Below are 144,179 nucleotides of genomic sequence, written 5' to 3'. Positions count from 1 at the left end.
CCCTGTGTCCTGGGAACATGACATCGGTTTGGATTCTGGTACCCTGTTGCCTGGGAACATGAAATCGGTTTGATTCTGGACACCTGTGGCCTGGGAACATGACTGAGGTTTGATTCTGAAACCATGTGTCCTGGGAATAGGACTGAGGTTTGATTCTGGATACCTGTGGCCTGGGAAAATGACTGAGGTTTCATTGTGGAAATATGTGGCCTGGGGTCATGAGTGAGGTTTGATGGTGGAACACTCTGGCCTGGCCAAATGACTGAGGCGTGATTCTGGAAACCTGTGGCCTGGGAACATGACATCTGTTTAGATTGTGGAATACTGTGCCCTGGGAACCTGACTGAGGCTTGGTTCTGGAACCCTGTAGACTGGGAATATGACTGAGGTTTTATTCTGGAACCCTGTAGCCTGGGAACATAACTGAGGTTTGATTCTGGAAATGATTGGCCTGGGAACATGACTGATGTTAGATTGTGGAACCCTGTTGCCTGGGAACTTGACTCTGATTTGATCGCAGAAACCTGTGGACTGGCAACATGACTGAGGTTTGATGGTGGAACCCTGCACACTGGGAACATGACTGAGGCCTGATACTGGAACCCCGTGGCCTGGGAACATGACATTGGTATGATTTTGAAACCGTGTTTCCTGGGAACATGACTGAGGTTTGATGGTAGAACCCTGTGGCCTGGCAACATGACAGAGGTTTGATTGTGGAATCCTCTGGCCTGGGAATATGACTGAGGTTTAATTATGGAACCCTGTGCCCTGGAAACATGACTGTGGCATCTATGGAAACCCATGGCCTGGGAACTTGACATTGGTTTGATTCTGGAAGCCTGTGTCCTGGGAACATGATTGAGGTTTGATTCTGTAAACCATTGGTCTGGGAACATGACTGATGTTAGATTGGGGAATCCTGTGGCCTGGGAACATGACTGAGGTTTGATGGAAGAACCCTGTGGCCTGGCAACATGACTGAGGCTTGATTCTGGAACCCTGTCTCCTGGGAACTTGACTCTGATTTGATTGCAGAAACCTGTGGACTGGCAACATGACTGAGGTTTGATGGTGGAACCCTGCGCACTGGGAACATGACTGAGGCCTGATACTGGAACCCTGTGGCCTGGGAACATGACATTGGTTTGATTCTGGAACCCTGTTTCCTGGGAACATGACTGAGGTTTGATGTTTGAACCCTGTGTCCTGGCAACATGACAGAGGTTTGATTGTGGAACCCTCTGGCCTGGGAATATTACTGAGGTTTAATTGTGGAACCCTGTGGCCTGGGAACATGACTGGGGTTTTATTTTTGGAACCTGTGTCGAGGGAACATTTCTGAGAGTTTATTCTGGAACCCTGTGTCCTGGGAACATGACTGAGGTTTGGTTCTGGAAACCATTGGCCTGGGAACATGACTGATGTTAGATTGGGGAATCCTGTGGCCTGGGAACATGACATCGGTTTGGATTCTGGTACCCTGCTGCGTGGGAACATGAAATCGGTTTGATTCAGGACACCTGTGGTCTGGGAATATGACTGAGGTTGGATGGTGGTACCCTATGGCCTGGCAACATGACTGAGGTTTGATTCTGGATCCCTGTGGCCTGGGAACATGACTGAGGCGTGATTCTGGAAACCTGTGGCCTGGGAACATGACATCTGTTTCGATTGTGGAATCCTGTGCCCTGGGAACCTGACTGAGGCTTGGTTCTGGAACCCTGTGCACTGGGAATATGACTGAGGTTTTCTTCTGGAACCCTGTAGCCTGGGAACATAACAGAGGCGTGATTCTGGAACCCTGTGGCCTGGGAACATGACATCAGTGGATTGTGGAACCCTGTGGTCTGGGAACATGAGAACGGTTTGATTCTGGAACCCTGTGGCCTGGGAACATGTCTGAGGTTTGATGGTGGAAACCTGTGGCCTGACAACATGACTGAGGTTTGTTTCTGGAACCCTGTTCCCTGGGAATATGACTGAGGTTTGATTCTGGACAGTTTTGTCCTGGGAACAAGACTGAGGTTTGACGGTGGAATCCTGTGGCCTGCGAACATGGCTGAGGTTTGATTCTGGAACCATGTGTCCTGGGAATATGACTGAGGCTTGATGGTGGTACCCTGTGGCCTGGCAACATGACTGAGGCGTGATTCTGGAAACCTGTGACCTGGGAACATGACATCTGTTTAGATTGTGGAATACTGTGCCCTGGGAACCTGACTGAGGCAAGGTTCTGGAACCCTGTGGACTGGGAACATGACTGAGGTTTTATTCTGGAACCCTGTAGCCTGGCAACATAACTGAGGATTGATTCTGGAACCCTGTGGCCTGGGAACATGACTTCCCTTGCATTCTGGAACCCTGTGGCCTGGGAACATGACTGAGGTTTGACTGTGGAACCCTCTGGCCTGGGAACATGACGGTGGTTTGATTCTGAAACCCTTTGGCCTGGGAACATGACTGAGGTTTGGTTCTGGAACCCTGTTCCCTGGAAACATGACTGAGGTTTGATTCTGGACACCTGTGTCCTGGGAACATGACTGAGGTTTGAATCTGGGACCCTGTGTCCTGGGAACATGACATCGGTTTGGATTCTGGTACCCTGTTGCCTGGGAACATGAAATCGGTTTGATTCTGGACACCTGTGGCCTGGGAACATGACTGAGGTTTGATTCTGGAACCATGTGTCCTGGGAATAGGACTGAGGTTTGATTCTGGATACCTGTGGCCTGGGAAAATGACTGAGGTTTCATTGTGGAAATATGTGGCCTGGGGTCATGAGTGAGGTTTGATGGTGGAACACTCTGGCCTGGCCAAATGACTGAGGCTTGATTCGGGAACCCTGTGGCCTGGGAACTTGACTGAGGTTTGATGGCAGAAACCTGGGGACTGGCAACATGACTGCGGTTTGATTGTGGAACCCTGTGCCCTGGAAATATGACTGTGGCCTAGATGGAAACCCATGGCCTGGGAACTTGACATTGGTTTGATTCTGGAACCCTGTGTCCTGGGAACATGATTGAGGTTTGATTCTGTAAACCATTGGTCTGGGAATATGACTGATGTTAGATTGGGGAATCCTGTGGCCTGGAACATGACTGAGGTTTGATGGAAGAACCCTGGAGCCTGGCAACATGACTGAGGCTTGATTCTGGAACCCTGTGGCCTGGGAACTTGACTCTGATTTGATTGCAGAAACTTGTGGACTGGCAACATGACTGAGGTTTGATGGTGGAACCCTACGCACTGGGAACATGACTGAGGCCTGATACTGGAACCCTGTGGCCTGGGAACATGACATTTGTTTGATTCTGGAACACTGTTTTCTGGGAACATGACAGAGGTTTGATGGTTGAACCCTGTGGCCTGGCAACATGACAGAGGTTTGATTGTGGAACCCTCAGGTTTGGGAACATGACTGAGGCTTGATTCTGGATCCCTGTGGCCTGGGAACATGACTGAGGCGTGATTCTGTAAACCTGTGGCCTGGGAACATGACATCCGTTTCGATTGTGGAATACTGTGCCCTGGGAACCTGACTGAGGCTTGGTTCTGGAACCCTGTGCACTGGGAATATGACTGAGGTTTTCTTCTGGAACCCTGTAGCCTGGGAATATAACAGAGGCGTGATTCTGGAACCCTGTGGCCTGGGAACATGACATCAGTGGATTGTGGAACCCTGTGGTCTGGGAACATGAGAACGGTTTCATTCTGGAACCCTGTGGCCTGGGAACATGACTGAGGTTTGATGGTGGAAACCTGTGGCCTGACAACATGACTGAGGTTTGTTTCTGGAACCCTGTTCCCTGGGAACATGACTGAGGTTTGATTCTGGACAGTTTTGTCCTGGGAACAAGACTGAGGTTTGACGGTGGAATCCTGTGGCCTGCGAACATGGCTGAGGTTTGATTCTGGAATCATGTGTCCTGGGAATATGACTGAGGCTTGATGGTGGTACCCTGTGGCCTGGCAACATGACTGAGGCGTGATTCTGGAAACCTGTGACCTGGGAACATGACATCTGTTTAGATTGTGGAATACTGTGCCCTGGGAACCTGACTGAGGCAAGGTTCTGGAACCCTGTGGACTGGGAACATGACTGAGGTTTTATTCTGGAACCCTGTAGCCTGGCAACATAACTGAGGATTGATTCTGGAACCCTGTGGCCTGGGAACATGACTTCCGTTGCATTCTGGAACCCTGTGGCCTGGGAACATGACTTCTGTTGCATTCTGGAACCCTGTGGCCTGGGAACATGACTGAGGTTTGACTGTGGAACCCTCTGGCCTGGGAACATGACGGTGGTTTGATTCTGAAACCCTTTGGCCTGGGAACATGACTGAGGTTTGGTTCTGGAACCCTGTTCCCTGGAAACATGACTGAGGTTTGATTCTGGACACCTGTGTCCTGGGAACATGACTGAGGTTTGATGGCAGAAAACTGGGGACTGGCAACATGACTGAGGTTTGATTGTGGAACCCTGTGCCCTGGAAATATGACTGTGGCCTAGATGGAAACCCATGGCCTGGGAACTTGACATTGGTTTGATTCTGGAACCCTGTGTCCTGGGAACATGATTGAGGTTTGATTCTGTAAACCATTGGTCTGGGAACATGACTGATGTTAGATTGTGGAATCCTGTGGCCTGGGAACATGACATCGGTTTGGATTCTGGTACCCTGTTGCCTGGGAACATGAAATCGGTTTGATTCTGGACACCTGTGGTCTGGGAATATGACTGAGGTTGGATGGTGGTACCCTATGGCCTGGCAACATGACTGAGGTTTGATTCTGGATCCCTGTGGCCTGGGAACCTGACTGAGGCAAGGTTCTGGAACCCTGTGGACTGGGAACATGACTGAGGTTTTATTCTGGAACCCTGTAGCCTGGCAACATAACTGAGGATTGATTCTGGAACCCTGTGGCCTGGGAACATGACTTCCGTTGCATTCTGGAACCCTGTGGCCTGGGAACATGACTGAGGTTTGACTGTGGAACCCTCTGGCCTGGGAACATGACTGTGGTTTGATTCTGAAACCCTTTGGCCTGGGAACATGACTGAGGTTTGGTTCTGGAACCCTGTTCCCTGGAAACATGACTGAGGTTTGATTCTGGACACCTGTGTCCCGGGAACATGACTGAGGTTTGAATCTGGGACCCTGTGTCCTGGGAACATGACATCGGTTTGGATTCTGGTACCCTGTTGCCTGGGAACATGAAATCGGTTTGATTCTGGACACCTGTGGCCTGGGAACATGACTGAGGTTTGATTCTGAAACCATGTGTCCTGGGAATAGGACTGAGGTTTGATTCTGGATACCTGTGGCCTGGGAAAATGACTGAGGTTTCTTTGTGGAAATATGTGGCCTGGGGTCATGAGTGAGGTTTGATGGTGGAACACTCTGGCCTGGCCAAATGACTGAGGCGTGATTCTGGAAACCTGTGGCCTGGGAACATGACATCTGTTTAGATTGTGGAATACTGTGCCCTGGGAACCTGACTGAGGCTTGGTTCTGGAACCCTGTAGACTGGGAATATGACTGAGGTTTTATTCTGGAACCCTGTAGCCTGGGAACATAACTGAGGTTTGATTCTGGAAATGATTGGCCTGGGAACATGACTGATGTTAGATTGTGGAACCCTGTTGCCTGGGAACTTGACTCTGATTTGATCACAGAAACCTGTGGACTGGCAACATGACTGAGGTTTGATGGTGGAACCCTGCACACTGGGAACATGACTGAGGCCTGATACTGGAACCCCGTGGCCTGGGAACATGACATTGGTATGATTTTGAAACCGTGTTTCCTGGGAACATGACTGAGGTTTGATGGTAGAACCCTGTGGCCTGGCAACATGACAGAGGTTTGATTGTGGAATCCTCTGGCCTGGGAATATGACTGAGGTTTAATTATGGAACCCTGTGCCCTGGAAACATGACTGTGGCATCTATGGAAACCCATGGCCTGGGAACTTGACATTGGTTTGATTCTGGAAGCCTGTGTCCTGGGAACATGATTGAGGTTTGATTCTGTAAACCATTGGTCTGGGAACATGACTGATGTTAGATTGGGGAATCCTGTGGCCTGGGAACATGACTGAGGTTTGATGGAAGAACCCTGTGGCCTGGCAACATGACTGAGGCTTGATTCTGGAACCCTGTCTCCTGGGAACTTGACTCTGATTTGATTGCAGAAACCTGTGGACTGGCAACATGACTGAGGTTTGATGGTGGAACCCTGCGCACTGGGAACATGACTGAGGCCTGATACTGGAACGCTGTGGCCTGGGAACATGACATTGGTTTGATTCTGGAACCCTGTTTCCTGGGAACATGACTGAGGTTTGATGTTTGAACCCTGTGTCCTGGCAACATGACAGAGGTTTGATTGTGGAACCCTCTGGCCTGGGAATATTACTGAGGTTTAATTGTGGAACCCTGTGGCCTGGGAACATGACTGGGGTTTTATTTTTGGAACCTGTGTCGAGGGAACATTTCTGAGAGTTTATTCTGGAACCCTGTGTCCTGGGAACATGACTGAGGTTTGGTTCTGGAAACCATTGGCCTGGGAACATGACTGATGTTAGATTGGGGAATCCTGTGGCCTGGGAACATGACATCGGTTTGGATTCTGGTACCCTGCTGCGTGGGAACATGAAATCGGTTTGATTCAGGACACCTGTGGTCTGGGAATATGACTGAGGTTGGATGGTGGTACCCTATGGCCTGGCAACATGACTGAGGTTTGATTCTGGATCCCTGTGGCCTGGGAACATGACTGAGGCGTGATTCTGGAAACCTGTGGCCTGGGAACATGACATCTGTTTCGATTGTGGAATCCTGTGCCCTGGGAACCTGACTGAGGCTTGGTTCTGGAACCCTGTGCACTGGGAATATGACTGAGGTTTTCTTCTGGAACCCTGTAGCCTGGGAACATAACAGAGGCGTGATTCTGGAACCCTGTGGCCTGGGAACATGACATCAGTGGATTGTGGAACCCTGTGGTCTGGGAACATGAGAACGGTTTGATTCTGGAACCCTGTGGCCTGGGAACATGTCTGAGGTTTGATGGTGGAAACCTGTGGCCTGACAACATGACTGAGGTTTGTTTCTGGAACCCTGTTCCCTGGGAATATGACTGAGGTTTGATTCTGGACAGTTTTGTCCTGGGAACAAGACTGAGGTTTGACGGTGGAATCCTGTGGCCTGCGAACATGGCTGAGGTTTGATTCTGGAACCATGTGTCCTGGGAATATGACTGAGGCTTGATGGTGGTACCCTGTGGCCTGGCAACATGACTGAGGCGTGATTCTGGAAACCTGTGACCTGGGAACATGACATCTGTTTAGATTGTGGAATACTGTGCCCTGGGAACCTGACTGAGGCAAGGTTCTGGAACCCTGTGGACTGGGAACATGACTGAGGTTTTATTCTGGAACCCTGTAGCCTGGCAACATAACTGAGGATTGATTCTGGAACCCTGTGGCCTGGGAACATGACTTCCCTTGCATTCTGGAACCCTGTGGCCTGGGAACATGACTGAGGTTTGACTGTGGAACCCTCTGGCCTGGGAACATGACGGTGGTTTGATTCTGAAACCCTTTGGCCTGGGAACATGACTGAGGTTTGGTTCTGGAACCCTGTTCCCTGGAAACATGACTGAGGTTTGATTCTGGACACCTGTGTCCTGGGAACATGACTGAGGTTTGAATCTGGGACCCTGTGTCCTGGGAACATGACATCGGTTTGGATTCTGGTACCCTGTTGCCTGGGAACATGAAATCGGTTTGATTCTGGACACCTGTGGCCTGGGAACATGACTGAGGTTTGATTCTGGAACCATGTGTCCTGGGAATAGGACTGAGGTTTGATTCTGGATACCTGTGGCCTGGGAAAATGACTGAGGTTTCATTGTGGAAATATGTGGCCTGGGGTCATGAGTGAGGTTTGATGGTGGAACACTCTGGCCTGGCCAAATGACTGAGGCTTGATTCGGGAACCCTGTGGCCTGGGAACTTGACTGAGGTTTGATGGCAGAAACCTGGGGACTGGCAACATGACTGCGGTTTGATTGTGGAACCCTGTGCCCTGGAAATATGACTGTGGCCTCGATGGAAACCCATGGCCTGGGAACTTGACATTGGTTTGATTCTGGAACCCTGTGTCCTGGGAACATGATTGAGGTTTGATTCTGTAAACCATTGGTCTGGGAATATGACTGATGTTAGATTGGGGAATCCTGTGGCCTGGAACATGACTGAGGTTTGATGGAAGAACCCTGGAGCCTGGCAACATGACTGAGGCTTGATTCTGGAACCCTGTGGCCTGGGAACTTGACTCTGATTTGATTGCAGAAACTTGTGGACTGGCAACATGACTGAGGTTTGATGGTGGAACCCTACGCACTGGGAACATGACTGAGGCCTGATACTGGAACCCTGTGGCCTGGGAACATGACATTTGTTTGATTCTGGAACACTGTTTTCTGGGAACATGACAGAGGTTTGATGGTTGAACCCTGTGGCCTGGCAACATGACAGAGGTTTGATTGTGGAACCCTCAGGTTTGGGAACATGACTGAGGCTTGATTCTGGATCCCTGTGGCCTGGGAACATGACTGAGGCGTGATTCTGTAAACCTGTGGCCTGGGAACATGACATCCGTTTCGATTGTGGAATACTGTGCCCTGGGAACCTGACTGAGGCTTGGTTCTGGAACCCTGTGCACTGGGAATATGACTGAGGTTTTCTTCTGGAACCCTGTAGCCTGGGAATATAACAGAGGCGTGATTCTGGAACCCTGTGGCCTGGGAACATGACATCAGTGGATTGTGGAACCCTGTGGTCTGGGAACATGAGAACGGTTTCATTCTGGAACCCTGTGGCCTGGGAACATGACTGAGGTTTGATGGTGGAAACCTGTGGCCTGACAACATGACTGAGGTTTGTTTCTGGAACCCTGTTCCCTGGGAACATGACTGAGGTTTGATTCTGGACAGTTTTGTCCTGGGAACAAGACTGAGGTTTGACGGTGGAATCCTGTGGCCTGCGAACATGGCTGAGGTTTGATTCTGGAATCATGTGTCCTGGGAATATGACTGAGGCTTGATGGTGGTACCCTGTGGCCTGGCAACATGACTGAGGCGTGATTCTGGAAACCTGTGACCTGGGAACATGACATCTGTTTAGATTGTGGAATACTGTGCCCTGGGAACCTGACTGAGGCAAGGTTCTGGAACCCTGTGGACTGGGAACATGACTGAGGTTTTATTCTGGAACCCTGTAGCCTGGCAACATAACTGAGGATTGATTCTGGAACCCTGTGGCCTGGGAACATGACTTCCGTTGCATTCTGGAACCCTGTGGCCTGGGAACATGACTTCTGTTGCATTCTGGAACCCTGTGGCCTGGGAACATGACTGAGGTTTGACTGTGGAACCCTCTGGCCTGGGAACATGACGGTGGTTTGATTCTGAAACCCTTTGGCCTGGGAACATGACTGAGGTTTGGTTCTGGAACCCTGTTCCCTGGAAACATGACTGAGGTTTGATTCTGGACACCTGTGTCCTGGGAACATGACTGAGGTTTGATGGCAGAAAACTGGGGACTGGCAACATGACTGAGGTTTGATTGTGGAACCCTGTGCCCTGGAAATATGACTGTGGCCTAGATGGAAACCCATGGCCTGGGAACTTGACATTGGTTTGATTCTGGAACCCTGTGTCCTGGGAACATGATTGAGGTTTGATTCTGTAAACCATTGGTCTGGGAACATGACTGATGTTAGATTGTGGAATCCTGTGGCCTGGGAACATGACATCGGTTTGGATTCTGGTACCCTGTTGCCTGGGAACATGAAATCGGTTTGATTCTGGACACCTGTGGTCTGGGAATATGACTGAGGTTGGATGGTGGTACCCTATGGCCTGGCAACATGACTGAGGTTTGATTCTGGATCCCTGTGGCCTGGGAACCTGACTGAGGCAAGGTTCTGGAACCCTGTGGACTGGGAACATGACTGAGGTTTTATTCTGGAACCCTGTAGCCTGGCAACATAACTGAGGATTGATTCTGGAACCCTGTGGCCTGGGAACATGACTTCCGTTGCATTCTGGAACCCTGTGGCCTGGGAACATGACTGAGGTTTGACTGTGGAACCCTCTGGCCTGGGAACATGACTGTGGTTTGATTCTGAAACCCTTTGGCCTGGGAACATGACTGAGGTTTGGTTCTGGAACCCTGTTCCCTGGAAACATGACTGAGGTTTGATTCTGGACACCTGTGTCCCGGGAACATGACTGAGGTTTGAATCTGGGACCCTGTGTCCTGGGAACATGACATCGGTTTGGATTCTGGTACCCTGTTGCCTGGGAACATGAAATCGGTTTGATTCTGGACACCTGTGGCCTGGGAACATGACTGAGGTTTGATTCTGAAACCATGTGTCCTGGGAATAGGACTGAGGTTTGATTCTGGATACCTGTGGCCTGGGAAAATGACTGAGGTTTCTTTGTGGAAATATGTGGCCTGGGGTCATGAGTGAGGTTTGATGGTGGAACACTCTGGCCTGGCCAAATGACTGAGGCGTGATTCTGGAAACCTGTGGCCTGGGAACATGACATCTGTTTAGATTGTGGAATACTGTGCCCTGGGAACCTGACTGAGGCTTGGTTCTGGAACCCTGTAGACTGGGAATATGACTGAGGTTTTATTCTGGAACCCTGTAGCCTGGGAACATAACTGAGGTTTGATTCTGGAAATGATTGGCCTGGGAACATGACTGATGTTAGATTGTGGAACCCTGTTGCCTGGGAACTTGACTCTGATTTGATCACAGAAACCTGTGGACTGGCAACATGACTGAGGTTTGATGGTGGAACCCTGCACACTGGGAACATGACTGAGGCCTGATACTGGAACCCCGTGGCCTGGGAACATGACATTGGTATGATTTTGAAACCGTGTTTCCTGGGAACATGACTGAGGTTTGATGGTAGAACCCTGTGGCCTGGCAACATGACAGAGGTTTGATTGTGGAATCCTCTGGCCTGGGAATATGACTGAGGTTTAATTATGGAACCCTGTGCCCTGGAAACATGACTGTGGCATCTATGGAAACCCATGGCCTGGGAACTTGACATTGGTTTGATTCTGGAAGCCTGTGTCCTGGGAACATGATTGAGGTTTGATTCTGTAAACCATTGGTCTGGGAACATGACTGATGTTAGATTGGGGAATCCTGTGGCCTGGGAACATGACTGAGGTTTGATGGAAGAACCCTGTGGCCTGGCAACATGACTGAGGCTTGATTCTGGAACCCTGTCTCCTGGGAACTTGACTCTGATTTGATTGCAGAAACCTGTGGACTGGCAACATGACTGAGGTTTGATGGTGGAACCCTGCGCACTGGGAACATGACTGAGGCCTGATACTGGAACGCTGTGGCCTGGGAACATGACATTGGTTTGATTCTGGAACCCTGTTTCCTGGGAACATGACTGAGGTTTGATGTTTGAACCCTGTGTCCTGGCAACATGACAGAGGTTTGATTGTGGAACCCTCTGGCCTGGGAATATTACTGAGGTTTAATTGTGGAACCCTGTGGCCTGGGAACATGACTGGGGTTTTATTTTTGGAACCTGTGTCGAGGGAACATTTCTGAGAGTTTATTCTGGAACCCTGTGTCCTGGGAACATGACTGAGGTTTGGTTCTGGAAACCATTGGCCTGGGAACATGACTGATGTTAGATTGGGGAATCCTGTGGCCTGGGAACATGACATCGGTTTGGATTCTGGTACCCTGCTGCGTGGGAACATGAAATCGGTTTGATTCAGGACACCTGTGGTCTGGGAATATGACTGAGGTTGGATGGTGGTACCCTATGGCCTGGCAACATGACTGAGGTTTGATTCTGGATCCCTGTGGCCTGGGAACATGACTGAGGCGTGATTCTGGAAACCTGTGGCCTGGGAACATGACATCTGTTTCGATTGTGGAATCCTGTGCCCTGGGAACCTGACTGAGGCTTGGTTCTGGAACCCTGTGCACTGGGAATATGACTGAGGTTTTCTTCTGGAACCCTGTAGCCTGGGAACATAACAGAGGCGTGATTCTGGAACCCTGTGGCCTGGGAACATGACATCAGTGGATTGTGGAACCCTGTGGTCTGGGAACATGAGAACGGTTTGATTCTGGAACCCTGTGGCCTGGGAACATGTCTGAGGTTTGATGGTGGAAACCTGTGGCCTGACAACATGACTGAGGTTTGTTTCTGGAACCCTGTTCCCTGGGAATATGACTGAGGTTTGATTCTGGACAGTTTTGTCCTGGGAACAAGACTGAGGTTTGACGGTGGAATCCTGTGGCCTGCGAACATGGCTGAGGTTTGATTCTGGAACCATGTGTCCTGGGAATATGACTGAGGCTTGATGGTGGTACCCTGTGGCCTGGCAACATGACTGAGGCGTGATTCTGGAAACCTGTGACCTGGGAACATGACATCTGTTTAGATTGTGGAATACTGTGCCCTGGGAACCTGACTGAGGCAAGGTTCTGGAACCCTGTGGACTGGGAACATGACTGAGGTTTTATTCTGGAACCCTGTAGCCTGGCAACATAACTGAGGATTGATTCTGGAACCCTGTGGCCTGGGAACATGACTTCCCTTGCATTCTGGAACCCTGTGGCCTGGGAACATGACTGAGGTTTGACTGTGGAACCCTCTGGCCTGGGAACATGACGGTGGTTTGATTCTGAAACCCTTTGGCCTGGGAACATGACTGAGGTTTGGTTCTGGAACCCTGTTCCCTGGAAACATGACTGAGGTTTGATTCTGGACACCTGTGTCCTGGGAACATGACTGAGGTTTGAATCTGGGACCCTGTGTCCTGGGAACATGACATCGGTTTGGATTCTGGTACCCTGTTGCCTGGGAACATGAAATCGGTTTGATTCTGGACACCTGTGGCCTGGGAACATGACTGAGGTTTGATTCTGGAACCATGTGTCCTGGGAATAGGACTGAGGTTTGATTCTGGATACCTGTGGCCTGGGAAAATGACTGAGGTTTCATTGTGGAAATATGTGGCCTGGGGTCATGAGTGAGGTTTGATGGTGGAACACTCTGGCCTGGCCAAATGACTGAGGCTTGATTCGGGAACCCTGTGGCCTGGGAACTTGACTGAGGTTTGATGGCAGAAACCTGGGGACTGGCAACATGACTGCGGTTTGATTGTGGAACCCTGTGCCCTGGAAATATGACTGTGGCCTAGATGGAAACCCATGGCCTGGGAACTTGACATTGGTTTGATTCTGGAACCCTGTGTCCTGGGAACATGATTGAGGTTTGATTCTGTAAACCATTGGTCTGGGAATATGACTGATGTTAGATTGGGGAATCCTGTGGCCTGGAACATGACTGAGGTTTGATGGAAGAACCCTGGAGCCTGGCAACATGACTGAGGCTTGATTCTGGAACCCTGTGGCCTGGGAACTTGACTCTGATTTGATTGCAGAAACTTGTGGACTGGCAACATGACTGAGGTTTGATGGTGGAACCCTACGCACTGGGAACATGACTGAGGCCTGATACTGGAACCCTGTGGCCTGGGAACATGACATTTGTTTGATTCTGGAACACTGTTTTCTGGGAACATGACAGAGGTTTGATGGTTGAACCCTGTGGCCTGGCAACATGACAGAGGTTTGATTGTGGAACCCTCAGGTTTGGGAACATGACTGAGGCTTGATTCTGGATCCCTGTGGCCTGGGAACATGACTGAGGCGTGATTCTGGAAACCTGTGACCTGGGAACATGATATCAGTTTAGATTGTGGAATCCTGTGCCCTGGGAACCTGATTGAGGCTTAGTTCTGGAACCCTGTGGACTGGGAACATAACTGAGGATTGATTCTGGAACCCTGTGGCCTGGGAACATGACATCGGTTGGATTCTGGGACCCTGGGGCATGGGAACATGCCTGAGGTTTGACTGTGGAACCCTCTGGCCTGGGAACATGACTGTGGTTTGATTCTGAAACCCTTTGCCCTGGGAACATGCCTGAGGTTTGGTTCTGGAACCCTATTCCCTGGAAACATGACTGAGGTTTGATTCTGGACACCTGTGTCCTGGGAACATGACTGAGGTTTGAATGTGGAACCCTGTGGCTAGGGAACATGACTGAGGTTTGATTCTGGAACCATGTGTCCTGGGGTCATGAGTGAGGTTTGATGGTGGAACACTCTGGCCTGGCCAAATGACTGAGGCTTGATTCGTGAACCCTGTGGCCTGGGAACTTGACTGAGGTTTGATGGCAGAAACCTGTGGACTGGCAACATGACTGAGGTTTGATGGTGGAACCCTGCACACTGGGAACATGACTAAGTTTTGATGGTTGAACCCTGTGGCCTGGCAACATGACAGAGGTTTGATTGTGGAAACCTTAGGTTTGGGAACATGACTGAGGCTTGATGGTGGAAGCCTTTGGCCTGGCAACAGGACAGAGGTTTGATTGTGGAACCCTCTGGCCTGGGAATATGACTGAGGTTTAATTGTGGAACACTGTGGCCTGGAAACATGACTGGGGTTTTATTTTTGGAACCTGTGTAGAGGGAACATTTCTGAGAGTTTATTCTGGAACCCTGTGCCCTGGAAACATGACTGTGGCCTAGATGGAAACCCATGGCCTGGGAACTTGATATTGGTTTGATTCTGGAACCCTGTGTCCTGGGAACATGATTGAGGTTTGATTCTGTAAACCATTGGTCTGGGAACATGACTGATGTTAGATTGGGGAATCCTGTGGCCTGGGAACATGACTGAGGTTTGATGGAAGAACCCTGTGGCCTGGCAACATGACTGAAGCTTGATTCTGGAACCATGTGGCCTGGGAATATGACTGAGGTTTGATTCTGGAAACCATTGGCCTGGGAACATGACTGATGTTAGATTGTGGAATCCTGTGGCCTGGGAACATGACATCGGTTTGGATTCTTGTACCCTGTTGCCTGGGAACATGAAATCGGTTTGATTCTGGACACCTGTGGCCTGGGAATATGACTGAGGTTTGATGGTGGTACCCTATGGCCTGGCAACATGACTGAGGTTTGATTCTGGATCCTTGTGGCCTGGGAACATGACTGAGGCGTGATTCTGGAAACCTGTGGCCTGGGAACATGACATCAGTGGATTGTGGAACCCTGTGGTCTGGGAACATGAGAACGGTTTCATTCTGGAACCCTGTGGCCTGGTAACATGTCTGAGGTTTGATGGTGGAAACCTGTGGCCTGACAACATGACTGAGGTTTGTTTCTGGAACCCTGTTCCCTGGGAACATGACTGAGCTTTGATTCTGGACAGTTTTGTCCTGGGAACAAGACTGAGGTTTGACGGTGGAATCCTGTGGCCTGCGAACATGGCTGAGGTTTGATTCTGGAACCATATGTCCTGGGAATATGACTGAGGCTTGATGGTGGTACCCTGTGGCCTGGCAACATGACTGAGGCGTGATTCTGGAAACCTGTGACCTGGGAACATGACATCTGTTTAGATTGTGGAATACTGTGCCCTGGGAACCTGACTGAGGCAAGGTTCTGGAACCCTGTGGAATGGGAACATGACTGAGGTTTTATTCTGGAACCCTGTAGCCTGGCAACATAACTGAGGATTGATTCTGGAACCCTGTGGCCTGGGAACATGACTTCCCTTGCATTCTGGAACCCTGTGGCCTGGGAACATGACTGAGGTTTGATTTTGAAACCCTTTGGCCTGGGAACATGACTGTGGTTTGATTTTGAAACCCTTTGGCCTGGGAACATGACTGAGGTTTGGTTCTGGAATCCTGTTCCCTGGAAACATGACTGAGGTTTGATTCTGGACACCTGTGTCCTGGGAACATGACTGAGGTTTGAATCTGGGACCCTGTGTCCTGGGAACATGACATCGGTTTGGATTCTGGTACCCTGTTGCCTGGGAACATGAAATCGGTTTGATTCTGGACACCTGTGGCCTGGGAACATGACTAAGGTTTGATTCTGAAACCATGTGTCCTGGGAATAGGACTGAGGTTTGATTCTGGATACCTGTGGCCTGGGAAAATGACTGAGGTTTCATTGTGGAAATATGTGGCCTGGGGTCATGAGTGAGGTTTGATGGTGGAACACTCTGGCCTGGCCAAATGACTGAGGCTTGATTCGGGAACCCTGTGGCCTGGGAACTTGACTGAGGTTTGATGGCAGAAACCTGGGGACTGGCAACATGACTGCGGTTTGATTGTGGAACCCTGTGCCCTGGAAATATGACTGTGGCCTCGATGGAAACCCATGGCCTGGGAACTTGACATTGGTTTGATTCTGGAACCCTGTGTCCTGGGAACATGATTGAGGTTTGATTCTGTAAACCATTGGTCTGGGAATATGACTGATGTTAGATTGGGGAATCCTGTGGCCTGGGAACATGACTGAGGTTTGACTGTGGAACCCTGTGGCCTGGCAACATGACTGAGGCTTGATTCTGGAACCCTGTGGCCTGGGAACTTGACTCTGATTTGATTGCAGAAACCTGTGGACTGGCAACATGACTGAGGTTTGATGGTGGAACCCTGCGCACTGGGAACATGACTGAGGCCTGATACTGGAACCCTGTGGCCTGGGAACATGACATTGGTTTGATTCTGGAACCCTGTTTCCTGGGAACATGACTGAGGTTTGATGGTTGAACCCTGTGGCCTGGCAACATGACAGAGGTTTGATTGTGGAACCCTCAGGCATGGGAACATGACTGAGGCTTGATGGTGGAAGCCTGTGGCCTGGCAAAAGGACTGAGGTTTGATGGTGGAATCCTGTGGCCTGGCCAGATGACTTAGGTTTGATTGTGGAACACTCTGGCCTGGGAACATGCCTGAGGCTTGATGTTGGAACCATGGCCTGGCAACAGGACTGAGGTTTGATTGTGGAACCCTCTGGCCTGGGAATATGACTGAGGTTTAATTGTGGAACCCTGTGGCCTGGGAATATGAGTGAGGTTTAATTCTGGCATCCTGTGGCCTGGGTACATGACTGGGGTTTTATTTTTGGAACCTGTGTCCAGGGAACATGACTGAGGGTTTATTCTGGAACCCTGTGTCCTGGGACCATGACTGAGGTTTGATTCTAGATCCCTGTGGCCTGGGAACATGACTGAGGCGTGATTCTGGAAACCTGTGGCCTGGGAACATGACATCTGTTTAGATTGTGGAATACTGTGCCCTGGGAACCTGACTGAGGCTTGGTTCTGGAACCCTGTGGACTGGGAATATGACTGAGGTTTTATTCTGGAACCCTGTAGCCTGGGAACATAACTGAGGTTTGATTCTGGAAATAATTGGCCTGGGAACATGACTGATGTTAGATTGTGGAATCCTGTGGCCTTGGAACATGACTGAGGTTTGATGGAAGAACCCTGTGTCCTGGCAACATGACTGAGGCTTGATTCTGGAACCCTGTTGCCTGGGAACTTGACTCTGATTTGATCGCAGAAACCTGTGGACTGGCAACATGACTGAGGTTTGATGGTGGAACCCTGTGCACTGGGAACATGACTGAGGCCTGATACTGGAACCCCGTGGCCTGGGAACATGACATTGGTATGATTTTGAAACCGTGTTTCCTGGGAACATGACTGAGGTTTGATGGTAGAACCCTGTGGCCTGGCAACATGACAGAGGTTTGATTGTGGAATCCTCTGGCCTGGGAATATGACTGAGGTTTCATTATGGAACCCTGTGCCCTGGAAACATGACTGTGGCATCTATGGAAACCCATGGCCTGGGAACTTGACATTGGTTTGATTCTGGAACCCTGTGTCCTGGGAACATGATTGAGGTTTGATTCTGTAAACCATTGGTCTGGGAACATGACTGATGTTAGATTGGGGAATCCTGTGGCCTGGGAACATGACTGAGGTTTGATGGAAGAACCCTGTGGCCTGGCAACATGACTGAGGCTTGATTCTGGAACCCTGTCTCCTGGGAACTTGACTCTGATTTGATTGCAGAAACCTGTGGACTGGCAACATGACTGAGGTTTGATGGTGGAACCCTGCGCACTGGGAACATGACTGAGGCCTGATACTGGAACCCTGTGGCCTGGGAACATGACATTGGTTTGATTCTGGAACCCTGTTTCCTGGGAACATGACTGAGGTTTGATGTTTGAACCCTGTGTCCTGGCAACATGACAGAGGTTTGATTGTGGAACCCTCAGGTTTGGGAACATGACTGAGGCTTGATGGTGGAAGCCTGTGGCCTGGCAACTGGACTGAGGTTTGACTGTGAAACCCTCTGGCCTAGGAATATGACTGAGGTTTAATTGTGGAACCCTGTGGCCTGGGAACATGACTGGGGTTTTATTTTTGGAACCTGTGTCGAGGGAACATTTCTGAGAGTTTATTCTGGAACCCTGTGTCCTGGGAACATGACTGAGGTTTGATTCTGGAACCATGTGTCCTGGGAATATGACTGAGGTTTGGTTCTGGAAACCATTGGCCTGGGAACATGACTGATGTTAGATTGTGGAATCCTGTGGCCTGGGAACATGACATCGGTTTGGATTCTGGTACCCTGTTGCGTGGGAACATGAAATCGGTTTGATTCAGGACACCTGTGGTCTGGGAATATGACTGAGGTTGGATGGTGGTAACCTATGGCCTGGCAACATGACTGAGGTTTGATTCTGGATCCCTGTTCCCTGGGAACATGACTGAGGCGTGATTCTGGAAACCTGTGGCCTGGGAACATGACATCTGTTTCGATTGTGGAATACTGTGCCCTGGGAACCTGACTGAGGCTTGGTTCTGGAACCCTGTGCACTGGGAATATGACTGAGGTTTTCTTCTGGAACCCTGTAGCCTGGGAACATAACAGAGGCGTGATTCTGGAACCCTGTGGCCTGGGAACATGACATCAGTGGATTGTGGAACCCTGTGGTCTGGGAACATGAGAACGGTTTCATTCTGGAACCCTGTGGCCTGGGAACATGTCTGAGGTTTGATGGTGGAAACCTGTGGCCTGACAATATGACTGAGGTTTGTTTCTGGAACCCTGTTCCCTGGGAACATGACTGAGGTTTGATTCTGGACAGTTTTGTCCTGGGAACAAGACTGAGGTTTGACGGTGGAATCCTGTGGCCTGCGAACATGGCTGAGGTTTGATTCTGGAACCATGTGTCCTGGGAATATGACTGAGGCTTGATGGTGGTACCCTGTGGCCTGGCAACATGACTGAGGCGTGATTCTGGAAACCTGTGACCTGGGAACATGACATCTGTTTAGATTGTGGAATACTGTGCCCTGGGAACCTGACTGAGGCAAGGTTCTGGAACCCTGTGGACTGGGAACATGACTGAGGTTTTATTCTGGAACCCTGTAGCCTGGCAACATAACTGAGGATTGATTCTGGAACCCTGTGGCCTGGGAACATGACTTCCCTTGCATTCTGGAACCCTGTGGCCTGGGAACATGACTGAGGTTTGACTGTGGAACCCTCTGGCCTGGGAACATGACGGTGGTTTGATTCTGAAACCCTTTGGCCTGGGAACATGACTGAGGTTTGGTTCTGGAACCCTGTTCCCTGGAAACATGACTGAGGTTTGATTCTGGACACCTGTGTCCTGGGAACATGACTGAGGTTTGAATCTGGGACCCTGTGTCCTGGGAACATGACATCGGTTTGGATTCTGGTACCCTGTTGCCTGGGAACATGAAATCGGTTTGATTCTGGACACCTGTGGCCTGGGAACATGACTGAGGTTTGATTCTGGAACCATGTGTCCTGGGAATAGGACTGAGGTTTGATTCTGGATACCTGTGGCCTGGGAAAATGACTGAGGTTTCATTGTGGAAATATGTGGCCTGGGGTCATGAGTGAGGTTTGATGGTGGAACACTCTGGCCTGGCCAAATGACTGAGGCTTGATTCGGGAACCCTGTGGCCTGGGAACTTGACTGAGGTTTGATGGCAGAAACCTGGGGACTGGCAACATGACTGCGGTTTGATTGTGGAACCCTGTGCCCTGGAAATATGACTGTGGCCTAGATGGAAACCCATGGCCTGGGAACTTGACATTGGTTTGATTCTGGAACCCTGTGTCCTGGGAACATGATTGAGGTTTGATTCTGTAAACCATTGGTCTGGGAATATGACTGATGTTAGATTGGGGAATCCTGTGGCCTGGAACATGACTGAGGTTTGATGGAAGAACCCTGGAGCCTGGCAACATGACTGAGGCTTGATTCTGGAACCCTGTGGCCTGGGAACTTGACTCTGATTTGATTGCAGAAACTTGTGGACTGGCAACATGACTGAGGTTTGATGGTGGAACCCTACGCACTGGGAACATGACTGAGGCCTGATACTGGAACCCTGTGGCCTGGGAACATGACATTTGTTTGATTCCGGAACACTGTTTTCTGGGAACATGACAGAGGTTTGATGGTTGAACCCTGTGGCCTGGCAACATGACAGAGGTTTGATTGTGGAACCCTCAGGTTTGGGAACATGACTGAGGCTTGATGGTGGAAGCCTGTGGCCTGGCAACAGGACAGATGTTTGATTGTGGAATCCTCTGGCCTGGGAATATGACTGAGGTTTAATTGTGGAACACTGTGGCCTGGGAACATGACTGGGGTTTTATTTTTGGAACCTGTGTCCAGGGAACATTTCTGAGAGTTTATTCTGGAACCCTGTGTCCTGGGAACATGACTGAGGTTTGATTCTGGAACCATGTGGCCTGGGAATATGACTGAGGTTTGATTCTGGAAACCATTGGCCTGGGAACATGACTGATGTTAGATTGTGGAATCCTGTGGCCTGGGAACATGACATCGGTTTGGATTCTTGTACCCTGTTGCCTGGGAACATGAAATCGGTTTGATTCTGGACACCTGTGGTCTGGGAATATGACTGAGGTTTGATGGTGGTACCCTATGGCCTGGCAACATGACTGAGGTTTGATTCTGGATCCCTGTGGCCTGGGAACATGACTGAGGCGTGATTCTGGAAACCTGTGGCCTGGGAACATGACATCTGTTTAGATTGTGGAATCCTGTGCCCTGGGAACCTGACTGAGGCTTGGTTCTGGAACCCTGTGCACTGGGAATATGACTGAGGTTTTCTTCTGGAACCCTGTAGCCTGGGAACATAACTGAGGATTGATTCTGGAACCCTGTGGCCTGGGAACATGATATCAGTGGATTGTGGAACCCTGTGGTCTGGGAACATGAGAACGGTTTGATTCTGGAACCCTGTGGCCTGGGAACATGTCTGAGGTTTGATGGTGGAATCCTGTGGCCTGGCAACATGACTGAGGCTTGATTCTGGAACCCTGTGGCCTGGGAACTTGACTCTGATTTGATCGCAGAAACCTGTGGACTGGCAACATGACTGAGGTTTGATGGTGGAAACCTGTGCACTTGGAACATAACTGAGGCCTGATACTGGAACCTCGTGGCCTGGGAACATGACATTGGTTTGATTCTGGAACCCTGTTTCCTGGGAACATGACTGAGGTTTGATGGTTGAACCCTGTGGCCTGGCAACATGACAGAGGTTTGATTGTGGAACCCTCAGGCTTGGGAACATGACTGAGGCGTGATGGTGGAAGCCTGTGGCCTGGCAAGATGACTTAGGTTTGATTGTGGAACACTCTGGCCTGGGAACATGACTGAGGCTTAATGGTGGAACCGTGGCCTGGCAAGAGGACTGAGGTTTGATTGTGGAACCCTCTGGCCTGGGAAAATGACTGACGGTTTATTCTGGAACCCTGTGTCCTGGGAACATGACGGAGGTATGATTCTGGAACCATGTGGCCTGGGAATATGACTGAGGTTTGATTCTGGAAACCATTGGCCTGGGAACATGACTGATGTTAGATGTAGGAATCCTGTGGCTTGGGAACCTGACATTGGTTTGGATTCTGGTACCCTGTTGCCTGGGAACATGAAATCGGTTGATTCTGGAAACCTGTGGACTGGGAATATGACTGAGGTTTGATGGTGGTACCCTATGTCCTGGCAACATGACTGAAGCTTGATTCTGGATCCCTGTGGCCTGGGAACATGACTGAGGCGTGATTCTGGAAACCTGTGGCCTGGGAACATGACATCTGTTTAGATTGTGGAATACTGTGCCCTGGGAACCTGACTGAGGCTTGGTTCTGGAACCCTTTGCACTGGGAATATGACTGAGGTTTTCTTCTGGAACCCTGTAGCCTGGGAATATAACAGAGGCGTGATTCTGGAACCCTGTGGCCTGGGAACATGACATCAGTGGATTGTGGAACCCTGTGGTCTGGGAACATGAGAACGGTTTCATTCTGGAACCCTGTGGCCTGGGAACATGACTGAGGTTTGTTTCTGGAACCCTGTTCCCTGGGAACATGACTGAGGTTTGATTCTGGACAGTTTTGTCCTGGGAACAAGACTGAGGTTTGACGGTGGAATCCTGTGGCCTGCGAACATGGCTGAGGTTTGATTCTGGAATCATGTGTCCTGGGAATATGACTGAGGCTTGATGGTGGTACCCTGTGGCCTGGCAACATGACTGAGGCGTGATTCTGGAAACCTGTGACCTGGGAACATGACATCTGTTTAGATTGTGGAATACTGTGCCCTGGGAACCTGACTGAGGCAAGGTTCTGGAACCCTGTGGACTGGGAACATGACTGAGGTTTTATTCTGGAACCCTGTAGCCTGGCAACATAACTGAGGATTGATTCTGGAACCCTGTGGCCTGGGAACATGACTTCCGTTGCATTCTGGAACCCTGTGGCCTGGGAACATGACTGAGGTTTGACTGTGGAACCCTCTGGCCTGGGAACATGACGGTGGTTTGATTCTGAAACCCTTTGGCCTGGGAACATGACTGAGGTGTGGTTCTGGAACCCTGTTCCCTGGAAACATGACTGAGGTTTGATTCTGGACACCTGTGTCCTGGGAACATGACTGAGGTTTGATGGCAGAAAACTGGGGACTGGCAACATGACTGAGGTTTGATTGTGGAACCCTGTGCCCTGGAAATATGACTGTGGCCTAGATGGAAACCCATGGCCTGGGAACATGACTGAGGTTTGATTCTGGAACCCTGTGTCCTGGGAACATGATTGAGGTTTGATTCTGTAAACCATTGGTCTGGGAACATGACTGATGTTAGATTGTGGAATCCTGGGGCCTGGGAACATGACATCGGTTTGGATTCTTGTACCCTGTTGCCTGGGAACATGAAATCGGTTTGATTCTGGACACCTGTGGTCTGGGAATATGACTGAGGTTGGATGGTGGTACCCTATGGCCTGGCAACATGACTGAGGTTTGATTCTGGATCCCTGTGGCCTGGGAACATGACTGAGGCGTGATTCTAGAAACCTGTGGCCTGGAAACATGACATCTGTTTAGATTGTGGAATCCTGTGCCCTGGGAACCTGACTGAGGCTTGGTTCTGGAACCCTGTGCACTGGGAATATGACTGAGGTTTTCTTCTGGAACCCTGTAGCCTGGGAACATAGCTGAGGATTGATTCTGGAATCCTGTGGCCTGGGAACATGACATCGGTTTGGATTCTGGTACCTTGTTGCCTGAGAACATGAAATCGGTTTGATTCTGGAAACCTGTGGTCTGGGAATATGACTGAGGTTTGATTGTGGTACCCTATGGCCTGGCAATATGACTGAGGTTTGATTCTGGATCCCTGTGGCCTGGGAACATGACTGAGGCGTGATTCTGGAAACCTGTGACCTGGGAACATGATATCAGTTTAGATTGTGGAATCCTGTGCCCTGGGAACCTGATTGAGGCTTGGTTCTGGAACCCTGTGGACTGGGAACATAACTGAGGATTGATTCTGGAACCCTGTGGCCTGGCAACATGACAGAGGTTTGATTGTGGAACCCTCAGATTTGGGAACATGACTGAGGCTTGATGGTGGAAGCCTGTGGCCTGGCAACAGGACTGAGGTTTGACTGTGAAACCCTCTGGCCTGGGAATATGACTGAGGTTTAATTGTGGAACCCTGTGGCCTGGGAACATGACTGGGGTTTTATTTTTGGAACCTGTGTAGAGGGAACATTTCTGAGAGTTTATTCTGGAACCCTGTGTCCTGGGAACATGACTGAGGTTTGATTCTGGAACCATGTGTCCTGGGAATATGACTGAGGTTTGGTTCTGGAAACCATTGGCCTGGGAACATGACTGATGTTAGATTGTGGAATCCTGTGGCCTGGGAACATGACATCGGTTTGGATTCTGGTACCCTGTTGCGTGGGAACATGAAATCGGTTTGATTCAGGACACCTGTGGTCTGGGAATATGACTGAGGTTGGATGGTAGTACCCTATGGCCTGGCAACATGACTGAGGTTTGATTCTGGATCCCTGTGGCCTGGGAACATGACTGAGGCATGATTCTGGAAACCTGTGGCCTGGGAACATGACATCTGTTTCGATTGTGGAATACTGTGCCCTGGGAACCTGACTGAGGCTTGGTTCTGGAACCCTGTGCACTGGGAATATGACTGAGGTTTTCTTCTGGAACCCTGTAGCCTGGGAACATAACAGAGGCGTGATTCTGGAACCCTGTGGCCTGGGAACATGACATCAGTGGATTGTGGAACCCTGTGGTCTGGGAACATGAGAACGGTTTCATTCTGGAACCCTGTGGCCTGGGAACATGTCTGAGGTTTGATGGTGGAAACCTGTGGCCTGACAACATGACTGAGGTTTGTTTCTGGAACCCTGTTCCCTGGGAACATGACTGAGGTTTGATTCTGGACAGTTTTGTCCTGGGAACAAGACTGAGGTTTGACGGTGGAATCCTGTGGCCTGCGAACATGGCTGAGGTTTGATTCTGGAACCATGTGTCCTGGGAATATGACTGAGGCTTGATGGTGGTACCCTGTGGCCTGGCAACATGACTGAGGCGTGATTCTGGAAACCTGTGACCTAGGAACATGACATCTGTTTAGATTGTGGAATACTGTGCCCTGGGAACCTGACTGAGGCAAGGTTCTGGAACCCTGTGGACTGGGAACATGACTGAGGTTTTATTCTGGAACCCTGTAGCCTGGCAACATAACTGAGGATTGATTCTGGAACCCTGTGGCCTGGGAACATGACTTCCGTTGCATTCTGGAACCCTCTGGCCTGGGAACATGACGGTGGTTTGATTCTGAAACCCTTTGGCCTGGGAACATGACTGAGGTTTGGTTCTGGAATCCTGTTCCCTGGAAACATGACTGAGGTTTGATTCTGGACACCTGTGTCCTGGGAACATGACTGAGGTTTGAATCTGGGACCCTGTGTCCTGGGAACATGACATCGGTTTGGATTCTGGTACCCTGTTGCCTGGGAACATGAAATCGGTTTGATTCTGGACACCTGTGGCCTGGGAACATGACTGAGGTTTGATTCTGGAACCATGTGTCCTGGGAATAGGACTGAGGTTTGATTCTGGATACCTGTGGCCTGGGAAAATGACTGAGGTTTCATTGTGGAAATATGTGGCCTGGGGTCATGAGTGAGGTTTGATGGTGGAACACTCTGGCCTGGCCAAATGACTGAGGCTTGATTCGGGAACCCTGTGGCCTGGGAACTTGACTGAGGTTTGATGGCAGAAACCTGGGGACTGGCAACATGACTGCGGTTTGATTGTGGAACCCTGTGCCCTGGAAATATGACTGTGGCCTAGATGGAAACCCATGGCCTGGGAACTTGACATTGGTTTGATTCTGGAACCCTGTGTCCTGGGAACATGATTGAGGTTTGATTCTGTAAACCATTGGTCTGGGAATATGACTGATGTTAGATTGGGGAATCCTGTGGCCTGGAACATGACTGAGGTTTGATGGAAGAACCCTGGAGCCTGGCAACATGACTGAGGCTTGATTCTGGAACCCTGTGGCCTGGGAACTTGACTCTGATTTGATTGCAGAAACTTGTGGACTGGCAACATGACTGAGGTTTGATGGTGGAACCCTACGCACTGGGAACATGACTGAGGCCTGATACTGGAACCCTGTGGCCTGGGAACATGACATTTGTTTGATTCTGGAACACTGTTTTCTGGGAACATGACAGAGGTTTGATGGTTGAACCCTGTGGCCTGGCAACATGACAGAGGTTTGATTGTGGAACCCTCAGGTTTGGGAACATGACTGAGGCTTGATTCTGGATCCCTGTGGCCTGGGAACATGACTGAGGCGTGATTCTGTAAACCTGTGGCCTGGGAACATGACATCCGTTTCGATTGTGGAATACTGTGCCCTGGGAACCTGACTGAGGCTTGGTTCTGGAACCCTGTGCACTGGGAATATGACTGAGGTTTTCTTCTGGAACCCTGTAGCCTGGGAATATAACAGAGGCGTGATTCTGGAACCCTGTGGCCTGGGAACATGACATCAGTGGATTGTGGAACCCTGTGGTCTGGGAACATGAGAACGGTTTCATTCTGGAACCCTGTGGCCTGGGAACATGACTGAGGTTTGATGGTGGAAACCTGTGGCCTGACAACATGACTGAGGTTTGTTTCTGGAACCCTGTTCCCTGGGAACATGACTGAGGTTTGATTCTGGACAGTTTTGTCCTGGGAACAAGACTGAGGTTTGACGGTGGAATCCTGTGGCCTGCGAACATGGCTGAGGTTTGATTCTGGAATCATGTGTCCTGGGAATATGACTGAGGCTTGATGGTGGTACCCTGTGGCCTGGCAACATGACTGAGGCGTGATTCTGGAAACCTGTGACCTGGGAACATGACATCTGTTTAGATTGTGGAATACTGTGCCCTGGGAACCTGACTGAGGCAAGGTTCTGGAACCCTGTGGACTGGGAACATGACTGAGGTTTTATTCTGGAACCCTGTAGCCTGGCAACATAACTGAGGATTGATTCTGGAACCCTGTGGCCTGGGAACATGACTTCCGTTGCATTCTGGAACCCTGTGGCCTGGGAACATGACTTCTGTTGCATTCTGGAACCCTGTGGCCTGGGAACATGACTGAGGTTTGACTGTGGAACCCTCTGGCCTGGGAACATGACGGTGGTTTGATTCTGAAACCCTTTGGCCTGGGAACATGACTGAGGTTTGGTTCTGGAACCCTGTTCCCTGGAAACATGACTGAGGTTTGATTCTGGACACCTGTGTCCTGGGAACATGACTGAGGTTTGATGGCAGAAAACTGGGGACTGGCAACATGACTGAGGTTTGATTGTGGAACCCTGTGCCCTGGAAATATGACTGTGGCCTAGATGGAAACCCATGGCCTGGGAACTTGACATTGGTTTGATTCTGGAACCCTGTGTCCTGGGAACATGATTGAGGTTTGATTCTGTAAACCATTGGTCTGGGAACATGACTGATGTTAGATTGTGGAATCCTGTGGCCTGGGAACATGACATCGGTTTGGATTCTGGTACCCTGTTGCCTGGGAACATGAAATCGGTTTGATTCTGGACACCTGTGGTCTGGGAATATGACTGAGGTTGGATGGTGGTACCCTATGGCCTGGCAACATGACTGAGGTTTGATTCTGGATCCCTGTGGCCTGGGAACCTGACTGAGGCAAGGTTCTGGAACCCTGTGGACTGGGAACATGACTGAGGTTTTATTCTGGAACCCTGTAGCCTGGCAACATAACTGAGGATTGATTCTGGAACCCTGTGGCCTGGGAACATGACTTCCGTTGCATTCTGGAGCCCTGTGGCCTGGGAACATGACTGAGGTTTGACTGTGGAACCCTCTGGCCTGGGAACATGACTGTGGTTTGATTCTGAAACCCTTTGGCCTGGGAACATGACTGATGTTTGGTTCTGGAACCCTGTTCCCTGGAAACATGACTGAGGTTTGATTCTGGACACCTGTGTCCTGGGAACATGACTGAGGTTTGAATCTGGGACCCTGTGTCCTGGGAACATGACATCGGTTTGGATTCTGGTACCCTGTTGCCTGGGAACATGAAATCGGTTTGATTCTGGACACCTGTGGCCTGGGAACATGACTGAGGTTTGATTCTGAAACCATGTGTCCTGGGAATAGGACTGAGGTTTGATTCTGGATACCTGTGGCCTGGGAAAATGACTGAGGTTTCATTGTGGAAATATGTGGCCTGGGGTCATGAGTGAGGTTTGATGGTGGAACACTCTGGCCTGGCCAAATGACTGAGGCGTGATTCTGGAAACCTGTGGCCTGGGAACATGACATCTGTTTAGATTGTGGAATACTGTGCCCTGGGAACCTGACTGAGGCTTGGTTCTGGAACCCTGTAGACTGGGAATATGACTGAGGTTTTATTCTGGAACCCTGTAGCCTGGGAACATAACTGAGGTTTGATTCTGGAAATGATTGGCCTGGGAACATGACTGATGTTAGATTGTGGAACCCTGTTGCCTGGGAACTTGACTCTGATTTGATCGCAGAAACCTGTGGACTGGCAACATGACTGAGGTTTGATGGTGGAACCCTGCACACTGGGAACATGACTGAGGCCTGATACTGGAACCCCGTGGCCTGGGAACATGACATTGGTATGATTTTGAAACCGTGTTTCCTGGGAACATGACTGAGGTTTGATGGTAGAACCCTGTGGCCTGGCAACATGACAGAGGTTTGATTGTGGAATCCTCTGGCCTGGGAATATGACTGAGGTTTAATTATGGAACCCTGTGCCCTGGAAACATGACTGTGGCATCTATGGAAACCCATGGCCTGGGAACTTGACATTGGTTTGATTCTGGAAGCCTGTGTCCTGGGAACATGATTGAGGTTTGATTCTGTAAACCATTGGTCTGGGAACATGACTGATGTTAGATTGGGGAATCCTGTGGCCTGGGAACATGACTGAGGTTTGATGGAAGAACCCTGTGGCCTGGCAACATGACTGAGGCTTGATTCTGGAACCCTGTCTCCTGGGAACTTGACTCTGATTTGATTGCAGAAACCTGTGGACTGGCAACATGACTGAGGTTTGATGGTGGAACCCTGCGCACTGGGAACATGACTGAGGCCTGATACTGGAACCCTGTGGCCTGGGAACATGACATTGGTTTGATTCTGGAACCCTGTTTCCTGGGAACATGACTGAGGTTTGATGTTTGAACCCTGTGTCCTGGCAACATGACAGAGGTTTGATTGTGGAACCCTCTGGCCTGGGAATATTACTGAGGTTTAATTGTGGAACCCTGTGGCCTGGGAACATGACTGGGGTTTTATTTTTGGAACCTGTGTCGAGGGAACATTTCTGAGAGTTTATTCTGGAACCCTGTGTCCTGGGAACATGACTGAGGTTTGGTTCTGGAAACCATTGGCCTGGGAACATGACTGATGTTAGATTGGGGAATCCTGTGGCCTGGGAACATGACATCGGTTTGGATTCTGGTACCCTGCTGCGTGGGAACATGAAATCGGTTTGATTCAGGACACCTGTGGTCTGGGAATATGACTGAGGTTGGATGGTGGTACCCTATGGCCTGGCAACATGACTGAGGTTTGATTCTGGATCCCTGTGGCCTGGGAACATGACTGAGGCGTGATTCTGGAAACCTGTGGCCTGGGAACATGACATCTGTTTCGATTGTGGAATCCTGTGCCCTGGGAACCTGACTGAGGCTTGGTTCTGGAACCCTGTGCACTGGGAATATGACTGAGGTTTTCTTCTGGAACCCTGTAGCCTGGGAACATAACAGAGGCGTGATTCTGGAACCCTGTGGCCTGGGAACATGACATCAGTGGATTGTGGAACCCTGTGGTCTGGGAACATGAGAACGGTTTGATTCTGGAACCCTGTGGCCTGGGAACATGTCTGAGGTTTGATGGTGGAAACCTGTGGCCTGACAACATGACTGAGGTTTGTTTCTGGAACCCTGTTCCCTGGGAATATGACTGAGGTTTGATTCTGGACAGTTTTGTCCTGGGAACAAGACTGAGGTTTGACGGTGGAATCCTGTGGCCTGCGAACATGGCTGAGGTTTGATTCTGGAACCATGTGTCCTGGGAATATGACTGAGGCTTGATGGTGGTACCCTGTGGCCTGGCAACATGACTGAGGCGTGATTCTGGAAACCTGTGACCTGGGAACATGACATCTGTTTAGATTGTGGAATACTGTGCCCTGGGAACCTGACTGAGGCAAGGTTCTGGAACCCTGTGGACTGGGAACATGACTGAGGTTTTATTCTGGAACCCTGTAGCCTGGCAACATAACTGAGGATTGATTCTGGAACCCTGTGGCCTGGGAACATGACTTCCCTTGCATTCTGGAACCCTGTGGCCTGGGAACATGACTGAGGTTTGACTGTGGAACCCTCTGGCCTGGGAACATGACGGTGGTTTGATTCTGAAACCCTTTGGCCTGGGAACATGACTGAGGTTTGGTTCTGGAACCCTGTTCCCTGGAAACATGACTGAGGTTTGATTCTGGACACCTGTGTCCTGGGAACATGACTGAGGTTTGAATCTGGGACCCTGTGTCCTGGGAACATGACATCGGTTTGGATTCTGGTACCCTGTTGCCTGGGAACATGAAATCGGTTTGATTCTGGACACCTGTGGCCTGGGAACATGACTGAGGTTTGATTCTGGAACCATGTGTCCTGGGAATAGGACTGAGGTTTGATTCTGGATACCTGTGGCCTGGGAAAATGACTGAGGTTTCATTGTGGAAATATGTGGCCTGGGGTCATGAGTGAGGTTTGATGGTGGAACACTCTGGCCTGGCCAAATGACTGAGGCTTGATTCGGGAACCCTGTGGCCTGGGAACTTGACTGAGGTTTGATGGCAGAAACCTGGGGACTGGCAACATGACTGCGGTTTGATTGTGGAACCCTGTGCCCTGGAAATATGACTGTGGCCTAGATGGAAACCCATGGCCTGGGAACTTGACATTGGTTTGATTCTGGAACCCTGTGTCCTGGGAACATGATTGAGGTTTGATTCTGTAAACCATTGGTCTGGGAATATGACTGATGTTAGATTGGGGAATCCTGTGGCCTGGAACATGACTGAGGTTTGATGGAAGAACCCTGGAGCCTGGCAACATGACTGAGGCTTGATTCTGGAACCCTGTGGCCTGGGAACTTGACTCTGATTTGATTGCAGAAACTTGTGGACTGGCAACATGACTGAGGTTTGATGGTGGAACCCTACGCACTGGGAACATGACTGAGGCCTGATACTGGAACCCTGTGGCCTGGGAACATGACATTTGTTTGATTCTGGAACACTGTTTTCTGGGAACATGACAGAGGTTTGATGGTTGAACCCTGTGGCCTGGCAACATGACAGAGGTTTGATTGTGGAACCCTCAGGTTTGGGAACATGACTGAGGCTCGATTCTGGATCCCTGTGGCCTGGGAACATGACTGAGGCGTGATTCTGGAAACCTGTGACCTGGGAACATGATATCAGTTTAGATTGTGGAATCCTGTGCCCTGGGAACCTGATTGAGGCTTAGTTCTGGAACCCTGTGGACTGGGAACATAACTGAGGATTGATTCTGGAACCCTGTGGCCTGGGAACATGACATCGGTTGGATTCTGGGACCCTGGGGCATGGGAACATGCCTGAGGTTTGATTCTGAAACCCTTTGCCCTGGGAACATGCCTGAGGTTTGGTTCTGGAACCCTATTCCCTGGAAACATGACTGAGGTTTGATTCTGGACACCTGTGTCCTGGGAACATGACTGAGGTTTGAATGTGGAACCCTGTGGCTAGGGAACATGACTGAGGTTTGATTCTGGAACCATGTGTCCTGGGGTCATGAGTGAGGTTTGATGGTGGAACACTCTGGCCTGGCCAAATGACTGAGGCTTGATTCGTGAACCCTGTGGCCTGGGAACTTGACTGAGGTTTGATGGCAGAAACCTGTGGACTGGCAACATGACTGAGGTTTGATGGTGGAACCCTGCGCACTGGGAACATGACTGAGTTTTGATGGTTGAACCCTGTGGCCTGGCAACATGACAGAGGTTTGATTGTGGAAACCTTAGGTTTGGGAACATGACTGAGGCTTGATGGTGGAAGCCTTTGGCCTGGCAACAGGACAGAGGTTTGATTGTGGAACCCTCTGGCCTGGGAATATGACTGAGGTTTAATTGTGGAACACTGTGGCCTGGAAACATGACTGGGGTTTTATTTTTGGAACCTGTGTAGAGGGAACATTTCTGAGAGTTTATTCTGGAACCCTGTGCCCTGGAAACATGACTGTGGCCTAGATGGAAACCCATGGCCTGGGAACTTGATATTGGTTTGATTCTGGAACCCTGTGTCCTGGGAACATGATTGAGGTTTGATTCTGTAAACCATTGGTCTGGGAACATGACTGATGTTAGATTGGGGAATCCTGTGGCCTGGGAACATGACTGAGGTTTGATGGAAGAACCCTGTGGCCTGGCAACATGACTGAAGCTTGATTCTGGAACCATGTGGCCTGGGAATATGACTGAGGTTTGATTCTGGAAACCATTGGCCTGGGAACATGACTGATGTTAGATTGTGGAATCCTGTGGCCTGGGAACATGACATCGGTTTGGATTCTTGTACCCTGTTGCCTGGGAACATGAAATCGGTTTGATTCTGGACACCTGTGGCCTGGGAATATGACTGAGGTTTGATGGTGGTACCCTATGGCCTGGCAACATGACTGAGGTTTGATTCTGGATCCTTGTGGCCTGGGAACATGACTGAGGCGTGATTCTGGAAACCTGTGGCCTGGGAACATGACATCAGTGGATTGTGGAACCCTGTGGTCTGGGAACATGAGAACGGTTTCATTCTGGAACCCTGTGGCCTGGGAACATGTCTGAGGTTTGATGGTGGAAACCTGTGGCCTGACAACATGACTGAGGTTTGTTTCTGGAACCCTGTTCCCTGGGAACATGACTGAGCTTTGATTCTGGACAGTTTTGTCCTGGGAACAAGACTGAGGTTTGACGGTGGAATCCTGTGGCCTGCGAACATGGCTGAGGTTTGATTCTGGAACCATATGTCCTGGGAATATGACTGAGGCTTGATGGTGGTACCCTGTGGCCTGGCAACATGACTGAGGCGTGATTCTGGAAACCTGTGACCTGGGAACATGACATCTGTTTAGATTGTGGAATACTGTGCCCTGGGAACCTGACTGAGGCAAGGTTCTGGAACCCTGTGGAATGGGAACATGACTGAGGTTTTATTCTGGAACCCTGTAGCCTGGCAACATAACTGAGGATTGATTCTGGAACCCTGTGGCCTGGGAACATGACTTCCCTTGCATTCTGGAACCCTGTGGCCTGGGAACATGACTGAGGTTTGACTGTGGAACCCTCTGGCCTGGGAACATGACTGTGGTTTGATTTTGAAACCCTTTGGCCTGGGAACATGACTGAGGTTTGGTTCTGGAATCCTGTTCCCTGGAAACATGACTGAGGTTTGATTCTGGACACCTGTGTCCTGGGAACATGACTGAGGTTTGAATCTGGGACCCTGTGTCCTGGGAACATGACATCGGTTTGGATTCTGGTACCCTGTTGCCTGGGAACATGAAATCGGTTTGATTCTGGACACCTGTGGCCTGGGAACATGACTAAGGTTTGATTCTGAAACCATGTGTCCTGGGAATAGGACTGAGGTTTGATTCTGGATACCTGTGGCCTGGGAAAATGACTGAGGTTTCATTGTGGAAATATGTGGCCTGGGGTCATGAGTGAGGTTTGATGGTGGAACACTCTGGCCTGGCCAAATGACTGAGGCTTGATTCGGGAACCCTGTGGCCTGGTAACTTGACTGAGGTTTGATGGCAGAAACCTGGGGACTGGCAACATGACTGAGGTTTGATTGTTGGACCCTGTGCCCTGGAAATATGACTGTGGCCTCGATGGAAACCCATGGCCTGGGAACTTGACATTGGTTTGATTCTGGAACCCTGTGTCCTGGGAACATGATTGAGGTTTGATTCTGTAAACCATTGGTCTGGGAATATGACTGATGTTAGATTGGGGAATCCTGTGGCCTGGGAACATGACTGAGGTTTGACTGTGGAACCCTGTGGCCTGGCAACATGACTGAGGCTTGATTCTGGAACCCTGTGGCCTGGGAACTTGACTCTGATTTGATTGCAGAAACCTGTGGACTGGCAACATGACTGAGGTTTGATGGTGGAACCCTGCGCACTGGGAACATGACTGAGGCCTGATACTGGAACCCTGTGGCCTGGGAACATGACATTTGTTTGATTCTGGAACCCTGTTTCCTGGGAACATGACTGAGGTTTGATGGTTGAACCCTGTGGCCTGGCAACATGACAGAGGTTTGATTGTGGAACCCTCAGGCATGGGAACATGACTGAGGCTTGATGGTGGAAGCCTGTGGCCTGGCAAAAGGACTGAGGTTTGATGGTGGAATCCTGTGGCCTGGCCAGATGACTTAGGTTTGATTGTGGAACACTCTGGCCTGGGAACATGCCTGAGGCTTGATGTTGGAACCATGGCCTGGCAACAGGACTGAGGTTTGATTGTGGAACCCTCTGGCCTGGGAATATGACTGAGGTTTAATTGTGGAACCCTGTGGCCTGGGAATATGAGTGAGGTTTAATTCTGGCATCCTGTGGCCTGGGTACATGACTGGGGTTTTATTTTTGGAACCTGTGTCCAGGGAACATGACTGAGGGTTTATTCTGGAACCCTGTGTCCTGGGACCATGACTGAGGTTTGATTCTAGATCCCTGTGGCCTGGGAACATGACTGAGGCGTGATTCTGGAAACCTGTGGCCTGGGAACATGACATCTGTTTAGATTGTGGAATACTGTGCCCTGGGAACCTGACTGAGGCTTGGTTCTGGAACCCTGTGGACTGGGAATATGACTGAGGTTTTATTCTGGAACCCTGTAGCCTGGGAACATAACTGAGGTTTGATTCTGGAAATAATTGGCCTGGGAACATGACTGATGTTAGATTGTGGAATCCTGTGGCCTTGGAACATGACTGAGGTTTGATGGAAGAACCCTGTGTCCTGGCAACATGACTGAGGCTTGATTCTGGAACCCTGTTGCCTGGGAACTTGACTCTGATTTGATCGCAGAAACCTGTGGACTGGCAACATGACTGAGGTTTGATGGTGGAACCCTGTGCACTGGGAACATGACTGAGGCCTGATACTGGAACCCCGTGGCCTGGGAACATGACATTGGTATGATTTTGAAACCGTGTTTCCTGGGAACATGACTGAGGTTTGATGGTAGAACCCTGTGGCCTGGCAACATGACAGAGGTTTGATTGTGGAATCCTCTGGCCTGGGAATATGACTGAGGTTTAATTATGGAACCCTGTGCCCTGGAAACATGACTGTGGCATCTATGGAAACCCATGGCCTGGGAACTTGACATTGGTTTGATTCTGGAACCCTGTGTCCTGGGAACATGATTGAGGTTTGATTCTGTAAACCATTGGTCTGGGAACATGACTGATGTTAGATTGGGGAATCCTGTGGCCTGGGAACATGACTGAGGTTTGATGGAAGAACCCTGTGGCCTGGCAACATGACTGAGGCTTGATTCTGGAACCCTGTCTCCTGGGAACTTGACTCTGATTTGATTGCAGAAACCTGTGGACTGGCAACATGACTGAGGTTTGATGGTGGAACCCTGCGCACTGGGAACATGACTGAGGCCTGATACTGGAACCCTGTGGCCTGGGAACATGACATTGGTTTGATTCTGGAACCCTGTTTCCTGGGAACATGACTGAGGTTTGATGTTTGAACCCTGTGTCCTGGCAACATGACAGAGGTTTGATTGTGGAACCCTCAGGTTTGGGAACATGACTGAGGCTTGATGGTGGAAGCCTGTGGCCTGGCAACTGGACTGAGGTTTGACTGTGAAACCCTCTGGCCTAGGAATATGACTGAGGTTTAATTGTGGAACCCTGTGGCCTGGGAACATGACTGGGGTTTTATTTTTGGAACCTGTGTCGAGGGAACATTTCTGAGAGTTTATTCTGGAACCCTGTGTCCTGGGAACATGACTGAGGTTTGATTCTGGAACCATGTGTCCTGGGAATATGACTGAGGTTTGGTTCTGGAAACCATTGGCCTGGGAACATGACTGATGTTAGATTGTGGAATCCTGTGGCCTGGGAACATGACATCGGTTTGGATTCTGGTACCCTGTTGCGTGGGAACATGAAATCGGTTTGATTCAGGACACCTGTGGTCTGGGAATATGACTGAGGTTGGATGGTGGTACCCTGTGGCCTGGCAACATGACTGAGGCGTGATTCTGGAAACCTGTGACCTGGGAACATGACATCTGTTTAGATTGTGGAATACTGTGCCCTGGGAACCTGACTGAGGCAAGGTTCTGGAACCCTGTGGACTGGGAACATGACTGAGGTTTTATTCTGGAACCCTGTAGCCTGGCAACATAACTGAGGATTGATTCTGGAACCCTGTGGCCTGGGAACATGACTTCCCTTGCATTCTGAAACCCTTTGGCCTGGGAACATGACTGAGGTTTGGTTCTGGAACCCTGTTCCCTGGAAACATGACTGAGGTTTGATTCTGGACACCTGTGTCCTGGGAACATGACTGAGGTTTGAATCTGGGACCCTGTGTCCTGGGAACATGACATCGGTTTGGATTCTGGTACCCTGTTGCCTGGGAACATGAAATCGGTTTGATTCTGGACACCTGTGGCCTGGGAACATGACTGAGGTTTGATTCTGGAACCATGTGTCCTGGGAATAGGACTGAGGTTTGATTCTGGATACCTGTGGCCTGGGAAAATGACTGAGGTTTCATTGTGGAAATATGTGGCCTGGGGTCATGAGTGAGGTTTGATGGTGGAACACTGTGGCCTGGCCACATGACTGAGGCTTGATTCGGGAACCCTGTGGCCTGGGAACTTGACTGAGGTTTGATGGCAGAAACCTGGGGACTGGCAACATGACTGCGGTTTGATTGTGGAACCCTGTGCCCTGGAAATATGACTGTGGCCTAGATGGAAACCCATGGCCTGGGAACTTGACATTGGTTTGATTCTGGAACCCTGTGTCCTGGGAACATGATTGAGGTTTGATTCTGTAAACCATTGGTCTGGGAATATGACTGATGTTAGATTGGGAAATCCTGTGGCCTGGAACATGACTGAGGTTTGATGGAAGAACCCTGGAGCCTGGCAACATGACTGAGGCTTGATTCTGGAACCCTGTGGCCTGGGAACTTGACTCTGATTTGATTGCAGAAACTTGTGGACTGGCAACATGACTGAGGTTTGATGGTGGAACCCTACGCACTGGGAACATGACTGAGGCCTGATACTGGAACCCTGTGGCCTGGGAACATGACATTTGTTTGATTCCGGAACACTGTTTTCTGGGAACATGACAGAGGTTTGATGGTTGAACCCTGTGGCCTGGCAACATGACAGAGGTTTGATTGTGGAACCCTCAGGTTTGGGAACATGACTGAGGCTTGATGGTGGAAGCCTGTGGCCTGGCAACAGGACAGATGTTTGATTGTGGAATCCTCTGGCCTGGGAATATGACTGAGGTTTAATTGTGGAACACTGTGGCCTGGGAACATGACTGGGGTTTTATTTTTGGAACCTGTGTCCAGGGAACATTTCTGAGAGTTTATTCTGGAACCCTGTGTCCTGGGAACATGACTGAGGTTTGATTCTGGAACCATGTGGCCTGGGAATATGACTGAGGTTTGATTCTGGAAACCATTGGCCTGGGAACATGACTGATGTTAGATTGTGGAATCCTGTGGCCTGGGAACATGACATCGGTTTGGATTCTTGTACCCTGTTGCCTGGGAACATGAAATCGGTTTGATTCTGGACACCTGTGGTCTGGGAATATGACTGAGGTTTGATGGTGGTACCCTATGGCCTGGCAACATGACTGAGGTTTGATTCTGGATCCCTGTGGCCTGGGAACATGACTGAGGCGTGATTCTGGAAACCTGTGGCCTGGGAACATGACATCTGTTTAGATTGTGGAATCCTGTGCCCTGGGAACCTGACTGAGGCTTGGTTCTGGAACCCTGTGCACTGGGAATATGACTGAGGTTTTCTTCTGGAACCCTGTAGCCTGGGAACATAACTGAGGATTGATTCTGGAACCCTGTGGCCTGGGAACATGATATCAGTGGATTGTGGAACCCTGTGGTCTGGGAACATGAGAACGGTTTGATTCTGGAACCCTGTGGCCTGGGAACATGTCTGAGGTTTGATGGTGGAATCCTGTGGCCTGGCAACATGACTGAGGCTTGATTCTGGAACCCTGTGGCCTGGGAACTTGACTCTGATTTGATCGCAGAAACCTGTGGACTGGCAACATGACTGAGGTTTGATGGTGGAAACCTGTGCACTTGGAACATAACTGAGGCCTGATACTGGAACCTCGTGGCCTGGGAACATGACATTGGTTTGATTCTGGAACCCTGTTTCCTGGGAACATGACTGAGGTTTGATGGTTGAACCCTGTGGCCTGGCAACATGACAGAGGTTTGATTGTGGAACCCTCAGGCTTGGGAACATGACTGAGGCGTGATGGTGGAAGCCTGTGGCCTGGCAAGATGACTTAGGTTTGATTGTGGAACACTCTGGCCTGGGAACATGACTGAGGCTTAATGGTGGAACCGTGGCCTGGCAAGAGGACTGAGGTTTGATTGTGGAACCCTCTGGCCTGGGAAAATGACTGACGGTTTATTCTGGAACCCTGTGTCCTGGGAACATGACGGAGGTATGATTCTGGAACCATGTGGCCTGGGAATATGACTGAGGTTTGATTCTGGAAACCATTGGCCTGGGAACATGACTGATGTTAGATGTAGGAATCCTGTGGCTTGGGAACCTGACATTGGTTTGGATTCTGGTACCCTGTTGCCTGGGAACATGAAATCGGTTGATTCTGGAAACCTGTGGACTGGGAATATGACTGAGGTTTGATGGTGGTACCCTATGTCCTGGCAACATGACTGAAGCTTGATTCTGGATCCCTGTGGCCTGGGAACATGACTGAGGCGTGATTCTGGAAACCTGTGGCCTGGGAACATGACATCTGTTTAGATTGTGGAATACTGTGCCCTGGGAACCTGACTGAGGCTTGGTTCTGGAACCCTTTGCACTGGGAATATGACTGAGGTTTTCTTCTGGAACCCTGTAGCCTGGGAATATAACAGAGGCGTGATTCTGGAACCCTGTGGCCTGGGAACATGACATCAGTGGATTGTGGAACCCTGTGGTCTGGGAACATGAGAACGGTTTCATTCTGGAACCCTGTGGCCTGGGAACATGACTGAGGTTTGTTTCTGGAACCCTGTTCCCTGGGAACATGACTGAGGTTTGATTCTGGACAGTTTTGTCCTGGGAACAAGACTGAGGTTTGACGGTGGAATCCTGTGGCCTGCGAACATGGCTGAGGTTTGATTCTGGAATCATGTGTCCTGGGAATATGACTGAGGCTTGATGGTGGTACCCTGTGGCCTGGCAACATGACTGAGGCGTGATTCTGGAAACCTGTGACCTGGGAACATGACATCTGTTTAGATTGTGGAATACTGTGCCCTGGGAACCTGACTGAGGCAAGGTTCTGGAACCCTGTGGACTGGGAACATGACTGAGGTTTTATTCTGGAACCCTGTAGCCTGGCAACATAACTGAGGATTGATTCTGGAACCCTGTGGCCTGGGAACATGACTTCCGTTGCATTCTGGAACCCTGTGGCCTGGGAACATGACTGAGGTTTGACTGTGGAACCCTCTGGCCTGGGAACATGACGGTGGTTTGATTCTGAAACCCTTTGGCCTGGGAACATGACTGAGGTGTGGTTCTGGAACCCTGTTCCCTGGAAACATGACTGAGGTTTGATTCTGGACACCTGTGTCCTGGGAACATGACTGAGGTTTGATGGCAGAAAACTGGGGACTGGCAACATGACTGAGGTTTGATTGTGGAACCCTGTGCCCTGGAAATATGACTGTGGCCTAGATGGAAACCCATGGCCTGGGAACATGACTGAGGTTTGATTCTGGAACCCTGTGTCCTGGGAACATGATTGAGGTTTGATTCTGTAAACCATTGGTCTGGGAACATGACTGATGTTAGATTGTGGAATCCTGGGGCCTGGGAACATGACATCGGTTTGGATTCTTGTACCCTGTTGCCTGGGAACATGAAATCGGTTTGATTCTGGACACCTGTGGTCTGGGAATATGACTGAGGTTGGATGGTGGTACCCTATGGCCTGGCAACATGACTGAGGTTTGATTCTGGATCCCTGTGGCCTGGGAACATGACTGAGGCGTGATTCTAGAAACCTGTGGCCTGGAAACATGACATCTGTTTAGATTGTGGAATCCTGTGCCCTGGGAACCTGACTGAGGCTTGGTTCTGGAACCCTGTGCACTGGGAATATGACTGAGGTTTTCTTCTGGAACCCTGTAGCCTGGGAACATAGCTGAGGATTGATTCTGGAATCCTGTGGCCTGGGAACATGACATCGGTTTGGATTCTGGTACCTTGTTGCCTGAGAACATGAAATCGGTTTGATTCTGGAAACCTGTGGTCTGGGAATATGACTGAGGTTTGATTGTGGTACCCTATGGCCTGGCAACATGACTGAGGTTTGATTCTGGATCCCTGTGGCCTGGGAACATGACTGAGGCGTGATTCTGGAAACCTGTGACCTGGGAACATGATATCAGTTTAGATTGTGGAATCCTGTGCCCTGGGAACCTGATTGAGGCTTGGTTCTGGAACCCTGTGGACTGGGAACATAACTGAGGATTGATTCTGAAACCCTGTGGCCTGGCAACATGACAGAGGTTTGATTGTGGAACCCTCAGATTTGGGAACATGACTGAGGCTTGATGGTGGAAGCCTGTGGCCTGGCAACAGGACTGAGGTTTGACTGTGAAACCCTCTGGCCTGGGAATATGACTGAGGTTTAATTGTGGAACCCTGTGGCCTGGGAACATGACTGGGGTTTTATTTTTGGAACCTGTGTAGAGGGAACATTTCTGAGAGTTTATTCTGGAACCCTGTGTCCTGGGAACATGACTGAGGTTTGATTCTGGAACCATGTGTCCTGGGAATATGACTGAGGTTTGGTTCTGGAAACCATTGGCCTGGGAACATGACTGATGTTAGATTGTGGAATCCTGTGGCCTGGGAACATGACATCGGTTTGGATTCTGGTACCCTGTTGCGTGGGAACATGAAATCGGTTTGATTCAGGACACCTGTGGTCTGGGAATATGACTGAGGTTGGATGGTGGTACCCTATGGCCTGGCAACATGACTGAGGTTTGATTCTGGATCCCTGTGGCCTGGGAACATGACTGAGGCATGATTCTGGAAACCTGTGGCCTGGGAACATGACATCTGTTTCGATTGTGGAATACTGTGCCCTGGGAACCTGACTGAGGCTTGGTTCTGGAACCCTGTGCACTGGGAATATGACTGAGGTTTTCTTCTGGAACCCTGTAGCCTGGGAACATAACAGAGGCGTGATTCTGGAACCCTGTGGCCTGGGAACATGACATCAGTGGATTGTGGAACCCTGTGGTCTGGGAACATGAGAACGGTTTCATTCTGGAACCCTGTGGCCTGGGAACATGTCTGAGGTTTGATGGTGGAAACCTGTGGCCTGACAACATGACTGAGGTTTGTTTCTGGAACCCTGTTCCCTGGGAACATGACTGAGGTTTGATTCTGGACAGTTTTGTCCTGGGAACAAGACTGAGGTTTGACGGTGGAATCCTGTGGCCTGCGAACATGGCTGAGGTTTGATTCTGGAACCATGTGTCCTGGGAATATGACTGAGGCTTGATGGTGGTACCCTGTGGCCTGGCAACATGACTGAGGCGTGATTCTGGAAACCTGTGACATGGGAACATGACATCTGTTTAGATTGTGGAATACTGTGCCCTGGGAACCTGACTGAGGCAAGGTTCTGGAACCCTGTGGACTGGGAACATGACTGAGGTTTTATTCTGGAACCCTGTAGCCTGGCAACATAACTGAGGATTGATTCTGGAACCCTGTGGCCTGGGAACATGACTTCCGTTGCATTCTGGAACCCTCTGGCCTGGGAACATGACGGTGGTTTGATTCTGAAACCCTTTGGCCTGGGAACATGACTGAGGTTTGGTTCTGGAATCCTGTTCCCTGGAAACATGACTGAGGTTTGATTCTGGACACCTGTGTCCTGGGAACATGACTGAGGTTTGAATCTGGGACCCTGTGTCCTGGGAACATGACATCGGTTTGGATTCTGGTACCCTGTTGCCTGGGAACATGAAATCGGTTTGATTCTGGACACCTGTGGCCTGGGAACATGACTGAGGTTTGATTCTGGAACCATGTGTCCTGGGAATAGGACTGAGGTTTGATTCTGGATACCTGTGGCCTGGGAAAATGACTGAGGTTTCATTGTGGAAATATGTGGCCTGGGGTCATGAGTGAGGTTTGATGGTGGAACACTCTGGCCTGGCCAAATGACTGAGGCTTGATTCGGGAACCCTGTGGCCTGGGAACTTGACTGAGGTTTGATGGCAGAAACCTGGGGACTGGCAACATGACTGCGGTTTGATTGTGGAACCCTGTGCCCTGGAAATATGACTGTTGCCTAGATGGAAACCCATGGCCTGGGAACTTGACATTGGTTTGATTCTGGAACCCTGTGTCCTGGGAACATGATTGAGGTTTGATTCTGTAAACCATTGGTCTGGGAATATGACTGATGTTAGATTGGGGAATCCTGTGGCCTGGAACATGACTGAGGTTTGATGGAAGAACCCTGGAGCCTGGCAACATGACTGAGGCTTGATTCTGGAACCCTGTGGCCTGGGAACTTGACTCTGATTTGATTGCAGAAACTTGTGGACTGGCAACATGACTGAGGTTTGATGGTGGAACCCTACGCACTGGGAACATGACTGAGGCCTGATACTGGAACCCTGTGGCCTGGGAACATGACATTTGTTTGATTCTGGAACACTGTTTTCTGGGAACATGACAGAGGTTTGATGGTTGAACCCTGTGGCCTGGCAACATGACAGAGGTTTGATTGTGGAACCCTCAGGTTTGGGAACATGACTGAGGCTTGATGGTGGAAGCCTGTGGCCTGGCAACAGGACAGATGTTTGATTGTGGAATCCTCTGGCCTGGGAATATGACTGAGGTTTAATTGTGGAACACTGTGGCCTGGGAACATGACTGGGGTTTTATTTTTGGAACCTGTGTCCAGGGAATATTTCTGAGAGTTTATTCTGGAACCCTGTGTCCTGGGAACATGACTGAGGTTTGATTCTGGAACCATGTGGCCTGGGAATATGACTGAGGTTTGATTCTGGAAACCATTGGCCTGGGAACATGACTGATGTTAGATTGTGGAATCCTGTGGCCTGGGAACATGACATCGGTTTGGATTCTTGTACCCTGTTGCCTGGGAACATGAAATCGGTTTGATTCTGGACACCTGTGGTCTGGGAATATGACTGAGGTTGGATGGTGGTACCCTATGGCCTGGCAACATGACTGAGGTTTGATTCTGGATCCCTGTGGCCTGGGAACATGACTGAGGCGTGATTCTGGAAACCTGTGGCCTGGGAACATGACATCTGTTTCGATTGTGGAATCCTGTGCCCTGGGAACCTGACTGAGGCTTGGTTCTGGAACCCTGTGCACTGGGAATATGACTGAGGTTTTCTTCTGGAACCCTGTAGCCTGGGAACATAACTGAGGATTGATTCTGGAACCCTGTGGCCTGGGAACATGACATCAGTGGATTGTGGAACCCTGTGGTCTGGGAACATGAGAACGGTTTGATTCTGGAACCCTGTGGCCTGGGAACATGTCTGAGGTTTGATGGTGGAATCCTGTGGCCTGGCAACATGACTGAGGCTTGATTCTGGAACCCTGTGGCCTGGGAACTTGACTCTGATTTGATCGCAGAAACCTGTGGACTGGCAACATGACTGAGGTTTGATGGTGGAAACCTGTGCACTTGGAACATAACTGAGGCCTGATACTGGAACCTCGTGGCCTGGGAACATGACATTGGTTTGATTCTGGAACCCTGTTTCCTGGGAACATGACTGAGGTTTGATGGTTGAACCCTGTGGCCTGGCAACATGACAGAGGTTTGATTGTGGAACCCTCAGGCTTGGGAACATGACTGAGGCGTGATGGTGGAAGCCTGTGGCCTGGCAAGATGACTTAGGTTTGATTGTGGAACACTCTGGCCTGGGAACATGACTGAGGCTTAATGGTGGAACCGTGGCCTGGCAAGAGGACTGAGGTTTGATTGTGGAACCCTCTGGCCTGGGAAAATGACTGACGGTTTATTCTGGAACCCTGTGTCCTGGGAACATGACGGAGGTATGATTCTGGAACCATGTGGCCTGGGAATATGACTGAGGTTTGATTCTGGAAACCATTGGCCTGGGAACATGACTGATGTTAGATGTAGGAATCCTGTGGCTTGGGAACCTGACATTGGTTTGGATTCTGGTACCCTGTTGCCTGGGAACATGAAATCGGTTGATTCTGGAAACCTGAGGACTGGGAATATGACTGAGGTTTGATGGTGGTACCCTATGTCCTGGCAACATGACTGAAGCTTGATTCTGGATCCCTGTGGCCTGGGAACATGACTGAGGCGTGATTCTGGAAACCTGTGGCCTGGGAACATGACATCTGTTTCGATTGTGGAATACTGTGCCCTGGGAACCTGACTGAGGCTTGGTTCTGGAACCCTTTGCACTGGGAATATGACTGAGGTTTTCTTCTGGAACCCTGTAGCCTGGGAATATAACAGAGGCGTGATTCTGGAACCCTGTGGCCTGGGAACATGACATCAGTGGATTGTGGAACCCTGTGGTCTGGGAACATGAGAACTGTTTCATTCTGGAACCCTGTGGCCTGGGAACATGACTGAGGTTTGATGGTGGAAACCTGTGGCCTGACAACATGACTGAGGTTTGTTTCTGGAACCCTGTTCCCTGGGAACATGACTGAGGTTTGATTCTGGACAGTTTTGTCCTGGGAACAAGACTGAGGTTTGACGGTGGAATCCTGTGGCCTGCGAACATGGCTGAGGTTTGATTCTGGAACCATGTGTCCTGGGAATATGACTGAGGCTTGATGGTGGTACCCTGTGGCCTGGCAACATGACTGAGGCGTGATTCTGGAAACCTGTGACCTGGGAACATGACATCTGTTTAGATTGTGGAATACTGTGCCCTGGGAACCTGACTGAGGCAAGGTTCTGGAACCCTGTGGACTGGGAACATGACTGAGGTTTTATTCTGGAACCCTGTAGCCTGGCAACATAACTGAGGATTGATTCTGGAACCCTGTGGCCTGGGAACATGACTTCCGTTGCATTCTGGAACCCTGTGGCCTGGGAACATGACTGAGGTTTGACTGTGGAACCCTCTGGCTAGGGAACATGACGGTGGTTTGATTCTGAAACCCTTTGGCCTGGGAACATGACTGAGGTTTGGTTCTGGAACCCTGTTCCCTGGAAACATGACTGAGGTTTGATTCTGGACACCTGTGTCCTGGGAACATGACTGAGGTTTGATGGCAGAAAACTGGGGACTGGCAACATGACTGAGGTTTGATTGTGGAACCCTGTGCCCTGGAAATATGACTGTGGCCTAGATGGAAACCCATGGCCTGGGAACATGACTGAGGTTTGATTCTGGAACCCTGTGTCCTGGGAACATGATTGAGGTTTGATTCTGTAAACCATTGGTCTGGGAACATGACTGATGTTAGATTGTGGAATCCTGTGGCCTGGGAACATGACATCGGTTTGGATTCTTGTACCCTGTTGCCTGGGAACATGAAATCGGTTTGATTCTGGACACCTGTGGTCTGGGAATATGACTGAGGTTGGATGGTGGTACCCTATGGCCTGGCAACATGACTGAGGTTTGATTCTGGATCCCTGTGGCCTGGGAACATGACTGAGGCGTGATTCTAGAAACCTGTGGCCTGGGAACATGACATCTGTTTAGATTGTGGAATCCTGTGCCCTGGGAACCTGACTGAGGCTTGGTTCTGGAACCCTGTGCACTGGGAATATGACTGAGGTTTTCTTCTGGAACCCTGTAGCCTGGGAACATAGCTGAGGATTGATTCTGGAATCCTGTGGCCTGGGAACATGACATCGGTTTGGATTCTGGTACCTTGTTGCCTGAGAACATGAAATCGGTTTGATTCTGGAAACCTGTGGTCTGGGAATATGACTGAGGTTTGATTGTGGTACCCTATGGCCTGGCAACATGACTGAGGTTTGATTCTGGATCCCTGTGGCCTGGGAACATGACTGAGGCGTGATTCTGGAAACCTGTGACCTGGGAACATGATATCAGTTTAGATTGTGGAATCCTGTGCCCTGGGAACCTGATTGAGGCTTGGTTCTGGAACCCTGTGGACTGGGAACATAACTGAGGATTGATTCTGGAACCCTGTGGCCTGGGAACATGACATCGGTTGGATTCTGGGACCCTGGGGCATGGGAACATGACTGAGGTTTGACTGTGGAACCCTCTGGCCTGGGAACATGACTGTGGTTTGATTCTGAAACACTTTGGCCTGGGAACATGCCTGAGGTTTGGTACTGGAACCCTATTCCCTGGAAACATGACTGAGGTTTGATTCTGGACACCTGTGTCCTGGGAACATGACTGAGGTTTGAATGTGGAACCCTGTGGCTAGGGAACATGACTGAGGTTTGATTCTGGAACCATGTGTCCTGGGGTCATGAGTGAGGTTTGATGGTGGAACACTCTGGCCTGGCCAAATGACTGAGGCTTGATTCGTGAACCCTGTGGCCTGGGAACTTGACTGAGGTTTGATGGCAGAAACCTGTGGACTGGCAACATGACTGAGGTTTGATGGTGGAACCCTGCGCACTGGGAACATGACTGAGTTTTGATGGTTGAACCCTGTGGCCTGGCAACATGACAGAGGTTTGATTGTGGAAACCTTAGGTTTGGGAACATGACTGAGGCTTGATGGTGGAAGCCTTTGTCCTGGCAACATGACAGAGGTTTGATTGGGGAACCCTCTGGCCTGGGAATATGACTGAGGTTTAATTGTGGAACACTGTGGCCTGGGAACATGACTGGGGTTTTATTTTTGGAACCTGTGTAGAGGGAACATTTCTGAGAGTTTATTCTGGAACCCTGTGCCCTGGAAACATGACTGTGGCCTAGATGGAAACCCATGGCCTGGGAACTTGACATTGGTTTGATTCTGGAACCCTGTGTCCTGGGAACATGATTGAGGTTTGATTCTGTAAACCATTGGTCTGGGAACATGACTGATGTTAGATTGGGGAATCCTGTGGCCTGGGAACATGACTGAGGTTTGATGGAAGAACCCTGTGGCCTGGCAATATGACTGAAGCTTGATTCTGGAACCATGTGGCCTGGGAATATGACTGAGGTTTGATTCTGGAAACCATTGGCCTGGGAACATGACTGATGTTAGATTGTGGAATCCTGTGGCCTGGGAACATGACATCGGTTTGCATTCTTGTACCCTGTTGCCTGGGAACATGAAATCGGTTTGATTCTGGACACCTGTGGTCTGGGAATATGACTGAGGTTGGATGGTGGTACCCTATGGCCTGGCAACATGACTGAGGCTTGATTCTGGATCCCTGTGGCCTGGGAACATGACTGAGGCGTGATTCTGGAAACCTGTGGCCGGGGAACATGACATCTGTTTAGATTGTGGAATCCTGTGCCCTGGGAACCTGACTGAGGCTTGGTTCTGGAACCCTGTGCACTGGGAATATGACTGAGGTTTTCTTCTGGAACCCTGTAGCCTGGGAACATAACTGAGGATTGATTCTGGAACCCTGTGGCCTGGGAACATGACATCAGTGGATTGTGGAACCCTGTGGTCTGGGAACATGAGAACGGTTTCATTCTGGAACCCTGTGGCCTGGGAACATGTCTGAGGTTTGATGGTGGAAACCTGTGGCCTGGCAACATGACTGAGGTTTGTTTCTGGAACTCTGTTCCGTGGGAACATATCTGACGTTTGATTCTGGACACCTTTGTCCTGGGAACAAGACTGAGGTTTGACTGTGGAATCCTGTGGCCTGCGAACATGGCTGAGGTTTGATTCTGGAACCATGTGTCCTGGGAATATGACTGATGCTTGATGGTGGTACCCTGTCGACTGGCAACATGACTGAGGCGTGATTCTGGAAACCTGTGACCTGGGAATATGACATCTGTTTAGATTGTGGAATACTGTGCCCTGGGAACCTGACTGAGGCAAGGTTCTGGAGCCCTGTGGCCTGGGAACATGACTGAAGTTTGACTGTGGAAACCTCTGGCCTGGGAACATGACTGTGGTTTGATTCTGGAACCCTGTGGCCTGGGAACATGACATCAGTGGATTGTGGAACCCTGTGGTCGGGGAACATGAGAACGGTTTGGTTCTGGAACCCTGTGGCCTGGGAACATGTCTGAGGTTTGATGGTCGAAACCTGTGGCCTGGCAAAATGAATGAGGTTTGTTTCTTGACACCTGTGTCCTGGGAACATGACTGAGGTTTGAATGTGGAACCCTGTGGCCAGGGAATATGACTGAGGGTTCATTGTGGAAATATGTGCCTGGGGTCATGAGTGAGGTTTGATGGTGGAACACTCTGGCCTGGCCAAATGACTGAGGCATGATTCGGGAACCCTGTGGCCTGGGAACTTGACTGAGGTTTGATGGCAGAAACCTGTGGACTGGCAACATGACTGAGGTTTGATTGTGGATCCCTGTGCCCTGGAAACAGGACTGTGGCCTAGATGGAAACCCATGGCCTGGGAACTTGACATTGGTTTGATTCTGGAACCCTGTGTCCTGGGAACATGATTGAGGTTTGATTCTGTAAACCATTGGTCTGGGAACATGACTGATGTTAGATTGTGGAATCCTGTGGCCTGGGAACATGACTGAGGTTTGATGGAAGAACCCTGTGGCCTGGCAACATGACTGAGGCTTGATTCTGGAAGCCTGTGGCCTGGGAACTTGACTCTGAATTGATCGCAGAAACCTGTGGACTGGCAACATGACTGAAGTTTGATGGTGGAACCCTGTGCACTGGGAACATGACTGAGGCCTGATACTGGAACCCCGTGGCCTGGGAACATGACATTGGTTTGATTCTGGAACCCTGTTTCCTGGGAACATGACTGAGGTTTGATGGTTGAACCCTGTGGCCTGGCAACATGACAGAGGTTTGATTGTGGAACCCTCAGGCTTGGGAACATGACTGAGGCGTGATGGTGGAAGCCTGTGGCCTGGCAACAGGACTGAGGTTTGATGGTGGAATCCTGTGGCCTGGCAAGATGACTTAGGTTTGATTGTGGAACACTCTGGCCTGGGAACATGACTGAGGCTTGATGGTGGAACCGTGGCCTGGCAACAGGACTGAGGTTTGATTGTGGAACTCTCCGGCCTGGGAATATGACTGAGGTTTAATTGTGGAACCCTGTGGCCTGGGAAAATGAGTGGGGTTTTATTTTTGGAACCTGTGTACAGGGAACATGACTGATAGTTTATTCTGGAACCCTGTGTCCTGGGAACATGACTGAGGTATGATTCTGGAACCATGTGGCCTGGGAATATGACTGAGGTTTGATTCTGGAAACCATTGGCCTGGGAACATGACTGATGTTAGATGGTGGAATCCTGTGGCCTGGGAATATGACATCGGTTGGGATTCTGGTACCCTGTTGCCTGGGAACATGAAATCGGTTGATTCTGGAAACCTGTGGCCTGGGAATATGACTGAGGTTCGATGGTGGTACCCTATGGCCTGGCAACATGACTGAGGCTTGATTCTGGATCCCTGTGGCCTGGGAACATGACTGAGGCGTGATTCTGGAAACCTGTGGCCTGGGAACATGACATCAGTGGATTGTGGAACCCTGTGGTCTGGGAACATGAGAACGGTTTCATTCTGGAACCCTGTGGCCTGGGAACATGTCTGAGGTTTGATGGTGGAAACCTGTGGCCTGACAACATGACTGAGGTTTGTTTCTGGAACCCTGTTCCCTGGGAACATGACTGAGCTTTGATTCTGGACAGTTTTGTCCTGGGAACAAGACTGAGGTTTGACGGTGGAATCCTGTGGCCTGCGAACATGGCTGAGGTTTGATTCTGGAACCATATGTCCTGGGAATATGACTGAGGCTTGATGGTGGTACCCTGTGGCCTGGCAACATGACTGAGGCGTGATTCTGGAAACCTGTGACCTGGGAACATGACATCTGTTTAGATTGTGGAATACTGTGCCCTGGGAACCTGACTGAGGCAAGATTCTGGAACCCTGTGGACTGGGAACATGACTGAGGTTTTATTCTGGAACCCTGTAGCCTGGCAACATAACTGAGGATTGATTCTGGAACCCTGTGGCCTGGGAACATGACTTCCCTTGCATTCTGGAACCCTGTGGCCTGGGAACATGACTGAGGTTTGACTGTGGAACCCTCTGGCCTGGGAACATGACTGTGGTTTGAATTTGAAACCCTTTGGCCTGGGAACATGACTGAGGTTTGGTTCTGGAATCCTGTTCCCTGGAAACATGACTGAGGTTTGATTCTGGACACCTGTGTCCTGGGAACATGACTGAGGTTTGAATCTGGGACCCTGTGTCCTGGGAACATGACATCGGTTTGGATTCTGGTACCCTGTTGCCTGGGAACATGAAATCGGTTTGATTCTGGACACCTGTGGCCTGGGAACATGACTAAGGTTTGATTCTGAAACCATGTGTCCTGGGAATAGGACTGAGGTTTGATTCTGGATACCTGTGGCCTGGGAAAATGACTGAGGTTTCATTGTGGAAATATGTGGCCTGGGGTCATGAGTGAGGTTTGATGGTGGAACACTCTGGCCTGGCCAAATGACTGAGGCTTGATTCGGGAACCCTGTGGCCTGGGAACTTGACTGAGGTTTGATGGCAGAAACCTGGGGACTGGCAACATGACTGAGGTTTGATTGTTGGACCCTGTGCCCTGGAAATATGACTGTGGCCTCGATGGAAACCCATGGCCTGGGAACTTGACATTGGTTTGATTCTGGAACCCTGTGTCCTGGGAACATGATTGAGGTTTGATTCTGTAAACCATTGGTCTGGGAATATGACTGATGTTAGATTGGGGAATCCTGTGGCCTGGGAACATGACTGAGGTTTGACTGTGGAACCCTCTGGCCTGGGAACATGAGTGTGGTTTGATTCTGAAACCCTTTGGCCTGGGAACATGACTGAGGTTTGCTTCTGGAACCCTGTGGCCTGGCAACATGACTGAGGCTTGATTCTGGAACCCTGTGGCCTGGGAACTTGACTCTGATTTGATTGCAGATACCTGTGCGCTGGGAACATGACTGAGGCCTGATACTGGAACCCTGTGGCCTGGGAACATGACTGAGGTTTGTTGGTGGAACCCTGTGGCCTGGCAACAGGAATGAGGTTTGATGGTGGAATCCTGGGCCTGGCAAGATGACTTAGGTTTGATTGTGGAACACTCTGGCCTGGGAACATGACTGAGGCTTGATGGTGGAACCGTGGCCTGGCAACAGGACTGAAGTTTGATTGTGGAACCCTCTGGCCTGGGAATATGACTGAGGTTTGATTCTGGAAACCATTGGCCTCGGAACATGACTGATGTTAGATTGTGGAATCCTGTGGCCTGGGAACATGACATCGGTTTGGATTCTGGTACCCTGTTGCCTGGGAACATGAAATCGGTTTGATTCTGGAAACCTGTGGTCTGGGAATATGACTGAGGTTTGATGGTGGAACCGTGGCCTGGCAACAGGACTAAGGTTTGATTGTGGAACCCTCTGGCCTGGGAATATGACTGAGGTTTAATTGTGGAACCCTGAGGCCTGGGAATATTACTGGGGTTTTATTTTTGGAACCTGTGTCCAGGGAACATGACTGAGGGTTTACTCTGGAACCCTGTGTCCTGGGACCATGACTGAGGTTTGATTCTGGATCCCTGTGGCCTGGGAACATGACTGAAGCGTGATTCTGGAAACCTGTGGCCTGGGAACATGACATCTGTTTAGATTGTGGAATACTGTGCCCTGGGAACCTGACTGAGGCTTGGTTTTGGATCTCTGTGGACTGGGATTATGACTGAGGTTTTATTCTGGAACGCTGTAGCCTGGGAACATAACTGAGGATTGATTCTGGAACCCTGTGGCCTGGAAACATGACTGGGGTTTTATTTTTGGAACCTGTGTCCAGGGAACATGACTGAGGGTTTATTCTGGAACCCTGTGTCCTGGGACCATGACTGAGGTTTGATTCTGGATCCCTGTGGCCTGGGAACATGACTGAGGCGTGATTCTGGAAACCTGTGGCCTCGGAACATGACATCTGTTTAGATTGTGGAATACTGTGCCCTGGGAAGCTGACAGAGGCTTGGTTCTGGAACCCTGTGGACTGGGAATATGACTGAGGTTTTATTCTGGAACCCTGTAGCCTAGGAACATAACTGAGGATTGATTCTGGAACCCTGTGGCCTGGAACATGACATCAGTGGATTGTGGAACCCTGTGGTCGGGGAACATGAGAACGGTTTGGTTCTGGAACCCTGTGGCCTGGGAACATGTCTGAGGTTTGATGGTCGAAACCTGTGGCCTGGCAAAATGAATGAGGTTTGTTTCTGGACACCTGTGTCCTGGGAAGATGACTGAGGTTTGAATGTGGAACCCTGTGGGCAGGGAATATGACTGAGGTTTCATTGTGGAAATATGTGCCTGGGGTCATGAGTGAGGTTTGATGGTGGAACACTCTGGCCTGGCCAAATGACTGAGGCTTGATTCGGGAACCCTGGGGCCTGGGAACTTGACTGAGGTTTGATGGCAGAAACCTGTGGACTGGCAACATGACTGAGGTTTGATTGTGGATCCCTGTGCCCTGGAAACAGGACTGTGGCCTAGATGGAAACCCATGGCCTGGGAACTTGACATTGGTTTGATTCTGGAACCCTGTGTCCTGGGAACATGATTGAGGTTTGATTCTGTAAACCATTGGTCTGGGAACATGACTGATGTTAGATTGTGGAATCCTGTGGCCTGGGAACATGACTGAGGTTTGATGGAAGAACCCTGTGGCCTGGCAACATGACTGAGGCTTGATTCTGGAAGCCTGTGGCCTGGGAACTTGACTCTGAATTGATCGCAGAAACCTGTGGACTGGCAACATGACTGAGGTTTGATGGTGGAACCCTGTGCACTGGGAACATGACTGAGGCCTGATACTGGAACCCTGTTTCCTGGGAACATGACTGAGGTTTGATGGTTGAACCCTGTGGCCTGGCAACATGACAGAGGTTTGATTGTGGAACCCTCAGGCTTGGGAACATGACTGAGGCGTGATGGTGGAAGCCTGTGGCCTGGCAACAGGACTGAGGTTTGATGGTGGAAACCTGTGGCCTGGCAAGATGACTTAGGTTTGATTGTGGAACACTCTGGCCTGGGAACATGACTGAGGCTTGATGGTGGAACCGTGGCCTGGCAACAGGACTGAGGTTTGATTGTGGAACTCTCCGGCCTGGGAATATGACTGAGGTTTAATTGTGGAACCCTGTGGCCTGGGAAAATGAGTGGGGTTTTATTTTTGGAACCTGTGTACAGGGAACATGACTGATAGTTTATTCTGGAACCCTGTGTCCTGGGAACATGACTGAGGTATGATTCTGGAACCATGTGGCCTGGGAATATGACTGAGGTTTGATTCTGGAAACCATTGGCCTGGGAACATGACTGATGTTAGATGGTGGAATCCTGTGGCCTGGGAATATGACATCGGTTGGGATTCTGGTACCCTGTTGCCTGGGAACATGAAATCGGTTGATTCTGGAAACCTGTGGCCTGGGAATATGACTGAGGTTTGATGGTGGTACCCTATGGCCTGGCAACATGACTGAGGCTTGATTCTGGATCCCTGTGGCCTGGGAACATGACTGGGGCGTGATTCTGGAAACCTGTGGCCTGGGAACATGACATCAGTGGATTGTGGAACCCTGTGGTCTGGGAACATGAGAACGGTTTCATTCTGGAACCCTGTGGCCTGGGAACATGTCTGAGGTTTGATGGTGGAAACCTGTGGCCTGACAACATGACTGAGGTTTGTTTCTGGAACCCTGTTCCCTGGGAACATGACTGAGCTTTGATTCTGGACAGTTTTGTCCTGGGAACAAGACTGAGGTTTGACGGTGGAATCCTGTAGCCTGCGAACATGGCTGAGGTTTGATTCTGGAACCATATGTCCTGGGAATATGACTGAGGCTTGATGGTGGTACCCTGTGGCCTGGCAACATGACTGAGGCGTGATTCTGGAAACCTGTGACCTGGGAACATGACATCTGTTTAGATTGTGGAATACTGTGCCCTGGGAACCTGACTGAGGCAAGGTTCTGGAACCCTGTGGACTGGGAACATGACTGAGGTTTTATTCTGGAACCCTGTAGCCTGGCAACATAACTGAGGATTGATTCTGGAACCCTGTGGCCTGGGAACATGACTTCCCTTGCATTCTGGAACCCTGTGGCCTGGGAACATGACTGAGGTTTGACTGTGGAACCCTCTGGCCTGGGAACATGACTGTGGTTTGATTTTGAAACCCTTTGGCCTGGGAACATGACTGAGGTTTGGTTCTGGAATCCTGTTCCCTGGAAACATGACTGAGGTTTGATTCTGGACACCTGTGTCCTGGGAACATGACTGAGGTTTGAATCTGGGACCCTGTGTCCTGGGAACATGACATCGGTTTGGATTCTGGTACCCTGTTGCCTGGGAACATGAAATCGGTTTGATTCTGGACACCTGTGGCCTGGGAACATGACTAAGGTTTGATTCTGAAACCATGTGTCCTGGGAATAGGACTGAGGTTTGATTCTGGATACCTGTGGCCTGGGAAAATGACTGAGGTTTCATTGTGGAAATATGTGGCCTGGGGTCATGAGTGAGGTTTGATGGTGGAACACTCTGGCCTGGCCAAATGACTGAGGCTTGATTCGGGAACCCTGTGGCCTGGGAACTTGACTGAGGTTTGATGGCAGAAACCTGGGGACTGGCAACATGACTGAGGTTTGATTGTTGGACCCTGTGCCCTGGAAATATGACTGTGGCCTCGATGGAAACCCATGGCCTGGGAACTTGACATTGGTTTGATTCTGGAACCCTGTGTCCTGGGAACATGATTGAGGTTTGATTCTGTAAACCATTGGTCTGGGAATATGACTGATGTTAGATTGGGGAATCCTGTGGCCTGGGAACATGACTGAGGTTTGACTGTGGAACCCTCTGGCCTGGGAACATGAGTGTGGTTTGATTCTGAAACCCTTTGGCCTGGGAACATGACTGAGGTTTGCTTCTGGAACCCTGTGGCCTGGGAACATGACTGAGGTGTGATGGTGGTACCCTGTGGCCTGGCAACATGACTGAGGCTTGATTCTGGAACCCTGTGGCCTGGGAACTTGACTCTGATTTGATTGCAGATACCTGTGCGCTGGGAACATGACTGAGGCCTGATACTGGAACCCTGTGGCCTGGGAACATGACTGAGGTTTGTTGGTGGAACCCTGTGGCCTGGCAACAGGAATGAGGTTTGATGGTGGAATCCTGGGCCTGGCAAGATGACTTAGGTTTGATTGTGGAACACTCTGGCCTGGGAACATGACTGAGGCTTGATGGTGGAACCGTGGCCTGGCAACAGGACTGAAGTTTGATTGTGGAACCCTCTGGCCTGGGAATATGACTGAGGTTTGATTCTGGAAACCATTGGCCTCGGAACATGACTGATGTTAGATTGTGGAATCCTGTGGCCTGGGAACATGACATCGGTTTGGATTCTGGTACCCTGTTGCCTGGGAACATGAAATCGGTTTGATTCTGGAAACCTGTGGTCTGGGAATATGACTGAGGTTTGATGGTGGAACCGTGGCCTGGCAACAGGACTAAGGTTTGATTGTGGAACCCTCTGGCCTGGGAATATGACTGAGGTTTAATTGTGGAACCCTGAGGCCTGGGAATATTACTGGGGTTTTATTTTTGGAACCTGTGTCCAGGGAACATGACTGAGGGTTTACTCTGGAACCCTGTGTCCTGGGACCATGACTGAGGTTTGATTCTGGATCCCTGTGGCCTGGGAACATGACTGAAGCGTGATTCTGGAAACCTGTGGCCTGGGAACATGACATCTGTTTAGATTGTGGAATACTGTGCCCTGGGAACCTGACTGAGGCTTGGTTCTGGATCTCTGTGGACTGGGATTATGACTGAGGTTTTATTCTGGAACGCTGTAGCCTGGGAACATAACTGAGGATTGATTCTGGAACCCTGTGGCCTGGAAACATGACTGGGGTTTTATTTTTGGAACCTGTGTCCAGGGAACATGACTGAGGGTTTATTCTGGAACCCTGTGTCCTGGGACCATGACTGAGGTTTGATTCTGGATCCCTGTGGCCTGGGAACATGACTGAGGCGTGATTCTGGAAACCTGTGGCCTCGGAACATGACATCTGTTTAGATTGTGGAATACTGTGCCCTGGGAAGCTGACAGAGGCTTGGTTCTGGAACCCTGTGGACTGGGAATATGACTGAGGTTTTATTCTGGAACCCTGTAGCCTAGGAACATAACTGAGGATTGATTCTGGAACCCTGTGGCCTGGAACATGACATCAGTGGATTGTGGAACCCTGTGGTCGGGGAACATGAGAACGGTTTGGTTCTGGAACCCTGTGGCCTGGGAACATGTCTGAGGTTTGATGGTCGAAACCTGTGGCCTGGCAAAATGAATGAGGTTTGTTTCTGGACACCTGTGTCCTGGGAAGATGACTGAGGTTTGAATGTGGAACCCTGTGGGCAGGGAATATGACTGAGGTTTCATTGTGGAAATATGTGCCTGGGGTCATGAGTGAGGTTTGATGGTGGAACACTCTGGCCTGGCCAAATGACTGAGGCTTGATTCGGGAACCCTGGGGCCTGGGAACTTGACTGAGGTTTGATGGCAGAAACCTGTGGACTGGCAACATGACTGAGGTTTGATTGTGGATCCCTGTGCCCTGGAAACAGGACTGTGGCCTAGATGGAAACCCATGGCCTGGGAACTTGACATTGGTTTGATTCTGGAACCCTGTGTCCTGGGAACATGATTGAGGTTTGATTCTGTAAACCATTGGTCTGGGAACATGACTGATGTTAGATTGTGGAATCCTGTGGCCTGGGAACATGACTGAGGTTTGATGGAAGAACCCTGTGGCCTGGCAACATGACTGAGGCTTGATTCTGGAAGCCTGTGGCCTGGGAACTTGACTCTGAATTGATCGCAGAAACCTGTGGACTGGCAACATGACTGAGGTTTGATGGTGGAACCCTGTGCACTGGGAACATGACTGAGGCCTGATACTGGAACCCTGTTTCCTGGGAACATGACTGAGGTTTGATGGTTGAACCCTGTGGCCTGGCAACATGACAGAGGTTTGATTGTGGAACCCTCAGGCTTGGGAACATGACTGAGGCGTGATGGTGGAAGCCTGTGGCCTGGCAACAGGACTGAGGTTTGATGGTGGAAACCTGTGGCCTGGCAAGATGACTTAGGTTTGATTGTGGAACACTCTGGCCTGGGAACATGACTGAGGCTTGATGGTGGAACCGTGGCCTGGCAACAGGACTGAGGTTTGATTGTGGAACTCTCCGGCCTGGGAATATGACTGAGGTTTAATTGTGGAACCCTGTGGCCTGGGAAAATGAGTGGGGTTTTATTTTTGGAACCTGTGTACAGGGAACATGACTGATAGTTTATTCTGGAACCCTGTGTCCTGGGAACATGACTGAGGTATGATTCTGGAACCATGTGGCCTGGGAATATGACTGAGGTTTGATTCTGGAAACCATTGGCCTGGGAACATGACTGATGTTAGATGGTGGAATCCTGTGGCCTGGGAATATGACATCGGTTGGGATTCTGGTACCCTGTTGCCTGGGAACATGAAATCGGTTGATTCTGGAAACCTGTGGCCTGGGAATATGACTGAGGTTTGATGGTGGTACCCTATGGCCTGGCAACATGACTGAGGCTTGATTCTGGATCCCTGTGGCCTGGGAACATGACTGGGGCGTGATTCTGGAAACCTGTGGCCTGGGAACATGACATCAGTGGATTGTGGAACCCTGTGGTCTGGGAACATGAGAACGGTTTCATTCTGGAACCCTGTGGCCTGGGAACATGTCTGAGGTTTGATGGTGGAAACCTGTGGCCTGACAACATGACTGAGGTTTGTTTCTGGAACCCTGTTCCCTGGGAACATGACTGAGCTTTGATTCTGGACAGTTTTGTCCTGGGAACAAGACTGAGGTTTGACGGTGGAATCCTGTAGCCTGCGAACATGGCTGAGGTTTGATTCTGGAACCATATGTCCTGGGAATATGACTGAGGCTTGATGGTGGTACCCTGTGGCCTGGCAACATGACTGAGGCGTGATTCTGGAAACCTGTGACCTGGGAACATGACATCTGTTTAGATTGTGGAATACTGTGCCCTGGGAACCTGACTGAGGCAAGGTTCTGGAACCCTGTGGACTGGGAACATGACTGAGGTTTTATTCTGGAACCCTGTAGCCTGGCAACATAACTGAGGATTGATTCTGGAACCCTGTGGCCTGGGAACATGACTTCCCTTGCATTCTGGAACCCTGTGGCCTGGGAACATGACTGAGGTTTGACTGTGGAACCCTCTGGCCTGGGAACATGACTGTGGTTTGATTTTGAAACCCTTTGGCCTGGGAACATGACTGAGGTTTGGTTCTGGAATCCTGTTCCCTGGAAACATGACTGAGGTTTGATTCTGGACACCTGTGTCCTGGGAACATGACTGAGGTTTGAATCTGGGACCCTGTGTCCTGGGAACATGACATCGGTTTGGATTCTGGTACCCTGTTGCCTGGGAACATGAAATCGGTTTGATTCTGGACACCTGTGGCCTGGGAACATGACTAAGGTTTGATTCTGAAACCATGTGTCCTGGGAATAGGACTGAGGTTTGATTCTGGATACCTGTGGCCTGGGAAAATGACTGAGGTTTCATTGTGGAAATATGTGGCCTGGGGTCATGAGTGAGGTTTGATGGTGGAACACTCTGGCCTGGCCAAATGACTGAGGCTTGATTCGGGAACCCTGTGGCCTGGGAACTTGACTGAGGTTTGATGGCAGAAACCTGGGGACTGGCAACATGACTGAGGTTTGATTGTTGGACCCTGTGCCCTGGAAATATGACTGTGGCCTCGATGGAAACCCATGGCCTGGGAACTTGACATTGGTTTGATTCTGGAACCCTGTGTCCTGGGAACATGATTGAGGTTTGATTCTGTAAACCATTGGTCTGGGAATATGACTGATGTTAGATTGGGGAATCCTGTGGCCTGGGAACATGACTGAGGTTTGACTGTGGAACCCTCTGGCCTGGGAACATGAGTGTGGTTTGATTCTGAAACCCTTTGGCCTGGGAACATGACTGAGGTTTGCTTCTGGAACCCTGTGGCCTGGGAACATGACTGAGGTGTGATGGTGGTACCCTGTGGCCTGGCAACATGACTGAGGCTTGATTCTGGAACCCTGTGGCCTGGGAACTTGACTCTGATTTGATTGCAGATACCTGTGCGCTGGGAACATGACTGAGGCCTGATACTGGAACCCTGTGGCCTGGGAACATGACTGAGGTTTGTTGGTGGAACCCTGTGGCCTGGCAACAGGAATGAGGTTTGATGGTGGAATCCTGGGCCTGGCAAGATGACTTAGGTTTGATTGTGGAACACTCTGGCCTGGGAACATGACTGAGGCTTGATGGTGGAACCGTGGCCTGGCAACAGGACTGAAGTTTGATTGTGGAACCCTCTGGCCTGGGAATATGACTGAGGTTTGATTCTGGAAACCATTGGCCTCGGAACATGACTGATGTTAGATTGTGGAATCCTGTGGCCTGGGAACATGACATCGGTTTGGATTCTGGTACCCTGTTGCCTGGGAACATGAAATCGGTTTGATTCTGGAAACCTGTGGTCTGGGAATATGACTGAGGTTTGATGGTGGAACCGTGGCCTGGCAACAGGACTAAGGTTTGATTGTGGAACCCTCTGGCCTGGGAATATGACTGAGGTTTAATTGTGGAACCCTGAGGCCTGGGAATATTACTGGGGTTTTATTTTTGGAACCTGTGTCCAGGGAACATGACTGAGGGTTTACTCTGGAACCCTGTGTCCTGGGACCATGACTGAGGTTTGATTCTGGATCCCTGTGGCCTGGGAACATGACTGAAGCGTGATTCTGGAAACCTGTGGCCTGGGAACATGACATCTGTTTAGATTGTGGAATACTGTGCCCTGGGAACCTGACTGAGGCTTGGTTCTGGAACTCTGTGGACTGGGATTATGACTGAGGTTTTATTCTGGAACGCTGTAGCCTGGGAACATAACTGAGGATTGATTCTGGAACCCTGTGGCCTGGAAACATGACTGGGGTTTTATTTTTGGAACCTGTGTCCAGGGAACATGACTGAGGGTTTATTCTGGAACCCTGTGTCCTGGGACCATGACTGAGGTTTGATTCTGGATCCCTGTGGCCTGGGAACATGACTGAGGCATGATTCTGGAAACCTGTGGCCTCGGAACATGACATCTGTTTAGATTGTGGAATACTGTGCCCTGGGAAGCTGACAGAGGCTTGGTTCTGGAACCCTGTGGACTGGGAATATGACTGAGGTTTTATTCGGGAACCCTGTAGCCTAGGAACATAACTGAGGATTGATTCTGGAACCCTGTGGCCTGGGAACATGACATCAGTGGATTGTGGAACCCTGTGGTCGGGGAACATGAGAACGGTTTGGTTCTGGAACCCTGTGGCCTGGGAACATGTCTGAGGTTTGATGGTCGAAACCTGTGGCCTGGCAAAATGAATGAGGTTTGTTTCTGGACACCTGTGTCCTGGGAAGATGACTGAGGTTTGAATGTGGAACCCTGTGGGCAGGGAATATGACTGAGGTTTCATTGTGGAAATATGTGCCTGGGGTCATGAGTGAGGTTTGATGGTGGAACACTCTGGCCTGGCCAAATGACTGAGGCTTGATTCGGGAACCCTGGGGCCTGGGAACTTGACTGAGGTTTGATGGCAGAAACCTGTGGACTGGCAACATGACTGAGGTTTGATTGTGGATCCCTGTGCCCTGGAAACAGGACTGTGGCCTAGATGGAAACCCATGGCCTGGGAACTTGACATTGGTTTGATTCTGGAACCCTGTGTCCTGGGAACATGATTGAGGTTTGATTCTGTAAACCATTGGTCTGGGAATATGACTGATGTTAGATTGGGGAATCCTGTGGCCTGGGAACATGACTGAGGTTTGATGGAAGAACCCTGTGGCCTGGCAACATGACTGAGGCTTGATTCTGGAAGCCTGTGGCCTGGGAACTTGACTCTGAATTGATCGCAGAAACCTGTGGACTGGCAACATGACTGAGGTTTGATGGTGGAACCCTGTGCACTGGGAACATGACTGAGGCCTGATACTGGAACCCCGTGGCCTGGGAACATGACATTGGTTTGATTCTGGAACCCTGTTTCCTGGGAACATGACTGAGGTTTGATGGTTGAACCCTGTGGCCTGGCAACATGACAGAGGTTTGATTGTGGAACCCTCAGGCTTGGGAACATGACTGAGGCGTGATGGTGGAAGCCTGTGGCCTGGCAACAGGACTGAGGTTTGATGGTGGAAACCTGTGGCCTGGCAAGATGACTTAGGTTTGATTGTGGAACACTCTGGCCTGGGAACATGACTGAGGCTTGATGGTGGAACCGTGGCCTGGCAACAGGACTGAGGTTTGATTGTGGAACTCTCCGGCCTGGGAATATGACTGAGGTTTAATTGTGGAACCCTGTGGCCTGGGAAAATGAGTGGGGTTTTATTTTTGGAACCTGTGTACAGGGAACATGACTGATAGTTTATTCTGGAACCCTGTGTCCTGGGAACATGACTGAGGTATGATTCTGGAACCATGTGGCCTGGGAATATGACTGAGGTTTGATTCTGGAAACCATTGGCCTGGGAACATGACTGATGTTAGATGGTGGAATCCTGTGGCCTGGGAATATGACATCGGTTGGGATTCTGGTACCCTGTTGCCTGGGAACATGAAATCGGTTGATTCTGGAAACCTGTGGCCTGGGAATATGACTGAGGTTTGATGGTGGTACCCTATGGCCTGGCAACATGACTGAGGCTTGATTCTGGATCCCTGTGGCCTGGGAACATGACTGGGGCGTGATTCTGGAAACCTGTGGCCTGGGAACATGACATCAGTGGATTGTGGAACCCTGTGGTCTGGGAACATGAGAACGGTTTCATTCTGGAACCCTGTGGCCTGGGAACATGTCTGAGGTTTGATGGTGGAAACCTGTGGCCTGACAACATGACTGAGGTTTGTTTCTGGAACCCTGTTCCCTGGGAACATGACTGAGCTTTGATTCTGGACAGTTTTGTCCTGGGAACAAGACTGAGGTTTGACGGTGGAATCCTGTAGCCTGCGAACATGGCTGAGGTTTGATTCTGGAACCATATGTCCTGGGAATATGACTGAGGCTTGATGGTGGTACCCTGTGGCCTGGCAACATGACTGAGGCGTGATTCTGGAAACCTGTGACCTGGGAACATGACATCTGTTTAGATTGTGGAATACTGTGCCCTGGGAACCTGACTGAGGCAAGGTTCTGGAACCCTGTGGACTGGGAACATGACTGAGGTTTTATTCTGGAACCCTGTAGCCTGGCAACATAACTGAGGATTGATTCTGGAACCCTGTGGCCTGGGAACATGACTTCCCTTGCATTCTGGAACCCTGTGGCCTGGGAACATGACTGAGGTTTGACTGTGGAACCCTCTGGCCTGGGAACATGACTGTGGTTTGATTTTGAAACCCTTTGGCCTGGGAACATGACTGAGGTTTGGTTCTGGAATCCTGTTCCCTGGAAACATGACTGAGGTTTGATTCTGGACACCTGTGTCCTGGGAACATGACTGAGGTTTGAATCTGGGACCCTGTGTCCTGGGAACATGACATCGGTTTGGATTCTGGTACCCTGTTGCCTGGGAACATGAAATCGGTTTGATTCTGGACACCTGTGGCCTGGGAACATGACTAAGGTTTGATTCTGAAACCATGTGTCCTGGGAATAGGACTGAGGTTTGATTCTGGATACCTGTGGCCTGGGAAAATGACTGAGGTTTCATTGTGGAAATATGTGGCCTGGGGTCATGAGTGAGGTTTGATGGTGGAACACTCTGGCCTGGCCAAATGACTGAGGCTTGATTCGGGAACCCTGTGGCCTGGGAACTTGACTGAGGTTTGATGGCAGAAACCTGGGGACTGGCAACATGACTGAGGTTTGATTGTTGGACCCTGTGCCCTGGAAATATGACTGTGGCCTCGATGGAAACCCATGGCCTGGGAACTTGACATTGGTTTGATTCTGGAACCCTGTGTCCTGGGAACATGATTGAGGTTTGATTCTGTAAACCATTGGTCTGGGAATATGACTGATGTTAGATTGGGGAATCCTGTGGCCTGGGAACATGACTGAGGTTTGACTGTGGAACCCTCTGGCCTGGGAACATGAGTGTGGTTTGATTCTGAAACCCTTTGGCCTGGGAACATGACTGAGGTTTGCTTCTGGAACCCTGTGGCCTGGGAACATGACTGAGGTGTGATGGTGGTACCCTGTGGCCTGGCAACATGACTGAGGCTTGATTCTGGAACCCTGTGGCCTGGGAACTTGACTCTGATTTGATTGCAGATACCTGTGCGCTGGGAACATGACTGAGGCCTGATACTGGAACCCTGTGGCCTGGGAACATGACTGAGGTTTGTTGGTGGAACCCTGTGGCCTGGCAACAGGAATGAGGTTTGATGGTGGAATCCTGGGCCTGGCAAGATGACTTAGGTTTGATTGTGGAACACTCTGGCCTGGGAACATGACTGAGGCTTGATGGTGGAACCGTGGCCTGGCAACAGGACTGAAGTTTGATTGTGGAACCCTCTGGCCTGGGAATATGACTGAGGTTTGATTCTGGAAACCATTGGCCTCGGAACATGACTGATGTTAGATTGTGGAATCCTGTGGCCTGGGAACATGACATCGGTTTGGATTCTGGTACCCTGTTGCCTGGGAACATGAAATCGGTTTGATTCTGGAAACCTGTGGTCTGGGAATATGACTGAGGTTTGATGGTGGAACCGTGGCCTGGCAACAGGACTAAGGTTTGATTGTGGAACCCTCTGGCCTGGGAATATGACTGAGGTTTAATTGTGGAACCCTGAGGCCTGGGAATATTACTGGGGTTTTATTTTTGGAACCTGTGTCCAGGGAACATGACTGAGGGTTTACTCTGGAACCCTGTGTCCTGGGACCATGACTGAGGTTTGATTCTGGATCCCTGTGGCCTGGGAACATGACTGAAGCGTGATTCTGGAAACCTGTGGCCTGGGAACATGACATCTGTTTAGATTGTGGAATACTGTGCCCTGGGAACCTGACTGAGGCTTGGTTCTGGAACTCTGTGGACTGGGATTATGACTGAGGTTTTATTCTGGAACGCTGTAGCCTGGGAACATAACTGAGGATTGATTCTGGAACCCTGTGGCCTGGAAACATGACTGGGGTTTTATTTTTGGAACCTGTGTCCAGGGAACATGACTGAGGGTTTATTCTGGAACCCTGTGTCCTGGGACCATGACTGAGGTTTGATTCTGGATCCCTGTGGCCTGGGAACATGACTGAGGCATGATTCTGGAAACCTGTGGCCTCGGAACATGACATCTGTTTAGATTGTGGAATACTGTGCCCTGGGAAGCTGACAGAGGCTTGGTTCTGGAACCCTGTGGACTGGGAATATGACTGAGGTTTTATTCGGGAACCCTGTAGCCTAGGAACATAACTGAGGATTGATTCTGGAACCCTGTGGCCTGGGAACATGACATCAGTGGATTGTGGAACCCTGTGGTCGGGGAACATGAGAACGGTTTGGTTCTGGAACCCTGTGGCCTGGGAACATGTCTGAGGTTTGATGGTCGAAACCTGTGGCCTGGCAAAATGAATGAGGTTTGTTTCTGGACACCTGTGTCCTGGGAAGATGACTGAGGTTTGAATGTGGAACCCTGTGGGCAGGGAATATGACTGAGGTTTCATTGTGGAAATATGTGCCTGGGGTCATGAGTGAGGTTTGATGGTGGAACACTCTGGCCTGGCCAAATGACTGAGGCATGATTCGGGAACCCTGTGGCCTGGGAACTTGACTGAGGTTTGATGGCAGAAACCTGTGGACTGGCAACATGACTGAGGTTTGATTGTGGATCCCTGTGCCCTGGAAACAGGACTGTGGCCTAGATGGAAACCCATGGCCTGGGAACTTGACATTGGTTTGATTCTGGAACCCTGTGTCCTGGGAACATGATTGAGGTTTGATTCTGTAAACCATTGGTCTGGGAACATGACTGATGTTAGATTGTGGAATCCTGTGGCCTGGGAACATGACTGAGGTTTGATGGAAGAACCCTGTGGCCTGGCAACATGACTGAAGCTTGATTCTGGAACCATGTGGCCTGGGAATATGACTGAGGTTTGATTCTGGAAACCATTGGCCTGGGAACATGACTGATGTTAGATGGTGGAATCCTGTGGCCTGGGAACATGACATCGGTTGGGATTCTGGTACCCTGTTGCCTGGGAACATGAAATCGGTTGATTCTGGAAACCTGTGGCCTGGGAATATGACTGAGGTTTGATGGTGGTACCCTATGGCCTGGCAACATGACTGAGGCTTGATTCTGGATCCCTGTGGCCTGGGAACATGACTGAGGCGTGATTCTGGAAACCTGTGGCCTGGGAACATGACATCTGTTTAGATTGTGGAATACTGTGCCCTGGGAACCTGACTGAGGCTTGGTTCTGGAACCCTGTGCACTGGGAATATGACTGAGGTTTTCTTCTGGAACCCTGTAGCCTGGGAACATAACAGAGGCGTGATTCTGGAACCCTGTGGCCTGGGAACATGACATCAGTGGATTGTGGAACCCTGTGGTCTGGGAACATGAGAACGGTTTCATTCTGGAACCCTGTGGCCTGGGAACATGTCTGAGGTTTGATGGTGGAAACCTGTGGCCTGACAACATGACTGAGGTTTGTTTCTGGAACCCTGTTCCCTGGGAACATGACTGAGGTTTGATTCTGGACAGTTTTGTCCTGGGAACAAGACTGAGGTTTGACGGTGGAATCCTGTGGCCTGCGAACATGGCTGAGGTTTGATTCTGGAACCATATGTCCTGGGAATATGACTGAGCTTGATGGTGGTACCCTGTGGCCTGGCAACATGACTGAGGCTTGATTCTGGAACCCTGTTGCCTGGGAACTTGACTCTGATTTGATCGCAGAAACCTGTGGACTGGCAACATGACTGAGGTTTGATGGTGGAACCCTGTGCACTGGGAACATGACTGAGGCCTGATACTGGAAGCCCGTGGCCTGGGAACATGACATTGGTATGATTTTGAAACCGTGTTTCCTGGGAACATGACTGAGGTTTGATGGTAGAACCCTGTGGCCTGGCAACATGACAGAGGTTTGATTGTGGAATCCTCTGGCCTGGGAATATGACTGAGGTTTAATTATGGAACCCTGTGCCCTGGAAACATGACTGTGGCATCTATGGAAACCCATGGCCTGGGAACTTGACATTGGTTTGATTCTGGAACCCTGTGTCCTGGGAACATGATTGAGGTTTGATTCTGTAAACCATTGGTCTGGGAACATGACTGATGTTAGATTGGGGAATCCTGTGGCCTGGGAACATGACTGAGGTTTGATGGAAGAACCCTGTGGCCTGGCAACATGACTGAGGCGTGATTCTGGAAACCTGTGGCCTGGGAACATGACATCTGTTTCGATTGTGGAATACTGTGCCCTGGGAACCTGACTGAGGCTTGGTTCTGGAACCCTGTGGACTGGGAACATGACTGAGGTTTTATTCTGGAGCCCTGTGGCCTGGGAACATGACTGAAGTTTGACTGTGGAAACCTCTGGCCTGGGAACATGACTGTGGTTTGATTCTGGAACCCTGTGGCCTGGGAACATGACATCAGTGGATTGTGGAACCCTGTGGTCGGGGAACATGAGAACGGTTTGGTTCTGGAACCCTGTGGCCTGGGAACATGTCTGAGGTTTGATGGTCGAAACCTGTGGCCTGGCAAAATGAATGAGGTTTGTTTCTGGACACCTGTGTCCTGGGAACATGACTGAGGTTTGAATGTGGAACCCTGTGGCCAGGGAATATGACTGAGGGTTCATTGTGGAAATATGTGCCTGGGGTCATGAGTGAGGTTTGATGGTGGAACACTCTGGCCTGGCCAAATGACTGAGGCATGATTCGGGAACCCTGTGGCCTGGGAACTTGACTGAGGTTTGATGGCAGAAACCTGTGGACTGGCAACATGACTGAGGTTTGATTGTGGATCCCTGTGCCCTGGAAACAGGACTGTGGCCTAGATGGAAACCCATGGCCTGGGAACTTGACATTGGTTTGATTCTGGAACCCTGTGTCCTGGGAACATGATTGAGGTTTGATTCTGTAAACCATTGGTCTGGGAACATGACTGATGTTAGATTGTGGAATCCTGTGGCCTGGGAACATGACTGAGGTTTGATGGAAGAACCCTGTGGCCTGGCAACATGACTGAGGCTTGATTCTGGAAGCCTGTGGCCTGGGAACTTGACTCTGAATTGATCGCAGAAACCTGTGGACTGGCAACATGACTGAGGTTTGATGGTGGAACCCTGTGCACTGGGAACATGACTGAGGCCTGATACTGGAACCCCGTGGCCTGGGAACATGACATTGGTTTGATTCTGGAACCCTGTTTCCTGGGAACATGACTGAGGTTTGATGGTTGAACCCTGTGGCCTGGCAACATGACAGAGGTTTGATTGTGGAACCCTCAGGCTTGGGAACATGACTGAGGCGTGATGGTGGAAGCCTGTGGCCTGGCAACAGGACTGAGGTTTGATGGTGGAATCCTGTGGCCTGGCAAGATGACTTAGGTTTGATTGTGGAACATTCTGGCCTGGGAACATGACTGAGGCTTGATAGTGGAACCGTGGCCTGGCAACAGGACTGAGGTTTGATTGTGGAACTCTCCGGCCTGGGAATATGACTGAGGTTTAATTGTGGAACCCTGTGGCCTGGGAAAATGAGTGGGGTTTTATTTTTGGAACCTGTGTACAGGGAACATGACTGATAGTTTATTCTGGAACCCTGTGTCCTGGGAACATGACTGAGGTATGATTCTGGAACCATGTGGCCTGGGAATATGACTGAGGCTTGATGGTGGAACCGTGGCCTGGCAACAGGACTGAGGTTTGATTGTGGAACCCTCTGGCCTGGGAATATGACTGAGGTTTGATTCTGGAAACCATTGGCCTGGGAACATGACTGATGTTAGATGGTGGAATCCTGTGGCCTGGGAATATGACATCGGTTGGGATTCTGGTACCCTGTTGCCTGGGAACATGAAATCGGTTGATTCTGGAAACCTGTGGCCTGGGAATATGACTGAGGTTTGATGGTGGTACCCTATGGCCTGGCAACATGACTGAGGCTTGATTCTGGATCCCTGTGGCCTGGGAACATGACTGAGGCGTGATTCTGGAAACCTGTGGCCTGGGAACATGACATCAGTGGATTGTGGAACCCTGTGGTCTGGGAACATGAGAACGGTTTCATTCTGGAACCCTGTGGCCTGGGAACATGTCTGAGGTTTGATGGTGGAAACCTGTGGCCTGACAACATGACTGAGGTTTGTTTCTGGAACCCTGTTCCCTGGGAACATGACTGAGCTTTGATTCTGGACAGTTTTGTCCTGGGAACAAGACTGAGGTTTGACGGTGGAATCCTGTGGCCTGCGAACATGGCTGAGGTTTGATTCTGGAACCATATGTCCTGGGAATATGACTGAGGCTTGATGGTGGTACCCTGTGGCCTGGCAACATGACTGAGGCGTGATTCTGGAAACCTGTGACCTGGGAACATGACATCTGTTTAGATTGTGGAATACTGTGCCCTGGGAACCTGACTGAGGCAAGGTTCTGGAACCCTGTGGACTGGGAACATGACTGAGGTTTTATTCTGGAACCCTGTAGCCTGGCAACATAACTGAGGATTGATTCTGGAACCCTGTGGCCTGGGAACATGACTTCCCTTGCATTCTGGAACCCTGTGGCCTGGGAACATGACTGAGGTTTGACTGTGGAACCCTCTGGCCTGGGAACATGACTGTGGTTTGATTTTGAAACCCTTTGGCCTGGGAACATGACTGAGGTTTGGTTCTGGAATCCTGTTCCCTGGAAACATGACTGAGGTTTGATTCTGGACACCTGTGTCCTGGGAACATGACTGAGGTTTGAATCTGGGACCCTGTGTCCTGGGAACATGACATCGGTTTGGATTCTGGTACCCTGTTGCCTGGGAACATGAAATCGGTTTGATTCTGGACACCTGTGGCCTGGGAACATGACTAAGGTTTGATTCTGAAACCATGTGTCCTGGAATAGGACTGAGGTTTGATTCTGGATACCTGTGGCCTGGGAAAATGACTGAGGTTTCATTGTGGAAATATGTGGCCTGGGGTCATGAGTGAGGTTTGATGGTGGAACACTCTGGCCTGGCCAAATGACTGAGGCTTGATTCGGGAACCCTGTGGCCTGGGAACTTGACTGAGGTTTGATGGCAGAAACCTGGGGACTGGCAACATGACTGAGGTTTGATTGTTGGACCCTGTGCCCTGGAAATATGACTGTGGCCTCGATGGAAACCCATGGCCTGGGAACTTGACATTGGTTTGATTCTGGAACCCTGTGTCCTGGGAACATGATTGAGGTTTGATTCTGTAAACCATTGGTCTGGGAATATGACTGATGTTAGATTGGGGAATCCTGTGGCCTGGGAACATGACTGAGGTTTGACTGTGGAACCCTCTGGCCTGGGAACATGACTGTGGTTTGATTCTGAAACCCTTTGGCCTGGGAACATGACTGAGGTTTGCTTCTGGAACCCTGTGGCCTGGGAACTTGACTCTGATTTGATTGCAGATACCTGTGCGCTGGGAACATGACTGAGGCCTGATACTGGAACCCTGTGGCCTGGGAACATGACTGAGGCTTGATTCTGGAACCCTGTGGCCTGGGAACTTGACTCTGATTTGATTGCAGATACCTGTGCGCTGGGAACATGACTGAGGCCTGATACTGGAACCCTGTGGCCTGGGAATATGACTGAGGTTTGTTGGTGGAACCCTGTGGCCTGGCAATATGACAGAGGTTTGATTGTGGAACCCTCAGGTTTGGGAAAATGACTGAGGCTTGACGGTGGAAGCCTGTGGCCTGGCAACAGGAATGAGGTTTGATGGTGGAATCCTGGGCCTGGCAAGATGACTTAGGTTTGATTGTGGAACACTCTGGCCTGGGAACATGACTGAGGCTTGATGGTGGAACCGTGGCCTGGCAACAGGACTGAGGTTTGATTGTGGAACCCTCTGGCCTGGGAATATGACTGAGGTTTGATTCTGGAAACCATTGGCCTCGGAACATGACTGATGTTAGATTGTGGAATCCTGTGGCCTGGGAACATGACATCGGTTTGGATTCTGGTACCCTGTTGCCTGGGAACATGAAATCGGTTTGATTCTGGAAACCTGTGGTCTGGGAATATGACTGAGGTTTGATGGTGGAACCGTGGCCTGGCAACAGGACTAAGGTTTGATTGTGGAACCCTCTGGCCTGGGAATATGACTGAGGTTTAATTGTGGAACCCTGAGGCCTGGGAATATTACTGGGGTTTTATTTTTGGAACCTGTGTCCAGGGAACATGACTGAGGGTTTACTCTGGAACCCTGTGTCCTGGGACCATGACTGAGGTTTGATTCTGGATCCCTGTGGCCTGGGAACATGACTGAAGCGTGATTCTGGAAACCTGTGGCCTGGGAACATGACATCTGTTTAGATTGTGGAATACTGTGCCCTGGGAACCTGACTGAGGCTTGGTTCTGGAACTCTGTGGACTGGGATTATGACTGAGGTTTTATTCTGGAACGCTGTAGCCTGGGAACATAACTGAGGATTGATTCTGGAACCCTGTGGCCTGGAAACATGACTGGGGTTTTATTTTTGGAACCTGTGTCCAGGGAACATGACTGAGGGTTTATTCTGGAACCCTGTGTCCTGGGACCATGACTGAGGTTTGATTCTGGATCCCTGTGGCCTGGGAACATGACTGAGGCGTGATTCTGGAAACCTGTGGCCTCGGAACATGACATCTGTTTAGATTGTGGAATATTGTGCCCTGGGAAGCTGACAGAGGCTTGGTTCTGGAACCCTGTGGACTGGGAATATGACTGAGGTTTTATTCTGGAACCCTGTAGCCTAGGAACATAACTGAGGATTGATTCTGGAACCCTGTGGCCTGGGAACATGACATCAGTGGATTGTGGAAACCTGTGGTCGGGGAACATGAGAACGGTTTGGTTCTGGAACCCTGTGGCCTGGGAACATGTCTGAGGTTTGATGCTCGAAACCTGTGGCCTGGCAAAATGAATGAGGTTTGTTTCTGGACACCTGTGTCCTGGGAAGATGACTGAGGTTTGAATGTGGAACCCTGTGGGCAGGGAATATGACTGAGGTTTCATTGTGGAAATATGTGCCTGGGGTCATGAGTGAGGTTTGATGGTGGAACACTCTGGCCTGGCCAAATGACTGAGGCATGATTCGGGAACCCTGTGGCCTGGGAACTTGACTGAGGTTTGATGGCAGAAACCTGTGGACTGGCAACATGACTGAGGTTTGATTGTGGATCCCTGTGCCCTGGAAACAGGACTGTGGCCTAGATGGAAACCCATGGCCTGGGAACTTGACATTGGTTTGATTCTGGAACCCTGTGTCCTGGGAACATGATTGAGGTTTGATTCTGTAAACCATTGGTCTGGGAACATGACTGATGTTAGATTGTGGAATCCTGTGGCCTGGGAACATGACTGAGGTTTGATGGAAGAACCCTGTGGCCTGGCAACATGACTGAAGCTTGATTCTGGAACCATGTGGCCTGGGAATATGACTGAGGTTTGATTCTGGAAACCATTGGCCTGGGAACATGACTGATGTTAGATGGTGGAATCCTGTGGCCTGGGAACATGACATCGGTTGGGATTCTGGTACCCTGTTGCCTGGGAACATGAAATCGGTTGATTCTGGAAACCTGTGGCCTGGGAATATGACTGAGGTTTGATGGTGGTACCCTATGGCCTGGCAACATGACTGAGGCTTGATTCTGGATCCCTGTGGCCTGGAAACATGACTGAGGCGTGATTCTGGAAACCTGTGGCCTGGGAACATGACATCTGTTTAGATTGTGGAATACTGTGCCCTGGGAACCTGACTGAGGCTTGGTTCTGGAACCCTGTGCACTGGGAATATGACTGAGGTTTTCTTCTGGAACCCTGTAGCCTGGGAACATAACAGAGGCGTGATTCTGGAACCCTGTGGCCTGGGAACATGACATCAGTGGATTGTGGAACCCTGTGGTCTGGGAACATGAGGACGGTTTCATTCTGGAACCCTGTGGCCTGGGAACATGTCTGAGGTTTGATGGTGGAAACCTGTGGCCTGACAACATGACTGAGGTTTGTTTCTGGAACCCTGTTCCCTGGGAACATGACTGAGCTTTGATTCTGGACAGTTTTGTCCTGGGAACAAGACTGAGGTTTGACGGTGGAATCCTGTGGCCTGCGAACATGGCTGAGGTTTGATTCTGGAACCATATGTCCTGGGAATATGACTGAGGCTTGATGGTGGTACCCTGTGGCCTGGCAACATGACTGAGGCGTGATTCTGGAAACCTGTGACCTGGGAACATGACATCTGTTTAGATTGTGGAATACTGTGCCCTGGGAACCTGACTGAGGCTTGGTTGTGGAACCCTGTGGACTGGGAACATGACTGAGGTTTTATTCTGGAACCCTGTAGCCTGGCAACATAACTGAGGATTGATTCTGGAACCCTGTGGCCTGGGAACATGACTTCCGTTGCATTCTGGAACCCTGTGTCCTGGGAACATGACTGAGGTTTGACTGTGGAACCCTCTGGCCTGGGAACATGACATCGGTTTGATTCTGGACACCTGTGGCCTGGGAACATGACTGAGGTTTGATTCTGAAACCATGTGTCCTGGGAATAGGACTGAGATTTGATTCTGGATACCTGTGGCCTGGGAAAATGACTGAGGTTTCATTGTGGAAATATGTGGCCTGGGGTCATGAGTGAGGTTTGATGGTGGAACACTCTGGCCTGGCCAAATGACTGAGGCTTGATTCGGGAACCCTGTGGCCTGGGAACTTGACTGAGGTTTGATGGCAGAAACCTGGGGACTGGCCACATAACTGAGGATTGATTCTGGAACCCTGTGGCCTGGCAACATGACAGAGGTTTGATTGTGGAACCCTCAGGCATGGGAACATGACTGAGGCTTGATGGTGGAAGCCTGTGGCCTGGCAAAAGGACTGAGGTTTGATGGTGGAATCCTGTGGCCTGGCCAGATGACTTAGGTTTGATTGTGGAACACTCTGGCCTGGGAACATGACTGAGGCTTGATGTTGGTACCATGGCCTGGCAACAGGACTGAGGTTTGATTGTGGAACCCTCTGGCCTGGGAATATGACTGAGGTTTAATTGTGGAACCCTGTGGCCTGGGAATATGAGTGAGGTTTAATTCTGGCATCCTGTGGCCTGGGTACATGACTGGGGTTTTATTTTTGGAACCTGTGTCCAGGGAACATGACTGAGGGTTTATTATGGAACCCTGTGTCCTGGGACCATGACTGAGGTTTGATTCTAGATCCCTGTGTCCTGGGAACATGACTGAGGCGTGATTGTGGAAACCTGTGGCCTGACAACATGACTGAGGTTTGATGGTGGAACCCTGTGCACTGGGAACATGACTGAGGCCTGATACTGGAACCCCGTGGCCTGGGAACATGACATTGGTATGATTTTGAAACCGTGTTTCCTGGGAACATGACTGAGGTTTAATTATGGAACCCTGTGCCCTGGAAACATGACTGTGGCATCTATGGAAACCCATGGCCTGGGAACTTGACATTGGTTTGATTCTGGAACCCTGTGTCCTGGGAACATGATTGAGGTTTGATTCTGTAAACCATTGGTCTGGGAACATGACTGATGTTAGATTGGGGAATCCTGTGGCCTGGGAACATGACTGAGGTTTGATGGAAGAACCCTGTGGCCTGGCAACATGACTGAGGCTTGATTCTGGAACCCTGTGGCCTGGGAACTTGACTCTGATTTGATTGCAGAAACCTGTGGACTGGCAACATGACTGAGGTTTGATGGTGGAACCCTGCGCACTGGGAACATGACTGAGGCCTGATACTGGAACCCTGTGGCCTGGGAACATGATATTGCTTTGATTCTGGAACCCTGTTTCCTGGGAACATGACTGAGGTTTGATGGTTGAACCCTGTGGCCTGGCAACATGACAGAGGTTTGATTGTGGAACCCTCAGGTTTGGGAACATGACTGAGGCTTGATGGTGGAAGCCTGTGGCCTGGCAACAGGACTGAGGTTTGACTGTGAAACCCTCTGGCCTGGGAATATGACTGAGGTTTAATTGTGGAACCCTGTGGCCTGGGAACATGACTGGGGTTTTATTTTTGGAACCTGTGTAGAGGGAACATTTCTGAGAGTTTATTCTGGAACCCTGTGTCCTGGGAACATGACTGAGGTTTGATTCTGGAACCATGTGTCCTGGGAATATGACTGAGGTTTGGTTCTGGAAACCATTGGCCTGGGAACATGACTGATGTTAGATTGTGGAATCCTGTGGCCTGGGAACATGACATCGGTTTGGATTCTGGTACCCTGTTGCGTGGGAACATGAAATCGGTTTGATTCAGGACACCTGTGGTCTGGGAATATGACTGAGGTTGGATGGTGGTACCCTATGGCCTGGCAACATGACTGAGGTTTGATTCTGGATCCCTGTGGCCTGGGAACATGACTGAGGCGTGATTCTGGAAACCTGTGGCCTGGGAACATGACATCTGTTTCGATTGTGGAATACTGTGCCCTGGGAACCTGACTGAGGCTTGGTTCTGGAACCCTGTGCACTGGGAATATGACTGAGGTTTTCTTCTGGAACCCTGTAGCCTGGGAACATAACAGAGGCGTGATTCTGGAACCCTGTGGCCTGGGAACATGACATCAGTGGATTGTGGAACCCTGTGGTCTGGGAACATGAGAACGGTTTCATTCTGGAACCCTGTGGCCTGGGAACATGTCTGAGGTTTGATGGTGGAAACCTGTGGCCTGACAACATGACTGAGGTTTGTTTCTGGAACCCTGTTCCCTGGGAATATGACTGAGGTTTGATTCTGGACAGTTTTGTCCTGGGAACAAGACTGAGGTTTGACGGTGGAATCCTGTGGCCTGCGAACATGGCTGAGGTTTGATTCTGGAACCATGTGTCCTGGGAATATGACTGAGGCTTGATGGTGGTACCCTGTGGCCTGGCAACATGACTGAGGCGTGATTCTGGAAACCTGTGACCTGGGAACATGACATCTGTTTAGATTGTGGAATACTGTGCCCTGGGAACCTGACTGAGGCTTGGTTCTGGAACCCTGTGCACTGGGAATATGACTGAGGTTTTCTTCTGGAACCCTGTAGCCTGGGAACATAACTGAGGATTGATTCTGGAACCCTGTGGCCTGGGAACATGACATCAGTGGATTGTGGAACCCTGTGGTCTGGGAACATGAGAACGGTTTCATTCTGGAACCCTGTGGCCTGGGAACATGTCTGAGGTTTGATGGTGGAAACCTGTGGCCTGGCAACATGACTGAGGTTTGTTTCTGGAACTCTGTTCCGTGGGAACATATCTGACGTTTGATTCTGGACACCTTTGTCCTAGGAACAAGACTGAGGTTTGACTGTGGAATCCTGTGGCCTGCGAACATGGCTGAGGTTTGATTCTGGAAACATGTGTCCTGGGAATATGACTGATGCTTGATGGTGGTACCCTGTGGCCTGGCAACATGACTGAGGCGTGATTCTGGAAACCTGTGACCTGGGAATATGACATCTGTTTAGATTGTGGAATACTGTGCCCTGGGAACCTGACTGAGGCAAGGTTCTGGAGCCCTGTGGCCTGGGAACATGACTGAAGTTTGACTGTGGAAACCTCTGGCCTGGGAACATGACATCAGTGGATTGTGGAACCCTGTGGTCGGGGAACATGAGAACGGTTTGGTTCTGGAACCCTGTGGCCTGGGAACATGTCTGAGGTTTGATGGTCGAAACCTGTGGCCTGGCAAAATGAATGAGGTTTGTTTCTTGACACCTGTGTCCTGGGAACATGACTGAGGTTTGAATGTGGAACCCTGTGGCCAGGGAATATGACTGAGGGTTCATTGTGGAAATATGTGCCTGGGGTCATGAGTGAGGTTTGATGGTGGAACACTCTGGCCTGGCCAAATGACTGAGGCATGATTCGGGAACCCTGTGGCCTGGGAACTTGACTGAGGTTTGATGGCAGAAACCTGTGGACTGGCAACATGACTGAGGTTTGATTGTGGATCCCTGTGCCCTGGAAACAGGACTGTGGCCTAGATGGAAACCCATGGCCTGGGAACTTGACATTGGTTTGATTCTGGAACCCTGTGTCCTGGGAACACGATTGAGGTTTGATTCTGTAAACCATTGGTCTGGGAACATGACTGATGTTAGATTGTGGAATCCTGTGGCCTGGGAACATGACTGAGGTTTGATGGAAGAACCCTGTGGCCTGGCAACATGACTGAGGCTTGATTCTGGAAGCCTGTGGCCTGGGAACTTGACTCTGAATTGATCGCAGAAACCTGTGGACTGGCAACATGACTGAAGTTTGATGGTGGAACCCTGTGCACTGGGAACATGACTGAGGCCTGATACTGGAACCCCGTGGCCTGGGAACATGACATTGGTTTGATTCTGGAACCCTGTTTCCTGGGAACATGACTGAGGTTTGATGGTTGAACCCTGTGGCCTGGCAACATGACAGAGGTTTGATTGTGGAAACCTCAGGCTTGGGAACATGGCTGAGGCGTGATGGTGGAAGCCTGTGGCCTGGCAACAGGACTGAGGTTTGATGGTGGAATCCTGTGGCCTGGCAAGATGACTTAGGTTTGATTGTGGAACACTCTGGCCTGGGAACATGACTGAGGCTTGATGGTGGAACCGTGGCCTGGCAACAGGACTGAGGTTTGATTGTGGAACTCTCCGGCCTGGGAATATGACTGAGGTTTAATTGTGGAACCCTGTGGCCTGGGAAAATGAGTGGGGTTTTATTTTTGGAACCTGTGTACAGGGAACATGACTGATAGTTTATTCTGGAACCCTGTGTCCTGGGAACATGACTGAGGTATGATTCTGGAACCATGTGGCCTGGGAATATGACTGAGGTTTGATTCTGGAAACCATTGGCCTGGGAACATGACTGATGTTAGATGGTGGAATCCTGTGGCCTGACAACATGACTGAGGCTTGATTCTGGATCCCTGTGGCCTGGGAACATGACTGAGGCGTGATTCTGGAAACCTGTGGCCTGGGAACATGACATCAGTGGATTGTGGAACCCTGTGGTCTGGGAACATGAGAACGGTTTCATTCTGGAACCCTGTGGCCTGGGAACATGTCTGAGGTTTGATGGTGGAAACCTGTGGCCTGACAACATGACTGAGGTTTGTTTCTGGATCCCTGTTCCCTGGGAACATGACTGAGGTTTGATTCTGGACAGTTTTGTCCTGGGAACAAGACTGAGGTTTGACGGTGGAATCCTGTGGCCTGCGAACATGGCTGAGGTTTGATTCTGGAACCATATGTCCTGGGAATATGACTGAGGCTTGATGGTGGTACCCTGTGGCCTGGCAACATGACTGAGGCGTGATTCTGGAAACCTGTGACCTGGGAACATGACATCTGTTTAGATTGTGGAATACTGTGCCCTGGGAACCTGACTGAGGCAAGGTTCTGGAACCCTGTGGACTGGGAACATGACTGAGGTTTTATTCTGGAACCCTGTAGCCTGGCAACATAACTGAGGATTGATTCTGGAACCCTGTGGCCTGGGAACATGACTTCCCTTGCATTCTGGAACCCTGTGGCCTGGGAACATGACTGAGGTTTGACTGTGGAACCCTCTGGCCTGGGAACATGACTGTGGTTTGATTTTGAAACCCTTTGGCCTGGGAACATGACTGAGGTTTGGTTCTGGAATCCTGTTCCCTGGAAACATGACTGAGGTTTGATTCTGGACACCTGTGTCCTGGGAACATGACTGAGGTTTGAATCTGGGACCCTGTGTCCTGGGAACATGACATCGGTTTGGATTCTGGTACCCTGTTGCCTGGGAACATGAAATCGGTTTGATTCTGGACACCTGTGGCCTGGGAACATGACTAAGGTTTGATTCTGAAACCATGTGTCCTGGGAATAGGACTGAGGTTTGATTCTGGATACCTGTGGCCTGGGAAAATGACTGAGGTTTCATTGTGGAAATATGTGGCCTGGGGTCATGAGTGAGGTTTGATGGTGGAACACTCTGGCCTGGCCAAATGACTGAGGCTTGATTCGGGAACCCTGTGGCCTGGGAACTTGACTGAGGTTTGATGGCAGAAACCTGGGGACTGGCAACATGACTGAGGTTTGATTGTTGGACCCTGTGCCCTGGAAATATGACTGTGGCCTCGATGGAAACCCATGGCCTGGGAAATTGACATTGGTTTGATTCTGGAACCCTGTGTCCTGGGAACATGATTGAGGTTTGATTCTGTAAACCATTGGTCTGGGAATATGACTGATGTTAGATTGGGGAATCCTGTGGCCTGGGAACATGACTGAGGTTTGACTGTGGAACCCTCTGGCCTGGGAACATGAGTGTGGTTTGATTCTGAAACCCTTTGGCCTGGGAACATGACTGAGGTTTGCTTCTGGAACCCTGTGGCCTGGGAACATGACTGAGGTGTGATGGTGGTACCCTGTGGCCTGGCAACATGACTGAGGCTTGATTCTGGAACCCTGTGGCCTGGGAACTTGACTCTGATTTGATTGCAGATACCTGTGCGCTGGGAACATGACTGAGGCCTGATACTGGAACCCTGTGGCCTGGGAACATGACTGAGGTTTGTTGGTGGAACCCTGTGGCCTGGCAACAGGAATGAGGTTTGATGGTGGAATCCTGGGCCTGGCAAGATGACTTAGGTTTGATTGTGGAACACTCTGGCCTGGGAACATGACTGAGGCTTGATGGTGGAACCGTGGCCTGGCAACAGGACTGAAGTTTGATTGTGGAACCCTCTGGCCTGGGAATATGACTGAGGTTTGATTCTGGAAACCATTGGCCTCGGAACATGACTGATGTTAGATTGTGGAATCCTGTGGCCTGGGAACATGACATCGGTTTGGATTCTGGTACCCTGTTGCCTGGGAACATGAAATCGGTTTGATTCTGGAAACCTGTGGTCTGGGAATATGACTGAGGTTTGATGGTGGAACCGTGGCCTGGCAACAGGACTAAGGTTTGATTGTGGAACCCTCTGGCCTGGGAATATGACTGAGGTTTAATTGTGGAACCCTGAGGCCTGGGAATATTACTGGGGTTTTATTTTTGGAACCTGTGTCCAGGGAACATGACTGAGGGTTTACTCTGGAACCCTGTGTCCTGGGACCATGACTGAGGTTTGATTCTGGATCCCTGTGGCCTGGGAACATGACTGAAGCGTGATTCTGGAAACCTGTGGCCTGGGAACATGACATCTGTTTAGATTGTGGAATACTGTGCCCTGGGAACCTGACTGAGGCTTGGTTCTGGAACTCTGTGGACTGGGATTATGACTGAGGTTGTATTCTGGAACGCTGTAGCCTGGGAACATAACTGAGGATTGATTCTGGAACCCTGTGGCCTGGAAACATGACTGGGGTTTTATTTTTGGAACCTGTGTCCAGGGAACATGACTGAGGGTTTATTCTGGAACCCTGTGTCCTGGGACCATGACTGAGGTTTGATTCTGGATCCCTGTGGCCTGGGAACATGACTGAGGCGTGATTCTGGAAACCTGTGGCCTCGGAACATGACATCTGTTTAGATTGTGGAATACTGTGCCCTGGGAAGCTGACAGAGGCTTGGTTCTGGAACCCTGTGGACTGGGAATATGACTGAGGTTTTATTCTGGAACCCTGTAGCCTAGGAACATAACTGAGGATTGATTCTGGAACCCTGTGGCCTGGGAACATGACATCAGTGGATTGTGGAACCCTGTGGTCGGGGAACATGAGAACGGTTTGGTTCTGGAACCCTGTGGCCTGGGAACATGTCTGAGGTTTGATGCTCGAAACCTGTGGCCTGGCAAAATGAATGAGGTTTGTTTCTGGACACCTGTGTCCTGGGAAGATGACTGAGGTTTGAATGTGGAACCCTGTGGGCAGGGAATATGACTGAGGTTTCATTGTGGAAATATGTGCCTGGGGTCATGAGTGAGGTTTGATGGTGGAACACTCTGGCCTGGCCAAATGACTGAGGCATGATTCGGGAACCCTGTGGCCTGGGAACTTGACTGAGGTTTGATGGCAGAAACCTGTGGACTGGCAACATGACTGAGGTTTGATTGTGGATCCCTGTGCCCTGGAAACAGGACTGTGGCCTAGATGGAAACCCATGGCCTGGGAACTTGACATTGGTTTGATTCTGGAACCCTGTGTCCTGGGAACATGATTGAGGTTTGATTCTGTAAACCATTGGTCTGGGAACATGACTGATGTTAGATTGTGGAATCCTGTGGCCTGGGAACATGACTGAGGTTTGATGGAAGAACCCTGTGGCCTGGCAACATGACTGAAGCTTGATTCTGGAACCATGTGGCCTGGGAATATGACTGAGGTTTGATTCTGGAAACCATTGGCCTGGGAACATGACTGATGTTAGATGGTGGAATCCTGTGGCCTGGGAACATGACATCAGTTGGGATTCTGGTACCCTGTTGCCTGGGAACATGAAATCGGTTGATTCTGGAAACCTGTGGCCTGGGAATATGACTGAGGTTTGATGGTGGTACCCTATGGCCTGGCAACATGACTGAGGCTTGATTCTGGATCCCTGTGGCCTGGGAACATGACTGAGGCGTGATTCTGGAAACCTGTGGCCTGGGAACATGACATCTGTTTCGATTGTGGAATACTGTGCCCTGGGAACCTGACTGAGGCTTGGTTCTGGAACCCTGTGCACTGGGAATATGACTGAGGTTTTCTTCTGGAACCCTGTAGCCTGGGAACATAACAGAGGCGTGATTCTGGAACCCTGTGGCCTGGGAACATGACATCAGTGGATTGTGGAACCCTGTGGTCTGGGAACATGAGGACGGTTTCATTCTGGAACCCTGTGGCCTGGGAACATGTCTGAGGTTTGATGGTGGAAACCTGTGGCCTGGCAACATGACTGAGGTTTGTTTCTGGAACCCTGTTCCCTGGGAACATGACTGAGGTTTGATTCTGGACAGTTTTGTCCTGGGAACAAGACTGAGGTTTGACGGTGGAATCCTGTGGCCTGCGAACATGGCTGAGGTTTGATTCTGGAACCATGTGTCCTGGGAATATGACTGATGCTTAATGGTGGTACCCTGTGGCCTGGCAACATGACTGAGGCGTGATTCTGGAAACCTGTGACCTGGGAATATGACATCTGTTTAGATTGTGGAATACTGTGCCCTGGGAACCTGACTGAGGCTAGGTTCTGGAACCCTGTGGACTGGGAACATGACTGAGGTTTTATTCTGGATCCCTGTGGCCTGGGAACATGACTGAAGTTTTACTGTGGAAACCTCTGGCCTGGGAACATGACTGTGGTTTGATTCTGGAACCCTGTGGCCTGGGAACATGACATCAGTGGATTGTGGAACCCTGTGGTCGGGGAACATGAGAACGGTTTGGTTCTGGAACCCTGTGGCCTGGGAACATGTCTGAGGTTTGATGGTCGAAACCTGTGGCCTGGCAAAATGAATGAGGTTTGTTTCTGGACACCTGTGTCCTGGGAACATGACTGAGGTTTGAATGTGGAACCCTGTGGCCAGGGAATATGACTGAGGGTTCATTGTGGAAATATGTGCCTGGGGTCATGAGTGAGGTTTGATGGTGGAACACTCTGGCCTGGCCAAATGACTGAGGCATGATTCGGGAACCCTGTGGCCTGGGAACTTGACTGAGGTTTGATGGCAGAAACCTGTGGACTGGCAACATGACTGAGGTTTGATTGTGGATCCCTGTGCCCTGGAAACAGGACTGTGGCCTAGATGGAAACCCATGGCCTGGGAACTTGACATTGGTTTAATTCTGGAACCCTGTGTCCTGGGAACATGATTGAGGTTTGATTCTGTAAACCATTGGTCTGGGAACATGACTGATGTTAGATTGTGGAATCCTGTGGCCTGGGAACATGACTGAGGTTTGATGGAAGAACCCTGTGGCCTGGCAACATGACTGAGGCTTGATTCTGGAAGCCTGTGGCCTGGGAACTTGACTCTGAATTGATCGCAGAAACTGGTGGACTGGCAACATGACTGAGGTTTGATGGTGGAAACCTGTGCACTGGGAACATGACTGAGGCCTGATATTGGAACCCCGTGGCCTGGGAACATGACATTGGTTTGATTCTGGAACCCTGTTTCCTGGGAACATGACTGAGGTTTGATGGTTGAACCCTGTGGCCTGGCAACATGACAGAGGTTTGATTGTGGAACCCTCAGGCTTGGGAACATGACTGAGGCGTGATGGTGGAAGCCTGTGGCCTGGCAACAGGACTGAGGTTTGATGGTGGAATCCTGTGGCCTGGCCAGATGACTTAGGTTTGATTGTGGAACACTCTGGCCTGGGAACATGACTGAGGCTTGATGGTGGAACCGTGGCCTGCAACAGGACTGAGGTTTGATTGTGGAACTCTCCGGACTGGGAATATGACTGAGGTTTAATTGTGGAACCCTGTGGCCTGGGAAAATGAGTGGGGTTTTATTTTTGGAACCTGTGTACAGGGAACATGACTGATAGTTTATTCTGGAACCCTGTGTCCTGGGAACATGACTGAGGTATGATTCTGGAACCATGTGGCCTGGGAATATGACTGAGGTTTGATTCTGGAAACCATTGGCCTGGGAACATGACTGATGTTAGATGGTGGAATCCTGTGGCCTGGGAATATGACATCGGTTGGGATTCTGGTACCCTGTTGCCTGGGAACATGAAATCGGTTGATTCTGGAAACCTGTGGCCTGGGAATATGACTGAGGTTTGATGGTGGTACCCTATGGCCTGGCAACATGACTGAGGCTTGATTCTGGATCCCTGTGGCCTGGGAACATGACTGAGGCGTGATTCTGGAAACCTGTGGCCTGGGAACATGACATCAGTGGATTGTGGAACCCTGTGGTCTGGGAACATGAGAACGGTTTCATTCTGGAACCCTGTGGCCTGGGAACATGTCTGAGGTTTGATGGTGGAAACCTGTGGCCTGACAACATGACTGAGGTTTGTTTCTGGAACCCTGTTCCCTGGGAACATGACTGAGCTTTGATTCTGGACAGTTTTGTCCTGGGAACAAGACTGAGGTTTGACGGTGGAATCCTGTGGCCTGCGAACATGGCTGAGGTTTGATTCTGGAACCATATGTCCTGGGAATATGACTGAGGCTTGATGGTGGTACCCTGTGGCCTGGCAACATGACTGAGGCGTGATTCTGGAAACCTGTGACCTGGGAACATGACATCTGTTTAGATTGTGGAATACTGTGCCCTGGGAACCTGACTGAGGCAAGGTTCTGGAACCCTGTGGACTGGGAACATGACTGAGGTTTTATTCTGGAACCCTGTGGCCTGGGAACATGACTTCCCTTGCATTCTGGAACCCTGTGGCCTGGGAACATGACTGAGGTTTGACTGTGGAACCCTCTGGCCTGGGAACATGACTGTGGTTTGATTTTGAAACCCTTTGGCCTGGGAACATGACTGAGGTTTGGTTCTGGAATCCTGTTCCCTGGAAACATGACTGAGGTTTGATTCTGGACACCTGTGTCCTGGGAACATGACTGAGGTTTGAATCTGGGACCCTGTGTCCTGGGAACATGACATCGGTTTGGATTCTGGTACCCTGTTGCCTGGGAACATGAAATCGGTTTGATTCTGGACACCTGTGGCCTGGGAACATGACTAAGGTTTGATTCTGAAACCATGTGTCCTGGGAATAGGACTGAGGTTTGATTCTGGATACCTGTGGCCTGGGAAAATGACTGAGGTTTCATTGTGGAAATATGTGGCCTGGGGTCATGAGTGAGGTTTGATGGTGGAACACTCTGGCCTGGCCAAATGACTGAGGCTTGATTCGGGAACCCTGTGGCCTGGGAACTTGACTGAGGTTTGATGGCAGAAACCTGGGGACTGGCAACATGACTGAGGTTTGATTGTTGGACCCTGTGCCCTGGAAATATGACTGTGGCCTCGATGGAAACCCATGGCCTGGGAACTTGACATTGGTTTGATTCTGGAACCCTGTGTCCTGGGAACATGATTGAGGTTTGATTCTGTAAACCATTGGTCTGGGAATATGACTGATGTTAGATTGGGGAATCCTGTGGCCTGGGAACATGACTGAGGTTTGACTGTGGAACCCTCTGGCCTGGGAACATGACTGTGGTTTGATTCTGAAACCCTTTGGCCTGGGAACATGACTGAGGTTTGCTTCTGGAACCCTGTGGCCTGGGAACATGACTGAGGTGTGATGGTGGTACCCTGTGGCCTGGCAACATGACTGAGGCTTGATTCTGGAACCCTGTGGCCTGGGAACTTGACTCTGATTTGATTGCAGATACCTGTGCGCTGGGAACATGACTGAGGCCTGATACTGGAACCCTGTGGCCTGGGAACATGACTGAGGTTTGTTGGTGGAACCCTGTGGCCTGGCAACATGACAGAGGTTTGATTGTGGAACCCTCAGGTTTGGGAACATGACTGAGGCTTGACGGTGGAAGCCTGTGGCCTGGCAACAGGAATGAGGTTTGATGGTGGAATCCTGGGCCTGGCAAGATGACTTAGGTTTGATTGTGGAACACTCTGGCCTGGGAACATGACTGAGGCTTGATGGTGGAACCGTGGCCTGGCAACAGGACTGAGGTTTGATTGTGGAACCCTCTGGCCTGGGAATATGACTGAGGTTTGATTCTGGAAACCATTGGCCTCGGAACATGACTGATGTTAGATTGTGGAATCCTGTGGCCTGGGAACATGACATCAGTTTGGATTCTGGTACCCTGTTGCCTGGGAACATGAAATCGGTTTGATTCTGGAAACCTGTGGTCTGGGAATATGACTGAGGTTTGATGGTGGAACCGTGGCCTGGCAACAGGACTAAGGTTTGATTGTGGAACCCTCTGGCCTGGGAATATGACTGAGGTTTAATTGTGGAACCCTGAGGCCTGGGAATATTACTGGGGTTTTATTTTTGGAACCTGTGTCCAGGGAACATGACTGAGGGTTTACTCTGGAACCCTGTGTCCTGGGACCATGACTGAGGTTTGATTCTGGATCCCTGTGGCCTGGGAACATGACTGAAGCGTGATTCTGGAAACCTGTGGCCTGGGAACATGACATCTGTTTAGACTGTGGAATACTGTGCCCTGGGAACCTGACTGAGGCTTGGTTCTGGAACTCTGTGGACTGGGATTATGACTGAGGTTTTATTCTGGAACGCTGTAGCCTGGGAACATAACTGAGGATTGATTCTGGAACCCTGTGGCCTGGAAACATGACTGGGGTTTTATTTTTGGAACCTGTGTCCAGGGAACATGACTGAGGGTTTATTCTGGAACCCTGTGTCCTGGGACCATGACTGAGGTTTGAATGTGGAACCCTGTGGGCAGGGAATATGACTGAGGTTTCATTGTGGAAATATGTGCCTGGGGTCATGAGTGAGGTTTGATGGTGGAACACTCTGGCCTGGCCAAATGACTGAGGCATGATTCGGGAACCCTGTGGCCTGGGAACTTGACTGAGGTTTGATGGCAGAAACCTGGGGACTGGCAACATGACTGAGGTTTGATTGTGGATCCCTGTGGCCTGGCAACATGACTGAGGTTTGATTCTGGATCCCTGTGGCCTGGGAACATGACTGAGGCGTGATTCTGGAAACCTGTGACCTGGGAACATGATATCAGTTTAGATTGTGGAATCCTGTGCCCTGGGAACCTGATTGAGGCTTGGTTCTGGAACCCTGTGGACTGGGAACATAACTGAGGATTGATTCTGGAACCCTGTGGCCTCGGAACATGACTGAGGTTTGATGGTTGAACCCTGTGGCCTGGCAACATGACAGAGGTTTGATTCTGGAACCATATGTCCTGGGAACATGACTGAGGCTTGATGGTGGAAGCCTGTGGCCTGGCAACAGGACTGAGGTTTGACTGTGAAACCCTCTGGCCTGGGAATATGACTGAGGTTTAATTGTGGAACCCTGTGGCCTGGGAACATGACTGGGGTTTTATTTTTGGAACCTGTGTAGAGGGAACATTTCTGAGAGTTTATTCTGGAACCCTGTGTCCTGGGAACATGACTGAGGTTTGATTCTGGAACCATGTGTCCTGCGAAATTGACTGAGGTTTGGTTCTGGAAACCATTGGCCTGGGAACATGACTGATGTTAGATTGTGGAATCCTGTGGCCTGGGAACATGACATCGGTTTGGATTCTGGTACCCTGTTGCGTGGGAACATGAAATCGGTTTGAATCAGGACACCTGTGGTCTGGGAATATGACTGAGGTTGGATGGTGGTACCCTATGGCCTGGCAACATGACTGAGGTTTGATTCTGGATCCCTGTGGCCTGGGAACATGACTGAGGCGTGATTCTGGAAACCTGTGGCCTGGGAACATGACATCTGTTTCGATTGTGGAATACTGTGCCCTGGGAACCTGACTGAGGCTTGGTTCTGGAACCCTGTGCACTGGGAATATGACTGAGGTTTTCTTCTGGAACCCTGTAGCCTGGGAACATAACAGAGGCGTGATTCTGGAACCCTGTGGCCTGGGAACATGTCTGAGGTTTGATGGTGGAAACCTGTGGCCTGACAACATGACTGAGGTTTGTTTCTGGCACCCTGTTCCCTGGGAACATGACTGAGGTTTGATTCTGGACAGTTTTGTCCTGGGAACAAGACTGAGGTTTGACGGTGGAATCCTGTGGCCTGCGAACATGGCTGAGGTTTGATTCTGGAACCATGTGTCCTGGGAATATGACTGAGGCTTGATGGTGGTACCCTGTGGCCTGGCAACATGACTGAGGCGTGATTCTGGAAACCTGTGACCTGGGAACATGACATCTGTTTAGATTGTGGAATACTGTGCCCTGGGAACCTGACTGAGGCAAGGTTCTGGAACCCTGGGGACTGGGAACATGACTGAGGTTTTATTCTGGAACCCTGTAGCCTGGCAACATAACTGAGGATTGATTCTGGAACCCTGTGGCCTGGGAACATGACTGAGGTTTGACTGTGGAACCCTCTGGCCTGGGAACATGACGGTGGTTTGATTCTGAAACCCTTTGGCCTGGGAACATGACTGAGGTTTGGTTCTGGAACCCTGTTCCCTGGAAACATGACTGAGGTTTGATTCTGGACACCTGTGTCCTGGGAACATGACTGAGGTTTGAATCTGGGACCCTGTGTCCTGGGAACATGACATCGGTTTGGATTCTGGTACCCTGTTGCCTGGGAACATGAAATCGGTTTGATTCTGGACACCTGTGGCCTGGGAACATGACTGAGGTTTGATTCTGGAACCATGTGTCCTGGGAATAGGACTGAGGTTTGATTCTGGATACCTGTGGCCTGGGAAAATGACTGAGGTTTCATTGTGGAAATATGTGGCCTGGGGTCATGAGTGAGGTTTGATGGTGGAACACTCTGGCCTGGCCAAATGACTGAGGCTTGATTCGGGAACCCTGTGGCCTGGGAACTTGACTGAGGTTTGATGGCAGAAACCTGGGGACTGGCAACATGACTGCGGTTTGATTGTGGAACCCTGTGCCCTGGAAATATGACTGTGGCCTCGATGGAAACCCATGGCCTGGGAACTTGACATTGGTTTGATTCTGGAACCCTGTGTCCTGGGAACATGATTGAGGTTTGATTCTGTAAACCATTGGTCTGGGAATATGACTGATGTTAGATTGGGGAATCCTGTGGCCTGGAACATGACTGAGGTTTGATGGAAGAACCCTGGAGCCTGGCAACATGACTGAGGCTTGATTCTGGAACCCTGTGGCCTGGGAACTTGACTCTGATTTGATTGCAGAAACTTGTGGACTGGCAACAGGACTAAGGTTTGATTGTGGAACCCTCTGGCCTGGGAATATGACTGAGGTTTAATTGTGGAACCCTGAGGCCTGGGAATATTACTGGGGTTTTATTTTTGGAACCTGTGTCCAGGGAACATGACTGAGGGTTTACTCTGGAACCCTGTGTCCTGGGACCATGACTGAGGTTTGATTCTGGATCCCTGTGGCCTGGGAACATGACTGAAGCGTGATTCTGGAAACCTGTGGCCTGGGAACATGACATCTGTTTAGACTGTGGAATACTGTGCCCTGGGAACCTGACTGAGGCTTGGTTCTGGAACTCTGTGGACTGGGATTATGACTGAGGTTTTATTCTGGAACGCTGTAGCCTGGGAACATAACTGAGGATTGATTCTGGAACCCTGTGGCCTGGAAACATGACTGGGGTTTTATTTTTGGAACCTGTGTCCAGGGAACATGACTGAGGGTTTATTCTGGAACCCTGTGTCCTGGGACCATGACTGAGGTTTGAATGTGGAACCCTGTGGGCAGGGAATATGACTGAGGTTTCATTGTGGAAATATGTGCCTGGGGTCATGAGTGAGGTTTGATGGTGGAACACTCTGGCCTGGCCAAATGACTGAGGCATGATTCGGGAACCCTGTGGCCTGGGAACTTGACTGAGGTTTGATGGCAGAAACCTGGGGACTGGCAACATGACTGAGGTTTGATTGTGGATCCCTGTGGCCTGGCAACATGACTGAGGTTTGATTCTGGATCCCTGTGGCCTGGGAACATGACTGAGGCGTGATTCTGGAAACCTGTGACCTGGGAACATGATATCAGTTTAGATTGTGGAATCCTGTGCCCTGGGAACCTGATTGAGGCTTGGTTCTGGAACCCTGTGGACTGGGAACATAACTGAGGATTGATTCTGGAACCCTGTGGCCTGGGAACATGACTGAGGTTTGATGGTTGAACCCTGTGGCCTGGCAACATGACAGAGGTTTGATTCTGGAACCATATGTCCTGGGAACATGACTGAGGCTTGATGGTGGAAGCCTGTGGCCTGGCAACAGGACTGAGGTTTGACTGTGAAACCCTCTGGCCTGGGAATATGACTGAGGTTTAATTGTGGAACCCTGTGGCCTGGGAACATGACTGGGGTTTTATTTTTGGAACCTGTGTAGAGGGAACATTTCTGAGAGTTTATTCTGGAACCCTGTGTCCTGGGAACATGACTGAGGTTTGATTCTGGAACCATGTGTCCTGGGAAATTGACTGAGGTTTGGTTCTGGAAACCATTGGCCTGGGAACATGACTGATGTTAGATTGTGGAATCCTGTGGCCTGGGAACATGACATCGGTTTGGATTCTGGTACCCTGTTGCGTGGGAACATGAAATCGGTTTGAATCAGGACACCTGTGGTCTGGGAATATGACTGAGGTTGGATGGTGGTACCCTATGGCCTGGCAACATGACTGAGGTTTGATTCTGGATCCCTGTGGCCTGGGAACATGACTGAGGCGTGATTCTGGAAACCTGTGGCCTGGGAACATGACATCTGTTTCGATTGTGGAATACTGTGCCCTGGGAACCTGACTGAGGCTTGGTTCTGGAACCCTGTGCACTGGGAATATGACTGAGGTTTTCTTCTGGAACCCTGTAGCCTGGGAACATAACAGAGGCGTGATTCTGGAACCCTGTGGCCTGGGAACATGTCTGAGGTTTGATGGTGGAAACCTGTGGCCTGACAACATGACTGAGGTTTGTTTCTGGCACCCTGTTCCCTGGGAACATGACTGAGGTTTGATTCTGGACAGTTTTGTCCTGGGAACAAGACTGAGGTTTGACGGTGGAATCCTGTGGCCTGCGAACATGGCTGAGGTTTGATTCTGGAACCATGTGTCCTGGGAATATGACTGAGGCTTGATGGTGGTACCCTGTGGCCTGGCAACATGACTGAGGCGTGATTCTGGAAACCTGTGACCTGGGAACATGACATCTGTTTAGATTGTGGAATACTGTGCCCTGGGAACCTGACTGAGGCAAGGTTCTGGAACCCTGGGGACTGGGAACATGACTGAGGTTTTATTCTGGAACCCTGTAGCCTGGCAACATAACTGAGGATTGATTCTGGAACCCTGTGGCCTGGGAACATGACTGAGGTTTGACTGTGGAACCCTCTGGCCTGGGAACATGACGGTGGTTTGATTCTGAAACCCTTTGGCCTGGGAACATGACTGAGGTTTGGTTCTGGAACCCTGTTCCCTGGAAACATGACTGAGGTTTGATTCTGGACACCTGTGTCCTGGGAACATGACTGAGGTTTGAATCTGGGACCCTGTGTCCTGGGAACATGACATCGGTTTGGATTCTGGTACCCTGTTGCCTGGGAACATGAAATCGGTTTGATTCTGGACACCTGTGGCCTGGGAACATGACTGAGGTTTGATTCTGGAACCATGTGTCCTGGGAATAGGACTGAGGTTTGATTCTGGATACCTGTGGCCTGGGAAAATGACTGAGGTTTCATTGTGGAAATATGTGGCCTGGGGTCATGAGTGAGGTTTGATGGTGGAACACTCTGGCCTGGCCAAATGACTGAGGCTTGATTCGGGAACCCTGTGGCCTGGGAACTTGACTGAGGTTTGATGGCAGAAACCTGGGGACTGGCAACATGACTGCGGTTTGATTGTGGAACCCTGTGCCCTGGAAATATGACTGTGGCCTCGATGGAAACCCATGGCCTGGGAACTTGACATTGGTTTGATTCTGGAACCCTGTGTCCTGGGAACATGATTGAGGTTTGATTCTGTAAACCATTGGTCTGGGAATATGACTGATGTTAGATTGGGGAATCCTGTGGCCTGGAACATGACTGAGGTTTGATGGAAGAACCCTGGAGCCTGGCAACATGACTGAGGCTTGATTCTGGAACCCTGTGGCCTGGGAACTTGACTCTGATTTGATTGCAGAAACTTGTGGACTGGCAACAGGACTAAGGTTTGATTGTGGAACCCTCTGGCCTGGGAATATGACTGAGGTTTAATTGTGGAACCCTGAGGCCTGGGAATATTACTGGGGTTTTATTTTTGGAACCTGTGTCCAGGGAACATGACTGAGGGTTTACTCTGGAACCCTGTGTCCTGGGACCATGACTGAGGTTTGATTCTGGATCCCTGTGGCCTGGGAACATGACTGAAGCGTGATTCTGGAAACCTGTGGCCTGGGAACATGACATCTGTTTAGACTGTGGAATACTGTGCCCTGGGAACCTGACTGAGGCTTGGTTCTGGAACTCTGTGGACTGGGATTATGACTGAGGTTTTATTCTGGAACGCTGTAGCCTGGGAACATAACTGAGGATTGATTCTGGAACCCTGTGGCCTGGAAACATGACTGGGGTTTTATTTTTGGAACCTGTGTCCAGGGAACATGACTGAGGGTTTATTCTGGAACCCTGTGTCCTGGGACCATGACTGAGGTTTGAATGTGGAACCCTGTGGGCAGGGAATATGACTGAGGTTTCATTGTGGAAATATGTGCCTGGGGTCATGAGTGAGGTTTGATGGTGGAACACTCTGGCCTGGCCAAATGACTGAGGCATGATTCGGGAACCCTGTGGCCTGGGAACTTGACTGAGGTTTGATGGCAGAAACCTGGGGACTGGCAACATGACTGAGGTTTGATTGTGGATCCCTGTGGCCTGGCAACATGACTGAGGTTTGATTCTGGATCCCTGTGGCCTGGGAACATGACTGAGGCGTGATTCTGGAAACCTGTGACCTGGGAACATGATATCAGTTTAGATTGTGGAATCCTGTGCCCTGGGAACCTGATTGAGGCTTGGTTCTGGAACCCTGTGGACTGGGAACATAACTGAGGATTGATTCTGGAACCCTGTGGCCTGGGAACATGACTGAGGTTTGATGGTTGAACCCTGTGGCCTGGCAACATGACAGAGGTTTGATTCTGGAACCATATGTCCTGGGAACATGACTGAGGCTTGATGGTGGAAGCCTGTGGCCTGGCAACAGGACTGAGGTTTGACTGTGAAACCCTCTGGCCTGGGAATATGACTGAGGTTTAATTGTGGAACCCTGTGGCCTGGGAACATGACTGGGGTTTTATTTTTGGAACCTGTGTAGAGGGAACATTTCTGAGAGTTTATTCTGGAACCCTGTGTCCTGGGAACATGACTGAGGTTTGATTCTGGAACCATGTGTCCTGCGAAATTGACTGAGGTTTGGTTCTGGAAACCATTGGCCTGGGAACATGACTGATGTTAGATTGTGGAATCCTGTGGCCTGGGAACATGACATCGGTTTGGATTCTGGTACCCTGTTGCGTGGGAACATGAAATCGGTTTGAATCAGGACACCTGTGGTCTGGGAATATGACTGAGGTTGGATGGTGGTACCCTATGGCCTGGCAACATGACTGAGGTTTGATTCTGGATCCCTGTGGCCTGGGAACATGACTGAGGCGTGATTCTGGAAACCTGTGGCCTGGGAACATGACATCTGTTTCGATTGTGGAATACTGTGCCCTGGGAACCTGACTGAGGCTTGGTTCTGGAACCCTGTGCACTGGGAATATGACTGAGGTTTTCTTCTGGAACCCTGTAGCCTGGGAACATAACAGAGGCGTGATTCTGGAACCCTGTGGCCTGGGAACATGTCTGAGGTTTGATGGTGGAAACCTGTGGCCTGACAACATGACTGAGGTTTGTTTCTGGCACCCTGTTCCCTGGGAACATGACTGAGGTTTGATTCTGGACAGTTTTGTCCTGGGAACAAGACTGAGGTTTGACGGTGGAATCCTGTGGCCTGCGAACATGGCTGAGGTTTGATTCTGGAACCATGTGTCCTGGGAATATGACTGAGGCTTGATGGTGGTACCCTGTGGCCTGGCAACATGACTGAGGCGTGATTCTGGAAACCTGTGACCTGGGAACATGACATCTGTTTAGATTGTGGAATACTGTGCCCTGGGAACCTGACTGAGGCAAGGTTCTGGAACCCTGTGGACTGGGAACATGACTGAGGTTTTATTCTGGAACCCTGTAGCCTGGCAACATAACTGAGGATTGATTCTGGAACCCTGTGGCCTGGGAACATGACTGAGGTTTGACTGTGGAACCCTCTGGCCTGGGAACATGACGGTGGTTTGATTCTGAAACCCTTTGGCCTGGGAACATGACTGAGGTTTGGTTCTGGAACCCTGTTCCCTGGAAACATGACTGAGGTTTGATTCTGGACACCTGTGTCCTGGGAACATGACTGAGGTTTGAATCTGGGACCCTGTGTCCTGGGAACATGACATCGGTTTGGATTCTGGTACCCTGTTGCCTGGGAACATGAAATCGGTTTGATTCTGGACACCTGTGGCCTGGGAACATGACTGAGGTTTGATTCTGGAACCATGTGTCCTGGGAATAGGACTGAGGTTTGATTCTGGATACCTGTGGCCTGGGAAAATGACTGAGGTTTCATTGTGGAAATATGTGGCCTGGGGTCATGAGTGAGGTTTGATGGTGGAACACTCTGGCCTGGCCAAATGACTGAGGCTTGATTCGGGAACCCTGTGGCCTGGGAACTTGACTGAGGTTTGATGGCAGAAACCTGGGGACTGGCAACATGACTGCGGTTTGATTGTGGAACCCTGTGCCCTGGAAATATGACTGTGGCCTCGATGGAAACCCATGGCCTGGGAACTTGACATTGGTTTGATTCTGGAACCCTGTGTCCTGGGAACATGATTGAGGTTTGATTCTGTAAACCATTGGTCTGGGAATATGACTGATGTTAGATTGGGGAATCCTGTGGCCTGGAACATGACTGAGGTTTGATGGAAGAACCCTGGAGCCTGGCAACATGACTGAGGCTTGATTCTGGAACCCTGTGGCCTGGGAACTTGACTCTGATTTGATTGCAGAAACTTGTGGACTGGCAACATGACTGAGGTTTGATGGTGGAACCCTACGCACTGGGAACATGACTGAGGCCTGATACTGGAACCCTGTGGCCTGGGAACATGACATTTGTTTGATTCTGGAACACTGTTTTCTGGGAACATGACAGAGGTTTGATGGTTGAACCCTGTGGCCTGGCAACATGACAGAGGTTTGATTGTGGAACCCTCAGGTTTGGGAACATGACTGAGGCTTGATGGTGGAAGCCTGTGGCCTGGCAACAGGACAGATGTTTGATTGTGGAATCCTCTGGCCTGGGAATATGACTGAGGTTTAATTGTGGAACACTGTGGCCTGGGAACATGACTGGGGTTTTATTTTTGGAACCTGTGTCCAGGGAACATTTCTGAGAGTTTATTCTGGAACCCTGTGTCCTGGGAACATGACTGAGGTTTGATTCTGGAACCATGTGGCCTGGGAATATGACTGAGGTTTGATTCTGGAAACCATTGGCCTGGGAACATGACTGATGTTAGATTGTGGAATCCTGTGGCCTGGGAACATGACATCGGTTTGGATTCTTGTACCCTGTTGCCTGGGAACATGAAATCGGTTTGATTCTGGACACCTGTGGTCTGGGAATATGACTGAGGTTGGATGGTGGTACCCTATGGCCTGGCAACATGACTGAGGTTTGATTCTGGATCCCTGTGGCCTGGGAACATGACTGAGGCGTGATTCTGGAAACCTGTGGCCTGGGAACATGACATCTGTTTAGATTGTGGAATCCTGTGCCCTGGGAACCTGACTGAGGCTTGGTTCTGGAACCCTGTGCACTGGGAATATGACTGAGGTTTTCTTCTGGAACCCTGTAGCCTGGGAACATAACTGAGGATTGATTCTGGAACCCTGTGGCCTGGGAACATGACATCAGTGGATTGTGGAACCCTGTGGTCTGGGAACATGAGAACGGTTTGATTCTGGAACCCTGTGGCCTGGGAACATGTCTGAGGTTTGATGGTGGAATCCTGTGGCCTGGCAACATGACTGAGGCTTGATTCTGGAACCCTGTGGCCTGGGAACTTGACTCTGATTTGATCGCAGAAACCTGTGGACTGGCAACATGACTGAGGTTTGATGGTGGAAACCTGTGCACTTGGAACATAACTGAGGCCTGATACTGGAACCTCGTGGCCTGGGAACATGACATTGGTTTGATTCTGGAACCCTGTTTCCTGGGAACATGACTGAGGTTTGATGGTTGAACCCTGTGGCCTGGCAACATGACAGAGGTTTGATTGTGGAACCCTCAGGCTTGGGAACATGACTGAGGCGTGATGGTGGAAGCCTGTGGCCTGGCAAGATGACTTAGGTTTGATTGTGGAACACTCTGGCCTGGGAACATGACTGAGGCTTAATGGTGGAACCGTGGCCTGGCAAGAGGACTGAGGTTTGATTGTGGAACCCTCTGGCCTGGGAAAATGACTGACGGTTTATTCTGGAACCCTGTGTCCTGGGAACATGACGGAGGTATGATTCTGGAACCATGCGGCCTGGGAATATGACTGAGGTTTGATTCTGGAAACCATTGGCCTGGGAACATGACTGATGTTAGATGTAGGAATCCTGTGGCTTGGGAACCTGACATTGGTTTGGATTCTGGTACCCTGTTGCCTGGGAACATGAAATCGGTTGATTCTGGAAACCTGTGGACTGGGAATATGACTGAGGTTTGATGGTGGTACCCTATGTCCTGGCAACATGACTGAAGCTTGATTCTGGATCCCTGTGGCCTGGGAACATGACTGAGGCGTGATTCTGGAAACCTGTGGCCTGGGAACATGACATCTGTTTCGATTGTGGAATACTGTGCCCTGGGAACCTGACTGAGGCTTGGTTCTGGAACCCTGTGCACTGGGAATATGACTGAGGTTTTCTTCTGGAACCCTGTAGCCTGGGAACATAACAGAGGCGTGATTCTGGAACCCTGTGGCCTGGGAACATGTCTGAGGTTTGATGGTGGAAACCTGTGGCCTGACAACATGACTGAGGTTTGTTTCTGGCACCCTGTTCCCTGGGAACATGACTGAGGTTTGATTCTGGACAGTTTTGTCCTGGGAACAAGACTGAGGTTTGACGGTGGAATCCTGTGGCCTGCGAACATGGCTGAGGTTTGATTCTGGAACCATGTGTCCTGGGAATATGACTGAGGCTTGATGGTGGTACCCTGTGGCCTGGCAACATGACTGAGGCGTGATTCTGGAAACCTGTGACCTGGGAACATGACATCTGTTTAGATTGTGGAATACTGTGCCCTGGGAACCTGACTGAGGCAAGGTTCTGGAACCCTGTGGACTGGGAACATGACTGAGGTTTTATTCTGGAACCCTGTAGCCTGGCAACATAACTGAGGATTGATTCTGGAACCCTGTGGCCTGGGAACATGACTGAGGTTTGACTGTGGAACCCTCTGGCCTGGGAACATGACGGTGGTTTGATTCTGAAACCCTTTGGCCTGGGAACATGACTGAGGTTTGGTTCTGGAACCCTGTTCCCTGGAAACATGACTGAGGTTTGATTCTGGACACCTGTGTCCTGGGAACATGACTGAGGTTTGAATCTGGGACCCTGTGTCCTGGGAACATGACATCGGTTTGGATTCTGGTACCCTGTTGCCTGGGAACATGAAATCGGTTTGATTCTGGACACCTGTGGCCTGGGAACATGACTGAGGTTTGATTCTGGAACCATGTGTCCTGGGAATAGGACTGAGGTTTGATTCTGGATACCTGTGGCCTGGGAAAATGACTGAGGTTTCATTGTGGAAATATGTGGCCTGGGGTCATGAGTGAGGTTTGATGGTGGAACACTCTGGCCTGGCCAAATGACTGAGGCTTGATTCGGGAACCCTGTGGCCTGGGAACTTGACTGAGGTTTGATGGCAGAAACCTGGGGACTGGCAACATGACTGCGGTTTGATTGTGGAACCCTGTGCCCTGGAAATATGACTGTGGCCTCGATGGAAACCCATGGCCTGGGAACTTGACATTGGTTTGATTCTGGAACCCTGTGTCCTGGGAACATGATTGAGGTTTGATTCTGTAAACCATTGGTCTGGGAATATGACTGATGTTAGATTGGGGAATCCTGTGGCCTGGAACATGACTGAGGTTTGATGGAAGAACCCTGGAGCCTGGCAACATGACTGAGGCTTGATTCTGGAACCCTGTGGCCTGGGAACTTGACTCTGATTTGATTGCAGAAACTTGTGGACTGGCAACATGACTGAGGTTTGATGGTGGAACCCTACGCACTGGGAACATGACTGAGGCCTGATACTGGAACCCTGTGGCCTGGGAACATGACATTTGTTTGATTCTGGAACACTGTTTGCTGGGAACATGACAGAGGTTTGATGGTTGAACCCTGTGGCCTGGCAACATGACAGAGGTTTGATTGTGGAACCCTCAGGTTTGGGAACATGACTGAGGCTTGATGGTGGAAGCCTGTGGCCTGGCAACAGGACAGATGTTTGATTGTGGAATCCTCTGGCCTGGGAATATGACTGAGGTTTAATTGTGGAACACTGTGGCCTGGGAACATGACTGGGGTTTTATTTTTGGAACCTGTGTCCAGGGAACATTTCTGAGAGTTTATTCTGGAACCCTGTGTCCTGGGAACATGACTGAGGTTTGATTCTGGAACCATGTGGCCTGGGAATATGACTGAGGTTTGATTCTGGAAACCATTGGCCTGGGAACATGACTGATGTTAGATGTAGGAATCCTGTGGCTTGGGAACCTGACATTGGTTTGGATTCTGGTACCCTGTTGCCTGGGAAAATGAAATCGGTTGATTCTGGAAACCTGTGGACTGGGAATATGACTGAGGTTTGATGGTGGTACCCTATGTCCTGGCAACATGACTGAAGCTTGATTCTGGATCCCTGTGGCCTGGGAACATGACTGAGGCGTGATTCTGGAAACCTGTGGCCTGGGAACATGACATCTGTTTAGATTGTGGAATACTGTGCCCTGGGAACCTGACTGAGGCTTGGTTCTGGAACCCTGTGCACTGGGAATATGACTGAGGTTTTCTTCTGGAACCCTGTTGCCTGGGAATATAACAGAGGCGTGATTCTGGAACCCTGTGGCCTGGGAACATGACATCAGTGGATTGTGGAACCCTGTGGTCTGGGAACATGAGAACGGTTTCATTCTGGAACCCTGTGGCCTGGGAACATGACTGAGGTTTGATGGTGGAAACCTGTGGCCTGACAACATGACTGAGGTTTGTTTCTGGAACCCTGTTCCCTGGGAACATGACTGAGGTTTGATTCTGGACAGTTTTGTCCTGGGAACAAGACTGAGGTTTGACGGTGGAATCCTGTGGCCTGCGAACATGGCTGAGGTTTGATTCTGGAACCATGTGTCCTGGGAATATGACTGAGGCTTGATGGTGGTACCCTGTGGCCTGGCAACATGACTGAGGCGTGATTCTGGAAACCTGTGACCTGGGAACATGACATCTGTTTAGATTGTGGAATACTGTGCCCTGGGAACCTGACTGAGGCAAGGTTCTGGAACCCTGTGGACTGGGAACATGACTGAGGTTTTATTCTGGAACCCTGTAGCCTGGCAACATAACTGAGGATTGATTCTGGAACCCTGTGGCCTGGGAACATGACTTCCCTTGCATTCTGGAACCCTGTGGCCTGGGAACATGACTGAGGTTTGACTGTGGAACCCTCTGGCCTGGGAACATGACGGTGGTTTGATTCTGAAACCCTTTGGCCTGGGAACATGACTGAGGTTTGGTTCTGGAACCCTGTTCCCTGGAAACATGACTGAGGTTTGATTCTGGACACCTGTGTCCTGGGAACATGACTGAGGTTTGATGGCAGAAAACTGGGGACTGGCAACATGACTGAGGTTTGATTGTGGAACCCTGTGCCCTGGAAATATGACTGTGGCCTAGATGGAAACCCATGGCCTGGGAACTTGACCTTGGTTTGATTCTGGAACCCTGTGTCCTGGGAACATGATTGAGGTTTGATTCTGTAAACCATTGGTCTGGGAACATGACTGATGTTAGATTGTGGAATCCTGTGGCCTGGGAACATGACATCGGTTTGGATTCTTGTACCCTGTTGCCTGGGAACATGAAATCGGTTTGATTCTGGACACCTGTGGTCTGGGAATATGACTGAGGTTGGATGGTGGTACCCTATGGCCTGGCAACATGACTGAGGTTTGATTCTGGATCCCTGTGGCCTGGGAACATGACTGAGGCGTGATTCTAGAAACCTGTGGCCTGGGAACATGACATCTGTTTAGATTGTGGAATCCTGTGCCCTGGGAACCTGACTGAGGCTTGGTTCTGGAACCCTGTGCACTGGGAATATGACTGAGGTTTTCTTCTGGAACCCTGTAGCCTGGGAACATAGCTGAGGATTGATTCTGGAATCCTGTGGCCTGGGAACATGACATCGGTTTGGATTCTGGTATCTTGTTGCCTGAGAACATGAAATCGGTTTGATTCTGGAAACCTGTGGTCTGGGAATATGACTGAGGTTTGATTGTGGTACCCTATGGCCTGGCAACATGACTGAGGTTTGATTCTGGATCCCTGTGGCCTGGGAACATGACTGAGGCGTGATTCTGGAAACCTGTGACCTGGGAACATGATATCAGTTTAGATTGTGGAATCCTGTGCCCTGGGAACCTGATTGAGGCTTGGTTCTGGAACCCTGTGGACTGGGAACATAACTGAGGATTGATTCTGGAACCCTGTGGCCTGGGAACATGACTGAGGTTTGATGGTTGAACCCTGTGCCCTGGCAACATGACAGAGGTTTGATTGTGGAACCCTCAGGTTTGGGAACATGACTGAGGCTTGATGGTGGAAGCCTGTGGCCTGGCAACAGGACTGAGGTTTGACTGTGAAACCCTCTGGCCTGGGAATATGACTGAGGTTTAATTGTGGAACCCTGTGGCCTGGGAACATGACTGGGGTTTTATTTTTGGAACCTGTGTAGAGGGAACATTTCTGAGAGTTTATTCTGGAACCCTGTGTCCTGGGAACATGACTGAGGTTTGATTCTGGAACCATGTGTCCTGGGAATATGACTGAGGTTTGGTTCTGGAAACCATTGGCCTGGGAACATGACTGATGTTAGATTGTGGAATCCTGTGGCCTGGGAACATGACATCGGTTTGGATTCTGGTACCCTGTTGCGTGGGAACATGAAATCGGTTTGATTCAGGACACCTGTGGTCTGGGAATATGACTGAGGTTGGATGGTGGTACCCTATGGCCTGGCAACATGACTGAGGTTTGATTCTGGATCCCTGTGGCCTGGGAACATGACTGAGGCGTGATTCTGGAAACCTGTGGCCTCGGAACATGACATCTGTTTCGATTGTGGAATACTGTGCCCTGGGAACCTGACTGAGGCTTGGTTCTGGAACCCTGTGCACTGGGAATATGACTGAGGTTTTCTTCTGGAACCCTGTAGCCTGGGAACATAACAGAGGCGTGATTCTGGAACCCTGTGGCCTGGGAACATGACATCAGTGGATTGTGGAACCCTGTGGTCTGGGAACATGAGAACGGTTTCATTCTGGAACCCTGTGGCCTGGGAACATGTCTGAGGTTTGATGGTGGAAACCTGTGGCCTGACAACATGACTGAGGTTTGTTTCTGGAACCCTGTTCCCTGGGAATATGACTGAGGTTTGATTCTGGACAGTTTTGTCCTGGGAACAAGACTGAGGTTTGACGGTGGAATCCTGTGGCCTGCGAACATGGCTGAGGTTTGATTCTGGAACCATGTGTCCTGGGAATATGACTGAGGCTTGATGGTGGTACCCTGTGGCCTGGCAACATGACTGAGGCGTGATTCTGGAAACCTGTGACCTGGGAACATGACATCTGTTTAGATTGTGGAATACTGTGCCCTGGGAACCTGACTGAGGCAAGGTTCTGGAACCCTGTGGCCTGGGAACATGACTGAGGTTTGACTGTGGAACCCTCTGGCCTGGGAACATGACGGTGGTTTGATTCTGAAACCCTTTGGCCTGGGAACATGACTGAGGTTTGGTTCTGGAACCCTGTTCCCTGGAAACATGACTGAGGTTTGATTCTGGACACCTGTGTCCTGGGAACATGACTGAGGTTTGAATCTGGGACCCTGTGTCCTGGGAACATGACATCGGTTTGGATTCTGGTACCCTGTTGCCTGGGAACATGAAATCGGTTTGATTCTGGACACCTGTGGCCTGGGAACATGACTGAGGTTTGATTCTGGAACCATGTGTCCTGGGAATAGGACTGAGGTTTGATTCTGGATACCTGTGGCCTGGGAAAATGACTGAGGTTTCATTGTGGAAATATGTGGCCTGGGGTCATGAGTGAGGTTTGATGGTGGAACACTCTGGCCTGGCCAAATGACTGAGGCTTGATTCGGGAACCCTGTGGCCTGGGAACTTGACTGAGGTTTGATGGCAGAAACCTGGGGACTGGCAACATGACTGCGGTTTGATTGTGGAACCCTGTGCCCTGGAAATATGACTGTGGCCTAGATGGAAACCCATGGCCTGGGAACTTGACATTGGTTTGATTCTGGAACCCTGTGTCCTGGGAACATGATTGAGGTTTGATTCTGTAAACCATTGGTCTGGGAATATGACTGATGTTAGATTGGGGAATCCTGTGGCCTGGAACATGACTGAGGTTTGATGGAAGAACCCTGGAGCCTGGCAACATGACTGAGGCTTGATTCTGGAACCCTGTGGCCTGGGAACTTGACTCTGATTTGATTGCAGAAACTTGTGGACTGGCAACATGACTGAGGTTTGATGGTGGAACCCTACGCACTGGGAACATGACTGAGGCCTGATACTGGAACCCTGTGGCCTGGGAACATGACATTTGTTTGATTCTGGAACACTGTTTTCTGGGAACATGACAGAGGTTTGATGGTTGAGCCCTGTGGCCTGGCAACATGACAGAGGTTTGATTGTGGAACCCTCAGGTTTGGGAACATGACTGAGGCTTGATGGTGGAAGCCTGTGGCCTGGCAACAGGACAGATGTTTGATTGTGGAATCCTCTGGCCTGGGAAAATGACTGAGGTTTAATTGTGGAACACTGTGGCCTGGGAACATGACTGGGGTTTTATTTTTGGAACCTGTGTCCAGGGAACATTTCTGAGAGTTTATTCTGGAACCCTGTGTCCTGGGAACATGACTGAGGTTTGATTCTGGAACCATGTGGCCTGGGAATATGACTGAGGTTTGATTCTGGAAACCATTGGCCTGGGAACATGACTGATGTTAGATTGTGGAATCCTGTGGCCTGGGAACATGACATCGGTTTGGATTCTTGTACCCTGTTGCCTGGGAACATGAAATCGGTTTGATTCTGGACACCTGTGGTCTGGGAATATGACTGAGGTTGGATGGTGGTACCCTATGGCCTGGCAACATGACTGAGGTTTGATTCTGGATCCCTGTGGCCTGGGAACATGACTGAGGCGTGATTCTGGAAACCTGTGGCCTGGGAACATGACATCTGTTTAGATTGTGGAATCCTGTGCCCTGGGAACCTGACTGAGGCTTGGTTCTGGAACCCTGTGCACTGGGAATATGACTGAGGTTTTCTTCTGGAACCCTGTAGCCTGGGAACATAACTGAGGATTGATTCTGGAACCCTGTGGCCTGGGACCATGACATCAGTGGATTGTGGAACCCTGTGGTCTGGGAACATGAGAACGGTTTCATTCTGGAACCCTGTGGCCTGGGAACATGTCTGAGGTTTGATGGTGGAATCCTGTGGCCTGGCAACATGACTGAGGCTTGATTCTGGAACCCTGTGGCCTGGGAACTTGACTCTGATTTGATCGCAGAAACCTGTGGACTGGCAACATGACTGAGGTTTGATGGTGGAAACCTGTGCACTTGGAACATAACTGAGGCCTGATACTGGAACCTCGTGGCCTGGGAACATGACATTGGTTTGATTCTCGAACCCTGTTTCCTGGGAACATGACTGAGGTTTGATGGTTGAACCCTGTGGCCTGGCAACATGACAGAGGTTTGATTGTGGAACCCTCAGGCTTGGGAACATGACTGAGGCGTGATGGTGGAAGCCTGTGGCCTGGCAAGATGACTTAGGTTTGATTGTGGAACACTCTGGCCTGGGAACATGACTGAGGCTTAATGGTGGAACCGTGGCCTGGCAAGAGGACTGAGGTTTGATTGTGGAACCCTCTGGCCTGGGAAAATGACTGACGGTTTATTCTGGAACCCTGTGTCCTGGGAACATGACGGAGGTATGATTCTGGAACCATGTGGCCTGGGAATATGACTGAGGTTTGATTCTGGAAACCATTGGCCTGGGAACATGACTGATGTTAGATGTAGGAATCCTGTGGCTTGGGAACCTGACATTGGTTTGGATTCTGGTACCCTGTTGCCTGGGAACATGAAATCGGTTGATTCTGGAAACCTGTGGACTGGGAATATGACTGAGGTTTGATGGTGGTACCCTATGTCCTGGCAACATGACTGAAGCTTGATTCTGGATCGCTGTGGCCTGGGAACATGACTGAGGCGTGATTCTGGAAACCTGTGGCCTGGGAACATGACATCTGTTTAGATTGTGGAATACTGTGCCCTGGGAACCTGACTGAGGCTTGGTTCTGGAACCCTTTGCACTGGGAATATGACTGAGGTTTTCTTCTGGAACCCTGTAGCCTGGGAATATAACAGAGGCGTGATTCTGGAACCCTGTGGCCTGGGAACATGACATCAGTGGATTGTGGAACCCTGTGGTCTGGGAACATGAGAACGGTTTCATTCTGGAACCCTGTGGCCTGGGAACATGACTGAGGCTTGATGGTGGAAGCCTGTGGCCTGGCAACAGGACAGATGTTTGATTGTGGAATCCTCTGGCCTGGGAAAATGACTGAGGTTTAATTGTGGAACACTGTGGCCTGGGAACATGACTGGGGTTTTATTTTTGGAACCTGTGTCCAGGGAACATTTCTGAGAGTTTATTCTGGAACCCTGTGTCCTGGGAACATGACTGAGGTTTGATTCTGGAACCATGTGGCCTGGGAATATGACTGAGATTTGATTCTGGAAACCATTGGCCTGGGAACATGACTGATGTTAGATTGTGGAATCCTGTGGCCTGGGAACATGACATCGGTTTGGATTCTTGTACCCTGTTGCCTGGGAACATGAAATCGGTTTGATTCTGGACACCTGTGGTCTGGGAATATGACTGAGGTTGGATGGTGGTACCCTATGGCCTGGCAACATGACTGAGGTTTGATTCTGGATCCCTGTGGCCTGGGAACATGACTGAGGCGTGATTCTGGAAACCTGTGGCCTGGGAACATGACATCTGTTTAGATTGTGGAATCCTGTGCCCTGGGAACCTGACTGAGGCTTGGTTCTGGAACCCTGTGCACTGGGAATATGACTGAGGTTTTCTTCTGGAACCCTGTAGCCTGGGAACATAACTGAGGATTGATTCTGGAACCCTGTGGCCTGGGAACATGACATCAGTGGATTGTGGAACCCTGTGGTCTGGGAACATGAGAACGGTTTGATTCTGGAACCCTGTGGCCTGGGAACATGTCTGAGGTTTGATGGTGGAATCCTGTGGCCTGGCAACATGACTGAGGCTTGATTCTGGAACCCTGTGGCCTGGGAACTTGACTCTGATTTGATCGCAGAAACCTGTGGACTGGCAACATGACTGAGGTTTGATGGTGGAAACCTGTGCACTTGGAACATAACTGAGGCCTGATACTGGAACCTCGTGGCCTGGGAACATGACATTGGTTTGATTCTGGAACCCTGTTTCCTGGGAACATGACTGAGGTTTGATGGTTGAACCCTGTGGCCTGGCAACATGACAGAGGTTTGATTGTGGAACCCTCAGGCTTGGGAACATGACTGAGGCGTGATGGTGGAAGCCTGTGGCCTGGCAAGATGACTTAGGTTTGATTGTGGAACACTCTGGCCTGGGAACATGACTGAGGCTTAATGGTGGAACCGTGGCCTGGCAAGAGGACTGAGGTTTGATTGTGGAACCCTCTGGCCTGGGAAAATGACTGACGGTTTATTCTGGAACCCTGTGTCCTGGGAACATGACGGAGGTATGATTCTGGAACCATGTGGCCTGGGAATATGACTGAGGTTTGATTCTGGAAACCATTGGCCTGGGAACATGACTGATGTTAGATGTAGGAATCCTGGGGCTTGGGAACCTGACATTGGTTTGGATTCTGGTACCCTGTTGCCTGGGAACATGAAATCGGTTGATTCTGGAAACCTGTGGACTGGGAATATGACTGAGGTTTGATGGTGGTACCCTATGTCCTGGCAACATGACTGAAGCTTGATTCTGGATCCCTGTGGCCTGGGAACATGACTGAGGCGTGATTCTGGAAACCTGTGGCCTGGGAACATGACATCTGTTTAGATTGTGGAATACTGTGCCCTGGGAACCTGACTGAGGCTTGGTTCTGGAACCCTGTGCACTGGGAATATGACTGAGGTTTTCTTCTGGAACCCTGTTGCCTGGGAATATAACAGAGGCGTGATTCTGGAACCCTGTGGCCTGGGAACATGACATCAGTGGATTGTGGAACCCTGTGGTCTGGGAACATGAGAACGGTTTCATTCTGGAACCCTGTGGCCTGGGAACATGACTGAGGTTTGATGGTGGAAACCTGTGGCCTGACAACATGACTGAGGTTTGTTTCTGGAACCCTGTTCCCTGGGAACATGACTGAGGTTTGATTCTGGACAGTTTTGTCCTGGGAACAAGACTGAGGTTTGACGGTGGAATCCTGTGGCCTGCGAACATGGCTGAGGTTTGATTCTGGAACCATGTGTCCTGGGAATATGACTGAGGCTTGATGGTGGTACCCTGTGGCCTGGCAACATGACTGAGGCGTGATTCTGGAAACCTGTGACCTGGGAACATGACATCTGTTTAGATTGTGGAATACTGTGCCCTGGGAACCTGACTGAGGCAAGGTTCTGGAACCCTGTGGACTGGGAACATGACTGAGGTTTTATTCTGGAACCCTGTAGCCTGGCAACATAACTGAGGATTGATTCTGGAACCCTGTGGCCTGGGAACATGACTTCCCTTGCATTCTGGAACCCTGTGGCCTGGGAACATGACTGAGGTTTGACTGTGGAACCCTCTGGCCTGGGAACATGACGGTGGTTTGATTCTGAAACCCTTTGGCCTGGGAACATGACTGAGGTTTGGTTCTGGAACCCTGTTCCCTGGAAACATGACTGAGGTTTGATTCTGGACACCTGTGTCCTGGGAACATGACTGAGGTTTGATGGCAGAAAACTGGGGACTGGCAACATGACTGAGGTTTGATTGTGGAACCCTGTGCCCTGGAAATATGACTGTGGCCTAGATGGAAACCCATGGCCTGGGAACTTGACCTTGGTTTGATTCTGGAACCCTGTGTCCTGGGAACATGATTGAGGTTTGATTCTGTAAACCATTGGTCTGGGAACATGACTGATGTTAGATTGTGGAATCCTGTGGCCTGGGAACATGACATCGGTTTGGATTCTTGTACCCTGTTGCCTGGGAACATGAAATCGGTTTGATTCTGGACACCTGTGGTCTGGGAATATGACTGAGGTTGGATGGTGGTACCCTATGGCCTGGCAACATGACTGAGGTTTGATTCTGGATCCCTGTGGCCTGGGAACATGACTGAGGCGTGATTCTAGAAACCTGTGGCCTGGGAACATGACATCTGTTTAGATTGTGGAATCCTGTGCCCTGGGAACCTGACTGAGGCTTGGTTCTGGAACCCTGTGCACTGGGAATATGACTGAGGTTTTCTTCTGGAACCCTGTAGCCTGGGAACATAGCTGAGGATTGATTCTGGAATCCTGTGGCCTGGGAACATGACATCGGTTTGGATTCTGGTACCTTGTTGCCTGAGAACATGAAATCGGTTTGATTCTGGAAACCTGTGGTCTGGGAATATGACTGAGGTTTGATTGTGGTACCCTATGGCCTGGCAACATGACTGAGGTTTGATTCTGGATCCCTGTGGCCTGGGAACATGACTGAGGCGTGATTCTGGAAACCTGTGACCTGGGAACATGATATCAGTTTAGATTGTGGAATCCTGTGCCCTGGGAACCTGATTGAGGCTTGGTTCTGGAACCCTGTGGACTGGGAACATAACTGAGGATTGATTCTGGAACCCTGTGGCCTGGGAACATGACTGAGGTTTGATGGTTGAACCCTGTGGCCTGGCAACATGACAGAGGTTTGATTGTGGAACCCTCAGGTTTGGGAACATGACTGAGGCTTGATGGTGGAAGCCTGTGGCCTGGCAACAGGACTGAGGTTTGACTGTGAAACCCTCTGGCCTGGGAATATGACTGAGGTTTAATTGTGGAACCCTGTGGCCTGGGAACATGACTGGGGTTTTATTTTTGGAACCTGTGTAGAGGGAACATTTCTGAGAGTTTATTCTGGAACCCTGTGTCCTGGGAACATGACTGAGGTTTGATTCTGGAACCATGTGTCCTGGGAATATGACTGAGGTTTGGTTCTGGAAACCATTGGCCTGGGAACATGACTGATGTTAGATTGTGGAATCCTGTGGCCTGGGAACATGACATCGGTTTGGATTCTGGTACCCTGTTGCGTGGGAACATGAAATCGGTTTGATTCAGGACACCTGTGGTCTGGGAATATGACTGAGGTTGGATGGTGGTACCCTATGGCCTGGCAACATGACTGAGGTTTGATTCTGGATCCCTGTGGCCTGGGAACATGACTGAGGCGTGATTCTGGAAACCTGTGGCCTGGGAACATGACATCTGTTTCGATTGTGGAATACTGTGCCCTGGGAACCTGACTGAGGCTTGGTTCTGGAACCCTGTGCACTGGGAATATGACTGAGGTTTTCTTCTGGAACCCTGTAGCCTGGGAACATAACAGAGGCGTGATTCTGGAACCCTGTGGCCTGGGAACATGACATCAGTGGATTGTGGAACCCTGTGGTCTGGGAACATGAGAACGGTTTCATTCTGGAACCCTGTGGCCTGGGAACATGTCTGAGGTTTGATGGTGGAAACCTGTGGCCTGACAACATGACTGAGGTTTGTTTCTGGAACCCTGTTCCCTGGGAATATGACTGAGGTTTGATTCTGGACAGTTTTGTCCTGGGAACAAGACTGAGGTTTGACGGTGGAATCCTGTGGCCTGCGAACATGGCTGAGGTTTGATTCTGGAACCATGTGTCCTGGGAATATGACTGAGGCTTGATGGTGGTACCCTGTGGCCTGGCAACATGACTGAGGCGTGATTCTGGAAACCTGTGACCTGGGAACATGACATCTGTTTAGATTGTGGAATACTGTGCCCTGGGAACCTGACTGAGGCAAGGTTCTGGAACCCTGTGGACTGGGAACATGACTGAGGTTTTATTCTGGAACCCTGTAGCCTGGCAACATAACTGAGGATTGATTCTGGAACCCTGTGGCCTGGGAACATGACTGAGGTTTGACTGTGGAACCCTCTGGCCTGGGAACATGACGGTGGTTTGATTCTGAAACCCTTTGGCCTGGGAACATGACTGAGGTTTGGTTCTGGAACCCTGTTCCCTGGAAACATGACTGAGGTTTGATTCTGGACACCTGTGTCCTGGGAACATGACTGAGGTTTGAATCTGGGACCCTGTGTCCTGGGAACATGACATCGGTTTGGATTCTGGTACCCTGTTGCCTGGGAACATGAAATCGGTTTGATTCTGGACACCTGTGGCCTGGGATAATGACTGAGGTTTGATTCTGGAACCATGTGTCCTGGGAATAGGACTGAGGTTTGATTCTGGATACCTGTGGCCTGGGAAAATGACTGAGGTTTCATTGTGGAAATATGTGGCCTGGGGTCATGAGTGAGGTTTGATGGTGGAACACTCTGGCCTGGCCAAATGACTGAGGCTTGATTCGGGAACCCTGTGGCCTGGGAACTTGACTGAGGTTTGATGGCAGAAACCTGGGGACTGGCAACATGACTGCGGTTTGATTGTGGAACCCTGTGCCCTGGAAATATGACTGTGGCCTAGATGGAAACCCATGGCCTGGGAACTTGACATTGGTTTGATTCTGGAACCCTGTGTCCTGGGAACATGATTGAGGTTTGATTCTGTAAACCATTGGTCTGGGAATATGACTGATGTTAGATTGGGGAATCCTGTGGCCTGGAACATGACTGAGGTTTGATGGAAGAACCCTGGAGCCTGGCAACATGACTGAGGCTTGATTCTGGAACCCTGTGGCCTGGGAACTTGACTCTGATTTGATTGCAGAAACTTGTGGACTGGCAACATGACTGAGGTTTGATGGTGGAACCCTACGCACTGGGAACATGACTGAGGCCTGATACTGGAACCCTGTGGCCTGGGAACATGACATTTGTTTGATTCTGGAACACTGTTTTCTGGGAACATGACAGAGGTTTGATGGTTGAGCCCTGTGGCCTGGCAACATGACAGAGGTTTGATTGTGGAACCCTCAGGTTTGGGAACATGACTGAGGCTTGATGGTGGAAGCCTGTGGCCTGGCAACAGGACAGATGTTTGATTGTGGAATCCTCTGGCCTGGGAAAATGACTGAGGTTTAATTGTGGAACACTGTGGCCTGGGAACATGACTGGGGTTTTATTTTTGGAACCTGTGTCCAGGGAACATTTCTGAGAGTTTATTCTGGAACCCTGTGTCCTGGGAACATGACTGAGGTTTGATTCTGGAACCATGTGGCCTGGGAATATGACTGAGATTTGATTCTGGAAACCATTGGCCTGGGAACATGACTGATGTTAGATTGTGGAATCCTGTGGCCTGGGAACATGACATCGGTTTGGATTCTTGTACCCTGTTGCCTGGGAACATGAAATCGGTTTGATTCTGGACACCTGTGGTCTGGGAATATGACTGAGGTTGGATGGTGGTACCCTATGGCCTGGCAACATGACTGAGGTTTGATTCTGGATCCCTGTGGCCTGGGAACATGACTGAGGCGTGATTCTGGAAACCTGTGGCCTGGGAACATGACATCTGTTTAGATTGTGGAATCCTGTGCCCTGGGAACCTGACTGAGGCTTGGTTCTGGAACCCTGTGCACTGGGAATATGACTGAGGTTTTCTTCTGGAACCCTGTAGCCTGGGAACATAACTGAGGATTGATTCTGGAACCCTGTGGCCTGGGAACATGACATCAGTGGATTGTGGAACCCTGTGGTCTGGGAACATGAGAACGGTTTGATTCTGGAACCCTGTGGCCTGGGAACATGTCTGAGGTTTGATGGTGGAATCCTGTGGCCTGGCAACATGACTGAGGCTTGATTCTGGAACCCTGTGGCCTGGGAACTTGACTCTGATTTGATCGCAGAAACCTGTGGACTGGCAACATGACTGAGGTTTGATGGTGGAAACCTGTGCACTTGGAACATAACTGAGGCCTGATACTGGAACCTCGTGGCCTGGGAACATGACATTGGTTTGATTCTGGAACCCTGTTTCCTGGGAACATGACTGAGGTTTGATGGTTGAACCCTGTGGCCTGGCAACATGACAGAGGTTTGATTGTGGAACCCTCAGGCTTGGGAACATGACTGAGGCGTGATGGTGGAAGCCTGTGGCCTGGCAAGATGACTTAGGTTTGATTGTGGAACACTCTGGCCTGGGAACATGACTGAGGCTTAATGGTGGAACCGTGGCCTGGCAAGAGGACTGAGGTTTGATTGTGGAACCCTCTGGCCTGGGAAAATGACTGACGGTTTATTCTGGAACCCTGTGTCCTGGGAACATGACGGAGGTATGATTCTGGAACCATGTGGCCTGGGAATATGACTGAGGTTTGATTCTGGAAACCATTGGCCTGGGAACATGACTGATGTTAGATGTAGGAATCCTGTGGCTTGGGAACCTGACATTGGTTTGGATTCTGGTACCCTGTTGCCTGGGAACATGAAATCGGTTGATTCTGGAAACCTGTGGACTGGGAATATGACTGAGGTTTGATGGTGGTACCCTATGTCCTGGCAACATGACTGAAGCTTGATTCTGGATCGCTGTGGCCTGGGAACATGACTGAGGCGTGATTCTGGAAACCTGTGGCCTGGGAACATGACATCTGTTTAGATTGTGGAATACTGTGCCCTGGGAACCTGACTGAGGCTTGGTTCTGGAACCCTTTGCACTGGGAATATGACTGAGGTTTTCTTCTGGAACCCTGTAGCCTGGGAATATAACAGAGGCGTGATTCTGGAACCCTGTGGCCTGGGAACATGACATCAGTGGATTGTGGAACCCTGTGGTCTGGGAACATGAGAACGGTTTCATTCTGGAACCCTGTGGCCTGGGAACATGACTGAGGTTTGATGGTGGAAACCTGTGGCCTGACAACATGACTGAGGTTTGTTTCTGGAACCCTGTTCCCTGGGAACATGACTGAGGTTTGATTCTGGACAGTTTTGTCCTGGGAACAAGACTGAGGTTTGACGGTGGAATCCTGTGGCCTGCGAACATGGCTGAGGTTTGATTCTGGAACCATGTGTCCTGGGAATATGACTGAGGCTTGATGCTGGTACCCTGTGGCCTGGCAACATGACTGAGGCGTGATTCTGGAAACCTGTGACCTGGGAACATGACATCTGTTTAGATTGTGGAATACTGTGCCCTGGGAACCTGACTGAGGCAAGGTTCTGGAACCCTGTGGACTGGGAACATGACTGAGGTTTTATTCTGGAACCCTGTAGCCTGGGAACATGACTGAGGTTTGATTCTGGAACTCTGTGGACTGGGAACATGACTGAGGTTTTATTCTGGAACCCTGTAGCCTGGCAACATAACTGAGGATTGATTCTGGAACCCTGTGGCCTGGGAACATGACTTCCGTTGCATTCTGGAACCCTGTGGCCTGGGAACATGACTGAGGTTTGACTGTGGAACCCTCTGGCCTGGGAACATGACTGTGGTTTGATTCTGAAACCCTTTGGCCTTGGAACATGACTGAGGTTTGGTTCTGGAACCCTGTTCCCTGGAAACATGACTGAGGTTTGATTCTGGACACCTGTGTCCTGGGAACATGACTGAGGTTTGATGGCAGAAAACTGGGGACTGGCAACATGACTGAGGTTTGATTGTGGAACCCTGTGCCCTGGAAATATGACTGTGGCCTAGATGGAAACCCATGGCCTGGGAACTTGACCTTGGTTTGATTCTGGAACCCTGTGTCCTGGGAACATGATTGAGGTTTGATTCTGTAAACCATTGGTCTGGGAACATGACTGATGTTAGATTGTGGAATCCTGTGGCCTGGGAACATGACATCGGTTTGGATTCTTGTACCCTGTTGCCTGGGAACATGAAATCGGTTTGATTCTGGACACCTGTGGTCTGGGAATATGACTGAGGTTGGATGGTGGTACCCTATGGCCTGGCAACATGACTGAGGTTTGATTCTGGATCCCTGTGGCCTGGGAACATGACTGAGGCGTGATTCTAGAAACCTGTGGCCTGGGAACATGACATCTGTTTAGATTGTGGAATCCTGTGCCCTGGGAACCTGACTGAGGCTTGGTTCTGGAACCCTGTGCACTGGGAATATGACTGAGGTTTTCTTCTGGAACCCTGTAGCCTGGGAACATAGCTGAGGATTGATTCTGGAATCCTGTGGCCTGGGAACATGACATCGGTTTGGATTCTGGTACCTTGTTGCCTGAGAACATGAAATCGGTTTGATTCTGGAAACCTGTGGTCTGGGAATATGACTGAGGTTTGATTGTGGTACCCTATGGCCTGGCAACATGACTGAGGTTTGATTCTGGATCCCTGTGGCCTGGGAACATGACTGAGGCGTGATTCTGGAAACCTGTGACCTGGGAACATGATATCAGTTTAGATTGTGGAATCCTGTGCCCTGGGAACCTGATTGAGGCTTGGTTCTGGAACCTTGTGGACTGGGAACATAACTGAGGATTGATTCTGGAACCCTGTGGCCTGGGAACATGACATCGGTTGGATTCTGGGACCCTGGGGCATGGGAACATGACTGAGGTTTGACTGTGGAACCCTCTGGCCTGGGAATATGACTGTGGTTTGATTCTGAAACACTTTGGCCTGGGAACATGCCTGAGGTTTGGTTCTGGAACCCTATTCCCTGGAAACATGACTGAGGTTTGATTCTGGACACCTGTGTCCTGGGAACATGACTGAGGTTTGAATGTGGAACCCTGTGGCTAGGGAACATGACTGATGTTTGATTCTGGAACCATGTGTCCTGGGGTCATGAGTGAGGTTTGATGGTGGAACACTCTGGCCTGGCCAAATGACTGAGGCTTGATTCGTGAACCCTGTGGCCTGGGAACTTGACTGAGGTTTGATGGCAGAAACCTGTGGACTGGCAACATGACTGAGGTTTGATGGTGGAACCCTGCGCACTGGGAACATGACTGAGTTTTGATGGTTGAACCCTGTGGCCTGGCAACATGACAGAGGTTTGATTGTGGAAACCTTAGGTTTGGGAACATGACTGAGGCTTGATGGTGGAAGCCTTTGGCCTGGCAACAGGACAGAGGTTTGATTGTGGAACCCTCTGGCCTGGGAATATGACTGAGGTTTAATTGTGGAACACTGTGGCCTGGGAACATGACTGGGGTTTTATTTTTGGAACCTGTGTAGAGGGAACATTTCTGAGAGTTTATTCTGGAACCCTGTGCCCTGGAAACATGACTGTGGCCTAGATGGAAACCCATGGCCTGGGAAGTTGACATTGGTTTGATTCTGGAACCCTGTGTCCTGGGAACATGATTGAGGTTTGATTCTGTAAACCATTGGTCTGGGAACATGACTGATGTTAGATTGGGGAATCCTGTGGCCTGGGAACATGACTGAGGTTTGATGGAAGAACCCTGTGGCCTGGCAACATGACTGAAGCTTGATTCTGGAACCATGTGGCCTGGGAATATGACTGAGGTTTGATTCTGGAAACCATTGGCCTGGGAACATGACTGATGTTAGATTGTGGAATCCTATGGCCTGGGAACATGACATCGGTTTGGATTCTTGTACCCTGTTGCCTGGGAACATGAAATCGGTTTGATTCTGGACACCTGTGGTCTGGGAATATGACTGAGGTTGGATGGTGGTACCCTATGGCCTGGCAACATGACTGAGGCTTGATTCTGGATCCCTGTGGCCTGGGAACATGACTGAGGCGTGATTCTGGAAACCTGTGGCCGGGGAACATGACATCTGTTTAGATTGTGGAATCCTGTGCCCTGGGAACCTGACTGAGGCTTGGTTCTGGAACCCTGTGCACTGGGAATATGACTGAGGTTTTCTTCTGGAACCCTGTAGCCTGGGAACATAACTGAGGATTGATTCTGGAACCCTGTGGCCTGGGAACATGACATCAGTGGATTGTGGAACCCTGTGGTCTGGGAACATGAGAACGGTTTGATTCTGGAACCCTGTGGCCTGGGAACATGTCTGAGGTTTGATGGTGGAAACCTGTGGCCTGACAACATGACTGAGGTTTGTTTCTGGAACCCTGTTCCCTGGGAATATGACTGAGGTTTGATTCTGGACAGTTTTGTCCTGGGAACAAGACTGAGGTTTGACGGTGGAATCCTGTGGCCTGCGAACATGGCTGAGGTTTGATTCTGGAACCATGTGTCCTGGGAATATGACTGAGGCTTGATGGTGGTACCCTGTGGCCTGGCAACATGACTGAGGCGTGATTCTGGAAACCTGTGACCTGGGAACATGACATCTGTTTAGATTGTGGAATACTGTGCCCTGGGAACCTGACTGAGGCAAGGTTCTGGAACCCTGTGGACTGGGAACATGACTGAGGTTTTATTCTGGAACCCTGTAGCCTGGCAACATAACTGAGGATTGATTCTGGAACCCTGTGGCCTGGGAACATGACTGAGGTTTGACTGTGGAACCCTCTGGCCTTGGAACATGACGGTGGTTTGATTCTGAAACCCTTTGGCCTGGGAACATGACTGAGGTTTGGTTCTGGAACCCTGTTCCCTGGAAACATGACTGAGGTTTGATTCTGGACACCTGTGTCCTGGGAACATGACTGAGGTTTGAATCTGGGACCCTGTGTCCTGGGAACATGACATCGGTTTGGATTCTGGTACCCTGTTGCCTGGGAACATGAAATCGGTTTGATTCTGGACACCTGTGGCCTGGGAACATGACTGAGGTTTGATTCTGGAACCATGTGTCCTGGGAATAGGACTGAGGTTTGATTCTGGATACCTGTGGCCTGGGAAAATGACTGAGGTTTCATTGTGGAAATATGTGGCCTGGGGTCATGAGTGAGGTTTGATGGTGGAACACTCTGGCCTGGCCAAATGACTGAGGCTTGATTCGGGAACCCTGTGGCCTGGGAACTTGACTGAGGTTTGATGGCAGAAACCTGGGGACTGGCAACATGACTGCGGTTTGATTGTGGAACCCTGTGCCCTGGAAATATGACTGTGGCCTAGATGGAAACCCATGGCCTGGGAACTTGACATTGGTTTGATTCTGGAACCCTGTGTCCTGGGAACATGATTGAGGTTTGATTCTGTAAACCATTGGTCTGGGAATATGACTGATGTTAGATTGGGGAATCCTGTGGCCTGGAACATGACTGAGGTTTGATGGAAGAACCCTGGAGCCTGGCAACATGACTGAGGCTTGATTCTGGAACCCTGTGGCCTGGGAACTTGACTCTGATTTGATTGCAGAAACTTGTGGACTGGCAACATGACTGAGGTTTGATGGTGGAACCCTACGCACTGGGAACATGACTGAGGCCTGATACTGGAACCCTGTGGCCTGGGAACATGACATTTGTTTGATTCTGGAACACTGTTTTCTGGGAACATGACAGAGGTTTGATGGTTGAGCCCTGTGGCCTGGCAACATGACAGAGGTTTGATTGTGGAACCCTCAGGTTTGGGAACATGACTGAGGCTTGATGGTGGAAGCCTGTGGCCTGGCAACAGGACAGATGTTTGATTGTGGAATCCTCTGGCCTGGGAAAATGACTGAGGTTTAATTGTGGAACACTGTGGCCTGGGAACATGACTGGGGTTTTATTTTTGGAACCTGTGTCCAGGGAACATTTCTGAGAGTTTATTCTGGAACCCTGTGTCCTGGGAACATGACTGAGGTTTGATTCTGGAACCATGTGGCCTGGGAATATGACTGAGGTTTGATTCTGGAAACCATTGGCCTGGGAACATGACTGATGTTAGATTGTGGAATCCTGTGGCCTGGGAACATGACATCGGTTTGGATTCTTGTACCCTGTTGCCTGGGAACATGAAATCGGTTTGATTCTGGACACCTGTGGTCTGGGAATATGACTGAGGTTGGATGGTGGTACCCTATGGCCTGGCAACATGACTGAGGTTTGATTCTGGATCCCTGTGGCCTGGGAACATGACTGAGGCGTGATTCTGGAAACCTGTGGCCTGGGAACATGACATCTGTTTAGATTGTGGAATCCTGTGCCCTGGGAACCTGACTGAGGCTTGGTTCTGGAACCCTGTGCACTGGGAATATGACTGAGGTTTTCTTCTGGAACCCTGTAGCCTGGGAACATAACTGAGGATTGATTCTGGAACCCTGTGGCCTGGGAACATGACATCAGTGGATTGTGGAACCCTGTGGTCTGGGAACATGAGAACGGTTTGATTCTGGAACCCTGTGGCCTGGGAACATGTCTGAGGTTTGATGGTGGAATCCTGTGGCCTGGCAACATGACTGAGGCTTGATTCTGGAACCCTGTGGCCTGGGAACTTGACTCTGATTTGATCGCAGAAACCTGTGGACTGGCAACATGACTGAGGTTTGATGGTGGAAACCTGTGCACTTGGAACATAACTGAGGCCTGATACTGGAACCTCGTGGCCTGGGAACATGACATTGGTTTGATTCTGGAACCCTGTTTCCTGGGAACATGACTGAGGTTTGATGGTTGAACCCTGTGGCCTGGCAACATGACAGAGGTTTGATTGTGGAACCCTCAGGCTTGGGAACATGACTGAGGCGTGATGGTGGAAGCCTGTGGCCTGGCAAGATGACTTAGGTTTGATTGTGGAACACTCTGGCCTGGGAACATGACTGAGGCTTAATGGTGGAACCGTGGCCTGGCAAGAGGACTGAGGTTTGATTGTGGAACCCTCTGGCCTGGGAAAATGACTGACGGTTTATTCTGGAACCCTGTGTCCTGGGAACATGACGGAGGTATGATTCTGGAACCATGTGGCCTGGGAATATGACTGAGGTTTGATTCTGGAAACCATTGGCCTGGGAACATGACTGATGTTAGATGTAGGAATCCTGTGGCTTGGGAACCTGACATTGGTTTGGATTCTGGTACCCTGTTGCCTGGGAACATGAAATCGGTTGATTCTGGAAACCTGTGGACTGGGAATATGACTGAGGTTTGATGGTGGTACCCTATGTCCTGGCAACATGACTGAAGCTTGATTCTGGATCGCTGTGGCCTGGGAACATGACTGAGGCGTGATTCTGGAAACCTGTGGCCTGGGAATATGACATCTGTTTAGATTGTGGAATACTGTGCCCTGGGAACCTGACTGAGGCTTGGTTCTGGAACCCTTTGCACTGGGAATATGACTGAGGTTTTCTTCTGGAACCCTGTAGCCTGGGAATATAACAGAGGCGTGATTCTGGAACCCTGTGGCCTGGGAACATGACATCAGTGGATTGTGGAACCCTGTGGTCTGGGAACATGAGAACGGTTTCATTCTGGAACCCTGTGGCCTGGGAACATGACTGAGGTTTGATGGTGGAAACCTGTGGCCTGACAACATGACTGAGGTTTGTTTCTGGAACCCTGTTCCCTGGGAACATGACTGAGGTTTGATTCTGGACAGTTTTGTCCTGGGAACAAGACTGAGGTTTGACGGTGGAATCCTGTGGCCTGCGAACATGGCTGAGGTTTGATTCTGGAATCATGTGTCCTGGGAATATGACTGAGGCTTGATGCTGGTACCCTGTGGCCTGGCAACATGACTGAGGCGTGATTCTGGAAACCTGTGACCTGGGAACATGACATCTGTTTAGATTGTGGAATACTGTGCCCTGGGAACCTGACTGAGGCAAGGTTCTGGAACGCTGTGGACTGGGAACATGACTGAGGTTTTATTCTGGAACCCTGTAGCCTGGGAACATGACTGAGGTTTGATTCTGGAACTCTGTGGACTGGGAACATGACTGAGGTTTTATTCTGGAACCCTGTAGCCTGGCAACATAACTGAGGATTGATTCTGGAACCCTGTGGCCTGGGAACATGACTTCCGTTGCATTCTGGAACCCTGTGGCCTGGGAACATGACTGAGGTTTGACTGTGGAACCCTCTGGCCTGGGAACATGACTGTGGTTTGATTCTGAAACCCTTTGGCCTTGGAACATGACTGAGGTTTGGTTCTGGAACCCTGTTCCCTGGAAACATGACTGAGGTTTGATTCTGGACACCTGTGTCCTGGGAACATGACTGAGGTTTGATGGCAGAAAACTGGGGACTGGCAACATGACTGAGGTTTGATTGTGGAACCCTGTGCCCTGGAAATATGACTGTGGCCTAGATGGAAACCCATGGCCTGGGAAGTTGCATTGGTTTGATTCTGGAACCCTGTGTCCTGGGAACATGATTGAGGTTTGATTCTGTAAACCATTGGTCTGGGAACATGACTGATGTTAGATTGTGGAATCCTGTGGCCTGGGAACATGACATCGGTTTGGATTCTTGTACCCTGTTGCCTGGGAACATGAAATCGGTTTGATTCTGGACACCTGTGGTCTGGGAATATGACTGAGGTTGGATGGTGGTACCCTATGGCCTGGCAACATGACTGAGGTTTGATTCTGGATCCCTGTGGCCTGGGAACATGACTGAGGCGTGATTCTAGAAACCTGTGGCCTGGGAACATGACATCTGTTTAGATTGTGGAATCCTGTGCCCTGGGAACCTGACTGAGGCTTGGTTCTGGAACCCTGTGCACTGGGAATATGACTGAGGTTTTCTTCTGGAACCCTGTAGCCTGGGAACATAGCTGAGGATTGATTCTGGAATCCTGTGGCCTGGGAACATGACATCGGTTTGGATTCTGGTACCTTGTTGCCTGAGAACATGAAATCGGTTTGATTCTGGAAACCTGTGGTCTGGGAATATGACTGAGGTTTGATTGTGGTACCCTATGGCCTGGCAACATGACTGAGGTTTGATTCTGGATCCCTGTGGCCTGGGAACATGACTGAGGCGTGATTCTGGAAACCTGTGACCTGGGAACATGATATCAGTTTAGATTGTGGAATCCTGTGCCCTGGGAACCTGATTGAGGCTTGGTTCTGGAACCTTGTGGACTGGGAACATAACTGAGGATTGATTCTGGAACCCTGTGGCCTGGGAACATGACATCGGTTGGATTCTGGGACCCTGGGGCATGGGAACATGACTGAGGTTTGACTGTGGAACCCTCTGGCCTGGGAATATGACTGTGGTTTGATTCTGAAACACTTTGGCCTGGGAACATGCCTGAGGTTTGGTTCTGGAACCCTATTCCCTGGAAACATGACTGAGGTTTGATTCTGGACACCTGTGTCCTGGGAACATGACTGAGGTTTGAATGTGGAACCCTGTGGCTAGGGAACATGACTGATGTTTGATTCTGGAACCATGTGTCCTGGGGTCATGAGTGAGGTTTGATGGTGGAACACTCTGGCCTGGCCAAATGACTGAGGCTTGATTCGTGAACCCTGTGGCCTGGGAACTTGACTGAGGTTTGATGGCAGAAACCTGTGGACTGGCAACATGACTGAGGTTTGATGGTGGAACCCTGCGCACTGGGAACATGACTGAGTTTTGATGGTTGAACCCTGTGGCCTGGCAACATGACAGAGGTTTGATTGTGGAAACCTTAGGTTTGGGAACATGACTGAGGCTTGATGGTGGAAGCCTTTGGCCTGGCAACAGGACAGAGGTTTGATTGTGGAACCCTCTGGCCTGGGAATATGACTGAGGTTTAATTGTGGAACACTGTGGCCTGGGAACATGACTGGGGTTTTATTTTTGGAACCTGTGTAGAGGGAACATTTCTGAGAGTTTATTCTGGAACCCTGTGCCCTGGAAACATGACTGTGGCCTAGATGGAAACCCATGGCCTGGGAAGTTGACATTGGTTTGATTCTGGAACCCTGTGTCCTGGGAACATGATTGAGGTTTGATTCTGTAAACCATTGGTCTGGGAACATGACTGATGTTAGATTGGGGAATCCTGTGGCCTGGGAACATGACTGAGGTTTGATGGAAGAACCCTGTGGCCTGGCAACATGACTGAAGCTTGATTCTGGAACCATGTGGCCTGGGAATATGACTGAGGTTTGATTCTGGAAACCATTGGCCTGGGAACATGACTGATGTTAGATTGTGGAATCCTATGGCCTGGGAACATGACATCGGTTTGGATTCTTGTACCCTGTTGCCTGGGAACATGAAATCGGTTTGATTCTGGACACCTGTGGTCTGGGAATATGACTGAGGTTGGATGGTGGTACCCTATGGCCTGGCAACATGACTGAGGCTTGATTCTGGATCCCTGTGGCCTGGGAACATGACTGAGGCGTGATTCTGGAAACCTGTGGCCGGGGAACATGACATCTGTTTAGATTGTGGAATCCTGTGCCCTGGGAACCTGACTGAGGCTTGGTTCTGGAACCCTGTGCACTGGGAATATGACTGAGGTTTTCTTCTGGAACCCTGTAGCCTGGGAACATAACTGAGGATTGATTCTGGAACCCTGTGGCCTGGGAACATGACATCAGTGGATTGTGGAACCCTGTGGTCTGGGAACATGAGAACGGTTTGATTCTGGAACCCTGTGGCCTGGGAACATGTCTGAGGTTTGATGGTGGAAACCTGTGGCCTGACAACATGACTGAGGTTTGTTTCTGGAACCCTGTTCCCTGGGAATATGACTGAGGTTTGATTCTGGACAGTTTTGTCCTGGGAACAAGACTGAGGTTTGACGGTGGAATCCTGTGGCCTGCGAACATGGCTGAGGTTTGATTCTGGAACCATGTGTCCTGGGAATATGACTGAGGCTTGATGGTGGTACCCTGTGGCCTGGCAACATGACTGAGGCGTGATTCTGGAAACCTGTGACCTGGGAACATGACATCTGTTTAGATTGTGGAATACTGTGCCCTGGGAACCTGACTGAGGCAAGGTTCTGGAACCCTGTGGACTGGGAACATGACTGAGGTTTTATTCTGGAACCCTGTAGCCTGGCAACATAACTGAGGATTGATTCTGGAACCCTGTGGCCTGGGAACATGACTGAGGTTTGACTGTGGAACCCTCTGGCCTGGGAACATGACGGTGGTTTGATTCTGAAACCCTTTGGCCTGGGAACATGACTGAGGTTTGGTTCTGGAACCCTGTTCCCTGGAAACATGACTGAGGTTTGATTCTGGACACCTGTGTCCTGGGAACATGACTGAGGTTTGAATCTGGGACCCTGTGTCCTGGGAACATGACATCGGTTTGGATTCTGGTACCCTGTTGCCTGGGAACATGAAATCGGTTTGATTCTGGACACCTGTGGCCTGGGAACATGACTGAGGTTTGATTCTGGAACCATGTGTCCTGGGAATAGGACTGAGGTTTGATTCTGGATACCTGTGGCCTGGGAACATGACTGAGGTTTGATGGCAGAAAACTGGGGACTGGCAACATGACTGAGGTTTGATTGTGGAACCCTGTGCCCTGGAAATATGACTGTGGCCTAGATGGAAACCCATGGCCTGGGAAGTTGCATTGGTTTGATTCTGGAACCCTGTGTCCTGGGAACATGATTGAGGTTTGATTCTGTAAACCATTGGTCTGGGAACATGACTGATGTTAGATTGTGGAATCCTGTGGCCTGGGAACATGACATCGGTTTGGATTCTTGTACCCTGTTGCCTGGGAACATGAAATCGGTTTGATTCTGGACACCTGTGGTCTGGGAATATGACTGAGGTTGGATGGTGGTACCCTATGGCCTGGCAACATGACTGAGGTTTGATTCTGGATCCCTGTGGCCTGGGAACATGACTGAGGCGTGATTCTAGAAACCTGTGGCCTGGGAACATGACATCTGTTTAGATTGTGGAATCCTGTGCCCTGGGAACCTGACTGAGGCTTGGTTCTGGAACCCTGTGCACTGGGAATATGACTGAGGTTTTCTTCTGGAACCCTGTAGCCTGGGAACATAGCTGAGGATTGATTCTGGAATCCTGTGGCCTGGGAACATGACATCGGTTTGGATTCTGGTACCTTGTTGCCTGAGAACATGAAATCGGTTTGATTCTGGAAACCTGTGGTCTGGGAATATGACTGAGGTTTGATTGTGGTACCCTATGGCCTGGCAACATGACTGAGGTTTGATTCTGGATCCCTGTGGCCTGGGAACATGACTGAGGCGTGATTCTGGAAACCTGTGACCTGGGAACATGATATCAGTTTAGATTGTGGAATCCTGTGCCCTGGGAACCTGATTGAGGCTTGGTTCTGGAACCTTGTGGACTGGGAACATAACTGAGGATTGATTCTGGAACCCTGTGGCCTGGGAACATGACATCGGTTGGATTCTGGGACCCTGGGGCATGGGAACATGACTGAGGTTTGACTGTGGAACCCTCTGGCCTGGGAATATGACTGTGGTTTGATTCTGAAACACTTTGGCCTGGGAACATGCCTGAGGTTTGGTTCTGGAACCCTATTCCCTGGAAACATGACTGAGGTTTGATTCTGGACACCTGTGTCCTGGGAACATGACTGAGGTTTGAATGTGGAACCCTGTGGCTAGGGAACATGACTGATGTTTGATTCTGGAACCATGTGTCCTGGGGTCATGAGTGAGGTTTGATGGTGGAACACTCTGGCCTGGCCAAATGACTGAGGCTTGATTCGTGAACCCTGTGGCCTGGGAACTTGACTGAGGTTTGATGGCAGAAACCTGTGGACTGGCAACATGACTGAGGTTTGATGGTGGAACCCTGCGCACTGGGAACATGACTGAGTTTTGATGGTTGAACCCTGTGGCCTGGCAACAGGACAGAGGTTTGATTGTGGAACCCTCTGGCCTGGGAATATGACTGAGGTTTAATTGTGGAACACTGTGGCCTGGGAACATGACTGGGGTTTTATTTTTGGAACCTGTGTAGAGGGAACATTTCTGAGAGTTTATTCTGGAACCCTGTGCCCTGGAAACATGACTGTGGCCTAGATGGAAACCCATGGCCTGGGAAGTTGACATTGGTTTGATTCTGGAACCCTGTGTCCTGGGAACATGATTGAGGTTTGATTCTGTAAACCATTGGTCTGGGAACATGACTGATGTTAGATTGGGGAATCCTGTGGCCTGGGAACATGACTGAGGTTTGATGGAAGAACCCTGTGGCCTGGCAACATGACTGAAGCTTGATTCTGGAACCATGTGGCCTGGGAATATGACTGAGGTTTGATTCTGGAAACCATTGGCCTGGGAACATGACTGATGTTAGATTGTGGAATCCTATGGCCTGGGAACATGACATCGGTTTGGATTCTTTTACCCTGTTGCCTGGGAACATGAAATCGGTTTGATTCTGGACACCTGTGGTCTGGGAATATGACTGAGGTTGGATGGTGGTACCCTATGGCCTGGCAACATGACTGAGGCTTGATTCTGGATCCCTGTGGCCTGGGAACATGACTGAGGCGTGATTCTGGAAACCTGTGGCCGGGGAACATGACATCTGTTTAGATTGTGGAATCCTGTGCCCTGGGAACCTGACTGAGGCTTGGTTCTGGAACCCTGTGCACTGGGAATATGACTGAGGTTTTCTTCTGGAACCCTGTAGCCTGGGAACATAACTGAGGATTGATTCTGGAACCCTGTGGCCTGGGAACATGACATCAGTGGATTGTGGAACCCTGTGGTCTGGGAACATGAGAACGGTTTCATTCTGGAACCCTGTGGCCTGGGAACATGTCTGAGGTTTGATGGTGGAAACCTGTGGCCTGGCAACATGACTGAGGTTTGTTTCTGGAACTCTGTTCCGTGGGAACATATCTGACGTTTGATTCTGGACACCTTTGTCCTGGGAACAAGACTGAGGTTTGACTGTGGAATCCTGTGGCCTGCGAACATGGCTGAGGTTTGATTCTGGAACCATGTGTCCTGGGAATATGACTGATGCTTGATGGTGGTACCCTGTGGCCTGGCAACATGACTGAGGCGTGATTCTGGAAACCTGTGACCTGGGAATATGACATCTGTTTAGATTGTGGAATACTGTGCCCTGGGAACCTGACTGAGGCTAGGTTCTGGAACCCTGTGCACTGGGAATATGACTGAGGTTTTCTTCTGGAACCCTGTAGCCTGGGAATATAACAGAGGCGTGATTCTGGAACCCTGTGGCCTGGGAACATGACATCAGTGGATTGTGGAACCCTGTGGTCTGGGAACATGAGAACGGTTTCATTCTGGAACCCTGTGGCCTGGGAACATGACTGAGGTTTGATGGTGGAAACCTGTGGCCTGACAACATGACTGAGGTTTGTTTCTGGAACCCTGTTCCCTGGGAACATGACTGAGGTTTGATTCTGGACAGTTTTGTCCTGGGAACAAGACTGAGGTTTGACGGTGGAATCCTGTGGCCTGCGAACATGGCTGAGGTTTGATTCTGGAATCATGTGTCCTGGGAATATGACTGAGGCTTGATGCTGGTACCCTGTGGCCTGGCAACATGACTGAGGCGTGATTCTGGAAACCTGTGACCTGGGAACATGACATCTGTTTAGATTGTGGAATACTGTGCCCTGGGAACCTGACTGAGGCAAGGTTCTGGAACCCTGTGGACTGGGAACATGACTGAGGTTTTATTCTGGAACCCTGTAGCCTGGGAACATGACTGAGGTTTGATTCTGGAACTCTGTGGACTGGGAACATGACTGAGGTTTTATTCTGGAACCCTGTAGCCTGGCAACATAACTGAGGATTGATTCTGGAACCCTGTGGCCTGGGAACATTACTTCCGTTGCATTCTGGAACCCTGTGGCCTGGGAACATGACTGAGGTTTGACTGTGGAACCCTCTGGCCTGGGAACATGACTGTGGTTTGATTCTGAAACTCTTTGGCCTTGGAACATGACTGAGGTTTGGTTCTGGAACCCTGTTCCCTGGAAACATGACTGAGGTTTGATTCTGGACACCTGTGTCCTGGGAACATGACTGAGGTTTGATGGCAGAAAACTGGGGACTGGCAACATGACTGAGGTTTGATTGTGGAACCCTGTGCCCTGGAAATATGACTGTGGCCTAGATGGAAACCCATGGCCTGGGAAGTTGACATTGGTTTGATTCTGGAACCCTGTGTACTGGGAACATGATTGAGGTTTGATTCTGTAAACCATTGGTCTGGGAACATGACTGATGTTAGATTGTGGAATCCTGTGGCCTGGGAACATGACATCGGTTTGGATTCTTGTACCCTGTTGCCTGGGAACATGAAATCGGTTTGATTCTGGACACCTGTGGTCTGGGAATATGACTGAGGTTGGATGGTGGTACCCTATGGCCTGGCAACATGACTGAGGTTTGATTCTGGATCCCTGTGGCCTGGGAACATGACTGAGGCGTGATTCTAGAAACCTGTGGCCTGGGAACATGACATCTGTTTAGATTGTGGAATCCTGTGCCCTGGGAACCTGACTGAGGCTTGGTTCTGGAACCCTGTGCACTGGGAATATGACTGAGGTTTTCTTCTGGAACCCTGTAGCCTGGGAACATAGCTGAGGATTGATTCTGGAATCCTGTGGCCTGGGAACATGACATCGGTTTGGATTCTGGTACCTTGTTGCCTGAGAACATGAAATCGGTTTGATTCTGGAAACCTGTGGTCTGGGAATATGACTGAGGTTTGATTGTGGTACCCTATGGCCTGGCAACATGACTGAGGTTTGATTCTGGATCCCTGTGGCCTGGGAACATGACTGAGGCGTGATTCTGGAAACCTGTGACCTGGGAACATGATATCAGTTTAGATTGTGGAATCCTGTGCCCTGGGAACCTGATTGAGGCTTGGTTCTGGAACCTTGTGGACTGGGAACATAACTGAGGATTGATTCTGGAACCCTGTGGCCTGGGAACATGACATCGGTTGGATTCTGGGACCCTGGGGCATGGGAACATGACTGAGGTTTGACTGTGGAACCCTCTGGCCTGGGAATATGACTGTGGTTTGATTCTGAAACACTTTGGCCTGGGAACATGCCTGAGGTTTGGTTCTGGAACCCTATTCCCTGGAAACATGACTGAGGTTTGATTCTGGACACCTGTGTCCTGGGAACATGACTGAGGTTTGAATGTGGAACCCTGTGGCTAGGGAACATGACTGATGTTTGATTCTGGAACCATGTGTCCTGGGGTCATGAGTGAGGTTTGATGGTGGAACACTCTGGCCTGGCCAAATGACTGAGGCTTGATTCGTGAACCCTGTGGCCTGGGAACTTGACTGAGGTTTGATGGCAGAAACCTGTGGACTGGCAACATGACTGAGGTTTGATGGTGGAACCCTGCGCACTGGGAACATGACTGAGTTTTGATGGTTGAACCCTGTGGCCTGGCAACAGGACAGAGGTTTGATTGTGGAACCCTCTGGCCTGGGAATATGACTGAGGTTTAATTGTGGAACACTGTGGCCTGGGAACATGACTGGGGTTTTATTTTTGGAACCTGTGTAGAGGGAACATTTCTGAGAGTTTATTCTGGAACCCTGTGCCCTGGAAACATGACTGTGGCCTAGATGGAAACCCATGGCCTGGGAAGTTGACATTGGTTTGATTCTGGAACCCTGTGTCCTGGGAACATGATTGAGGTTTGATTCTGTAAACCATTGGTCTGGGAACATGACTGATGTTAGATTGGGGAATCCTGTGGCCTGGGAACATGACTGAGGTTTGATGGAAGAACCCTGTGGCCTGGCAACATGACTGAAGCTTGATTCTGGAACCATGTGGCCTGGGAATATGACTGAGGTTTGATTCTGGAAACCATTGGCCTGGGAACATGACTGATGTTAGATTGTGGAATCCTATGGCCTGGGAACATGACATCGGTTTGGATTCTTGTACCCTGTTGCCTGGGAACATGAAATCGGTTTGATTCTGGACACCTGTGGTCTGGGAATATGACTGAGGTTGGATGGTGGTACCCTATGGCCTGGCAACATGACTGAGGCTTGATTCTGGATCCCTGTGGCCTGGGAACATGACTGAGGCGTGATTCTGGAAACCTGTGGCCGGGGAACATGACATCTGTTTAGATTGTGGAATCCTGTGCCCTGGGAACCTGACTGAGGCTTGGTTCTGGAACCCTGTGCACTGGGAATATGACTGAGGTTTTCTTCTGGAACCCTGTAGCCTGGGAACATAACTGAGGATTGATTCTGGAACCCTGTGGCCTGGGAACATGACATCAGTGGATTGTGGAACCCTGTGGTCTGGGAACATGAGAACGGTTTCATTCTGGAACCCTGTGGCCTGGGAACATGTCTGAGGTTTGATGGTGGAAACCTGTGGCCTGGCAACATGACTGAGGTTTGTTTCTGGAACTCTGTTCCGTGGGAACATATCTGACGTTTGATTCTGGACACCTTTGTCCTGGGAACAAGACTGAGGTTTGACTGTGGAATCCTGTGGCCTGCGAACATGGCTGAGGTTTGATTCTGGAACCATGTGTCCTGGGAATATGACTGATGCTTGATGGTGGTACCCTGTGGCCTGGCAACATGACTGAGGCGTGATTCTGGAAACCTGTGACCTGGGAATATGACATCTGTTTAGATTGTGGAATACTGTGCCCTGGGAACCTGACTGAGGCTAGGTTCTGGAACCCTGTGCACTGGGAATATGACTGAGGTTTTCTTCTGGAACCCTGTAGCCTGGGAATATAACAGAGGCGTGATTCTGGAACCCTGTGGCCTGGGAACATGACATCAGTGGATTGTGGAACCCTGTGGTCTGGGAACATGAGAACGGTTTCATTCTGGAACCCTGTGGCCTGGGAACATGACTGAGGTTTGATGGTGGAAACCTGTGGCCTGACAACATGACTGAGGTTTGTTTCTGGAACCCTGTTCCCTGGGAACATGACTGAGGTTTGATTCTGGACAGTTTTGTCCTGGGAACAAGACTGAGGTTTGACGGTGGAATCCTGTGGCCTGCGAACATGGCTGAGGTTTGATTCTGGAATCATGTGTCCTGGGAATATGACTGAGGCTTGATGCTGGTACCCTGTGGCCTGGCAACATGACTGAGGCGTGATTCTGGAAACCTGTGACCTGGGAACATGACATCTGTTTAGATTGTGGAATACTGTGCCCTGGGAACCTGACTGAGGCAAGGTTCTGGAACCCTGTGGACTGGGAACATGACTGAGGTTTTATTCTGGAACCCTGTAGCCTGGGAACATGACTGAGGTTTGATTCTGGAACTCTGTGGACTGGGAACATGACTGAGGTTTTATTCTGGAACCCTGTAGCCTGGCAACATAACTGAGGATTGATTCTGGAACCCTGTGGCCTGGGAACATTACTTCCGTTGCATTCTGGAACCCTGTGGCCTGGGAACATGACTGAGGTTTGACTGTGGAACCCTCTGGCCTGGGAACATGACTGTGGTTTGATTCTGAAACTCTTTGGCCTTGGAACATGACTGAGGTTTGGTTCTGGAACCCTGTTCCCTGGAAACATGACTGAGGTTTGATTCTGGACACCTGTGTCCTGGGAACATGACTGAGGTTTGATGGCAGAAAACTGGGGACTGGCAACATGACTGAGGTTTGATTGTGGAACCCTGTGCCCTGGAAATATGACTGTGGCCTAGATGGAAACCCATGGCCTGGGAAGTTGACATTGGTTTGATTCTGGAACCCTGTGTACTGGGAACATGATTGAGGTTTGATTCTGTAAACCATTGGTCTGGGAACATGACTGATGTTAGATTGTGGAATCCTGTGGCCTGGGAACATGACATCGGTTTGGATTCTTGTACCCTGTTGCCTGGGAACATGAAATCGGTTTGATTCTGGACACCTGTGGTCTGGGAATATGACTGAGGTTGGATGGTGGTACCCTATGGCCTGGCAACATGACTGAGGTTTGATTCTGGATCCCTGTGGCCTGGGAACATGACTGAGGCGTGATTCTAGAAACCTGTGGCCTGGGAACATGACATCTGTTTAGATTGTGGAATCCTGTGCCCTGGGAACCTGACTGAGGCTTGGTTCTGGAACCCTGTGCACTGGGAATATGACTGAGGTTTTCTTCTGGAACCCTGTAGCCTGGGAACATAGCTGAGGATTGATTCTGGAATCCTGTGGCCTGGGAACATGACATCGGTTTGGATTCTGGTACCTTGTTGCCTGAGAACATGAAATCGGTTTGATTCTGGAAACCTGTGGTCTGGGAATATGACTGAGGTTTGATTGTGGTACCCTATGGCCTGGCAACATGACTGAGGTTTGATTCTGGATCCCTGTGGTCTGGGAACATGACTGAGGCGTGATTCTGGAAACCTGTGACCTGGGAACATGATATCAGTTTAGATTGTGGAATCCTGTGCCCTGGGAACCTGATTGAGGCTTGGTTCTGGAACCTTGTGGACTGGGAACATAACTGAGGATTGATTCTGGAACCCTGTGGCCTGGGAACATGACATCGGTTGGATTCTGGGACCCTGGGGCATGGGAACATGACTGAGGTTTGACTGTGGAACCCTCTGGACTGGGAATATGACTGTGGTTTGATTCTGAAACACTTTGGCCTGGGAACATGCCTGAGGTTTGGTTCTGGAACCCTATTCCCTGGAAACATGACTGAGGTTTGATTCTGGACACCTGTGTCCTGGGAACATGACTGAGGTTTGAATGTGGAACCCTGTGGCTAGGGAACATGACTGATGTTTGATTCTGGAACCATGTGTCCTGGGGTCATGAGTGAGGTTTGATGGTGGAACACTCTGGCCTGGCCAAATGACTGAGGCTTGATTCGTGAACCCTGTGGCCTGGGAACTTGACTGAGGTTTGATGGCAGAAACCTGTGGACTGGCAACATGACTGAGGTTTGATGGTGGAACCCTGCGCACTGGGAACATGACTGAGTTTTGATGGTTGAACCCTGTGGCCTGGCAACATGACAGAGGTTTGATTGTGGAAACCTTAGGTTTGGGAACATGACTGAGGCTTGATGGTGGAAGCCTTTGGCCTGGCAACAGGACAGAGGTTTGATTGTGGAACCCTCTGGCCTGGGAATATGACTGAGGTTTAATTGTGGAACACTGTGGCCTGGGAACATGACTGGGGTTTTATTTTTGGAACCTGTGTAGAGGGAACATTTCTGAGAGTTTATTCTGGAACCCTGTGCCCTGGAAACATGACTGTGGCCTAGATGGAAACCCATGGCCTGGGAAGTTGACATTGGTTTGATTCTGGAACCCTGTGTCCTGGGAACATGATTGAGGTTTGATTCTGTAAACCATTGGTCTGGGAACATGACTGATGTTAGATTGGGGAATCCTGTGGCCTGGGAACATGACTGAGGTTTGATGGAAGAACCCTGTGGCCTGGCAACATGACTGAAGCTTGATTCTGGAAGCCTGTGGCCTGGGAATATGACTGAGGTTTGATTCTGGAAACCATTGGCCTGGGAACATGACTGATGTTAGATTGTGGAATCCTATGGCCTGGGAACATGACATCGGTTTGGATTCTTGTACCCTGTTGCCTGGGAACATGAAATCGGTTTGATTCTGGACACCTGTGGTCTGGGAATATGACTGAGGTTGGATGGTGGTACCCTATGGCCTGGCAACATGACTGAGGCTTGATTCTGGATCCCTGTGGCCTGGGAACATGACTGAGGCGTGATTCTGGAAACCTGTGGCCGGGGAACATGACATCTGTTTAGATTGTGGAATCCTGTGCCCTGGGAACCTGACTGAGGCTTGGTTCTGGAACCCTGTGCACTGGGAATATGACTGAGGTTTTCTTCTGGAACCCTGTAGCCGGGGAACATAACTGAGGATTGATTCTGGAACCCTGTGGCCTGGGAACATGACATCAGTGGATTGTGGAACCCTGTGGTCTGGGAACATGAGAACGGTTTCATTCTGGAACCCTGTGGCCTGGGAACATGTCTGAGGTTTGATGGTGGAAACCTGTGGCCTGGCAACATGACTGAGGTTTGTTTCTGGAACTCTGTTCCGTGGGAACATATCTGACGTTTGATTCTGGACACCTTTGTCCTGGGAACAAGACTGAGGTTTGACTGTGGAATCCTGTGGCCTGCGAACATGGCTGAGGTTTGATTCTGGAACCATGTGTCCTGGGAATATGACTGATGCTTGATGGTGGTACCCTGTGGCCTGGCAACATGACTGAGGCGTGATTCTGGAAACCTGTGACCTGGGAATATGACATCTGTTTAGATTGTGGAATACTGTGCCCTGGGAACCTGACTGAGGCTAGGTTCTGGAACCCTGTGGACTGGGAACATGACTGAGGTTTTATTCTGGAGCCCTGTGGCCTGGGAACATGACTGAAGTTTGACTGTGGAAACCTCTGGCCTGGGAACATGACTGTGGTTTGATTCTGGAACCCTGTGGCCTGGGAACATGACATCAGTGGATTGTGGAACCCTGTGGTCGGGGAACATGAGAACGGTTTGGTTCTGGAACCCTGTGGCCTGGGAACATGTCTGAGTTTTGATGGTCGAAACCTGTGGCCTGGCAAAATGAATGAGGTTTGTTTCTGGACACCTGTGTCCTGGGAAGATGACTGAGGTTTGAATGTGGAACCCTGTGGCCAGGGAATATGACTGAGGGTTCATTGTGGAAATATGTGCCTGGGGTCATGAGTGAGGTTTGATGGTGGAACACTCTGGCCTGGCCAAATGACTGAGGCATGATTCGGGAACCCTGTGGCCTGGGAACTTGACTGAGGTTTGATGGCAGAAACCTGTGGACTGGCAACATGACTGAGGTTTGATTGTGGATCCCTGTGCCCTGGAAACAGGACTGTGGCCTAGATGGAAACCCATGGCCTGGGAACTTGACATTGGTTTGATTCTGGAACCCTGTGTCCTGGGAACATGATTGAGGTTTGATTCTGTAAACCATTGGTCTGGGAACATGACTGATGTTAGATTGTGGAATCCTGTGGCCTGGGAACATGACTGAGGTTTGATGGAAGAACCCTGTGGCCTGGCAACATGACTGAGGCTTGATTCTGGAAGCCTGTGGCCTGGGAACTTGACTCTGAATTGATCGCAGAAACCTGTGGACTGGCAACATGACTGAGGTTTGATGGTGGAACCCTGTGCACTGGGAACATGACTGAGGCCTGATACAGGAACCCCGTGGCCTGGGAACATGACATTGGTTTGATTCTGGAACCCTGTTTCCTGGGAACATGACTGAGGTTTGATGGTTGAACCCTGTGGCCTGGCAACATGACAGAGGTTTGATTGTGGAACCCTCAGGCTTGGGAACATGACTGAGGCGTGATGGTGGAAGCCTGTGGCCTGGCAACAGGACTGAGGTTTGATGATGGAATCCTGTGGCCTGGCAAGATGACTTAGGTTTGATTGTGGAACACTCTGGCCTGGGAACATGACTGAGGCTTGATGGTGGAACCGTGGCCTGGCAACAGGACTGAGGTTTGATTGTGGAACTCTCCGGCCTGGGAATATGACTGAGGTTTAATTGTGGAACCCTGTGGCCTGGTAAAATGAGTGGGGTTTTATTTTTGGAACCTGTGTACAGGGAACATGACTGATAGTTTATTCTGGAACCCTGTGTCCTGGGAACATGACTGAGGTATGATTCTGGAACCATGTGGCCTGGGAATATGACTGAGGTTTGATTCTGGAAACCATTGGCCTGGGAACATGACTGATGTTAGATGGTGGAATCCTGTGGCCTGGGAATATGACATCGGTTGGGATTCTGGTACCCTGTTGCCTGGGAACATGAAATCGGTTGATTCTGGAAACCTGTGGCCTGGGAATATGACTGAGGTTTGATGGTGGTACCCTATGGCCTGGCAACATGACTGAGGCTTGATTCTGGATCCCTGTGGCCTGGGAACATGACTGAGGCGTGATTCTGGAAACCTGTGGCCTGGGAACATGACATCAGTGGATTGTGGAACCCTGTGGTCTGGGAACATGAGAACGGTTTCATTCTGGAACCCTGTGGCCTGGGAACATGTCTGAGGTTTGATCGTGGAAACCTGTGGCCTGACAACATGACTGAGGTTTGTTTCTGGAACCCTGTTCCCTGGGAACATGACTGAGGTTTGATTCTGGACAGTTTTGTCCTGGGAACAAGACTGAGGTTTGACGGTGGAATCCTGTGGCCTGCGAACATGGCTGAGGTTTGATTCTGGAACCATATGTCCTGGGAATATGACTGAGGCTTGATGGTGGTACCCTGTGGCCTGGCAACATGACTGAGGCGTGATTCTTGAAACCTGTGACCTGGGAACATGACATCTGTTTAGATTGTGGAATACTGTGCCCTGGGAACCTGACTGAGGCAAGGTTCTGGAACCCTGTGGACTGGGAACATGACTGAGGTTTTATTCTGGAACCCTGTAGCCTGGCAACATAACTGAGGATTGATTCTGGAACCCTGTGGCCTGGGAACATGACTTCCCTTGCATTCTGGAACCCTGTGGCCTGGGAACATGACTGAGGTTTGACTGTGGAACCCTCTGGCCTGGGAACATGACTGTGGTTTGATTTTGAAACCCTTTGGCCTGGGAACATGACTGAGGTTTGGTTCTGGAATCCTGTTCCCTGGAAACATGACTGAGGTTTGATTCTGGACACCTGTGTCCTGGGAACATGACTGAGGTTTGAATCTGGGACCCTGTGTCCTGGGAACATGACATCGGTTTGGATTCTGGTACCCTGTTGCCTGGGAACATGAAATCGGTTTGATTCTGGACACCTGTGGCCTGGGAACATGACTAAGGTTTGATTCTGAAACCATGTGTCCTGGGAATAGGACTGAGGTTTGATTCTGGATACCTGTGGCCTGGGAAAATGACTGAGGTTTCATTGTGGAAATATGTGGCCTGGAGTCATGAGTGAGGTTTGATGGTGGAACACTCTGGCCTGGCCAAATGACTGAGGCTTGATTCGGGAACCCTGTGGCCTGGGAACTTGACTGAGGTTTGATGGCAGAAACCTGGGGACTGGCAACATGACTGAGGTTTGATTGTTGGACCCTGTGCCCTGGAAATATGACTGTGGCCTCGATGGAAACCCATGGCCTGGGAACTTGACATTGGTTTGATTCTGGAACCCTGTGTCCTGGGAACATGATTGAGGTTTGATTCTGTAAACCATTGGTCTGGGAATATGACTGATGTTAGATTGGGGAATCCTGTGGCCTGGGAACATGACTGAGGTTTGACTGTGGAACCCTCTGGCCTGGGAACATGACTGTGGTTTGATTCTGAAACCCTTTGGCCTGGGAACATGACTGAGGTTTGCTTCTGGAACCCTGTGGCCTGGGAACATGACTGAGGTGTGATGGTGGTACCCTGTGGCCTGGCAACATGACTGAGGCTTGATTCTGGAACCCTGTGGCCTGGGAACTTGACTCTGATTTGATTGCAGAAACCTGTGCGCTGGGAACATGACTGAGGCCTGATACTGGAACCCTGTGGCCTGGGAACATGACTGAGGTTTGTTGGTGGAACCCTGTGGCCTGGCAACATGACAGAGGTTTGATTGTGGAACCCTCAGGTTTGGGAAAATGACTGAGGCTTGATGGTGGAAGCCTGTGGCCTGGCAACAGGAATGAGGTTTGATGGTGGAATCCTGGGCCTGGCAAGATGACTTAGGTTTGATTGTGGAACACTCTGGCCTGGGAACGTGACTGAGGCTTGATGGTGGAACCGTGGCCTGGCAACAGGACTGAGGTTTGATTGTGGAACCCTCTGGCCTGGGAATATGACTGAGGTTTGATTCTGGAAACCATTGGCCTCGGAACATTACTGATGTTAGATTGTGGAATCCTGTGGCCTGGGAACATGACATCGGTTTGGATTCTGGTACCCTGTTGCCTGGGAACATGAAATCGGTTTGATTCTGGAAACCTGTGGTCTGGGAATATGACTGAGGTTTGATGGTGGAACCGTGGCCTGGCAACAGGACTAAGGTTTGATTGTGGAACCCTCTGGCCTGGGAATATGACTGAGGTTTAATTGTGGAACCCTGAGGCCTGGGAATATTACTGGGGTTTTATTTTTGGAACCTGTGTCCAGGGAACATGACTGAGGGTTTACTCTGGAACCCTGTGTCCTGGGACCATGACTGAGGTTTGATTCTGGATCCCTGTGGCCTGGGAACATGACTGAAGCGTGATTCTGGAAACCTGTGGCCTGGGAACATGACATCTGTTTAGATTGTGGAATACTGTGCACTGGGAACCTGACTGAGGCTTGGTTCTGGAACTCTGTGGACTGGGATTATGACTGAGGTTTTATTCTGGAACGCTGTAGCCTGGGAACATAACTGAGGATTGATTCTGGAACCCTGTGGCCTGGAAACATGACTGGGGTTTTATTTTTGGAACCTGTGTCCAGGGAACATGACTGAGGGTTTATTCTGGAACCCTGTGTCCTGGGACCATGACTGAGGTTTGATTCTGGATCCCTGTGGCCTGGGAACATGACTGAGGCGTGATTCTGGAAACCTGTGGCCTCGGAACATGACATCTGTTTAGATTGTGGAATACTGTGCCCTGGGAAGCTGACAGAGGCTTGGTTCTGGAACCCTGTGGACTGGGAATATGACTGAGGTTTTATTCTGGAACCCTGTAGCCTAGGAACATAACTGAGGATTGATTCTGGAACCCTGTGGCCTGGGAACATGACATCAGTGGATTGTGGAACCCTGTGGTCGGGGAACATGAGAACGGTTTGGTTCTGGAACCCTGTGGCCTGGGAACATGTCTGAGGTTTGATGGTCGAAACCTGTGGCCTGGCAAAATGAATGAGGTTTGTTTCTGGACACCTGTGTCCTGGGAAGATGATTGAGGTTTGACTGTGGAACCCTCTGGCCTGGGAACATGACTGTGGTTTGATTTTGAAACCCTTTGGCCTGGGAACATGACTGAGGTTTGGTTCTGGAATCCTGTTCCCTGGAAACATGACTGAGGTTTGATTCTGGACACCTGTGTCCTGGGAACATGACTGAGGTTTGAATCTGGGACCCTGTGTCCTGGGAACATGACATCGGTTTGGATTCTGGTACCCTGTTGCCTGGGAACATGAAATCGGTTTGATTCTGGACACCTGTGGCCTGGGAACATGACTAAGGTTTGATTCTGAAACCATGTGTCCTGGGAATAGGACTGAGGTTTGATTCTGGATACCTGTGGCCTGGGAAAATGACTGAGGTTTCATTGTGGAAATATGTGGCCTGGGGTCATGAGTGAGGTTTGATGGTGGAACACTCTGGCCTGGCCAAATGACTGAGGCTTGATTCGGGAACCCTGTGGCCTGGTAACTTGACTGAGGTTTGATGGCAGAAACCTGGGGACTGGCAACATGACTGAGGTTTGATTGTTGGACCCTGTGCCCTGGAAATATGACTGTGGCCTCGATGGAAACCCATGGCCTGGGAACTTGACATTGGTTTGATTCTGGAACCCTGTGTCCTGGGAACATGATTGAGGTTTGATTCTGTAAACCATTGGTCTGGGAATATGACTGATGTTAGATTGGGGAATCCTGTGGCCTGGGAACATGACTGAGGTTTGACTGTGGAACCCTCTGGCCTGGGAACATGACTGTGGTTTGATTCTGAAACCCTTTGGCCTGGGAACATGACTGAGGTTTGCTTCTGGAACCCTGTGGCCTGGGAACATGACTGAGGTGTGATGGTGGTACCCTGTGGCCTGGCAACATGACTGAGGCTTGATTCTGGAACCCTGTGGCCTGGGAACTTGACTCTGATTTGATTGCAGAAACCTGTGCGCTGGGAACATGACTGAGGCCTGATACTGGAACCCTGTGGCCTGGGAACATGACTGAGGTTTGTTGGTGGAACCCTGTGGCCTGGCAACATGACAGAGGTTTGATTGTGGAACCCTCAGGTTTGGGAAAATGACTGAGGCTTGATGGTGGAAGCCTGTGGCCTGGCAACAGGAATGAGGTTTGATGGTGGAATCCTGGGCCTGGCAAGATGACTTAGGTTTGATTGTGGAACACTCTGGCCTGGGAACGTGACTGAGGCTTGATGGTGGAACCGTGGCCTGGCAACAGGACTGAGGTTTGATTGTGGAACCCTCTGGCCTGGGAATATGACTGAGGTTTGATTCTGGAAACCATTGGCCTCGGAACATTACTGATGTTAGATTGTGGAATCCTGTGGCCTGGGAACATGACATCGGTTTGGATTCTGGTACCCTGTTGCCTGGGAACATGAAATCGGTTTGATTCTGGAAACCTGTGGTCTGGGAATATGACTGAGGTTTGATGGTGGAACCGTGGCCTGGCAACAGGACTAAGGTTTGATTGTGGAACCCTCTGGCCTGGGAATATGACTGAGGTTTAATTGTGGAACCCTGAGGCCTGGGAATATTACTGGGGTTTTATTTTTGGAACCTGTGTCCAGGGAACATGACTGAGGGTTTACTCTGGAACCCTGTGTCCTGGGACCATGACTGAGGTTTGATTCTGGATCCCTGTGGCCTGGGAACATGACTGAAGCGTGATTCTGGAAACCTGTGGCCTGGGAACATGACATCTGTTTAGATTGTGGAATACTGTGCACTGGGAACCTGACTGAGGCTTGGTTCTGGAACTCTGTGGACTGGGATTATGACTGAGGTTTTATTCTGGAACGCTGTAGCCTGGGAACATAACTGAGGATTGATTCTGGAACCCTGTGGCCTGGAAACATGACTGGGGTTTTATTTTTGGAACCTGTGTCCAGGGAACATGACTGAGGGTTTATTCTGGAACCCTGTGTCCTGGGACCATGACTGAGGTTTGATTCTGGATCCCTGTGGCCTGGGAACATGACTGAGGCGTGATTCTGGAAACCTGTGGCCTCGGAACATGACATCTGTTTAGATTGTGGAATACTGTGCCCTGGGAAGCTGACAGAGGCTTGGTTCTGGAACCCTGTGGACTGGGAATATGACTGAGGTTTTATTCTGGAACCCTGTAGCCTAGGAACATAACTGAGGATTGATTCTGGAACCCTGTGGCCTGGGAACATGACATCAGTGGATTGTGGAACCCTGTGGTCGGGGAACATGAGAACGGTTTGGTTCTGGAACCCTGTGGCCTGGGAACATGTCTGAGGTTTGATGGTCGAAACCTGTGGCCTGGCAAAATGAATGAGGTTTGTTTCTGGACACCTGTGTCCTGGGAAGATGATTGAGGTTTGACTGTGGAACCCTCTGGCCTGGGAACATGACTGTGGTTTGATTTTGAAACCCTTTGGCCTGGGAACATGACTGAGGTTTGGTTCTGGAATCCTGTTCCCTGGAAACATGACTGAGGTTTGATTCTGGACACCTGTGTCCTGGGAACATGACTGAGGTTTGAATCTGGGACCCTGTGTCCTGGGAACATGACATCGGTTTGGATTCTGGTACCCTGTTGCCTGGGAACATGAAATCGGTTTGATTCTGGACACCTGTGGCCTGGGAACATGACTAAGGTTTGATTCTGAAACCATGTGTCCTGGGAATAGGACTGAGGTTTGATTCTGGATACCTGTGGCCTGGGAAAATGACTGAGGTTTCATTGTGGAAATATGTGGCCTGGGGTCATGAGTGAGGTTTGATGGTGGAACACTCTGGCCTGGCCAAATGACTGAGGCTTGATTCGGGAACCCTGTGGCCTGGTAACTTGACTGAGGTTTGATGGCAGAAACCTGGGGACTGGCAACATGACTGAGGTTTGATTGTTGGACCCTGTGCCCTGGAAATATGACTGTGGCCTCGATGGAAACCCATGGCCTGGGAACTTGACATTGGTTTGATTCTGGAACCCTGTGTCCTGGGAACATGATTGAGGTTTGATTCTGTAAACCATTGGTCTGGGAATATGACTGATGTTAGATTGGGGAATCCTGTGGCCTGGGAACATGACTGAGGTTTGACTGTGGAACCCTCTGGCCTGGGAACATGACTGTGGTTTGATTCTGAAACCCTTTGGCCTGGGAACATGACTGAGGTTTGCTTCTGGAACCCTGTGGCCTGGGAACATGACTGAGGTGTGATGGTGGTACCCTGTGGCCTGGCAACATGACTGAGGCTTGATTCTGGAACCCTGTGGCCTGGGAACTTGACTCTGATTTGATTGCAGAAACCTGTGCGCTGGGAACATGACTGAGGCCTGATACTGGAACCCTGTGGCCTGGGAACATGACTGAGGTTTGTTGGTGGAACCCTGTGGCCTGGCAACATGACAGAGGTTTGATTGTGGAACCCTCAGGTTTGGGAAAATGACTGAGGCTTGATGGTGGAAGCCTGTGGCCTGGCAACAGGAATGAGGTTTGATGGTGGAATCCTGGGCCTGGCAAGATGACTTAGGTTTGATTGTGGAACACTCTGGCCTGGGAACGTGACTGAGGCTTGATGGTGGAACCGTGGCCTGGCAACAGGACTGAGGTTTGATTGTGGAACCCTCTGGCCTGGGAATATGACTGAGGTTTGATTCTGGAAACCATTGGCCTCGGAACATTACTGATGTTAGATTGTGGAATCCTGTGGCCTGGGAACATGACATCGGTTTGGATTCTGGTACCCTGTTGCCTGGGAACATGAAATCGGTTTGATTCTGGAAACCTGTGGTCTGGGAATATGACTGAGGTTTGATGGTGGAACCGTGGCCTGGCAACAGGACTAAGGTTTGATTGTGGAACCCTCTGGCCTGGGAATATGACTGAGGTTTAATTGTGGAACCCTGAGGCCTGGGAATATTACTGGGGTTTTATTTTTGGAACCTGTGTCCAGGGAACATGACTGAGGGTTTACTCTGGAACCCTGTGTCCTGGGACCATGACTGAGGTTTGATTCTGGATCCCTGTGGCCTGGGAACATGACTGAAGCGTGATTCTGGAAACCTGTGGCCTGGGAACATGACATCTGTTTAGATTGTGGAATACTGTGCACTGGGAACCTGACTGAGGCTTGGTTCTGGAACTCTGTGGACTGGGATTATGACTGAGGTTTTATTCTGGAACGCTGTAGCCTGGGAACATAACTGAGGATTGATTCTGGAACCCTGTGGCCTGGAAACATGACTGGGGTTTTATTTTTGGAACCTGTGTCCAGGGAACATGACTGAGGGTTTATTCTGGAACCCTGTGTCCTGGGACCATGACTGAGGTTTGATTCTGGATCCCTGTGGCCTGGGAACATGACTGAGGCGTGATTCTGGAAACCTGTGGCCTCGGAACATGACATCTGTTTAGATTGTGGAATACTGTGCCCTGGGAAGCTGACAGAGGCTTGGTTCTGGAACCCTGTGGACTGGGAATATGACTGAGGTTTTATTCTGGAACCCTGTAGCCTAGGAACATAACTGAGGATTGATTCTGGAACCCTGTGGCCTGGGAACATGACATCAGTGGATTGTGGAACCCTGTGGTCGGGGAACATGAGAACGGTTTGGTTCTGGAACCCTGTGGCCTGGGAACATGTCTGAGGTTTGATGGTCGAAACCTGTGGCCTGGCAAAATGAATGAGGTTTGTTTCTGGACACCTGTGTCCTGGGAAGATGATTGAGGTTTGACTGTGGAACCCTCTGGCCTGGGAACATGACTGTGGTTTGATTTTGAAACCCTTTGGCCTGGGAACATGACTGAGGTTTGGTTCTGGAATCCTGTTCCCTGGAAACATGACTGAGGTTTGATTCTGGACACCTGTGTCCTGGGAACATGACTGAGGTTTGAATCTGGGACCCTGTGTCCTGGGAACATGACATCGGTTTGGATTCTGGTACCCTGTTGCCTGGGAACATGAAATCGGTTTGATTCTGGACACCTGTGGCCTGGGAACATGACTAAGGTTTGATTCTGAAACCATGTGTCCTGGGAATAGGACTGAGGTTTGATTCTGGATACCTGTGGCCTGGGAAAATGACTGAGGTTTCATTGTGGAAATATGTGGCCTGGGGTCATGAGTGAGGTTTGATGGTGGAACACTCTGGCCTGGCCAAATGACTGAGGCTTGATTCGGGAACCCTGTGGCCTGGTAACTTGACTGAGGTTTGATGGCAGAAACCTGGGGACTGGCAACATGACTGAGGTTTGATTGTTGGACCCTGTGCCCTGGAAATATGACTGTGGCCTCGATGGAAACCCATGGCCTGGGAACTTGACATTGGTTTGATTCTGGAACCCTGTGTCCTGGGAACATGATTGAGGTTTGATTCTGTAAACCATTGGTCTGGGAATATGACTGATGTTAGATTGGGGAATCCTGTGGCCTGGGAACATGACTGAGGTTTGACTGTGGAACCCTCTGGCCTGGGAACATGACTGTGGTTTGATTCTGAAACCCTTTGGCCTGGGAACATGACTGAGGTTTGCTTCTGGAACCCTGTGGCCTGGGAACATGACTGAGGTGTGATGGTGGTACCCTGTGGCCTGGCAACATGACTGAGGCTTGATTCTGGAACCCTGTGGCCTGGGAACTTGACTCTGATTTGATTGCAGAAACCTGTGCGCTGGGAACATGACTGAGGCCTGATACTGGAACCCTGTGGCCTGGGAACATGACTGAGGTTTGTTGGTGGAACCCTGTGGCCTGGCAACATGACAGAGGTTTGATTGTGGAACCCTCAGGTTTGGGAAAATGACTGAGGCTTGATGGTGGAAGCCTGTGGCCTGGCAACAGGAATGAGGTTTGATGGTGGAATCCTGGGCCTGGCAAGATGACTTAGGTTTGATTGTGGAACACTCTGGCCTGGGAACGTGACTGAGGCTTGATGGTGGAACCGTGGCCTGGCAACAGGACTGAGGTTTGATTGTGGAACCCTCTGGCCTGGGAATATGACTGAGGTTTGATTCTGGAAACCATTGGCCTCGGAACATTACTGATGTTAGATTGTGGAATCCTGTGGCCTGGGAACATGACATCGGTTTGGATTCTGGTACCCTGTTGCCTGGGAATATGAAATCGGTTTGATTCTGGAAACCTGTGGTCTGGGAATATGACTGAGGTTTGATGGTGGAACCGTGGCCTGGCAACAGGACTAAGGTTTGATTGTGGAACCCTCTGGCCTGGGAATATGACTGAGGTTTAATTGTGGAACCCTGAGGCCTGGGAATATTACTGGGGTTTTATTTTTGGAACCTGTGTCCAGGGAACATGACTGAGGGTTTACTCTGGAACCCTGTGTCCTGGGACCATGACTGAGGTTTGATTCTGGATCCCTGTGGCCTGGGAACATGACTGAAGCGTGATTCTGGAAACCTGTGGCCTGGGAACATGACATCTGTTTAGATTGTGGAATACTGTGCACTGGGAACCTGACTGAGGCTTGGTTCTGGAACTCTGTGGACTGGGATTATGACTGAGGTTTTATTCTGGAACGCTGTAGCCTGGGAACATAACTGAGGATTGATTCTGGAACCCTGTGGCCTGGAAACATGACTGGGGTTTTATTTTTGGAACCTGTGTCCAGGGAACATGACTGAGGGTTTATTCTGGAACCCTGTGTCCTGGGACCATGACTGAGGTTTGATTCTGGATCCCTGTGGCCTGGGAACATGACTGAGGCGTGATTCTGGAAACCTGTGGCCTCGGAACATGACATCTGTTTAGATTGTGGAATACTGTGCCCTGGGAAGCTGACAGAGGCTTGGTTCTGGAACCCTGTGGACTGGGAATATGACTGAGGTTTTATTCTGGAACCCTGTAGCCTAGGAACATAACTGAGGATTGATTCTGGAACCCTGTGGCCTGGGAACATGACATCAGTGGATTGTGGAACCCTGTGGTCGGGGAACATGAGAACGGTTTGGTTCTGGAACCCTGTGGCCTGGGAACATGTCTGAGGTTTGATGGTCGAAACCTGTGGCCTGGCAAAATGAATGAGGTTTGTTTCTGGACACCTGTGTCCTGGGAAGATGATTGAGGTTTGACTGTGGAACCCTCTGGCCTGGGAACATGACTGTGGTTTGATTTTGAAACCCTTTGGCCTGGGAACATGACTGAGGTTTGGTTCTGGAATCCTGTTCCCTGGAAACATGACTGAGGTTTGATTCTGGACACCTGTGTCCTGGGAACATGACTGAGGTTTGAATCTGGGACCCTGTGTCCTGGGAACATGACATCGGTTTGGATTCTGGTACCCTGTTGCCTGGGAACATGAAATCGGTTTGATTCTGGACACCTGTGGCCTGGGAACATGACTAAGGTTTGATTCTGAAACCATGTGTCCTGGGAATAGGACTGAGGTTTGATTCTGGATACCTGTGGCCTGGGAAAATGACTGAGGTTTCATTGTGGAAATATGTGGCCTGGGGTCATGAGTGAGGTTTG

Source organism: Balaenoptera acutorostrata, chromosome 12 (assembly GCF_949987535.1).
Source record: "Balaenoptera acutorostrata chromosome 12, mBalAcu1.1, whole genome shotgun sequence".
Taxonomy (NCBI): Eukaryota; Metazoa; Chordata; class Mammalia; order Artiodactyla; family Balaenopteridae; genus Balaenoptera; species Balaenoptera acutorostrata.
The sequence above is the reverse complement of the archived record's forward strand: the minus strand, read 5'-3'. Positions refer to the sequence as shown.